The sequence below is a fragment of the Labrus mixtus genome, chromosome 11 (genome assembly GCF_963584025.1).
Source record: "Labrus mixtus chromosome 11, fLabMix1.1, whole genome shotgun sequence".
In the NCBI taxonomy this organism is placed as follows: Eukaryota; Metazoa; Chordata; class Actinopteri; order Labriformes; family Labridae; genus Labrus; species Labrus mixtus.
In genome coordinates this window covers 14,727,885-14,835,077 of record NC_083622.1, presented here as the reverse complement: position 1 = coordinate 14,835,077, position 107,193 = coordinate 14,727,885, and the positions used below count along the sequence as shown (strand labels likewise).

The 107,193-nt window shown below is 40.8% G+C and overlaps 7 protein-coding genes across 8 annotated transcripts; 6 read left to right on the top strand and 1 right to left on the bottom strand.

Moving 5' to 3' along the window:
* Positions 1 to 7,307: 7,307 nt before the first annotated feature.
* apoeb (apolipoprotein Eb) lies at positions 7,308 to 9,498 on the top strand. The gene is made up of 5 exons (XM_061050218.1): positions 7,308 to 7,398; positions 7,637 to 7,702; positions 7,803 to 7,956; positions 8,065 to 8,352; positions 8,442 to 9,498. Exons 2-5 carry the CDS (start codon positions 7,660 to 7,662, stop codon positions 8,785 to 8,787), a joined length of 831 nt encoding a protein of 276 aa, XP_060906201.1. The 5' UTR covers positions 7,308 to 7,398; positions 7,637 to 7,659; the 3' UTR covers positions 8,788 to 9,498.
* A 4,181-nt stretch (positions 9,499 to 13,679) lies between these two features.
* apoc1 (apolipoprotein C-I) lies at positions 13,680 to 14,832 on the top strand. The gene is made up of 4 exons (XM_061050210.1): positions 13,680 to 13,832; positions 14,196 to 14,265; positions 14,354 to 14,492; positions 14,590 to 14,832. The coding sequence occupies exons 2-4, from the start codon at positions 14,211 to 14,213 to the stop codon at positions 14,639 to 14,641; spliced, it is 246 nt and encodes an 81-aa protein (XP_060906193.1). The 5' UTR covers positions 13,680 to 13,832; positions 14,196 to 14,210; the 3' UTR covers positions 14,642 to 14,832.
* A 2,706-nt stretch (positions 14,833 to 17,538) lies between these two features.
* On the top strand, positions 17,539 to 18,762 carry apoc4 (apolipoprotein C-IV). Its single transcript, XM_061049360.1, has 4 exons — positions 17,539 to 17,629; positions 17,918 to 17,963; positions 18,063 to 18,150; positions 18,515 to 18,762. The coding sequence occupies exons 2-4, from the start codon at positions 17,918 to 17,920 to the stop codon at positions 18,723 to 18,725; spliced, it is 345 nt and encodes a 114-aa protein (XP_060905343.1). The 5' UTR covers positions 17,539 to 17,629; the 3' UTR covers positions 18,726 to 18,762.
* Positions 18,763 to 20,030: 1,268 nt separating this feature from the next.
* Positions 20,031 to 21,694, top strand: apoa2 (apolipoprotein A-II). The gene is made up of 4 exons (XM_061050208.1): positions 20,031 to 20,144; positions 20,342 to 20,386; positions 20,787 to 21,018; positions 21,267 to 21,694. The coding sequence occupies exons 2-4, from the start codon at positions 20,344 to 20,346 to the stop codon at positions 21,430 to 21,432; spliced, it is 441 nt and encodes a 146-aa protein (XP_060906191.1). The 5' UTR covers positions 20,031 to 20,144; positions 20,342 to 20,343; the 3' UTR covers positions 21,433 to 21,694.
* Positions 21,695 to 25,221: 3,527 nt separating this feature from the next.
* apoc2 (apolipoprotein C-II) lies at positions 25,222 to 26,503 on the top strand. Its single transcript, XM_061050220.1, has 4 exons — positions 25,222 to 25,326; positions 25,596 to 25,658; positions 25,755 to 25,911; positions 26,011 to 26,503. The coding sequence occupies exons 2-4, from the start codon at positions 25,610 to 25,612 to the stop codon at positions 26,099 to 26,101; spliced, it is 297 nt and encodes a 98-aa protein (XP_060906203.1). The 5' UTR covers positions 25,222 to 25,326; positions 25,596 to 25,609; the 3' UTR covers positions 26,102 to 26,503.
* A 2,225-nt stretch (positions 26,504 to 28,728) lies between these two features.
* LOC132983763 (trypsinogen-like protein 3) lies at positions 28,729 to 32,692 on the top strand. Its single transcript, XM_061050219.1, has 5 exons — positions 28,729 to 28,862; positions 28,952 to 29,093; positions 29,589 to 29,842; positions 32,016 to 32,152; positions 32,370 to 32,692. The coding sequence occupies exons 1-5, from the start codon at positions 28,823 to 28,825 to the stop codon at positions 32,583 to 32,585; spliced, it is 789 nt and encodes a 262-aa protein (XP_060906202.1). The 5' UTR covers positions 28,729 to 28,822; the 3' UTR covers positions 32,586 to 32,692.
* A 16,128-nt stretch (positions 32,693 to 48,820) lies between these two features.
* bcam (basal cell adhesion molecule (Lutheran blood group)) lies at positions 48,821 to 103,746 on the bottom strand. Of its 2 annotated transcripts, XM_061050206.1 has the most exons (17): positions 103,456 to 103,746; positions 67,911 to 68,035; positions 67,543 to 67,759; positions 65,590 to 65,663; positions 65,382 to 65,478; positions 65,085 to 65,267; positions 64,049 to 64,170; positions 63,748 to 63,889; positions 63,090 to 63,205; positions 60,178 to 60,319; positions 59,318 to 59,442; positions 58,493 to 58,634; positions 57,457 to 57,480; positions 56,819 to 56,851; positions 55,364 to 55,505; positions 54,340 to 54,439; positions 48,821 to 50,921 (listed from the first exon to the last, which is right to left on the bottom strand). In XM_061050206.1, exons 1-17 carry the CDS (start codon positions 103,517 to 103,519, stop codon positions 50,919 to 50,921), a joined length of 1,851 nt encoding a protein of 616 aa, XP_060906189.1. In that variant the 5' UTR covers positions 103,520 to 103,746; the 3' UTR covers positions 48,821 to 50,918. The 2 variants fall into 2 exon arrangements, with proteins under 2 accessions (XP_060906189.1, XP_060906190.1); XM_061050207.1 differs by lacking the exon at positions 56,819 to 56,851.
* Positions 103,747 to 107,193: the final 3,447 nt, after the last annotated feature.

Below are 107,193 nucleotides of genomic sequence, written 5' to 3'. Positions count from 1 at the left end.
GATAAATGATACAATGTGTTCTCATTCTATCTTGTGAAAAAAGTAAAAGCAAAATAAACTTCCTGATTAACTTCAAATCGTGTTGGTAAAGTCTAAGGACACCCATTTGTGGTTCTTTTTGCAAAGTAAGGAAAACAACAACATGATATATTTGTAATTTACCTGTAAAAGAAATAATAAGTGTAATTTGAATAAAGAAAAAAAAAAAAAATATCTGACCAGTTTCTAACACTTTCATAATAAAGTAGTTTGAGTCATGTAAATCAGCTTAATACATGTATATGATTCATTTAGCCATTCAAAACACTTCTAACAATTCTTCTTTTAACCACCTCCAAACAGCATTTTAAAATTATTTGTAGGTAATGATTCAACCGGAATCCTTGACAGGAGTAAACTGCCATCTAGTGAACATATAAAGTCACTTCTTTGTACAAATTCATGCAAAGATTTTGGCATCAAAGTGGCCATTTATTTTCCAAAACATGGTTTTCAATATTTAAAGTTATGAGTAAGCAAGACATTTCCTGTGTTGATTACATTCAAAAGTTGATGGAAAATTAAGCCTTTCTTGTTATTCAATGTCTAGCTGCAAAATCTCGCCCCCCTGCCACGCCCCTGCAGGATCCAGTTGTGGGTCTTGTACAAGACATGTTCAGGTTTGTCTCTGCAAGTCTGGAAGTTCAAAAAAACATCCTGCTTCCACCTTGTTTTTCTTTTCTTTCTTTCCCTTTTGTGCCTCCATCCCCGCTGCCAGATTGCTCCCACGCTACCTTACCCAGTGGCAAACAACATTCCTCTGTTCTGCCCCCAGCTGTCACGGACTGTACTCATTTGTTAACCCTCCCAGTACATCCACAACTCAGATGTCCTAATGTGTCTAAAGGTTATTGGTTATTATTTAGAAAATCTGCAAAGTTAGAGGTTGTAATGCCTCACCATATCATTCAAACATACTGTACTTACTGGGTGTGACTTTTTTAGTTTGTACATTTGTACCTACAGCTGTTAAGAAATGTATTTGGGGTTATGAATACAACCCCAAATACTTTTTTAGAGTAAATAAAGTACAAATATTTCAAATGGTGAACTTCCTCTTGGAGTGTCACTACAACTTCAAAAAATGTTTTGAGTCTCAGAATTTTGGATATGTCTACCAAATGTCATCCATCCAGGTGAAACTTTCTATTGGTAATATTGCTAGGGGGCGCTATTAAGCTCATATGACCCACCTTTAAAATGAGTCAAGACAGGGGAAGATGTGTGGCACACTAAGTAATAGAATAGAATAGAATTACTTTATTGATCCCAAACTGGGAAATTGTGCTGTAGAGGAGATCAGTGCTCATGCTGCTTTGATGTTTAGAGTATGTGTGCAAAAAAGTCATGACCAGGTTTGAAACAATTATGGTTTAAATATATTGTTCTGGTGAAATCATAGATCTAGAGAAGACATGTTAAAAATGTTGAATTTGGGGAGGTAGGATTGCCTGACAAGAGGGGTTTTCCCCCACTTTTTATGGAGTTACATAACATTGGGCTAACCACTCGTATTGTGTCCCTGTATGAACCAATCAAGTTAATCTAATCTCATCAGCTGTAAAAAAAAAAAAAAAAAAACATACTGAAGCAGATAAGTTAAAGGACTAGTTCTACATGAGTTAGATTGGTACAAAAAAACATGAAAAAGTCAAGTAGTTATTCTACAGAGGGTTATGTAGTCGATTTTCTTAAGAGTTATTCAGCGGTGCAGTAGACATATATTTTTTTTAACTTTTTGTATGTTGGCCAGGACAGCTGTTTGCTCTTGTTTCTACTATTTATCCTTGGCCAAGCAAAGATACTCCTCACTCTACATATCATTGAGTAATATGCATGAAAGGTCTACCGATCACATTTTCTAATGCTGCACACGGGAAATAAGCTACAGTCATTTGATTTAACATGACACTGATTTAAAAGAAAACTCAACGAAGTGGAGGACACATGCAGCCACTGAACCCCAATGTCTGCATAGACCGACCTTCTTGGCTTCAGCCCTTGTCATAGTGCAATTCCCCTACAGCGCCATAACGAACCTCCGCAGCAACTGCACCTTAAGACATTCATACTAATTCTGCAACAGCTTGATATTGATGTCCCATCATCACATTGCACACAGCATAGCGGGAGCTCCTCATACACACACAATCAGACATGCACACACACAGACAGTGCTGCGCTCCCCCTTTGGCTCCGTCGATCCTGTCTTGCCCCTGCAATCCTGTAACGCCTCTGTAACTATCACCAAAAGTGGCATGGGGGGGAGGGGGGGTCACTTTGTCCCCCTTTACACCTCGACAACATTCATATTGAAGGTGAAACATCACAGGGACGTAAACATCACACCTTGAAGCGGCAGTGTGAATAGGACTTTTGTCATCAAAGGCGAACTCCACCATTAAGTGCTTCTTACATAAAAGCTAGCAAAAGTCGATCTCAGCATTTTCCCTTTATCAGCACGCATTCCCATCAGACCATCCCATTCTGACTCAGAATCAGATGATGGGGGGATATAACACTTCATTCTGAACTTTACCATCCAGTTCAACAACTTCTCACCCACAGCTGTTAACTGCAGTGCCCCTGCTGAGTCGTCTAAACACATGCTTGCATGTTTGAAAGGATGAGATCATCCAGACTTCCCCAAAAACACAATTAGTCATTGTCATATTCAGACAGAGGTTACTTTTGTTCATACAAATGCCCTCAAAAACACCCTTGCCTGAGAATGAATGTTTGTTGTTCTGTTGATGTGGAGCAAAAGGAGAAGCAGCTATGTGTTAGATTGCAGTGTCAGATGTTTTACTGTATTATCTCATGCTCTCGTCTGTTTCACTTCTCTCTCTCTCTGAACTTGTAATCCTGGTGGTTCAGCAAAGGGCATTGTGCACTGGTTTGTCTGTTCTGGTTTGAGATCTTTGTGGTTGAAGTTTAGTCACTGTGGTCCAGACCTCTGCAAAACACAAGCACAGAACAACTTGTTTATGTCTGCAATCACCATACCAGAAATACATTTTAGTAGCTTTTGTAGCAAAAAGTTGAAGCTGAAAAGCTGAAATAAAATAGATAAAAGCTCATGACTATGTTCCAAACTAAATAGTACAATTATGTAACAATGTTCTACATAATGATGGGATGAAATCACTGGTCCAGATATTGTATGTTTGACCTGTACTCGTCTTGTTATCAAGCTGAACACACACCTCCTGAAGTGATACACACAACTTACACTGTAGTGGGAAAGTGGAGCCAAAGGTTTTTTTCTTTTCTTTTCAAAAAGAGTAAAATACAAATCCTGAATTTCGTGACAGTGTTACTTGATTACCATTTAAACCTTTGTGTTTATTAATCGACTTTTGCAGTGTTTCAGTAGTGTCACAATCACTCTGCACACAGATGGCCTCTTATTTTGGTTATCACACGCTAATGTTATCATGTTCTCACCCTTATTACTTGACCAAGCCAGCCCGTTTAAACTTTGTTCCTGTGTAAACTTGGGTTTCTGTGAAAAATAACACAACAGAGCAAATTACATCAAAGGGGCCAAGTCCTAAAGGGCAAAAGTCATTACACATGGGCACTGAGGTGTCAGAGTTGGACTTTACAGAGGACAAGTCATGGCTTGTAGGATATAACCAGTTTCAGTTGAAATTACAATGTACAGTTATGAATTAAAATAAATAAATAAATTACAAAAGAGTATTGCAATGTTTTCCCCTTCTTTGTCTGTGTAGGTTCCTCTTCTTTCAATACCAGCCTCTACCAAGTGGCCAAATGGCTGTTGATGATAGCCTAAATGTATAAATGATTGACATATGAGAGCATTAGTGAGCAATCGAACACCTTTGCTGTCTTTGTACTTACGGATGCATTAAAGATGGCCTGGGGAAAAAATATTTTATATATATATAACATAGTATGGAGCACAAACAAGATTTTTTAAATCAGAAACAGAATCAGGTTTAATGCAAAGTATTTTTACACAAATAAGGATTTTCTCTTGTTGTTTTGGTGAACACAGAATAACCTTGTTAGCTCAAGTAAAAATCAATAAATGATCCAATAGATATGTGAAGTTCTAAGTTTTGTATAGACTTAACCAAGGTTTGAGAATGAATTCATAATATTTTCATTGGCATGGTTATTTTACTGCCAATGCAACAACAATCTCTGTTAACCTTAATTATAACTTGACAAAACAGTTCAACGTGATGGGGGGGGGGGGGGGGGGGGGGGGGGGGGGGGTGGCAAGTGTGCACATGTGTCAATTGGGAAATAAATGCTCCAGTACTTTGTTTAGCAACTGAAAAAAATGGTTGCTCAGTAAACTTTGGTAAACAATTATGCTTTGTGTAGAATGTCACATTTTATTTCTTCTTAGAAATCGCTGTCAAAGCAAATACTAAAAAAACAAAAAACAAACATTCATCATTGTTTTTCTGCAGTTCCTGTTTAGTTAACTCTATTTTCTCACCAAGCACTTCTTCAAATAATAAAAGTCTTTATGTTCTCAGTACCTTTTAATACCTGTTATCCTTCTTTTGTACAGTGGGCTTGCTGTACTTGGGTGTCCCCAGGCCTGAACTTGCCCATCTCGTAATGCTGACACATTATTTGTACTTCAGGCTCTAACAGGTAATTGATAGTACAGCAAGTACATTACACAGAAAATGCAGTGTGGTGCAAAGGATCTGCTTGCAAGAAACATTACAAATCCTAAATTCATTCTTTAAACAAAGACATGGGAATTTGAAGGCAAGGGGGTATGGTGTGTTTGGGGGTTGTGTGTCTGAAGGAAATTGTTGAATAGGTGCATAGGTGGGGTGTCAGCAGTCAGCACTTACAGACCTTTAGGATTGAAATGCAGGAGTGAAAGGCTATTTTACATTCATATGCCAGTGGAATTACTCATTCAGATGAGGGTGCTTGATTATAATGATAAGAGAAAAACCTCCTGCATCTGATAGCCTTCAATATTTGATTCTGACCTATGGTTTAAGAACATTTACTCTAGTGTTGTATAATAGTAGTTTAATATGGCACCTAATACCTTTGCTCACTTTTTACTACATTTCATGTGTGTTTTATCTTTACTTCAACTCTATTTAATGGACAACCACAGCACATTTCCAGATGCTGGTTTACAAAACAAAATATTTCAGAAACAAACAAACAAAAAATCTTAATTTCAAGGCCCTTTCCTTTGGTGGAGTGATATATATTGTTTTTCTCATCCTGCTTTCTTTAATCAGTCAAATTTATCATTAATCGAGAATCTTTGCCATTAATCATTTTCTAAAATGGTTGTTTCTGCAGCATGCTGTGACTCACTTAACAAACCTACCCCCAGCAGTAATATGAGGTATTAAAAGTTACTCAAAGAACTAGTCAATAGTAATGCTTAGTGTCTTTTTTTTGCTTTTGCAGACCTTGTGGAGGCATAAATAATAATTTCAGACTGTTTCATATCCATATAAACTCCTCATAGGAGCTTCTCTGTTGCCATTCCCTTTTTTTCTCTGAGAAGAAAATGTTAGAGAAATAGGCTAGTGCAGTGGTTCTCAAACTTTTTAGACTGCGTACCACCTCCGAAAATATTTGGCTCTCCAAGTACCACCATTATGGTAGACATTAAAATACACTGTAGGCCTATTTCAACACACATTTAACGCAAGAGGCAAATTAATTCATAAAAATAATATTATTTAATATTGACTGTTGGCAGCCACACTATAGGCCTACTAAGGGCTAGCGCTAGAACTGGCACTTAAACTAACACAACTCTGACATTTGACTAAATCAAAAAAAGTGCAGAACAATAAAAATGACAACTTTATACAAACAACCTGTTTTAGAATATTTAATCTCCAGTGTTTCCCACAAAAACACGATACCTGGGCCCATGTATTTTTCCGACCTGTTCTTATTTAATTTTTCATTTATTCATAAAATTGCTGCGTGCCTGAGAGAGAGAGGTAGTGGGGAGAGAGAGAGAGCGCGTGAGAGAGAGTGCAGGCGCGCGCTCTGCAGGCTCCGTACAACCAGAGCCTCTGTATTATAAGTCTCTGCGTTCAACATAGCAAAACTGCCTTTGCTCCTGCGGAGTGTTAAGACAGCAAAAGAGAGCAGAATCACATCAGCTTCAGAGCTACAGAGAGAGAGATAGAGGGAGGGGGAGCGATAAGTTCCACTGTCCGAACATGCATCACAACGGAAGCATCTCCATAAAATGTACAGCTGCTTGCTGCGGATTGTGTACTGAACTCCAATAAATAACAGAATATCTATTAATGTAGGCCTACGGCTGCTTGCTGTTGATTCAGTACTGAATTATAACAGAATATCAAGGGGAACTTTTCAAAACATAAGGCATCCTGTTGTTGTTTATGTCTGTGCGCGCGAGCATACATTGAGCAGATTAAAGTTGTTTGTTGCAAAAACTAGATTAATTTAGAGGGGAAAACACATTTGATATTAAAACAACCCAATAGATACAAGACAGATAAGAGAAGAGTATGACAAAAAAAATAAAAAAGAGTTTTATGTTGAACGTTTTTTTATATATATATATATTGTGGAGATTTCTTTGCGTACCACCACAGGGAGTCCGCGTACCATAGTTTGAGAACCACTGGGTTAGTGGCCTAGCAGTAGCTTCAAGTCTTGGTTGAATGTTTCATATATGTTAGGTCATTTAAGCTAACTGTAGCTAATTGTGTTGGCTTTATTTTCATCTTCCAGAAACATAAAAGAAGAGAAATGGTAGCCTAGCAGTGGCTTTCATTTTCTGGTTGAGTGTTACATTTAAGTAACTTAAGCTAAAATATTTTATAGGCTCAATTTTCATCTCTCAGCAACATAAAAAGAGCAAATTAGGAGCCTTGCAGGTAATATTTTTTGCTGAGTGAGTTAAAGACCTACATTTTAAGTAGCCTAACTTAAGCTAAGATATTGTATTGGCACTATTTGTATCTCTCAGAAACCCAAGGAAAGAACAAAGGTAGGCTTTTAGTAAAGCTTCTGACACGCTAAAGGTTCGCTTTGTCAGCTGTGTTAAAAAGTAGAACAGCAGAGACGTTTTCATCATGACTTTGTACATCCAACTTTTACCCCGTTATTCTTGTGACAGACTGGTTGCCCAATCACCCTTTGGAGACGATACAAACCTGTGAGAACTTCGGACGCGGTGTTGGTGGCATGTTGCGTGGAAGAAAACAGGAATCAAATTATCTCAAGCGCGTGAACAATCCCTCCCCCTCCTCCCGGAGCGACACGCGCATCAGCAGCGGTCTCCTAGGAGTGTATAAATACCCTCAGATACTGTGTAGAGAGCACGGAGGAAACTCAACCTCACAGGTGAGTGGAAGCAAGGAGGACACGAGTCAACGTTGCTATTACAATACTTCTCAGTTACAATGAAAGTTTTGTTTAGACAATGTAATTGCTTAATGCGGAGTTCAAGTGCTCTGTATTTTGTATTTTTTTGCAAGCTTGAATGTTAGACTTTTAAAGGAGAACTTTTCTGAAGGAATTGCATTTGATCTTTTTCTATAACGTGGTTCATTTCAAACCTTTCCTCCCATTTTCTCCTCAGGTTTATCTGTCTGTCCAACAATCATGATGTCTGTAGCTCTGATCCTTGCTCTCGCGGTCATTACTGGTAAGTTCACTGTTATCCATTATTTACCAACAAGACTAAATAAAATGCATTTAATGTGTGTATATTTAGCACTTAACTTCCAAATGTGTGCCTATCACAGGCTGCAACGCCCGTGCCGTGCGCCAGGCTGATGCCATTGAAACCAGATGGGAAGAGAGTGTGGACCGTTTCTGGCAGTATGTTTCTGAGCTGAACCAGAAAGCTGATGGAGTCGTGCAGGATCTCAAGGCCTCTCACCTCACCAGGGAGCTAGAGTAAGTGAATGATTCCAAATCCAGTACTTACGCTGAAATCCTTTGACCAGTACATCTCTCAAACTTTGCACTGTGCTTCGAATCCTAATTTGTATCTTTTACTTTTAGCACTCTAATCACTGACACCATGGCAGAGCTGACAACCTACTCTGATGACATCACGGCCAAGCTGAGCCCCTACACTGATGTCTCCACCGGCCAGATCGCCCAGGACCTGCAGCTCCTGTCCAACAAACTCCAGAAGGACATGATGGATGCCAAAGAGCGCAGCACTGAGTACCTGAGTGAGCTTAAGTCCATGGTGGAAACAAACACAGAAGATGTCCGAGGCCGCATCGGCACCTACACCCACAAGCTGAAGAAACGTCTGAACAAGGACACTGAAGAGATTCGCAAGTAAGTTTGGCGGACGCTCTAACATTAAATTAAGTATTTTTCTCTTATGTCTATGTGAAATCTAAATGTTCTTCTTCTTCTCCCCAAAGCACTGTGGCCACCTACATGGGCGAGGTCCAGTCCCGCACCTCCCAGAACCTTGAAGCTGTGAGAGGACATGTTGAGCCCTTCGTCCAGCAGGCCGGTGACTCCGCCACCAAGAAACTGAGTGACATCTCTACCGTGCTGAAGACCCAGGCTGAGGGTTTGAGCCAGCAGCTCGAGACCCAGGCTGAAGGCATCAGGACCCAGCTGGAAGCCACTGCCGAGGAACTGCGCACCTCCCTGGGAGGCAAGATCGATGAGCTTACCGAGCTGCTCTCCCCCTACGCCGCCAAGATCCGCGAGCAGATCGATGGCATCGTGGACAAGGTCAAGGAGACCGCTGCTTACTAAACAAAGACTGGTGTTTTTAAGGTTTTTGATCGTTGGTGGTCAGCTGTTATTTAGCAGTGTGACCACTGATTTCTTAATACCTTGAAAAGAAGGAAGGGTGGGAGTTGAGAGATAAGTTCTTCATTTAAGTGCTTTATTGTTCAGTGTAAGAGTGTTGATAAGAGAGATTTAAAAAAAAAAAAAAAGTCTACTCTTTATGACTCCCTTAATCACTGAACAGGAGCACCCCAGTCGGTGACAGCCTTTTAAAACACAAACAGGAGACAATTATTTTTAATATGCTTGCTTTTCTACTTAAATTAGCCGTTCTAAGTGCATAAGTTTTGTCTTGAGTTCCCTTCAATTTGTGTGGTTGTTAACATAACTGCTGAGTTTAAGCCCTAAAGGCAGGAAGTCCAGCCCTGTATCATCTCTAAATGCACCAAACACACATGTCTTTCATTTCAATGTATGCACTGATTTTAACTTGAGGTGATACTGAACCACTAAAGAGTCCTTCTGACTTCTTTATTTGCTGTACTTCATTTGGAAGTGGAATGTAAAGCGACTTGCAATGCAAAAATGACAATCACAAAATTATGCTTGTGTGTTCTGCAGTCTGACTAAGAGTGTCCCATATGTTTCAAATGTCATGTGCCCACCATGCTGCTCACTGTAAGTGCATCACCATGCGCTGAACAGTGCTGAGAGAATAAAGAACCCGGAAAATAAGATCTGTTTTTGCTGTTTGTTCCTCTGCTCAAACATTAAAGAGCCATCTATAATTTAAGATGTAGTTTGGATACAGTAACAAGAGGAGCTGTGACAAAACAGGCAGTTATCTAATGTAGTCCTTTCAGTCTCTACAGCTCTTTAAATATAATGTAGAAGCTCCTTAAAATACAAATATTTTTTCTCATAGGTTTACCAGATAATGACAAGTTACAGGTTCAACCTCCCTCATACCAGCAGTCAAGGAAGAAAAATAAGAATTCATGAAACTGTGAAAAAGATACTCTTGTTACAAAAAACACAACATTTCTCACAAATGTAAAATTAATTCAATCTTTTCCTAGAAAGCCTTTTTTTTGTTTAATCCTTTGGGTGTTTATGAAATGAGGATTTATGTGAAGGTACAGACCCCTAGTGGTACCTTTTTAACAACAGTTGCCAGCCACACAGAGACCCAACTCTCCTTTGCTTTATTGTAAATCTTATGTTAGTTTCCTAAACAGATAATGAACTTATCTTGTATTTTTATTTAAATATACGTATAAACCAACACCATCACTCCAAGTCCTCTTTCTTCTCTGGCTCTCCCCTCCACAGTCACAACCCTTGGCCGACCGTTAATTCTGGTTCAGACTTGTCAAAATCTGTTCCAAGATTCCTTTCTCTCAATCCAAGCAGGCGTTTGGGAACATGCTGTGCCCCTGATTTAATTTTCTAAATGGTGACATTCTACCACTTTTCTGTCTATCTTGGCTCTGATCACATTATAAGGAGTGCATTGGTGCATTTGTACACATATCTTTGCTCAGACATGCCAACCAGAGTCATTCACATGCGCAGATACTGTTTGTAAACACGTGCCCACATGCATGGATATGTTTGCAAGCGTGCGCATCATGTTGGCCCTGATTAGATGCATATCATTTAATTGCAAATCCAGACAGGCCCAGGTTTCTTCTCTCTCTCTCTCTCTAAATAAATAAACGTGAATGAAGTCACTGTAAAATAAAGGCGCTTGCTACAAAATGTCCAATATGATTCCCTCTACATTTTGTCTTACACAACAAATCTACCCTCAACAATAACTCAGAATCCAGCAGAAGTTTCACTTGCACTTCAGATGCAAAGATAACTTATTGCTACACATCTGGTTCAGCCTGAGGGGGAAGATGGTCTGATCAAGTATACAACTTTTGAAATAGTTCCTTTTATTAAAACTCAGCAGGATTTTCCCTTTGAGGTGTAGAGCAGTCCTCTCCCCTGACCTCTCCACCAGAATCCATGCTGCACCAAGATGCAGCTGTGTTTTCCTTTTTGGAACATAAAGTAAACTACATTAGCCTCATTTATGAACAGAGACTCGGTGGCATTGGAGGACAGAACATGTATTTTCTAAGACAAATGAGCTGGTAACTTCTTCAGAATCCCTAGAGGGGAATTGTAATTCTTAAGTTAAAGATACGAAATGTTGATTCATAATGGTCACTTTGATGACAGGTCCAAAGCTAAAAAAGTGGGCAATGTGCCTCAGTATGTTTTAATCGTGTAAGAGTCTAAGATTTGAACCATGAAAAATCTTGGATTGAGGACTGCTACCCCTCTCTTTCATTTGTCTCCACATGTTCTTTTTAACTTCCACTGTGCACAATAAGAAATTGATGAAAAATGACTTCAAACAATACTGATGTTGAGTTCCGCACATTTAAAGCAAAGTAAAAGAAATGGTCCCTAGTCAGTCTCTGAAAGTTGTATATCGATTAATTGATCCTATTTCTTTTCTCCAGACAACACCCACATTGGGTTACACCAAAACATGTTTACTCTTTCTATCTGTGGCAAAGGGCATTGCATGTAAACTGAAAGAATGACTAACACAATAAGTAGCTGTTTGTCCCAGATGATATCACTCCGTTCAGGAACCAGTGTTTATTTAGAAACTGCCCCAGAAACAGACAAGTGAAACTCCTACATGAAACTGTACATTGTTGCAAGAATCAGTCACAAGCGATGAAAACAGGAAGTCTGCTTACATCCTGCCTTTTCAGCATTTCTGCTCCGTCTGCTCTTATAAATCGTCTGTACTCACACACAAAAAAAGGAGTACATTTGCAGGTGCTAGCTAGTCTATGACTCCAAGTAACCCCTCTATAAAAAAAATAACCCTGCTGAGATTTTACCTCATATGACAACACCCCCCCTCTTCTTCCTCCCCATCGGAGCGGACTCACAACAGCAGCCACCACATGGGGCCTCATCCTAACAAAAAACAGCCTTTTGTAAGCTTGTTATTGCAAATTGGGAGCATGCAAGGCGCGCTCTTTCACGCCCTATGCCTCCTACAATTATTCAAGAGGAGCTTATGTGCACGCAAGCACAAGCTCATACATAAAGCCACTGGCCACTTGATGACTAAAGAGATGGAGATTTCGCTTTTCAGAGGTAATGTGTGTGAGTGTTGAGGCATGTGAATGCACAATTGTGGGCTATTCATCACAGCAAAATACCATATAGGCCAAGTCATTAGCAACAAATGGGCATTCAGTCGTTAGCTGCAGACTGCTTGGTGTGAAAACAGATATGTTAAGTAATCATGAAGCCTTCAAACAGTCAGACTCAGACTTCCTGGCTCTAAGCTCAGGTCCCCGCTGTAATGAGAGGTTACTGTGGTTCAACTGACTACTGTTACTTTTCATGTGTGGCTCGCTTCCTTGTTAAGAAGATATTAGAAGTGGGAACTTTATCCAAAATAGAATAAGAGGTTGTATGGATTCACCGCAAATAAGTCTGCTTCAGACTGCAAGCTGTATGTGACTAGTGGCTCAAAAAAAAAAAACACACACGGCAACAATTAGGAATGCAGGTAATTGGTTATAAAATATAAAGGATTAGTTGTATTTGATGTACATTAGAGGGAATGATATGCTCAAGTCATTGTGAAGGTACTTGTAGTTTGACTCTATCCACTGTCCTATCTTTAAATGAAGGCACCAAAAGCCCCACAAAACAATCCTTTCATTTTATTTAGCCTATAAATGAATGTCATTAAAGTCATTTAATCAGGACAGTCACATATCCCTGTTAATAAATGATTTTTTTATACTACTGGAGTACATCAGACTTTCATATTAGACTGCCTTTCTTCACAATAAACGTTGCTTGTAATCAAGACAGTTATTTATTTATACACTATTTGACTTCTGTCCCCTGTTCTTGAAGAGCACCTGATTCCTCTACATTTTGGACTCGCTTCAACCTTTTTTCTTAAATTGTATTTATAATATTTTAAACACAAATATATGATGTGCACAGTTTGACATTGAGCTACGCTACTTTATAAAAAAAATAGTTAAATGACCTCCAAATTGCCAAATAGAACATCAAGTTGTTTAATGAGCAAATAGTTTGCACATATTTTGTCAATAAAAATAATGATTAAATGCTTTCCTTACTACTAATTTTGACTGCAGGAGGGCTTTTCTTCCTATTGAAATATTTTTAAGAGTTAAGTTAAAGGATCTGAGAATTTACAACAACAAATCAAAGGCACAAAGGTTTGCATTGGGCCCCAGCAGATAACAAAAGATCAGTTTCCACAGAAATAAATGGACATGGAATTTTTTTTTTTTTTAAGTAGTAATTTTGATTAAAATCTAACACGATGTGAACAATTTTGTGTGCTTCTCATAAATCTGGCTTTAATTCTGACAGCCAATACTGGAAGACAGTCACATTTTGTAATGTCAAAACCAAAATATCCATCACCAATGCATGTAGGGCTGTCAGTCACAGAGTCCATAGGCTAACACTGCAGGTCCAAAGGAGCTCCCAATTAGCTGACATCTTAGTCAGGTCCATCTGTTACAGTATAATGTTATCACTGCTAAAGACTATCTCTCAGGTCTCTTAATATATCAACACAACTGTTACAGAGTCCCAAAATCTTTAACTGATTTATTTTCTCTTAATGTTCAAAAGGGAAACACTCCCTCTTATTTAGTGTAAATAACAAATAAAACTAGCCTATTTCTGCAGTGCTGGATGAAAACCTTTTGTCTCCACTCATCTCATCAGTCTGCAGAAAAAAAAACCCAATCTTGCAACATTTTATCAGGGTCGTTACCTGTTGAGCGATCGAATTTATTTAGCACAGTCAGTATATTTTAAAGCAATCACAAAGGTGCTGGTCAATAAAGGGGGCAGCGACGCGCCAAGGTCACCACGTGTACACGTTAACCAAAGTCTGCAGAAGTGCGTCACAGCAGCCTTATAAAGAGGAACTTTTTTCAGTGCCCAAACACACTCGATTTTTTCTTCTTCTCTCAGACGGATAACAGGTAAGACTTTATCCCTTAGCATCACTGATGTGGGGCTGGGAAACATATATTCTTAAATTAACAATTGTTTTATTTGGCTTATAGCTAGCAAACAAACTATCATCTGTTCTTTATTTTTGTTGCTTTCGTCTGATGTGACTTGTTTTTAAATGTAGACAACGACGACAACAGTTAAAAAAGGCTTATTGGTATTTATCTTTACATTGTAAAGGCGTTTAAGTAAAAGGAGCTGTCCAGTCTCAGTGGTGCTGAAAACGGGGGCGCATATTTCTAGCTCTAACCCTTTATAGCTATCTCTCTGCGCTAATTTTTACTTTCTTAAGACAAGTAAACAAACAAATTGTCTTTTTCATTGCTGCGCAGGAAGCCACTGCCAAGATGAGACTGTTCCTTGCAGTTGCCGTGCTGATGCTGGCTTTGGTCGCATACACAGGTACGTCTTTTCTTAATGAAAAACAGCCCTGCTATACGTTTTGTTTTTCGTTCTTCAGAGTTGTGTAACTTCTTGTCTAACTTTGCAGAGGCCCAGGAGGAGGAAACTGTCGAGCAGAGGTTTGCCAAATTCGGCAATCAGATGTCTGAGTTCGGCCAGAACCTGGCTGACAAGGCAAAATCTACCTTTGATGATATCAGCACCAGCCAGTTTGCACGTGACACAACGTGAGCGCGAGCGCAAACACAGATGCACGCAAAAAACAGACCAATTACAATCAACTGTGAGTTTTTTTAACACACTTTTTTGTACTCTCTTTCTCAGAAACTGGTTCACCGAGCGGATGGAACAGTTAAAGAGCAAGTTTGCCCAGTAGACAAATGAACAGGTCACTTTCCTCAACACTCACCTCCACCCTGACGTCACGTCCATCAGCTGACATGACAACATGGTTACATTACCCCTCTATGATTTTTTTGGGTCATAATTGGACTGTAATAAAATTAAAGAAACAATGTGAAAGAGTATACTAAGACGTCAACAAATAAATACGTTTTTTATATAAAACGCTGACTTTGCATCTTTTGTTTTTAAATCTTTGTAAGTGTACTTCATGAAAGTGATAGAATATAAAACTACAACAGTACTAAAATAATATGGCAGTTTTACATTATTCTCTGCTCTTGATTATAAACAAGTGTTGGCAACTGAAAGAAAAAAATAGGACAAAAATGGATAGTAGGTATTACCAGAAAGACTGGTTGAGATTCTTGTTAAATAAATAAATACTAAATTCAATTCAGACCATTTCATTATTGATTATGTGGCACATTTCATGCAAATGCAGTTCAAAGTTCGTTCCATGATTTTCTTTACAGATCAGATCTTTTTAAATCATTATAAGTACACTAATCAAGGAATTTACTAATCGAAGAAGCAATATTTATTTTGAATTACATAATGGGGAAAATAAACATGGTGGAAGAGATAAACAATTCTGCAAGTCAGAATACTTAAAAGAAAAACAGAACTTCTTAGTTTTCAATGATGTAAAATGTGTCTGTTTGAAAATGTAAAGGGCCGTGCTGTGTTTTAAAGCAAGATGACAAATGCTTGAGTGTGAAGAAAAATCCAAATGAGGGGGGAAATTTGTTTCCAACATGAGCTGGAATACATGTCATTTTTTTAAGTAAAGTCAGGGCAATCTGTATATTATTAATTAAACTCATGTTCATTGACAGTTCATGGCAACACAAGTATATCATATTTGTTTTTAATTAGGCACAATCTCCCTCCCTTTAAAGAGAATCAAAATGAGAAAAGCAACAAATGCTGCGAGTCAGCGTGGAAAATGACGATTTTTATACATTGATGCTGATTTTTTATTGCAACCAAAAAAAAGAAACTTACTCCATCATTTCCTAAAAAATAAAGAAATAAATCAGAGTTCTTAAAAACACAAGATGGTGAAGGTACTAGTGATTTTTTTTACTTTATAGTGAAGTAAAAATACAGTGAAAATATAAACATCTGCTGAAGCTGATTAGTATTTAGACAAATCACAGCAGAATCTGACAGATAATAATCCACATGTGTTCAGAGTCTATACCAAAGGGCAAGTGCCAACACGACTGCTCTTCTGGCATTTCACAAAAGCTAGGTTGAAGTTACTATTTATGCTGGGTAAATAATCCACAGCCTGCCCCAGTTCACTGAAATGTGTTCCTGTGAAGAGAACAGAGGGACAGAGGTCAGCAGCTGGAGTGCAGAGGTCACACACTGCATACATTGAGATCATTCAAATTTAACTAGAAGTCACTTTCACTTTCTTCATTTAAGAGAACAATAGGCTGTCATTAAGCACATCCTTCCAAGCTTTCATTCATATGTTGAAACAAACTTTTTGTGCTTGAATTTCTGTATTTGGGGGGAAAATCTTCTTTCTGATTCGGCTTCACTCAAAGTATCGTCATGACTCCAAAGTTAGGCTTTTCAGATCAGTCTTCTTTGAAACATCTCTAAGCTATTAATGCAAAACAAGAAGAGGCACTATCATTTGTATAGATTGAGACAATGTATATGCACAAATTCATTCAATTCAAATAACTTTATCTATCCGTTAGGAACTTCAGTTGTGTAAAAGAGCATCAGTGCGCACACAGCTCAGAACAAAAACAAAAATACACACATACAAGTGGCTGTATTAAAATCATGATAAAAAGGTCATAAATAATTGTTATGACAGTATAATGTTAACACTTGTAACAAACCACAATCACTACTTTAATTTAAAAAGGTTTAAAATGAGTGTTGTTTCAGACTTGCATTGTTAATGTAGGCCTATAGCTTTTAAAAGAACTATTTATTTTGATGCCCAATGGGAGTCCAAGGACAATTCAGAACCCCGGCAGCCCCCCCCATCAACCCACACATCTCAGACTCTACAGCAATTTACAGATGTTTAAAACGAAACACACAATCTAAAAAACACAAATAAAACCCTTGATCCTCTCTATTTAGACAGCTGTGGGATCATGTACGTGGAACATAGTTATGAACTGAAACCCCTGAATTAGTTCAGAACATGGAGCAAGCACAGAGCCAGGGTACAGAGAGGATTACATTGATTTTGTGCTGGACTCTGAACGCAGAAATGCTTTGCTGGGCTGAAAGTGTTTATCTATTTTTCAGCCGCCTCCAGTCTTCACTAACAGCCATATCTCTGCTGCCTGGACACAGACTTTGACTGGCCTGAACACACATCAGCAGCCGCCAAGTGGGCTGAAGTTTCTGATCCAAAGGGCGCTGGGACAGTGAATGAACTCAGCTAATGTTGATTTTGAAAAGATATCAAAGTGATTCAGGATCTAAAAATCAAGGTCTTAAGCTTGGATGCTGAAATTGAAATACAGCTCACAAAAAAAGATGGGACGGATGACTCCTATGCCCCAATTAAGATTAAATTTAACATCAAAGCATGAATACTTTACCCATGGCTGACAGATTTTGCCTTTAAGTTCTCTGTCTTTTAAAAATGTTTAAAGAAAACATAAATCACCTGCACTAGCTTCTTGATAGTCCATTTGTCTGATTTCCCTCCCATTCATTTTTAGATATTCAAAACTATACCAGAGACAAGAAGACTTAAAGTAAATCTACATCTCGTGTTTGTATGTTCCTAGTCAAACACCTGCTGCTTGATTGTTGTCCAGATTTTTGTCAATAAATGAGGAAATGAAGGCGAAAGAAAAACAACTCAATGAAAAGTCATACGATCTGGAGCAATGTACAACCTGTTGGCTTATACAAATAAAGTAGCCTGATAAGACGTGATTCATTCAGGTTCTGTTGACCAGAGGAAAAGGTAAAAAGGTTGCTATTGCTTTGCTTATTCTCATTTAATTCTTCTTTTTCTGAATTCTTCTTTTTCTGAAGTGAAGTGGTTTTTTTTTGGTTACTTGTGATGACTATATTCTTGAATAGGGACATGGTTGAGAAAATCCTGTAATATATTGATCTGGGAATGCTTACTGGTTATGGTTAGACATCTATCATCAACTGCTTAGATTGACGGACAATTCTGTTTTGAAATAATAATCTAAGACAAATGAGTCCTTTTTGATTGTGTTTCTCTCGTCCTCTCTGTTGGCAGATGCATATGAAAGAGCTTTTTTTCACTATCATCATGCTAATGAAAGGTACGACTTGCAAGAGGATTATTCTAGATCTTTCTTCATTTCAAAGCAGTCTGATCTCTGCTCTGTTTCTGCTCTACTGACAAGCATGCTCTTCTGCAGCATGTGGCCCCCTTTCTGCCCAGACTACAGCTGCCCCTCCACAACCTGACCCCCCAGGAATCCTGCAGAGGCTGGCAGAGAAAGCCAGGTATTTAAACAAGTACTCTGACTGTCATCTTTTTGTGGCAATTCATGCAAGCAAGTTAGCAAGTTTTTAAAGTATTTTCAGTTATCAGAAGCTGATGAGGGATGACCTATGATGATGGCCACATAATCCAAAATGCGTCAGTCTGATTTGTTAATAAAGTTGATCTTCATACTACAAGTGTTGCTGGAGCTTTTCGAACTCTTCATGCCTTTCACACTTCACGCACCTTGGTAGTTGGTGAAGTTGTGCCAGAAAAAACCCACTCTGCTTCTTCAGTTATCAGAATTGCAATATTATTCAATGTGTTTGTGTTTGCATGTTGTTTGCACTTTGTTCTTCTTTTGTGTACTTTTATCTGTCATAGGGCAGCCAAAGCTAAAGTCCAGGGTTTTGGGGAACAAGCACTGGGCTTTGCTGGTGCTTACTATGAAGACCACATCCAACCAGTCACTGACAGATACTTTGGATGGGCCTTCAGCGTGAAGAGCTCTGTGTTGGAAAATATCCAGACGACCATGGATAACTACAATCCACTGAAGGCAACAACACCAGCCGATCAACTGCCTGTAAACTGAAGAAAAGATGATAATCAAAATAAATGTTCCTAACTCATGGCGTGTCCATGGTTCTTGCCACTCTTATCGGACTGATTATGTCTTTACCTGGCTTTCACCTGGCCTAACTGGTTGTTTGAGATAAAGAAAGAGTCTACTGTAAGAAATTAAACTCCAGGTTCACATCAAGCAGCTAGGTTTTACTGCAGGGGTCTGACTTGCACTACGAAAAAAGGCAGAGAAAGAGGTTTAATCCATTAAAGTGTATTTTTAGAAAAGCAGTTACTACAATTCAGAGATCGAAAGGCAAATTCAGCAACATTAAACACGTCATCTATATCGTATCATTTCTACAATACGATACGATAGATATGATTCGAAACGATACAATACTACACGGAACAACACAAAATCATTTAATTAGATCTATTGTGTCCTCAGGGACATTTGTCTCTGGGATCATCGGTGCACACGGTCTGATCTATATTGATGATTTACCTGCTTTTAATTCTGATCAATGTGGTGTTTGTGAAATTTCCCATGTAAGATATTTCAAACGAAACTTCCAGTTCTCGTATTGAATACATACATACAATCACATCCCGCCTTTTCTTGTATATGACTTCATCGTTTTTTTGTCTGCTTAGTTAAATCAAGACATTAGGGCAGTGGGGAACAAATATGAGAAGTTAATCATTTAATAAGTAGATCCTTTTTTTCACTCATATAAAACTTGTTAGGCTTAAGAATTAAATAAGATGTTTCTTAATTGTCCTGGCAGCAGCAATGGTGTTTCACCATGCATGCAATTTTTAGCAGGGGTTTCCGGGTGAAAGGTGAAGGCAGAAATCCCAGCATGCATTGCTGTGCCATCAGAACAATGTGCCCAGACTGGTTGATAGACCTGCTGACCATTGAACTGTCATTATAAATTGATCTTGACTGGCTGCCATAGAAATGCTGATAAGCTTTAGTTGATCTATTTAACATTATCCAAAAAAGTGCTGCAACACATTTAAGGCTTTAAGTTACCTGCCAGATGAAATGTGCTGGTTATGACATGCATGCACTTTGACACACATTTTGTGCAGTATCAGGAGGGCTCCGAGTGCATCGCCGTATGGAACAGATAAAGTTACATTAGAGCAGCGTTGTATTGCCTAACGCCCTACTCATAATTCCACGTACAGTATTCCAAGTATATGTCATGTACACTGGACTTTGTTTAGGGTGAATGTGTGGGTGTGTGTGTGTGTGTGTGTGTGTGGTGTGCATGTGCATGCACGAGTGTGTGTGTAGGTGTGTGTATGCTCATCAGATGACGTTTGTTTGCTGTCCCCCCCTATATCATCCCGTCCAGATGTGAGCTCCCAGTTACAGACAACTCGCCGTCGGAGAAGACTGTCACTTCTTGGATCTGTACATCTAACTCAGCAGCAGGTAATCATCCTCCAGCAGATTCTCTTCCGAAAAGGCTTCGTTTAAACTGAGTTAAACACTCAGATATTTGATTCTAGCATTGGATTTCTGCAGTTTGAGCAACTTGTTTATAACCTCCTAAAACTAAAATGTCATATTTGGTAAGCAGAGACTTCATTATAATGTTTAAAGAAATCATTTTTTCCTGTGTTTTTCAGAAATGAATGTCAAATACGTTGTGGCACTGATCCTGGCTCTGCAGGGTAAGGCATCTATCTATGCAATCTGAGTTTTGAACAAATTCTAAACTATTTTGTAGAAAAGAAAAGTAACCGTTTAAATCAGCTGATTCTGAATATAAATGCTTTTCATTTTTTCAGGATGAATTTTTGTAGAACAAGAGCAAAAACGAGCATGTTGCTTTTATAACATTCAAATGTGTATTATAATGAAACTACCAATGGCCCTCAGCTGGTTCCTACACTCCACAATTAAGCTGGGCTGATGGAGCACACAGCATTAAAAAAGATGATTTTGGATGAAATTACCAAGAGATGGTTTCTTTTCTATTCCTCCAATGCATTGAATTAACAAGGATGTTTTTTTCTGTCAAATAACCAATGCCTGCGACACAATAATCCTTCAATTCTGATTTCATTCCAGTTTCTGTGAGCGTCTGCGATGTTCCTGAACCATCGCAGGAGCTTGTTGATAAGTACAATCAGATGAGGTCTACCTTCATGAGCAGAATAATGGTCCTCTACAACAAGGTGCAGGAGGCTGCTGCTCCCATGGTGGAGAGCGCTGGACAAAACGATCAGACATCACTTATTAAAACTTTCATCGAGGACATGCAGGAGAAACCTGAGGCCCAAGCTCTGATCAAGTTCCTAAGGTGAGTGAATAACCTGTTAGTAATTTTTTAAGACATTTGTCCAAATCAACAAAAATTTTTAAGCATTACTTACATATATATATATATATATATATATATATATATATATATATATATATATATATGTATATATATACTTATGTTTCAATATACCTTAAACAGAAAAACGCAAGGCATCTCCTGGTGTAGAGGCAAGTTATACGTCCTTGTACTGTTTTTAAATAGTCTCTCTTTTTTGGATCTTGCAGCGGCCTGACCCAAGAGGCAAGCCCCCTGGTGGATAAGGCCCGTTTAAGCCTTCTGGGTCTTTACGAGAAATATTTGCGTCCCAACCATGGTGACTCACTGGACAGTTTCATCAACAACCACCTCAAGCCTTTCCTGGACACAGTCGCGCCAGTTCCTGCACAGTAAAGAAGACCAACCGCCTGTCAGCAGCCTGCATTAGACGATAGCTCATAGAAAGTGAACAAGTTTAGGCAGAGAAAAGAAGATTAATGCACAGAGCAAATACCATCCCTTGCCTCTTTTCAAATTACCATCCTTGATGAATCATGCAAAGTTAAACACCACGTTTGCAAATCGTGCATGTGTAGTATTTTGTGTTTGATTCACTAACCAAAGTGAGACTCTGTGTTTATGTGTGAGTTTGTTCATTAAAACTAACTGAATATTACTTGAGATGTTTTTGTTCATTAAGAATTTTGACCATTTTTCACCTCTATTCTGAAAAAGAGTAATATTATGTAAGAAGTTGGTATATCAATTCATGAGCAGAGCCCTAGAATCCACTCATTGGTCATTAAGTAAAGGTGTGAAGTTATTAATGAAACTGAAAACAATAGAAAACTTACTTCTTCATATCATGTAACATACATGAAGATATTTCAGTCATTCATTAAGATTCTGACCAGTTTTTTTTTTTTTAAATCAGCTGAAACTTTGATTTAATTAATTTAAACTGATATACAACAAATGCTTGTCTCAAGTTCACCCCCCCCCCCCCCCACACACACACACACACACGCACGCACGCACACACAATAATAATCCCTGAGAGGAAATTAGTTTGAAATAGCACCTTATGACATTTGACATTACAATAACAGAACCAGAGAAAAGTAAAAACATACAAAAAACTAAATAGTAACAGATATAATTTTCACTTTAGCTTGCATGTGGAGTCACAAATGCAACAATGACATGATCAATTTGTAATATCTATGGATACAGCTACATAAACTCGAATAGAGCAGATTCAATCTCAGCTTGACAAGGGTATTTGCAGTATTTCTTAGAATGCACAAAGCGATAAATCACAATGTTCTTATAACAAACTTGCTGAATTAAAATAAAAATTTTCATCTAGACGGCTAGCATGGATATCTTCTTTTCTGATAGTCAGGGTCTGTTTAAGTTAACAGAACATTGTCAAGCAACCTCAAGTGTACAATGGGAGTGCATCAAGGTTCAATAGTGGGCCTTCTATTATTTAGTCTTTACATTAATGACGTTCCACAAGTGCGATAGATCTGCAAACTATGCCTACAACACTGTTTTATCTTCACATGCAAAAACAGCTGGGCTAGCAGTTAGGAAGTTTCTGATCAGTAATCTCATAACAAACAAAACAAAAGGCATGTTCTTCTTCAAACAAAACATCCTATTAAAGAAGACTCTTCATTAAGGCTGAGAAGATTGAAAACGGAAGTGCGTTGAATGTCATGGCATAATGCTTGATTCAAGTCTTAATGAAAAGTTGATAAAACTCATCAAGTACAACTTGGCAAATTTCAGACATCAGAGACTTTCTTCTAATGAATGCTGCAAAGACCTTCATGCAAGCTATGATCCCTTTTCATATGTGCCACAGTCAAGTTTTTCTGTGACTTTTTTTTATCTTTGTGATGTTTTAACTGTGACCGGCCATGGGACAGCAGATGTAAATGATCTTTAAGCTAATTGTATTATTTATGTGTAGTATAGGATAAGTTAAAGTAGTATAAATATAATGTATAAATATATTTATAAATACTTATAAAGATGTAGGTATGTGTGCAATATTATATAAGAGCTACTCCAACCCTCAGCGAGGTGATCTGACACTACTACCAACCCAGCGAGCCACCACCGTCGGACTCTGCCGTCCCCTCAACCACCGTTGTCCTCATTCATGCACGGCCTGCTCCGACCTCCACCTCAGCAGCAAGGAAGTGTGGACAAGAGGAACGCAAGGAATACAGAGGAGAAATTCCTGCATATTATTCCATATGCTCTTGAGTAAAGCGTCTAAAGATAACACTTCTGAATTGGCGCTATACAAATAATGATTGATTGATTGATTGATATAAGAATGATAAGGCGCAAGAAAAATATACACTTTTCTCAATAACAATGAGACATCTATAGTTATGGTCAAAAACAGCAATCAAAGCACCAGCACAGTATTTTCATCATTAATGAATTATTTCTGTTTAGTGTGTATTGTTGTAAAAACTGTTTAAATCCACTTGGCCAAATTTTTTTGTTGAGTTTTTCATACTACAGTGCCTTTAACTTCTGTGATTTGATGTTGTGTTTTTTCCCCTGTGTTTTCATCGGGGCTGAAACTTGCAAAGATCTGCTAAATGCCTTTCATTGTTTTGATGGCGATGACAATAGAAGATTCTGACAATACATGTGAAGAGTTTTAAATGAAGGACTTACTTACTTAAGTTAGCTGTATGTTGCTAATAGTTATAGTTATGGTCGTGTACAACTTCTCAGTGTTGTTACCATGATCTCAATGAATTATGACTAACTGAATTTGTTGTAAACAAATGTTGGCTTTGGCTGAGGTCAGTTGAATTGGGGCCATATGGAGCATGGGCATCAAATAAACATGCAATCCTGCAAAGCGCTGTAATTGAAAGCGCTGAATTTGTCACACAACCACAACAAAGATCGGCACAGACAGACTATAGTGTGAGTGTTTCTGTATGAATTATAGCGCATTTGTGCAGCCAAATGTCGTATGTGGTCAAGTCAATCCTCTCAGTACTAAATCATTGCTACATTGGGTCAGACACATTAGCACGCTTGCATTTTGAACTCTGTCCTCATCTGACCCACTCTCTGAGGTCACAGGCAACATGACATGTGAGACCGGATCACATGACGGGCTCAGATGTTAGCCCGTCAGAACATTACAGAAAAAGAAAAACTTGTAACACACCAGATTTAAAACTTCACTGCAGCTATTTTTGATTAAAAGAATTCAGAACAGAAAAAAAGGTTGCGATTTATAAGAAATAGAATGATGACTTTTTTTGGTCACAAAGAAATGTGAATGTGACATGAAGTGTAAAAGTGCTTTGAGTATTCAGAAGACTAAAAACACTTTACCATGTCCAAGTCCATTTACCATTACAGCACCTTTGTTTTCCAGAAACAGTTGTTTTACTTGCCCTGAGGAAGGGTAGGCATGTTTTTTATAAGTCTGAAGGCCTGAATAAAACAATGCTTTTCATGAATTACCCTTGTGAGTGCTTCAGATCTTTGCAACAACTTTAAACCCGGCTCCCCAACCATAAGAGCACAAGGGACACATCCTTTTTCACACTCCACGCATCTGCTTTTTTAAAAAACAATTCTATGTTTCAGATTCATAGAGAAAAAAAACTTTCTTCAGCAATCAAAGCAGGAAGACATTACTTTTCTCTAGAAAAAGAGAAAAACACTCCAAGGCAGTGTCTTGGAACGGAGCTGAAAGGTGTCTGTTCTATATTTGTGTGTTGTATTTCATAACCTGAATTAGCCTGATGACGTGTTCAGACTTCTGAACTGTCGTAACAGGACTTAGGACTGCTGTGGTGTGACATGAATACATCACAACCATTATGCAAGTAACACAAGTGTCTTAACCGAGGTTTATGAGCGTGTTGCATTAATGAACTACTAACCTAATCAACAGAGAATGATTGGTTCTGATGTAACAAAGGGTCACACACACATACAGTAACAGCTCCGCTCTGTCAACAAAATCAAATCAGACGCCATTCCTATGTGGCTTTTGATGACATTTAAAGTCTTTCTTGAAACCTTGTGTGCTTCATTGTGTTTATACTGATAGCCCCAGTGTCTGTTTATCAAGAAACAGTGACACACACAAACTCACGCAGACAAACACCAGGCAACAGCGCAGGTTTATCTCCCGCAGAGTGCACTTTGGCTCCGAGATCGACAAGTCAACACATCTACTCTCCTATATAAACAGGCCGGGCCAGCGGAGCCTTTTACTCTGTTTCTTCATTTGAGGAGAGGAATACAGTGAGTACTGAGATTGTTACTTAAACTATTTAACCGACTTAGAAATTCAGGAATGTTTTGTCTTATGTGATAACGAAATGAAAGAAAATGTATATTTTGTGACATTAGCTAAGTGACTTAGACCTACTGTAAATACTGTAGGTTTTGTCTTCACAGAGTTAATCAAGCCCTCCTTTGGGATGATACTGTAAAAAAAGAAATGGAGTGTGAAAATGTTTGACAATGTCTCCCTCTAGTGGAAAAAGTGAGGTAAATGTTATTCTTTACAGGTACGAGTGACACCATGAATAAGCTGCTGGTTATCACCGTGCTGGTTGCAATCTTAGCTCTCAGTAAGTGCATTTATTAACACCATGGAGTTACAAAATTAGACAAGTGTACAAAGTGTGGTACTGACCCTCCGACCCCCTTTGAACTGTTCTGTGCAGACGCCGAAAGCTTCCGTATGCCGAGGCAGGTTGAGGAAGAGCAGGGCACCATCACCAAGATCACAGGCACAGTCAAGTCGTACTATGACAGCACCATCAACACCGCCAGAGGATACCTGGAGAGCATCAAGGGCCTGAAGCTGGAGGAGAAGGCAAAGTATGAAGAGGTTTTACATGAAGATATATCACTGATGGTCTGTTAAGAAAATTCGGTTTATATTCAGATTCTTTTCTTTCTGTGTTTTTGCCCCAACAGGAATCTCTACACTGACACCACCACAGCTGTGACCACATACACTGGCGTCCTCCAGGACCAGCTTTACTACTTCTTTTACCCCCAGCAGTAAACAAGAACTAACTTCCAATCACCTCAGCTACCTTTTCTGACAGCCACTTTCAAGCTTCTCACGACAAGGTCGACATTGTTGTTCATCAAACAGCAGCTAAATGAAGATACCCCCCCCCCCCCCCCCCCACAACCCCACCCTAGCTGGGACTGTCATCCTTTCACAAACAACACGGATAGAGGAAACTAAAATACAGAATAACAAGCGAATGAACACACAGCTTCTTATCATGGTTCAATAAACTTCTGCATAGGCAGAATCAGAAACTAAAAACAATGCAACATTATTGAATGATTCACAGCCACCGTCTGATGGTTGTGTTTACTCTAATGGTCATCTCACCTCTGGAGAATTTGGATATTTGTGTCTTATCTTGAAATAAATATTTATACAATAAAAAAACCCAGAGTCTGTGGTTGATAAAAGATCTTTTTTTTTCATCAAATAAATTACAATTATTTGGCCTGTCTGAAGACGCAGCTCAAGAACCGATGCTTCTTATGGGCCTGACAATAGATGAAAAGTAACTAAATGTAAAATGTAAGCTGAGATGAATACATAAACTATGAGGTTTGTTTTGTTTATTTCTGACAACCATTGATGCAAGAATGTTGTGATTTTTAATTAATGCATAAATCAACATGTGTTTTTTTTCTCACAAACAAGAGAGTCATTTTCTTTCAAGTAAAATTATATTGAGATGTTAAAAGATGGAAAATCTGCCAGACAAACACAAGACGAACGAGATGTTTAAGTATTTTCAATGCTCCAGTAAAACATTACCTCAGCTGCTGATACAAAATGGTAAGTTGAATTACATAGGGGAATCATTTATTTAGAGCAAAATGCATTTTACATGACTTCAGCCTGTTGTTATTTGATACATGGTAAATGGACTGCTTTTACACCGCAACATTCCACCTACCCATTCACACCCATTCCCACACTGATGACAGGGGTTTCTACGTAACCATCAGAAGTAACTAATCCCATTCACAGACATTCACATTCTGCCGAGCTACTTGGGGTTGAGTGTCTGTGTTTGCCCCTTGTGCGCCTGTGTGCGCCCCCCAAATCAGATTTTGACATATAATGTTATTTCATGTGAGCGAAAGAGATCCCCAGCTGAGCAACATGTCCGATGTGTCCTTGGGCGAGACACTTAACCCTGCATTGCTCCCGCTGCTTCGGTGGAGGTGTATGAATGGATTAGTGTTGTACTTACTCTGTGATGTACGTCGCTTTGGATAAAAGCGTCTGCTAAGTGAATTGTAGAATAATGTTATTTCATGTGAGAGAAAGTGCTGGTTCTTTAATGCTCCTGGGATGAATTTTGGTTTTGGTTTTAGGTTATGGGTCCCCCTAGAGGTACTTTTCAAGTCTTCTTGATTTGTTATGTACCATTAAAACACATCACTCATTGAGAACCTTTTCCATAGAAAAAAAAAAGGTTGTTTCTTCAGCGTGATGTTAATTCCTTTATCTGACACTACTGCAGCAGCAGCTATTTGGAAAATGATCTATCTTTATCTGTTGGTCTTGTTTGCATTTGTAAAGAGACATCAACATCAATTCTAGTCTGTTTCACAACCAGCTATAAACGGCTCACATGAGCTTAAAGGTGCTTCTCGTGTTTGGACATGGGTACGAATGCTCACAAAGTCTGTTCATATTGGAAACTGATTTAATTAATATCACATTGTCAAATACAAAAAATGAAATCTAGTTGGATTAAAGATGTCCTGCATACATCACATATTCTAATACAAGAGCTAATACTCACTCACATTTTTTAAATATTTTTTGTGCTCGACGTCTTCTCTTCTTTGAATTATTTGCTTGTCATTTTAAAGAAAATGCCTTGACAGTATTTATCAGCACATTATGGTCTTGACTTCAGCCTATTTGGCATTAACAGGATACATGTGTAAGATTTAAAAGTGAAGTGAATTAATATATTTGAGTTAATCCATGTATTTAAGTTTAAGTTAAAAAATAAGTAACATTTATACAGTGAACTATTTACATATTTGAGTCTACGAGGTTAATATTGATATATTTACACGTTTTAATATTTGCAGTAGCACCTAGTAAGTGTGACTAAATGATATTGAATCTACCGCTGTGTTTGTCATAATGTTTGCCTTGAGTTTAATCATCCTAACCTCTGATTGGCTAATGACGGGACATGTGATGAGTAACAAGGAAGTGTTGTGGTTGTTGTGTAGCAGAAAAATGTGGATGACAGTAAATTGCTGCTGAGAAAGTAGTCCATCTCCAGCCTTCTGTTTCTCTCAAGTAGGTGTTCTACCTTTCCTTAGTCTAGTAATCCTGATTTGTGTTATTAATTCATTTGTGATAACGTCTCCTCTTGTTATATCACCCTCTGACCTGGTCAATAACCTTCAAAATAAAATAACCTTCACTAAAACACTAAAATCTTCCACACCTGAAGTTTTCCTTTCCAACCCATAAAAAAGTATTTCCTTGTTCTCCAGAAAAAGAACAAAAGTTTCCTGTCACTCTACCCGGATGTATTGTTAAAAGGAGATATTGAACATTCCTCTGATAAGGTCATCACAAAGTTTATGGCTAAACTGGAAATTATGCTTGGAGGAAATAAAGTCATCTGTCCTTCCCACTGTCCTCAATAGCTTCCAGGTATAAAAAACGAATCAAAACAGCCACTGTATCACAACTGGAACAATAGAGAGAGACAGCATGAATCTTCTCCTTTTGACAGTTACTCTGGGGCTTGCAGGTAAATAGAAAGTTTGTTATATTTAAAGTAAAAGATGAAATATTAGAAAAGATACTTAATTTGTCTGTTGTCTGGTTGTTGTGTCACAGGAGCGTCTCCCCTGCCGGACAACAAGGTGTGTCAGCCTGACTCCAGACCCTGGCAGGTCTATCTACATGGTGAACGGTCGTCCTGCAGTGGAGCTCTTATTAATGAATGGTGGATAGTGACCTCATTTAGCTGTGCACCCTTGTAAGTACTAATGCCACACAAAAGCTTACACTGGTGTTGAATTAAAAGGCCTATTTTTGTGGGGTTTTTTTTGTCTTATTGATGTAAAATGATGCAGTTTTGGTAAATGACAGGATTATTTTTTACGAAAAAGCATTTGTTATACTTTAGAATATCCAGCAGGAAACACACATTTGGGCTCTTTAAGACCTTGGTGCTTTTAACAATTCAACCATGTATCAATATAATCCAGCCTTTTATTATTCCCTTTCCCTCAAAAGCTTCAGAAAAATAACCGTTCCAAAAACCTGTACGATATTTTAAAAATTAAGTTCAAACTTTTGTTTAGTTGTAGTTTTTTCTGTTGTTATGAACTACTTTGAAAAAAAAAAATCTAATCATATTCAATAACCTTTTGTTCCTTTTTTATAATGACCCTCGACCATGGGCCTGTGTCTGCCTGAGGAGTTTAAATCTGAGTAATAAATCACAGTCCCCACCTCCCTGTCCGTACAGACCCTACAGCAGCACAGCATCTCTGGGGGAACATGATGCGACTGTGGACGAGGGCACCGAGCAGCACATTCAGGTCGCCGACGTCATCACACACGGCCCCTACCGCTCACCCCTCCACAGTCTGGCCATGGTCCGACTGGCTGAACCAGCTCGCTTCAACCAGCACGTCCGGCCCATCCCCCTGCCCAGTCGATGCCCGCAGCCTGGAGAGACCTGCCAAGTCAGCGGCTGGGGATCCACTGTCTCGAATCAATGTAAGTGGCTTTAAAGGTGCTACTGTGGCTTTAAGAGCTCATTAACCTGTCACCACGTTACCATTTAGAATAACTGCAGCAAAACCAGTATTCACTAATCCAGTCTACAGGTATTCCCAATCCAAAAATGTTTCCTCTCCAGCTTGCTGTTAATGTCTGAACCTTTTACAAGCTGTTCTGCGTGTAGCCTCACCAACATACATTGTGTGTATCGTTTAAGCCTGACAGACATGTTGAATGCATTTGTAAAAGCTTTAAAAAAATGTTTTGATAACCGGTGCCATTCATGTTATTTAAAAAATTAGCAAACAGCTGTAGATACCATGCAGACTTTTTTTTAAAGGTTTCTTTTGGGGCTTCTTAGGCCATTATTTTAGAGACAGGACAGGGGATAGAGTCAGAAATTGGGGAGAGAGAGAGAGTGGGGAATGACATGCTGGAAAGGAGCCACAGGTTGTATTCGAACCCAGAGGACTATAGGCCCCATACATGGGGAGCCCACTGCCCACTAACCACTAGGCTACTGGTGTCCCGTATGCATTGCAGACTTTTTAACTTTCACAAACCAGCTGAGTGAGGTTGTTTGGTTGTCATTGCTAAAGGGCATCTATTCTGATGGTACATTTTAGAATATTGTATTTTTTAAATACCTTTAGCATCACTAATGAAATGCACTTCAGGTATAAACTTTCAAAACGTGAACAGAAACCTAATCTTTACCGTCAAGATTGATGTGCGATATATCCCCCTGGAGGCTTTTATAATTAGACTGTAAAAGTAATTAGGTAGAGTGACCTTTAGAGAGTCCAGTGGAGAGAGGGCTGCAGTCTATTTAAGGGGAAAAGTTAAAGTTAGCAAAGCATTAAGTTCGACATCACAATAATTTCACATAAATTAAAAATATATATGAATAAAGTCGCCTGCGTACTAATTGACTTGCATATATAGGCCTAACACGGGATAATAAGACAAGAGCTCAAGACATACATGTTCACAGCTTTGCTCCCGTTCCTGACTGTGCTTTGTTTCAGCAGTGCTGTGAGCTTCATGCTAATGTCCATAATGCTAAACTGCTCGCAATGAGAAAGCTAACATGCTAATGAAGGTATCATGTTGATGGCCTTACAAACAAGTTAACAAGGTTGCCGGCTAACATCTTTAACAAGACAGTAGGCACAGCAATGGAATCAAACAAATCATGAAATCGAAACTTTGACCTGAAGTTGGAGCTAAATTAACTGTAAGCTAGTGGACCAAAGGCTAGTCAATAATACTAGTTACGTGGCGGTTCGAGATGCTAGCATGACAAACAATACAGGATACCTACATACCTACAGAAATGAATTAAACTGTATTTTAAATGTATTGTTGACTTTTTGACTTTTGTCTTAATATTTCAACATTTTGAATTTATTCTAAACATAATTTCCGACATTTTCATCGTGCATAATCATTATTTATTTCTCATGGTGTGCCTTCTTGGACTGTGACTAATCCTCTTCGTAGGAACTGTAGGTAGGTAAGCTATATTGTGTTTCTTAGTTCCTCATTGTACAACTTGTACCTGTAAGAAAATACAACCATAAAAAAATGAATGTATTAAAGCAGTACTATAGCCTATAGTGCTTTAATAAGAAATGCATTGAGTGACACTGGGGAACACCAAGCACATTTGTCTGACATTTAAGTTAAATTACACAAAATAAATAGAAGTGGATTCATAATGACTAAGGAGAGTGTTGGATTCTGAGCCGCAGGTGGGCTTTCACTTGCTTTAAAAAACACATTAATATTCTGGTCATTTTAGCTCTAACAAGGCATTAACATATTGTTTTAATGATGACTAAAAATGGCTTTCTTAAATCAGAGAAGTTTCTAATTGCTTGTCAGAGGCACAGCCAGTGATCAACACCAATTAAAAGAGGTAGGCCTTGAAAATAGCTCTTGTTCAAGGTTTAGAATTTATGCTCCAGTGCAAGAAGTGGTGATGCATAAAAATAAGAAGTAGCCCTATCCATAGTCCTGCAGAGGAAAAGGAAGGTAATTTAAGTCAAATATTCATTGGCAGCTTGATTAACGATTCACAGAGTAGCCGTAATGAGAAAAGAAAAGCATACTTAAAAGGATTAGAGAACATTTTCAACAGAGCACTAACACACCCTATTTTAAACAGATGAGAATGATCAACACCTGAAGTGCATAACTGTGCCCATTGTGGATGACCAGACGTGTATAAACACATTCCCGGAGTACCTGTTCTGGAGCCCAGGGATGGTCTGCGCTGGTCAAAATAACACAGATAACTGCCTGGTGAGCACACACACACACACACACACACACAAATACACACACGCACACCCACACAAACACGGTTAGAAAATGATGTATATTTTTCTCGTCTCCTTTCCTTTTGTGCTACTTTATCTACTTTTACACATATTTTATGTGCTCACACTGAACCATACTACTTTCATTTTGCATACATTTCCAATAAACAACCTCCCCCTCTTCTCTCTCTTCTTTGTAGAATGATGATAGCGGTGTGATGGTGTGTGATGGCCAGCTGCAGGGTGTGCAATGGTTTAGACATGGCTGCAGTGACCCAGCTGACCCCAGTGTCTACACTAAGCTGTGTTTGTACAATGACTGGATCAGAGACGTGACGGACAACTATGCACCCCCTCTATCAACTGACAGCCCCCAATGGACGACCAAAACAGCCAGCATAGACACGTTTACATAGATAAATTGTAAGAAAAAATTGAAGCATTACTTTTAAGCAAAAAACTATGCTTTCTATGACAGTAATACTCTAAGTTAAGCTCATCAATAAACATTAAAAAACGCTTACATTTTGTGTATGCATGCTGATTTTTATTTTATTTTAAGACAACACTAATAAAATGTTATGTGTTCCAACACTGCATGTTTAATTCATGAATCTTAAAGAGCCCTTTCGCTGCCATTTCTCTCTTTTCTCTCATTTGCCACTGTAAACTGTTATCACAGTTGGCTAATGGCTGCTGCTAATTAGTGGATCATAATTTCACACATGTTGCTGTGTGAGAGATAGCGACAGTGAATTTGTCCAGACAGAGAATGTTTTTGGTTTTGTTCCACATGTTGAACCCTTACACAGAGCTGACTGACCTTAAATTCAATAAAAAAAATGTGACTTAAATTCCCCTGTAGGTCAGACACATGACTCTAATATAGAGAGAGATCTAAATATGCAGTTTCGATCATTTTAAATTTAATATTGAATCTATTTCTCAATATCTTGGTCAAGATGGATTAAATAACATTTGTAACTCACCTTAATGTTTTGAGAAGTGTAGTTGCCATTTGGCATATAACAAAAATGTTATGTTGCAATGAGATTCAAACACTATCTGTTCATTTGAGCTCCTTATCCATAATAATGACAACAAATGAAGACAGATAGAATTTGGCCTGGTAATGAGGTTTGCATTGTGCCCCTTCTTGGTTATGTGCTTCTACCTGCTGTTATATGTTTTCTTCATACCAACTGTGCAAAGCTGTGAGAACATTCTCACTGGGGGACAGTAAAGTATTGTGTTGTATTGTTTCCCTACAAGAGTGCCACTACTGTAAAGCACCACTAGATGGGGGTAGAGCCTAATAATGATGAGAGACACATATTATAAAGTCCAAAAGAGAATGAGAGAGAGGGGGAATATTTTTGCTCCTGTGTGTGTGGACAGGTGACACAAATCTGACATTCTTTGCAAGTTTTAGTTTGAACTGTGATGTGAGATCTGAGCTCTGCCATGACACCAGTATTTTCATATATGTTATAGCCATAAACACATAGATCAAATGTAACATTACACATTCAGTACAAAGGAACTGGGGAACACATGGGTGAGTTAAAGTCTCGGATACACACATTAAGACACACAAAGCTAGAACACTGCAGAAAAAAAAATCAAACACACACATGTGCACACACAGACATACAAAGTGACTGACAGCTGTGTCCATAATCACCCAGGCAGCTGAACATGGGGGCCACTCCGCCATCTGTTCTCAGCATTTCTCTCCCCTGCCTCACCCCCTCATCCCCAACCTCAACGGGGGACAGAAGGAGAACTGAGGGGACAACTTTGGTTACTGGATGTCACTTCAGAACAGTGTGATATTAATTGGTGTGATTTTTAAAAAGCTTCTATTTGTTTTTTTCTCTCAATTTGGATGGTCATTGTTTATAATTTGGAGGGCATTTGACTGAAACCAATTTGAGTAATAGCTACTGTGTCAGTAATTTAGAGGTTTTGTAATGGATACTTCACTTACATCCTCCAGGCTGGATACCCAATACAACGAGCCTGAAACACAGTAGAATTCAACAAAAATACAAACTTGGTCTCTCTACTGAATCCCAAATAGCCTAATATGCAGTTTGTTATGAATTTTATAGTAAGTAGTAAGCCTCCCTTCCTCCAAAAAATAAAACTGTGTACCAGGCAGCTTAGTAAGATCTAAAGCATCTTCCTAATAACCTCCACCTGAACTCTGTGGTAATTGAAAAGGGTTATCTCATGTGCTTCTGCAAACACCACAGCCTGCTTCTTTCCTGTAATTTATGCTGCAATTGAACCTTTCATTTCCTCTACAAATAGAAATTTGTGAGTGCAGTAAGAAGATGTCTGAGATATAAAAGTTTGCAGGACTAAAGCCAGACTAGAGGAGTTTTATAATAACCAGTTTATAAACAGGTTGAACTGAGCACAGATCACCGTCTCACCAATCTCAAACATGCACACAGAACAAGATATGAAAGTAATAGTTTATCACTCACTATAAGAAAACATTAAGACGATCATGTCTGCTCTCTGAGAGAGCAAGGTACCAACTCCAGTGATCTCTTAAACCCTGTCTTGGTTGAAAGAGGAAACACATGAAAACAAAAATTAGAATGACTAAAAATCACTGTAGTGATGATTTGCAGTGGTCAAAAGAAAACAGTCAACAAGTGTCTACTCTTCAGAGAGAACTTGAAGTGGGAAAAAATCAATTCAGTCAACACTCCATTAGCATGCTAGCTAACATTAGCTTTAGGGAGCTTGAAGATTTACCAACGCTTCCAAACCGCATCGTAACTTGTGCAAAGATCTGTACCAACCAACCAGGCTCCTCCACCGATCATGAGGAGGGGCAAATCAAAAAGGGAGAACACCAAGTGTGTTTCTGTGAGAGACATGTGGTGCTTATTGCTAAATGTTAATTTTGGCATGCTCACATGCTCATGACAATCCATGGGCCTGCATGTTTAGCAGGTAAAGTGTTAGCCATGTGCACCATGTTAGTTTAGCGTTAGCATGCAGACATGTGCCAAGCAGTGGCACAACAACTTTGGCTCCTTGGAATGAGGCATGTTTTGAAGGTATTAAGTGTTCCAGTGTATTTGGTCAAAGTCAAAGCCACACAGCTAACATGACGAGTTTTGGGGAACTTGGGAGAAAAGCAATCTTGCTCCACAAAATAACTGCAATGTAGTTTTTATTTATTTTTTTGTCTAGAAAGAAATGGCACCTTGTTTGTTGCCCTGAAGAGGTCACATACACCTTCCAAAAGCGCCCCACTCAGAATTTAATGGAGCGACACAATCAGAAGTTGTAAAGATAAGATGACCTTGCTAGTCAGGGGGATTTTTATACCCTGGAATAAATTCTAGACACAAGTCTGACTCCCACTCCCTGTGTCTGTGTGTAGTTTCTTAACTACTTTTTATAGAGTAACATAGCTCAATGAAAAACTGGGATCGTCATATATGTGTATAAAAAAGTATACAAACAAGAAGTAAGTTTTTATGCCTTTATTAGAGAGGGGCAGGACAGTGGATGGAGTTGGAAATCCAGGAGAGAGAGTGGGATATGAAAGCAAAGGAGCAGCAAGTTGGATTCGAGGACTGCAGCCCCTGTACATGCTGCAGTCCTAACCACTAGGCCACCGGCGCCCTGGTGTGTAGTTTCTACCCCTGAGACAAACATGTACACATACAGATTTAGTACAAACAATAGAATACCTTCTCTTAACACAGTTAGCTATAACCTTCTTGCTTACATTAACTAATGGCTGACCATCACTCCTTTCCTTCCTGCCTCACTCCTTGCTTCCATTAGGCTGTAAATTATTTCCTAATTTCTAAACATCCTCCCTTCTGCCTCCCCCTTCTTCTGGCTTCAATAACTCAGGCGTGCACACAGCCTAAATTGAACAAAAATATCATCCCAAATTGCCCGAAACGCCAGGGAGCTGATTAATGAGCAGATTAAAATGAATGACGATCCTTAAGGGGGGAATCTTTTTTTTCCCGGGGTGTGACAGTGCTTATCAGCGGTTGGTACAATATCAGGAGAGTTAACGTCAGGCATCTCCCTCCCTGCCTCCATCTCCCATTGCTCAGTTTCTGTGGCAAACTGTCAGCATCACTCATCGCCGGCGTACATTCCCAACATTCCCCTGTGGCACCTGGCTCATGAGAGAGGAAGAGGGATGCTGAAACACACACTCACTAACAGGGAAAAGTTACACGCTGTGCATACACACACACACACACACTCTCACATTTTTATCCCCAACAACTGACAGGTCTCTTCACAAACATGTAAATGAATTTGGGAAGATGACATGCATTAGCACAATCTGCTATGTGCATGTGTGTGTATGGGGGTATGTGTACTGTATTAGTGTGTGTTTCAACCCACTAAGCTAATGGCTCATAGGGACTCGCACAGGCCGAGTCAATCACGCCAGATCTCTCCCAGTCATCCCATTGAGATCTGTGGCTCATCAGGGGAGATGATTAGCCTGAAGAGCTTTAACGATACTAGCCTAATAGCTACAAGAGCCTGCTGAGAGGCAGCAGCGTGTACACATGTGTGTATTTTTGCATGTGGGATGGTGTGTGTGTAAGGGTTTGGGTTATGTCGATGAGAGGCGGTGCATGGCTGAATAAAAATCATGTTTTTTAATTGATGTGTTTGTTTGTGTGTGTGTGTGTGTGAATGGTGATAAACTGGAAGCTGATAGAATAATAAATACTGCGGTTATCTGCCTCCATCCCACACACATATACACACACATTTGCATACACACTTTTCCACTCCCTCCATCATAGTTAGCAGTAGAGTGGAGCAGTGAGTTTGCTCACACTCGCTTCACATTCTAAGCTTGACACAAACAAACACACACACACACCTGATGTCTTGTATGTGTGTGTGTGTGTGTGTGTGTGTGTGTGTGTGCATGTTTGAGAGACAGGAAATGATCGAGCTGGGGGAGGCATTATGCATTCATATTGTACATTTCTTTGCATTTAAATGAGCATGGGCACTTTAGCGGTCACAAGCTGTTTAGTTAATGCAGTATCAAAGTGCATTGCAATGGTATGAGTGCACACACATACAAAGGCGGACACAATAAAGGGAACATTGTTTGCAGAACAAAGCTTCACTGTCACTACTTCGACACAAACGTGGCCACAGAGCTACTGAAAACCTCCCTTGAAATATATTGGACTATTCAATAAAGATAATAAATAACAGATATTGTATTGAGTTAGAATTTGCACGCTTTTGATATAATGTCCACACAGTCACTTTTTGCTAGGTTTAGTATTTTTCTCTTTTAAGTGAAGCAAGAGCAAACTTGTAACATAACATAAACAAAAAAAATCAAAAAGAAGAAAATATAAATTGCAATTTAAAAATGAGAGACAGCTAGAGATTAAGCGTGATCATTACTGTATTTCTTGGTAACTCATCTATAAAGTTTTCGTTAAAATTCCAAATGCATCCTTCACAAAACCTGATCCTCTAAATAGAGTTTGTATGAAAATTCATTCAGCTAAAGCAGCTAGCTCAAAATGTTTGAGATTTTCTGTTGCTGGAGTAGAGTTTATTTTCTGTTTTGAGGCTAAGAGGAGGAAGTAAACATTCTCTATGGCACACTTTAAGTGTTCAGTCTCTTGTTTGCCAAAAGTGATCAGCATGTATAAGGCTGCTCTTAGATTTTTGTTTGTACCTTTAAGCTTCTTTTTGAATGCAAACCTTGGTTTTGATACAAATGGGAATGATGCCTCGTATGGGAAGGTGCTTTTTTTCTACTTAGTACTACCACAAAGAGGAGAACACTCACACACACATAAACACTCTCAGGCAGATACACAGCCATACACACAATCGTAGACACACATGTGCATTTGGGGTAATGGTTTCTCTCGAAAAGGGGCCACATCTACAAAGATGTAAACCCCACAGGGAATCCATTTACCTTCACTTGCAATCATCATACACTTCTCTAAAATCACCATGGACCAGCCATGTTGCCATGGATACACACCACTTCACCCCCCCCCCCCCCCCCCTTACATTGTAATTTTTCCAGTATATCTCTCTGTCTCTGCGAGGCCTGTAATCCCTATGAATTGGTTAACACTCCTGTTACATACCAGAACATGTTGTGTCCTGCCTGCAAGTCTGCCTTAAAGACTTTGAGAAAATGTGTGCGTTTGTGTGTGAGGAATGTGTTGAGAAAGCTTCACCTGGGGGCACAGTTTACTGCAGCAGGACAGAGAAATCACACTAAATGATCCTACACAAATAGATATGCGATGCGAAATGCTGCTTTAGCTGCTTACTGCAGTGAAGAGGAGATATGGAATGTATGTTTTCTCAATACACACACACACACACACACACACACACACACAGATGTCCCATCACTTACATCAGGTAAGTCGCACAAACTCCCCTGAGCTGAGCCGGGACTCATTGATAGGTCTGTCACACGGGGGTGGGGGAGAAGTCGACTCGTATATCTCTACGGACCTGGAAAGTCCCCGCCTGCAGAAAAATGTCAGCAGCAGAATAGTGAAAAATACCACCGAGTCTGACAGAGCGACTTCTCTGAAAGTTTACAGAAGGTTTGTCAGATGGAGTTTATTTTATCTCTGTGATCATGTTGGAGCTGAGTTTACTCGCTTTACCCTGACAGACATAAGTATAAATTATTTTAGAAGATTCTAACTTTACATCGAGAAACTGATTTCCCCCATCAGCACCTTGAGAAATGAGAAATTGAATGTCAATTTCTATTCAATGGACTTATAATTAAATTCTACTATTATACACTTCTTCCTGTGAAAAGTAATAGGCAGGTGAATGTGGGGGTGCAGGGAGAATAAATAAAATCAATAATATACAATTACAGAAGAGGATTAGGGGCTTTGAAGTGTAGCAGGTTTTAACTTTTTGATTCTGGTTAATATCTGGTCTCCATCTGGGATTTAACAATGGTCGAACTCAATACCTCTAAAATAAAGATCCAATTCTGTTACTGACATGTTAAATAAAAAAGGAAAATCAAAAGATGTGTAATTGATCATTACAAATTCATGATAGTTTCCTCAGTACATCAGCACATGATTTTATTGAGTTCTTTCTATCCTTGCATCCGTGCATGGATTCTGGGGTGAGTTATTATTATTATTATTATTATTATTATTCATTAAGTGCTATTCAGATAAAGTTTGATTGATTGATTGATCAGTATGGACACACTGACGGGGGTTATGTGGATTTAGCGGCTTCTTAGAGTCACTTGTGGCTTTTCAACGTGAGTCTGGTTCTGCTCGAGGTTTCAGCCTGTTAAAAGAAAGTTTCTTTCTGCCACTCTCACTTGCTGTTGCCCAGTTTTTTGCTCGTCGTGGATTAATGTTGGGTCTCTATAAATAATTATACAGTGCAACACAGAGTATGTTCTAGACCTGCTCTTTCTTAAAGAGTCTAATGAATTGTTGTAATACAAATAAAATTAAAACCTGATTAAAACCTTTGTAGAAAAAAAGTTAAATCGATCCTATTAGGCAGATAAAAAATAAATTTCTTTCTTCAAGGAGACCTCCATCTAAGTCAAAATCTCAGCCACATCAACTCTACATGTTTATTAATTGCTATTAGTATATGAAACATACTCAGCAGCACATTCACACTGGGTAAGGCAGCTTTTTCTATGTTTTTTTTTTTCCTGTAAAGCCATCGCTGCTAACAGATGATTTCTTCCTCTTCAGTGCATTTTAAACAAACTGTTACTGCTGCTTTAAGGGTAATGCACTATTTCATGTGCAGCAAAGGATTCCTTCTTGGAATGACCCGTTCCCCTGAGGGCTACAGCAACAAATGTAAACTCTTTTATGAGGCTGGGCATAGATTGAATCAATATTGCACTACATCTTTTGGCAATAAAGCAAATGTAGCAAAACTAATGCTGATGTATGATGCCGGTGTCACCACTTATTGTTTTGAAATATATACAGTAAGCCATATTTATATGTTTCAAGACAGAGAAAGCAATCTGTTCTTTAATATGACCCCTGACCTTGTTCTTATTGTAGCGTAACAGCTAACCTTTGAAACATAAAACTTCACCCTGACTCTGACCCTGCGGGGCGAAGGTCGACTTCACAAACGCACGTCTTGGCGGCAAATTCCTAACTATGCAGCACCATGAAGCACTAACAGAGACATTACAGACATGCATACACTGAAGGGTGGGGAGGGATGGAGAACGCATACAATTAGTTAGGAATGTTAGTCCCTGTTACCCCACCCATGCTGCCCCTTTACCCTGCAGCATGTGGCTCAGAAAAGAAGCCCTGGCCCTCACACTATTCATTCAGTACAGGTTATGACCAAAGGACCTCAAATCTCCCTTAAAATGTGCACTCAGTAATGACGCTGACACATTGTTGTGGAGTTGAACAGCCTGGGTCAATGGGAAAGACATTTACTGTACATTTCTGTGGGTTTGTTTGTGTTGGACACAGACAGCCGGGCGGTGCAGGGAAAAGGGTGGAGACTCTTAAGTAAATAATTTACACTAAGATATAGACATGAAGTAGTTGATCGTCTGCAAAACATCGCACGCAAAATCCCATCACCCCCTCTCCTTCATGCACATACCTTTTGTTTCACCAGTGTGTGTGTGTGAGGGTATCCAGACCCCCGTCCTCAGACCCAGGATCAAATAAAGTGGACAGGTCTGATAAGCCGATAAGGATAGAGCTGACAGAAATACCAGGGAACTCTCACTGACTAAGGGCGCACTCACACTAGGAAAACCTTACCGTGCCAAAGCACATTTGACCCCTAAAAGTAAAAAGGTTTTTACTCGTGTTTTACACTTCCTTGACCCTGGCAAGGTTAGAAGAGGTGTGCTTCGGCATGATACAGTTGCTCATGCACGAGCACTAGCATGGGTACAACATGTGGACATGAAGTATAATCGATCCCCGCCTTCTAAATAATGAAAAATCCCGGAGTGCTATGGATGTAGCTCAGAAGGAGTATGGAATCTGTATGGATGAAGTCAGTAAATTAAGTCATATTCTCTGTGCTGTTCATAGATGTGCAGTTGCAGATTTTGAGTCCACCTGTCTTGAAATCTAAGCGTGCTTCATGATCATTATGACGTTATGTATAAGAGGTTACCGTGCTCAGGCCAGGTTAGTCTTGGAGCAATGTGAGTGCAGGCCAGCGGGGGAATGGATGGGTATGGAGTAACTAAGGCCTATACACCCAGGAAGAGGGGGATGCAGGAGAAGGAAAACCTTGACACAGGTAGACACACTCGCACAGTATAGCTGTCTGCAACTAAACGCTGTGTCATTTTTTCTATGACAGCTCGGCGAGACCCCACTGGCTCTGTAATATGCCGCGCTCTCTCACCACGAGATAGCAGCTAGTTTTTCCATTAAGGTAAAAGGAAGTTGGGATAGTCCGAGAGTGAAATAAAAAAGAAGTTGAGGGCAGAAGGGGAGATTGAAAATGGAAGGAGAGAATAAAGGAGTCCCTTGTCCCTTGTGTGTCATTTTGGTTTTACAAAACAAGACGTACACGCTGTTTGTTCTGTTAGCAGCGAGGGCGAAGGTGAATACGTGACCGAAAGAATAAAAAAGGGAGGACAGGATGGGATATAAAAGCCTCGCTCCATTAGTAAGTCAGTGGAGCATATGATAGTAATTATCAGGTGTACTCTTGGGATGTCCTTAGTCGCTCTCACTGTAACACATTAGGGATACAAACACTTTTCACTGAGTGTGATGAAGATCACAGGGACGAGAAAGAGGAGGGTATAAAAGCTACTGAAGCTGGTAAGCTATGTGACAAGTGAAAAGATATTACACATGTCATGAGTTAACAAGCAGAGTAAATGAATGGTCTGTAATGATGTTAAAATATGTGTTTGTAACAGTGGTGCCTGAAGAAGTGGTTATACTCTTAATTTTTCCCAAAAATGTTTTTTAAGGGGCCGGTCCAGCCTAGGATGATCCGTCTCTGTTATAAACACGGACTACTCTTGCATACTTAATTCACTTCAAAAAGGAGCCTTTTGTATTTACACATAAACACTCAACTTCCACTGGTTGACTAAAGGGAGGTGGGATTGTTAGCAGGTTTTATAAGTTTAACTGGCAAAAAGACTACAGGATGAGACAACTACATAGTCCCTTTATCATGCTAGGGAAAACAAATTGCAGCATACTACTGATTACTGAATATTGTGATTCACAGGGAAATTAGAAGTGGGTATACCCTATGGAGACTGAAAAATAAGTGCACTAATAAGCACCACACAACTGGTTTGTGACATTTAAATGATCATAAATTGATGAGGACTAAAACATCAAACCTTGATTTTATTTCCTCATGTCTAAAGTTTTAGTTTGGGAAACATCACCCTACTACTCTCATGATCATTTCTCTTTGCTTTTAAGGTAAGTTGCTGATAAAAGAGAACCTTGACAAAGTGTTGTATGTTTGTATAAATGAACTAGACTACAGCTGTTGCTGAGGAAACATCACCATTTCAAGCTCGTGATTATTTCCCCCTCTATTTGTTTTCAACTCTTGCACACTGTCTATCTTGCGTACAAATATTTATTGGCGAGGTTTCGGTACTAGACCTTCATCAGGCAAAGAGTGTTTGGTACCGAAATGTTGCCAATAAATGTTTTTGATGGACACATTGCTCTCCTCCGCAGCTGTCTTATGAAGTGGATGTCCGAAGGTTTTTTTCTGTTTTTCATCTTAAACAAAGTAACACATCAAGAGAGTGTTTGTCAAAGTTAAGTTAAATATGTGTTTATGTTAAGTGGAGCCCCTGTTTGATCACAGAGGAAACCCTGTAGCAGTGTCCACTTGCATTGACAGTGAGTATTTACAAATAGGCCTTGTGTGATATATTCACATATTACTTTGAGCTGCTTTGGGATTTACAGTTAGATGAGAGTGCCATTTAAATCTTGAGGAATTGCTATGCATATTATTTTAGCTTAAATAGGGCGTATGCTTTCTACTGTCTACCTTCCTACATACCGTATGTGTTGATGTGTGAAAGGTGTTTTTATACATTTGACTACAGTTCCCACTGACAAAACATCACCCCATAATTCTCTGGATTTTCAGGAGTGTAAAATACAATGTTGGATGATGTAAATGCAACCAGTGTTTTTGTTGGCTTTGTTTATATGTTTGGCCTCAGGCAGGTGTGTATGTGTGCATTTTGAGATGTATTTTACAGTGAGAGTTGGGCAACAAGGTCAAGTACGAAGTATGTGCAACCCTTTCATTATTCTACCCAACTCAACATGCTTCAAGGTTTGTATGCCATTTCAAGAGGTTTACTCACACAAGGAGAGGAGTTTTGTGTGTGCGTTATTTCATCTTCCCTGTGTGTGGATGTGGAAGAAACAACACTTTTGAGTATAAATCATCACCCAAAACATAAGTGTGTAAGTGTGCGTGCGTGTTTGAACCTCCAGGCAGCTGCTGTGCTGTAATGTTAGCCAGTGGGAGGAGCCTGCTGCTCCTATTGAAGTTCTCCAAGGAGCAGAACTCAACAGCTGCTCTTCAGCTCCTGAGGGCCATCTCCTTCTTCCCTTAACACTCACTTTCTTCTCTGATCCCATTGGGCCCCAGGAGATTTTTTTTTGCCTTTGGCAGTAAATTCAGCATTCGTAGTGTGTGTGACTATGTGTGAGCACAAATGCATCTACACCATGCAGGATTCTGCCCTAACTCGGTATGACAGTGACGGAGCACTTGTGGCACTTTCTCAGATGATTTTACATTTATTTTGACTGAATCTACTCATCATGCTCTTTAACTAGTCTTTCGAGCATTTTAACCCTTTAATACCCCTCAACACTTTGAGGGGAGGTCCACCTGAATCAAAGGAAATGGATTACTTTCAAAAATATGCAGCATTTAAAACACTTTTTGAGACCTTGGCACCTTTAAGAAAAAGCTAAAGACCCAGCTCTTTCTTGAACACCTACACAGTTAATGATATTGATGAATTGAAAAACTAAATCTTAAAAAAAATTACTTGACCTTCAAGGGGGGTGGCCGCCCCCCTAATATAATGGTAGGGGAAACACTGAGTTACATAAGTATGTAAACACACACTGTTATTCGTCTTGTTTGTGTGATACTTCAGCTTTTAGCGCAGCAGTTGAAAGACATTAGAATTGTAAAATAAAAACAAAAAACCTGGTCCCCATTATGTTTTCTTCTGCAACCCTGCACATTGTTGTTTTACATTTGACTTCTAGGTAAGGACAGCCCGATAACATGCTTTGTTGCAGCATTATTGGATTCAGTGTTTGCGCGGTTGCGGTTAAAAATAGTACTGACCTTGTGCTCTTAATGGTTTAACTGAATCTTGGAGTTGACCGCAGCCTGTCACAGAAAATGTAACGGCCTCTGACCCTTGTGGATCGACTCACACACACACCACATCATTCCATTCATTTAGACGAGCCCTGAGGGAGTGCAGCACATAAATACAGCTCTGAGTCTGCTATCACATTTTATATTCTACACATCAATGCTGAGTGGTTATTGTTTTTTGTTTAAACACTGTTAAGCTCATAAACCCAGCTGGAAATTTAATCTCCCGTCTCTAGATTCCACAACACACAACACAAAGTAGCATAACCAATTAAAATTAAAGCGCGCCAAGCTGTGCCTTAATAACTAAACATCCCACAGGTAGTCTCTTTCGCCTCACACACTCGTTGGAGCTTCGGCAGCGGGGGATCGGCCCACACTCGGCTTAATAGCACACTCGCTGATACAATCGATGAAACAAATCTTCCATGCTGCGAGATAGACATCAGAAATTCAGCAAATAAATGCAGGTCTGCAGGTTGATGTCACACATACACTCGAATTGATCACTGGTACCATCTCTCTGTTCTGTCTCTACTGATCGCACCCAAACAGTAAACACACTCAGGCCACACAGGATATTAAGCCAAAGGGCTGAGTGTAAGAAAAACAATTAATCACACAAGCCTTATTTTATTCTTTATCTCAGTACACTTTCTTTATACCTTCTTCTTCTTCCTCCCTTTATCAGCAGTTTTATTTCTTAAGAGCAAGTCTTTGTTAAGAGCAAATGCAGATTTACGACATCTTAACAAGCCATCTTCTGTTTACGTCCTTCACCACTAATCACGACTTTCATTTCCTCCCATCGCGACGCTTACTCCTTCTGAGCTACATCTATCTCCTCTGTCAATTTACTCCCCTCCCCATCCCTCCTTTAAATGCATTTTCGCTAAACTCCATCCGTCGTTTCCCTTTTTCTTCGTAAGCTCTATCAATTATTTTTTTCCTTCCTGTCCTCCCTTGACACAAGCTTTCCATTAGTCTGAAAGTCCAAGCAGGTCTTCTTTTGGCCCCACTGCGCTTGGGGTCGTGTGTGCCAACTTTGTGTGTGCGCTGATTATGTAGGAAGATGAGGCATATAATGTAAAGGAGGCTGCCACTAAAGCCTTATTCAACCTTGATTCATCTTAACAGCTCCCCGTGCGAGATAATGTTTCTCCAGTTCTCTCTCTATCTCTGTATACTGAATGCAAGCGCTCCTGAGTAGCCATCAGATCCGGGTCGTGCAGGCAGAAGGGACAGACAGTGGCTGTCATCCCTCAATAGGCTGACACTAAATGGCTAAATCAGTTTAAAGCTACTGTAACTAAACCCAGAAGAGGCAGCAGGGAAACTCACAGGGGGCAGTGGAAAGCAGGAGAAAGGAAGGGAAGAGGATACTGGGAGGAATGACAGTAATCCGCCCTCATTGTTAGCACACTGAGAAGCTCTGATCCTCTCTTTCTTTTGAAAACAAAATGAGAGGATCACACAAACACACACACGATCTGCAAAACAGACACTTTCTCAGCATAATCTTAATCCATATCTAAAAATGAAAGCCGGGTTTTACTGTACTGCTGATTATCTTTCAAACATTTATATAATTATGACCAAGCTTAACAGTTAAGCCAAACTTATGCATTGACTCAAAAACTTATTTTATCAACACCCAAACCCTCTTAAATCCCTACTGTTGGGCTTTGATGCCACAGCCCTGTTTTGCCTGCTAGCCTATAAGGTGGCTAATGTTAGCAAACTTTAGATTACTATATCTTTACTGATACTGAGTTTCACTACATTTTAGCATGTCACAGACTGTGTTTGGAAGTGATGAATTTCTTACTAGAATTAATTTGATTACAAGTTAGAAAGGGAACAATTAAATTATGATCTTGCTAGTTAGCTTAGCACAAGGAGGTAAGGTTCAATTCAACAGCTAGCTTCAAAGAAAAGTGAAAAAGTTGTGTGTGGCCACATTTTTTATTAATCTAGCTTGCTGGCTAACATTATTTATGAGGATCAGACTTCTGTAATGTGCAGTTACTATATGGCTTAGCAGCTGATGGTGAACACTGTCATAACTTTCAACTTCAATGAATCAATCTTTATTTCTATCGTGCCAATTAATGACAAATGTTATCTCAAGTCACTTTAAAAAAGGGCAGGTAAAAGACCTTACTCATTATTATGTTACAAAAGAGCAGGTAAAAGGCTGTACTCATTGCTACTAACACCCAATGTTAATCAATCATGAGAACAGCCTGTGAAACCATTATGCCTCATTTGTTTATTGTTACGCAACACAATGAGTAGCCCAATTTATAATCTATCACAGGTAACACAGTACCACCATGACAATTTTAAATGATGAAGGAAACACAATACAGGCCTACCTTGTTGTCTTCTGTGCTTCCTCAGACATATTGGCAACAGACACCAGGAAGTACTGGGAAATTAAAGTAAATCAAATGACTACTTTCCCTGACACTTGGATGGCTGTTGTCAAGTCAAAACATTAGCCTGTAGTCCTTCTTGAAATATTTGGCTAATTTAAATCAAAAGAGTCCCAAAGTATTTGTATTCTGGACTAGCAGATGGGTCGTCTGATGTAGACCAAGTTATTCATATTCCTTACAAATGATCATTCTGCTGTTGGTACCAAATCTCAGAGGAGCTTCTTTTAGGTCTGCTAGATGTTAAAATGAAATCCACCCATAAGTATTTATTTTAATTTTTTCTCTAATGTCTTTAACTGTCTATAGATCAAAGTACATGAAGGTGCAATTGGTAATTCAACCGATGCTTTGTTTAAGGCTCTCAAGAAAGTTAGAGGAAGTCCTAACTCAAATAGTGAATTAACAAGAGTAAATAAAATGGATGTTTATTCCTTTAAGTATGTTTTTGTTGTCTTTATCAATCAAGTAATTAAATGTATCTATTCAAGTAGTTTGAAGTGATTTCCATTTTTGTATGTGCATTGTGTGTACAGTGCTACATTTTTCATGTACATATCTATTATCTCATTAATATTTTCATACTACATTTCTTTGGTAGAAAATCAGTGTACATTTTTCCTTGTATGGAAAACATGTAAAACAGCAAACGCATAAAGCTTTGATTTCAGGTTCTGAAAACCTCTGTAGATGCTCACATTTTATCCTCAGCTCAATCACATAAGAACGGGACGGAACTGACTCTGTAATTTATACTTTACATAAATTGCCTTCATCTGCCTATACACTCTTAAGTGCTTGCGTATATCTTTGCTTGTTTGTATTCAGAGCACAGATTGATTTCTCCAGGTCACATTGATGGGAGACTTTAATTTCCTAATGGAGAGTCTTCAGCACAAAGGGGCGTGTGGAGGAACAATGTCGCTGATAGGCCCATAACCAGAGAGCCTGTGTATGTGCATGGTGTAGGGCTTTAATTGTCACAAAGTGGTACAAAGGTAGAACATACTGTTATGTAAACTATAACAGAAGAGGGAAGACTTGATGTGGGGAATAAAGCAGGGTCATTTAGATTTTTAGAGGAAGTATTTTGCCACTCTCTTGATTAATGTTTGATTTTGATTCATGAATTTGCAAATGAACTATTATGATTATGACGGGCATCAATAAGAGTCATCCCACTTAGTTTTACTGATCTATGCACAGAGCCACACAGCGGTTTGCAGATGATTGATAGCTCCATTTCAGCTCATTTCTAAAAATGAAAGTGAAGTTGGCAGTGAGCCGATCCCTTAAGCAGTTATCGATGCAAAACATGAGCTTCCTCGATTTCTCAGTTCTGTCACAACAAATGAGAGGATCAATCAATGTGAGGGGGAATTTGCATAACGCTGGTGATATCAAAGAGATTAAACTTTGCTGCAAACTAGGAATCAGTTAGATGTCATCTTCTAGGAACTGAAGAAAAAAGCACACAAGCGGGAATTACATCAAAACCAATTTGATGTCTGATTTTTTTTTCACTTTTAGGTCTGGAGTTTGAAGTTTTTAGAGATAATGTTCAGTGGTGAGTAAGTGTTTTAGTAGCCTTATCGTAGGAGATAGCACACTTTCTTGCTTCCATACAACATTGTCTCCACAAACGCAGCAAATTTCAAAACAAATCTAGTCCCATTAGGGATAATGACAAAAAATAACGGTGATTTCGCAAAAAAAGATAAATTGTAAAGTGGCTTTTGAAAAATTGCCTATTGCAAATAAATTGGAGTGAAAACACAGAATACAGGGTTGTGATTGGTTTTCTTGGGTTTTTTTTCATTATAAATTCTACACAGCTGGAACAAAAAAAAAGATACATCAACACACCACAGAGGTCACAACAGCGTACCACAAAATATACAGCATACAGCACAGAGAGAGAAAAAAGTCAAAAGCACTGAGAATTTCTTATTACAAAATCCAAAGAAAAAAAAAATCTCTCTTCTCTCAGAGCGAGTGGAAAAGCATGGGAAAAAAAAGAAAACTCAGTAGTTCCAAAATAAAAGAATCCCCTCCCTAAAAAAACAAAACTTTTTACCACAATATCTTTTATATAAAACATAAAAAAAGAATGCTCCAAGTTCACCTATCTATCTTCACCAGGTTTGCTAACAGTCAATATGGCAAGATCAGTAGACAGACATTAAAAAAATAAAATAAAAACGAGCCTTTTCGGAAGCGATAGTGGTTTGAGGTGACCTCTAACAAAGATCAAGGCCATTGGTTCCAGTGTTCAACGAAGTTCAAAAAGGGCACGTCAACCCGCTATCAGAGCTCTCTGGTGTGGACAGTGTAAGAGCAGAGAACAGAAAACACCAGTATTGCGTACCTAAACACAGAAACATTCCTGCTGTGACACTCAAAACTTTCATTTGGTAAAAATAAAAAGTACATCAGATTCTCCAGCAATAACCCCCAGATCCCTCCCACACCTTCCCATTCACTGCTCGATCAAACCAGAGTGAACCAATGCCAGGGATTTCTTCTTCAGGTGAATCTGTGAGATCTACGTCGCGTACCATGAAGGTCTCATTTTGCCGTCATGTGAAAAGAACAACACAGCAGGCTACAGTTTGTGATTGTCGATCGTTTTGCCCAATTCTACCTACTTTAAAGTGAAAGTTGATGATAATTGGGCCTTCTGAGCATAGCTGCTGCTGCATGCTGGGGGACTGGTTTCAACCAGAGACTGAAAGGCTGCAAAGGACTTGTGAAAAAGTGGTGGCAATCACAGTCCAACGCCAGCAGCGTAGTTACAACAGACACTCTGAGCTCAACATTAGCACGCTTGATAGACATGGTAATCAGTATTTGAATTTACAGAGAAAAACAAGAGCACACAGCGGAAAAAAAGAAAACAAGTGAATGTACTGACATAATATACATGTGTGCTGGAAATGGCAAAAACAAATTTGTACAACCTAATAGCTTGCTCGTTGGAAGTCGTTTTAGCTGGATTTAAAAAGGCAAGCAATCTTAAAAGGAAAGATTGGCGTTATTAAAAGCCTGGGCTGTTTCTGCAGAAAGCTAATTAGGGATATTGGAAAATGAAAAGAACATAAACATTCACAGGTGGCAAAAAATGCAATTAAACACACAGCGCTAAAGCGAACACAGAGCTTCTTTGAGCAGAAATGTTACAGCAATGTGTGCCAAACAGTGTGCTGAGGGGATTTAATGCTGAAAGCGTAAATCATCATCATGTTTTACTGATGTGTTTAAAACCGAATGGCAGCGTGTGATCATTTATCCCAATATACCTGACAGAGAGCACAGAATTTAAGTGCGGACTCCCAGACAGAGTAGAGGTTCTGTGTCATGTTTACACGTACACACACGCTCCCGAAATACACAGTGGCTTAATGGCATTTTGTGTTTCATTTGGGGTAGATAAGAGAGATTCTGCCACTGTGTTTGGATCGTGTCATACACACCTCGCTGTACAGTTCTACTCTGCAGAGGAGTCAACCAAAGATGTGTTAGGTGAATAAAAGATGATTATGTCAGCATCCAGTGTTGTCACATTTTGCACATGTATGGTTTTAAACCTGTGGTAGCGTAGATGGATGGACTTTCATCTTTAATGGTAAATCTAGCTTTAAGGAAAAGGAAAGAAACTCCATCCAAGAAGGTCTACCACAGGTTATAAAACAAGCACACCAATGCCAAACATGGTGCCCCCACCCTCCCTTAACATAACAAACACCCAACTCCAAGCTCCACATCTTGTTGCCCCCCTTCAGTCTAGTGTAGCAAAATAAAAAATAGCCCTGTTGTCTTCATAATGGTCCTCCTCCTTCCCTTCATCCCTCTGTCGCTTTCTGTCATTGTCCTGTTTCATCACTGTGAGAGAGAGAGGAGAGGAAAAAACACAAAAACAATATAAATATGCAGGATATTAGAGATGAATCAGTAGTGACTGATTAGAATATTAGAGAACCATTAGAAATGACTAAACCTGCTAAATGATGTTCATGACTCCAATATTTTTGGATACATTATTTTTTAGAAAAAAGTATGCATTCATGGTTCAATCATTCTCCAAAGCACATCCAATGAAGAATAATATTTAACTTGATAAAAAAAAATGCCTTCCACACACTTGTGTTCACAGCCCATGGAAACCTGCCTTGAAATTTTAAAATCTGTATGTGATGTCAAAATGTAATTCATCATTAAGCATCTACAAAACTCTAAGTAAAAATAAACATTAATAACTATCAGAAAACCTCGTTCAAAAACAGCTTATTCTGCAGCTTAGATCATTTCTCAGGACTGTGTGGGGGCATGGCAGCTCACGATCGACATATGTCAATCAAAATTCGCCCCCATTCATTGTGTATTGCAATCGTTCGACTCCCTGCTCGAAGCAGATAATTAACAGTAGGTCACCATTTGCATTGTAGAGTGGTTTAGCTTTAAAATAAGAACAAAAGGTGTTTTCAGACCACAGTTCTTTTGACTTTTTGAAGAGGAACTATAGCCCTGTTTCCACCGGAGGAACTATCCCCCAGAACTATGTACATTTGTAAGAACTATGTGCGTTTCCACCAAATCTACCAGGATAGAAATGTAGTTATGGGGTTGTGGAAGGAGTTTCCTGAGAACTACACAGCATGGGGACTTTTTTTCTGTCTACATTCACACCACCATGGTATCTACTCTGAAGCAGGAGCTAAAAAGGTTCCTCTAAACGGCGTTCTAGGAACTAAAATAGTTCATAGTTCCTGCGGTGCATAATCAATAAAAAAGGGGGAGCTTTCCAACAGTTCCTAGAACTATGAAAAAGTTCCTTCGGTCTGAAAACGCCTAATTTTAACAGTACAGGTGTTATATAACACAGTATGAAGCTTGCTGGGGTATGCAGGCTGCTTCATACAATGTTGTTTCCTCCTGCAACTGAATGGATGTTCATTTTTCACATTTGGCATGGAAGAAGGGATATGTAGAAGTTATAAAACATTTGATCACAGAATACTAAAATACTTCTGCAGCTGGCTTTAGAAGCTGTAAGCATCAGAAGCTATTGCCATTTCATCCATATCTTAGTATACTAACATATTCTCCTAAATAAATCTGTTGTAAAAAATGTACAGCCAAGATTTAATTTTGCAGTAAAAATTTAAACTGTCCATGGCTCGCAGCTCTGTAGCCTTTTAGAAGACAGCTTACAGAGTGATATTTTTTTCATGACATCTTTTGAAAGAAGCATCACTTTGTAGCATATGGAGAGGCCGACTTTAACATCTCCTCGTTTCATCCATTTCAAAAGCAAAGTGAAATGTGTCTGCAGTCTCTCTGCTATCCTGAAATGTCAGGCAGTTTGCTGTCGGCAGTTTTAGAAATCACATGAAACAAATCTCGCTTAAACTGACTTTTACATTCACATTAAATCTGTCTCTTCCATAAATGTATTGGTGAAATGTTGCACACATTTGTGAGGACACTTTCAGATAACTGTGTACAGCTGTCACACTCTGTCATTTAGGCTGCAGGGACAGCTTTTTGAAACATGCTCTATTTGAACTCAAACTGACTTGAGACAAACTATCAGCATGACTGATTCATCTGGAACACATTTCTGCTTACTGTAAAGCTCGTGTTTACGTCAAACTTATCGCTCATGAAGGATCTTTGAAGGCGGGTTTGTGTCTACATGATCATTTCCAGGCTTGTCCTGCTGCAACAAATCAGTTTATTGTGCATTTATGTTACTATTGCTTGCGTCTTCTCCTCCTGATAATCCGCATGTACTTAATTTTATTACATCTACCAGCTAAGGTAGAAAAAATCAAGATGACATGAATGCAGTCTTTGAATATGGCCGAGTATCTTGCTATCTGCTGCGATTAGAGCCTGCATGCGACAGGCCAAACAACAAACACTGACTAACGAGAAAATTATTTTTTACGTAAAGCCGTTTTCACATATGCACTCCGGATAATATCTAGATATTTACAGGAGGACTTCTCCGGAGATTCTCCCGAACTAGCCGTTCACATATGCTCCTCACAGCGGGGGACTTTCCCTGTCAGAGGGGAGGGGGCGCGGGGGATTTCCCAAGGTAAGACGTGACGTAAATTAACAACGTGGAAGTAGCGGCCGAAGCAACAGAGTCCGCTACACGGCGCTATAATGAGAATATTTGCCTTTATATCAATGCTATGTGTAATCCAATGGAGAGGAGAACAACATACTGACGAACAGAAAACAGAATGCAGCCGTTTAGTTACGTGCACGGAGATCGTAGTGGTCGCGTGCAGACACTTTAGCCGGTCACGATATAAACGTCACTCGGGTCCCATTGGCTCGAATTGAAAATCTTCGGAGTATATGCTGCTGCGTTCAGACATCAGCTCACTCGGATATTCTGCGGAAAAAATACTAGGGGTCTGGCTGGAGAAACTCCGGGTAAATTCGCGAAAAATGCGGCTGTTTGCGTTCACACATAGCCTAAAGAACCTCCGGGTAGCCAAATCTCCAGAGTTTTTCAGGAGATTTCCGTATGTGTGAAAAGGGTTTAAGATGCATCCTCAGATCAGGAGTGACTTTGTTTTTATTCACCACCACATCCTTACTGCTTGAAGTGTCTTTGACTTGTCCCTGATTACGATCAGGCTAAAGCATCATGAGGCATTTAAATGAATATAGAAACAAGTTCATCCTCAATTACTGTGCACTCCAAACTGAAAGACAGTTTAAAGGTCACATGTTAAGCAAAATACACTTTACCATGTTTTCTAACATTAGTATGTGTCCCTAGTCTGTCTACAAACCCCTCAATTATGAGGAAAGGCAATCCTCTCCGTCTTTTGCCTGCTCCACTTTTCAGAAAATGTGTGCGCAAACAGGCCGTTTTGGATATTTTCCCTTCATGACATCACAAAGGGCAGTAACCCCTCCCCCAGGTGGGTGACACTCCCTCACCTAGGTGTTTGTTCTGCCCTCTGAGTCTGCCTTCTCGCCGTAAACAATAAGGCATTTTGCAAGAAAGCCCAAGCAACCCAAGCCCTTCCAGAGAGGGTCGTGGTCAGAGACATCTTATTTGCATTTAAAGGTACAGACACAGAAACAGCCTGTTCTGAGCAGGGCTGAAATAAAGGGGTTTATAGGCATGATCAAATACAGGATCAGAGTGGATTTTTAGCAAGAAACTTCAAAGAGATTATATTTTAACTTGTTGAAATGGAGTGTAATATGTAACATTTAAGTCACACACATGTTCAAGCACCATAGTCAATCAGTTATAACTGTTGCTAACCTGTTCTGTTGGCGGTCTCTTGTTGAGGAGACCGGCTTCTTCGTTGGCTTTGTCTGTCTTCATCTCCACCACGATGTCGTTGTTCACCTCTCCACTGGCACTAAAATGAGAAAAGGAAGAAGAAGGAAGATGTAAAAAGTTATGAGCCAACTGGTGGATCAAGACATAAAGATGAACACTGGGTTGCCTTGGATATTGTTTCACTTCTAGGAGTCTGTTTCTAGTTTGCCAAATCTCTCTGCCTTTTGAGATATCCTTGCTAAAAATGAAAACACACTACAATGTAACTCTCTTCTTATAGAGAAGCTCACTCAAAGAGTCTGATGACAGATTGTTCTCCATGAGAGGCATTAGTGGTTATATTTAATTATTAGAAATAAAGCATTATTAACAATGCATAAAATAAATGATCCTTATATTCTGAACACACTATGTCAATGTTTGCCAGAAGTACTGGGTAAATTAAAGCCCAAACAACTGATTGTTCCGCCAATACATGGCTTTTTCGAAAAATGGGGAAGCCATTAGGGATAAGTCACATGTTGCTTGGCAGAATTTTTAGAAATGGAGCAATCAAGACGGTTGGCAGAAAGTTAAATTGAACAGCTTTGTAATGATTTGACTCTGATACTTGTAGAGAAATTGGCATTTTTTTCCAGAGAGCTTTTTCAGCTGCTTGAAATGTGCACATCGTTTAATTCTAGTGGATTTATTTAACCATTCATGCTTTGATACATTGAAGTTTCTATTTTTCAGTCACATTTTTCCCTCTTTATTGTCATGAAAAGATAATTTACAAGCTGGAGCCTACTTCACTTGTTTTATCATCACTGTTTTTCACAGAACCACTAATGACTCTAATTCATAAGAGTTTGTTTGCCATCTTTGTCACAAAGAACATCCTAACAAAAGGAAGACATTGCTGTTTCCAGTAAGTGGTTATTGAGACACATGAGGTAATTACTGTCAACATTAATCCCTTCTGTCCCCCCTTCCCTCCCTCACTCCTCTCTTGTCCACTCACACTTCCTTCTTGTCCTTCTTGCTGCAGGGCAGCTTGCTCTTCTTGTTCAGGAAGTAGATGAGGGCCACCAGCAGCAGGAGCAGCAGAACACACACCACCACGGCTATCACCACCCCGCTGGAGCCTCCCTGCTGTGTGTCAGCTACAGCGACGCAACGAAGGGACACATGGAGGGATGGATGTTGGGATGGATGGTTGGTGGGATGGACAGAGGTGGGAGGAAGGGTTTGGGGGGGGGGGGGGGGGGGTGAAGGATTGATTATAGTGAGGGAGGAGGGGAATCGGGTGATTTTTGATTCGGAGGGGGCATCATGAAGGGTGTAGAGTGATTATTTTGATTTGTGGGGTAAAAGAGGGGGAGGCAGGGGGAGGAAAATAATTTAATTTAGGGTACAGAGGGAAATGGTATGGGGAGGAGAGGTTTGGGATGGGGATGGGAATGGGGATGGATGGGTTCCAGATGAAGACAATGCGTAGTAGCATGGATAGATGGGTGGAGAGAAGGAGAATTGGGAGGTGGGGATTGGGATGTGGGGTTAGACTATCTTTTGAATGCAATGGCTGAAAAGTGATGGGACCCAGAAACGGGGCCTGAATACTCACAGATAATACTAAACAGGTGACCAGAGCCAGAAAACAACACTGAACATACTCACCCATCCACCTACACTTGTATCACTATACTTGTGAGGACATGACACCGAAATAGTTTAAGTGTTTTGTAGACTAGTACCAATAGAACGTTATATTTTGTTACTTGATTTAATTTGACATTTTGTGAAGTGTACTTCTTTCCTTTCTTTCCAGGAGTAAGAAGGCAAAATCAAACCCACTGAGATACCTCTGTGTTTAAAATTAAGCTTGGAGTAGCTAGCTTAGCTTAGCATAAAGACTGGAAGCAGGGGGAGAAGCTAGCTCTGTCTAAAGCTACAATAGAATCCATCTGCCAGCACCTACAGGTTACTAAGTTACACATTACCTCAAATTGTTTAATGTTTTTACACAGGTTTATGTTATGTAGTCTCCATTGGTTGCCTGGCAACAACATGGTGACAACAGGACTCAAGGAAAATTTGGTGCACAGATTTCTTGCTAAAATATCCTAAGGTGTCCTGATGAACAAGACTTAGTTGGTGAGGCTGTCCACAGTGTCCTATATTTTCTTAAATGTTTACTTGAGCCAGATTATTAGGTCAGGGTTTTTCAGCTGTTTAATCAGTATATACGATTAATATATCTCCCAACTTCAATTTGTAATGGACTGCATGTTTCCTAAACCAATATAAACTCAAGTCTCTCCTCTCAGCTAGAGTGATACAAGTACAGATACACAAACACTAGCTCTTTTAAACACAAATACATTCACCTGTGTGTGCACACAGACATCAATACACACACTGACTTACAGTTGTAGACAGACGCCATACACATGTCAAGAGCGTTAGCGATACAGACCTGACGTAAGCACAGGGTTTCCAGAGAGCAGCACTTTGAGAGAAAGAGAGTTTCTCAGTCTGAGTAGCATAGCAAGGCAAAGCAACTTTCACCGCACACATTTCACTGACAGCATATGCACACAAAAGCTAAGGTTAGGATATCTCACACACAGCACCCCGACGAGAGGAAACAACGATAAAGGTAAAGCGAGAAACAAGAAGGCAGTCGGAAAGAAGAGGTGACTAAAAAGGAGACACAGTGAGGAAGCAAAGAGAAGAAAGGAAGGAATAGAATAGAATAGAATCCTTTATTGTCCCCTAGGGGCCACAAAAAGTTGTAGTAGCATCCACAAAATATAGGACAGACATCATACAAAGGTGACAAGAGAAGAAGAATAACAATATACAATATCCACAGTGTTTGGTAGCAAGAGGGCAAATATACAAGATTACAGTACAGCAGAGGGAGAAGTGTGTGTGTGTGTGTGTGTGTGTGTGTATGTTTGTGTGTATTTTGTTTGTGTATGATGAGGGGCCGGTGCAAAAGGAGATGGGTGGATGGGGGGGGGGGGGATTTTCTAAATTAAAGGGTCTGTACATAAAAGAGTCCTGAGAGAAGAAGGGAGGAGAGGAGGAGGAGAAGGGAGAAGGCTCTACCTCTGTCGGCTGAGTTGTCAATTGCTGCAAGAGAAAAGAACAGAGGGGGGAAAGCAGGTTTTAGCTTGCATGATAATGTGCTAGTTAAAGCGCATATAAAACTGTATTTCTTTGCATTCGGTACATGTTAATCCAAATTTTGTTTACAATGATTTCCAAGTGATAGAGTTAGCAAAAGAAGATAGTGTTTAGAGTACAGGCTCAGTGCGAGTGAAACAGCAAAAGAAACTTGTGTCAGCTGAAAGTCCTTTTGAAGTTCTTAGTTTTTAGCTGGGAGCCAACAAACTAGTTCTAAGTTGCTATATAAGTTGCCAGGACATGTCACTGCTTAATCAAAACAGGAAGTCACTCACTCTGTCATTCAGCAACATTAGCCATAGCATAACTTGAAGGAATTGCACAGCTAGGGGGCAAACATCGTAGTACATTTACCTGAAAACTGCCAGGTAGCGATTTTTTCTTTCTTATTTCTCCTTATGTGGAGAGCTATGTAAGTTTAACATTCACAGTTTAGCCTGTGGGGCTATTTTATGCTAATGCTAACCTAGCTGTGATTACTTACTGCTACTGTTATTGGAATAACTTACTTTGAGATATAAGTATATTCTAAAATTGTTCTTTTGCATTTTATCAAGTTTCAAGTTCAGGCCTGCTGGCCAAATGCTATATTTTTTTAATTCTCCGAACATGTAATTTTAAGCTAACAGACGTTTTTAGCTTAGTTAGCTTCACAAATGTCACACCTGGCAGCTTCAAGGTTTTGAAATAAGTGACTTCTCTATATAGGCTAGTAGAACTAGTTTTTGTGTCTCCACTATGCAAACACTGATAGGCGGGGTGAGTTACAACCTTCAAAAATCAGTAAGTTCTAAAATCATAATTCTTGTCATCTTCAAATCAAATGAAATTCATGGGCTCAAAGCCAAAACACATTTCTGTACATGAACATCAAAAGCCGACAGTGAATAAAACAAAAAGGTGAAGGAGAGGGCGAGATAAGGAAGCCTCAACTTTCCTGTCATCTACAGAAACTGACCTCGTTTGAGAGATACCAGGAAGGCCTTGCTATCTGTTCCGTGCTCGTTGTAGGCCTTGCAGGTCACCCCGTCCTTCATGACCTCGGCTGTGGCTTGTAGGCTCACAGTGCTCACCACCTTGTTACCTTCCACTGACACGGACTGGAAATGGAAGGAGGAAAAATGTGACGTGAATTTCAACATAGTTCTTCATAATCTTTAGCGTATATTTGACACTTTTTGCAGGGATTTTTAAGTCTGACTCCCATCATTGTTGTCACTTTAAAGAGACTGTTATTCCACACTTGAGCTCATGATTCTCATTAATACATTGACAGCTGCTCTTTGGAAATTCTAAGTCATGCAAGATTAAATATATCTGAACATTCATCTTACATACATGCCACTTTGCTCCAGAAATTATCTGATTTTTTTTCCACCAGAATCTTCAAAGTTATATTTTCATTTTCACTTTTTTCCCAAGTAAAATTTCTATTTCAAAGCTCTGTTCCCCCTGTAGCTTCTTCATAGGGAATTTTTTTTTCAACCATATCACATCAATATGAGATTTAGGGTAAATAATACTTTCTGTTGCACAGCAAGAAGCTTTACTTCTTTCTTTTGAAGTTTAATATACCAGCCTACCAAGAGATAGATATTCAGATGACGTGAAAAATCCTCAAACTTCAAAAAATCAACCCCAATTTTAGCAGCAGTTATGTTTGTTTGGAATACAACTTAACTTCTGTATTTACAGTTAAATGTGTGCTTCATTCAATACTTTAGGAAGTAGCAATTACATGTGTTTACAGAGCGTTTTGTCTTGCTTGTTTTCACAGCCGTACCTCTTTTCCTGAGGGCTTCCAGGTGAACTGAGGGGCAGGGGATCCATAGGCAGAGCACTTCAGAGTCACCATGTCTCCTTCCTTCCCCACCTCTCCGACAGCGGGGGTCTCAATCATCGGCTTTCCTGGAAAGCGAGTGAGAAAGCACTTAAGAGGGGGAACTCCTTGTGTATAAACAATACAGAAACAGCTCCAACACACTTATTCAAACACTGTCAATTTGTTTCAGGCTATTTCAACTTCATAAAATGAACGCCCTTGCTCTTAAAGAAATGAGAAACAGTTGAAGAAGTCATCTTTAGTGATAGAAATATTAAACATCCAGGCTTACATTCACAGAACTTGTAAAGTTAAATCAGCATCTGGCATGTTAAAGTAAAATGTGCTTAATTTGTATAAAACACAGAAAAGCCTTTCTGCTATCTTCAATGTGCAAAAAACAACTCTCAAACAGTGCATGCTGGGAAGTCTACTTGTATGCTTATATTGTTCAAAAATCTTCCAGCAGTCTATTCCTCTGAAGAATGCATTCTTATGTTTTAAACTGGTTTTAAATATTAATAAAATATTTGAAGTTGAATGAATTTAAATGATCAGAAACGTACACTTTTAGATTTAGTGCATTTACAGTGCATAGTGCAGTAGATATGCAGGAAACCACACCTACAACCAGTTGGATCCACTCACTACTCAACCTCCTTCCTCTGACTGAAACAATACCCAGCACACACCCTGACACCAATTGTTGCAGATGTGTGATTGAATCGTTTTCTAAAGTCCGTTTTTTTTTGGTTTTCCTGAGGTGTGCTCTGCATGTGGGTCAATGAGTCTCTGTGTACATGTTTTTACGAGTGTGTTACCTTTGACAGTGAGGTTGACACTAGCCTGAGATGTCAGCCCTGGCACGGATGGTAGGGCTCCGACACACATGTACTCTCCAGCTTTATCATAGGAAACATCTTGTATGGCCAGCAGGCCGTCCTGAGAGAGCACCTCTGAGCCCTGGAGGAACACACACAGACGCACACACACACACATACACACATTTAGCCTCATCCTTCTATTCTCTCTTGCTTCTTTCTGTGTGTACACATGAGAGCAGAAGAAACATTTTAAATCTGTTTTGAAGTGTGTGCTATGCTGGGAAAGCAGAAACACAGCCTTCACACACACACACACACACTGTTCAGAAACACCGTGATAACAAATCAGAGTCAGTCGGCCATGATGAACCTGTCTCTTACAATTCCTCTCATATTCTTCTCATAGGAATTGGTCTTACTGAGAACAAAGACGATCTCTACCTAGAAAACCAGCAGCCGGTGAGTTTCTATCACCCGCAGGAGACACAACAATAGATACACAGGCTACAACAACAGGCCTGACACTGGAGGAACACTCTGCACATAACAAGAGGAGGAGAGAGAGATGAAGAAAAATATCAAAACAATCCACTATTTCTCCAGTGTTAGAATGCTGAGTCTCTACAAAAAGACTACAAGAGTAAACAAATCGTCTTTTCTTTGGTACCGTATGTTAACTGGAGAAAATGGATTTATATTTTATGTTTTGTCCACAGAAAATACAAACCAGGAGGGCTTTTTGTTGCAATGAAATATTAGTTTTAACTAGCTATGTACAGTATAAAAACTCAAAATAGTTGAATTCATCTTTTATTTTTTAACAATACAGCAAATTTTAAAGGTTTTGAGTCACACAAAAGAGTTCTGCTGCTACTGTTAAACTGAAATCATTCATAACCATAGACTTTATAAAAGATGGGCATAGTCTAAGGCTTTCAGCCATTGGTTTCTGAAGGGGTGTAATGAGGCCCAGATAGCGGCCACCATATTGGAACAACGACAACTATTGTCAATCTAGAAACACCACCTTTTAAAGATAAATTAGTGGTCTCTGAAAATTACTTTAAGCCGTTTTCACATATGCACTCCGGATAATATCTAGATAATTACAGGAGGCCTGATCCGGAGATTCTCCCAACCTAGCCGTTCACATATGCTCCTCACAGCGGGGGACTATCCCTGTCAGAGGGGAGGGGGCGCGGGGGATTTCCCGAGTGTAACAGAGTTAATGATTCCACTTGCCATCACTTGGCATAGAATGTCTTTATTTGACTATTTCTGTTGTTTAAATACTGTTTATAATTAATTCTAATGAGTATCCACTGGGACTCTGTGTAACATGAGCGCCCTCTGCTGGTGCCCCTGCAGACTTAAGCGGTGCAGCCCGTGTATCTTTGCCAGTCTGCACTATGCTGTCCCCGTGATTAAACGGCGTGCTGGTGCCAAGTAAAAGTGTTTGCCTGATTCATCACACAACGCAAGAGAGAGTACACAACCGCTACACAAGGTAAGACGTGACGTAAAAAAACAACGCGGAAGTAGCGGCCGTAGCAACAGAGTCCGCTACACGACGCTATAATGAGAATATTTGCCTTTAGATCTATGCTATGTGTAATCCAATGGAATGACAACATCCACAAGAGAGCGGAGAACAACATACTGACAAACAGAAAACATAATGCAGCCGTTTAATTACGTGCACGGAGATCGTAGTGGTCGCGTGCAGACACTTTATGCACCGTGCGGCAGTCACTGTATATAAACGTCACTGGGGTCCCATTGGCTCGAGGTGAGCTCGAGGTGAATCCTCCAGAGTATGTGCTGCTGCGTTCTCACATCAGCTCACTCTGACTTTCTGCAGATAAAATACTAGGGGTCCGGCAGGATAAACTCCGGGTAAAATCCGCGCGAAAAATTTGGCTGTTTGCGCTCACATATACCCTAAAGTCCCTCCGGGTAGCCTAATCTCCAGAGTTTTTCAGGAGATTTCTGTATGTGTGAAAAGGGTTTTACTGTCACCTTATTGTGAGCTAACGACAAGTTTTGCCTTTACCTTCCTCGGGTTCGTACCAGAGTGCGACATGGACTACTGAGTTATTTTTCATTGTATGTTCCTGCAACTGAGCGGCACCAGAGAACAAAGGTTGGCTGTGCATTTGGTCATTTAGATCAGGCTGCAAACATGTTTATTTCTTCTATAAAAATTGACATTTTAATATGGACCCTAATGGGGATTCCTTGTCTTTTGGAGACAGCCTCAAGTGGACACTCAAGGAACTGTCGTTTTTTTGCACTCCTGCATTGGCTTCATTTCTACTGAACTTGTTTGACAGTTCTAAAGGTTTATGATTCATTTTATGATAAGTCATTAGTATAGGATAAAATATCATAAATAACAGTGCATAATTTGCCTTGGTGTTTGGCTTTACTTCCTCTTAAAATGGAACAAACAGCCGTGTCTGACTGCAGTTGCTGCAATTGGACACAACACAACGCAGCCTCTGTCTATAGGCCACAACTGTCTTAAGAAGGATTGTTGTGTTAAAAGGCTGCAGTGTCGTACAACAGCTGCACACAAAGTTACCGTATGTATTGCACTATGATAGTTCGCCTTATCCAGTGAGGAAAAGAAATGTTGATTAAAAACTATCAGTGTTGAAGCCAAACCAGAATCACATAATGTCCAAATGAGGAGCTGCAGGAGGGACTTCATTCTTGTTATTTATCTGTCTTAGACATAAACAGATAGTTGTGTTTATATGTAGGAATGATGGGTTTGCTTTTTAAAATAACTGTTATCTGGGAATGCTCAGAAAGAATTCCATGCATACATTCTTAAAAATAGACCACTTTCCCATCAAAGTGAAAAGGAAAAGGGAGTGAAGATAAGGAAAAGTGATTGAGCATACCTTCTTCCATTGAACGGTGTGCTTGGCAGAGCCCTTGGTCGTACACATCCACTGCACCTTGTCTCCAAGCGTGACGACCTGAGACTCGGCAGGGATCACTTTCACTGGGTCGATATCTGACAGCAAAGACACAGAGACAGGTACATGAAAGTTGAGTCTTTCAATACATCTGGAGGGACATCCAGGAAGTTTCTCTTTTCAATCAAAGAGCTTCTCATCTCTTTAACAACCATGTAATACGATGGTTAGGACAGCCGTACTCAGCTGAATAGTTTGCTCTTATTGCAAGTAAAAAGCTAATGCACTTCCCTGAAGTTAAGCCTATTTCTAAGGCCAAGCTAAGCCTGATCCATGCTACTTGTAGTACATCCCCACGTTATGTGTGTGATAAGATCAAACTAGAGAGTGCAGTTGGGAAAACATTAAAGAAAGAAATTAACTGTGAAAAATTGAATTGGATTTTGGCCTCCTGACAGGATTCCATTTAAACTTAATTCCTTTTTTCCCCCCGTGTTCGTTCTTTGATTCACAATTAAAAACATTTTTTACAACAAAAATTGGGAAACTCGACAAACAGAGGGTTGATTGTTTTTGATGTGTCTTTACTTTAATCTGCAATTTTGTGTGTCTGTCTGAGTTTTTTGTTTGGCAGACTCACAATTGACAGTGAGGGTGATAGTTCCAGTGAGGTCAGCCTCCAGGTTGTCGAAATCTGTTGCTGTGCACATGTACACGCCATCGTCTGAGCGTTTGACAGATTTGATGTTTAGAAGACCACCCTCTCCGCTGACTGCTTTACCCTGGAGGAGAAGGAGGAGGAGAGAGGAAAAACTAAGTGGGAGAGCTACAAAAATATTAAATTTTTAATTTTTAAAGGGGCTAGAGACGAAAACAGCAGAATAAGGATGTGTCTCTGTCTATAAAACATATTAAAATATTAACATGAAATGCAAGCGTACATCTTTAGCGAAGTCAAACTCTGGCTGAGGGTTTCCGTCAGTCTCACACTTCATGGTTACAGAGTCGCCCTCTTTGACAGGATCAGTGTTGAGGAGGGAAAAGGTCGCCTTCTCAGAGGGATCTAGATGGATGAGAACAGATATGAAACAGGTGAAAATACATTTACTCTGTCATACTGCGTGTCATCAATGAGAGATGTGCAATACATTCCAGAGGAATACAGTCGTTTTTGTATTCCCATCATTTTCCTTAGCTCATTTTAGCTGACTAAAGATATGTAACATGTAACATATGAAATAGATCCATGAAGGGGAGATAGCACTGATAGCTGCTTGTTTACCACATCAAATTCTAAAAGAGGCGATTGAAGAGTGTCTTACAGATGCATACATAAATCGTTTAAGCAGATCAAAGGCCTTGCTAAGTCTTAGTGGTTGTAATGACATTCCGACTTTGTACTATTTATCAATTTGCTAATTTGAGCATGATAAATGCTAATGCTGTAAACGTTATACCCACTGTGTGAAGTGTCCCACCATATCTTCATGGTTTGAATTAATGATTCATTTGTGCAGGTCATGTTAGGGTTTACATACCTGCACAGTCATAGCTCATTGACTTGTGAAGTAATATAGCAGAGCAGATAAACACACAACAGCAAAACATTATATTGTGAACTGGAGGCTTGGAAAGTGACGCTGCACATCAGGAAAATTATTATTTTTATGATTTCTCAATGATCTGTCCCTTTTTCTCATCAACCCTGTATCAGCCCGGTCTGGGTTCCTTGATGACAACGCAGCTAGCTTGCAGTTTGAAGTCCCTGAAATTTGAGTGCACTGTCTTGACAAGAATTGGATGAGAAGATCAACAAATCCAAATATACAGCTACTGCCTGCAGGTAGCTTAGCTTTGCATAAAAACTGGAAACACGTGGAGACAGTTAGCCTGGGTCTGTCCAGAGGTAGCAATATCAGCCTACCAGTACCTGTGGACCCCACAAACCCAAACTCATGTCCCACCCCCTCCACTCACAGTTGAGATTAATTGTGATGGTGTCTGACTTCTTCTGTTTGTTCTGGCCTTCCAGCATGCTGTACTCCACGGTGCACTGGAACACAGAGTCTTTGTCCGCTTTTGTCGGCTGCATGTACAGGGTGCTCTTGATGGTCAAGAGACCGGAGGCCTCCTTTACTACAGAGGGAATCATGTAGGTCTCTAAAAGAGAGTAGGGATTGGGGAAGGAAGAGCCAAAGCATACAGATTATCTTCTGATTGGAATTACATTTATCACATCATGTTTTTACATGAAATTAAAACAAACAGCCGTACTCTCTTTCCTGTCCTTGATTTCAGCCAGGGGCAGACCATCCTTGAACCAAATGATTCTTGGCTGTGGATGTCCATTTTTCGACACACAGGTACCGATCTGAAATGTGGACAAACGGAAGCCAATTTTAAAAAACTTGTTTTCACTGTCTCAATAAAAATCAGAAAACATGCAGGTTGCAAACACTGTAATTTAAGATTTTCTGCACACCTCAGAGCTGGTAGTCTCTCCTGCAGTGATGGCCTGACTCGACGGCCTCGTGAGTTCAGGCTTCTCTGGAGCAACTGAGGCAGGAAAAGGGAGGGAGGAAGGGAGGGAGGGGGAGAAATCATTATTATATCATTATGATTCACTGGAAGGAAAACCTTTAACATGGACTCATGCACACACAAACTCACACACTCCGCTTCCACACATGCAGACCATCCCACATGCCTGCTGACCTTGCTAATTAAGTGGAGCAGTAAATATTCTGCTCCACAGTATTCCACTGTGACCCGGTTCACGAGCTGATAAGGGTCAAATAACAACCAAAAAATAGAAGCAAAAACAGAGCTACCTCCTCTCTGGCTTACACACACACACACACACACACACACACACACACACACACACACACACAGACACACACACACACACACACAGCCACAGGTGTGAGTGTTCCCTCTCTTTTCTCTACTTTATTCCCCTCACTCACTTGTTCACATGCAAGGTCGTCTTATCACCGCCTGCAGCTGTCGGCTGCTTATAAAAATAAACAGTAGATGGGTATTCCTCTCTCCGTCTAGCTCGCTCAATTTCTGTTTTTTGTTTTTGCCTTTGTTTGTTGCAGCTCCCAAAAGAGCTGAAGCTATTTTTTTTATAGCCATTCTCTTCTTTAAACTGTGAAATCCATGTATGCAAAGTAATTTAGACGTAGAGTAAATATCTGGGAATAATCAAAGCTGGTTTCTTGAGGCTAAACACTCTAAAAATATTCTCCTTTAAACAGTTTTTTTATTCTGTTACATTGGGCTTCTTTAAAGTAGTCATACTGTGTGTACTATCTAATGTAGGTTTTCTGATGAAGAGTACCCAGGCAGACCCTCAAGAGACCTCATAACTCACCCATGTTAAGTTAAAGCAAAACAGACGCACTATCATTCATCCCCCAAATGAGTCAAGTGGTCCGTTGTGGACAAAGAATAACTCCTGGTTTGTGAGACAGCTTGTTTTCTTACATCTGTGGGCATTAAGTGCATCCAAAAAGGCTTTTGTTAAACAGCACTGCTTTGAGGTATTGTCTACCACTGACTGGCTCCATTCACGATTAATAGCTAATTTTATGAGATAGCTTTAAACCTCAGAGCCTCGGAGTGTGTAAATGTTAATGAATAACTTGTGAGCTCTGTTTCAAGTGGAAGCTTGACCAAAGAATGGGTTTTTTTTGTTGTTGTTGCTTTTCTCTTGAGACAAACTTCCTCTCTACGGAGTGATCGATTAGTCAAATCCCAAAATGCAAATGATTGGATTCACTTTGATTGGCCAAGCAAATGTTTACTGTATAATGAACGTTTGCTAAGGGGTTTGCTGTGGAAAGGGCAAGGACACAGCAGCCTGCACCAAGGGTCAGCCCCTTCAGCGCCATTGGTGATAAATCTAGACTGTTATTAAAGTGATATATATGAGACATGACAGGTGGGATTGAAGTATTTATCAATTGTGTCAAGATTGATTAGATTGTGGTTAATTGACCTCTGGGGAATTGGTTATCCCAGTGGCTGAAAAAAAGGCTCCAAAGTCCTGCACACGATGGAAAAATAGTAGTTTAAGTCTCCTGTATGCTTTTTGAAATGTAGAAAATCGTGGCTAATCATACTTAACGATACTAAATCTTTATCTCTAGAGGTTTTACATGGAGTTATTTAAAGTATGTTTGAAATGCAATCAGCAAAATGCATTACATTGCATTAGGTACAATTAAGCCACTGCTAAATGAAAGTATGCGTGAACACACACACACACAGTTCTGATTAAAGCCATAAACCGTTAGCCGCGTTGACAGCAACAAACAAGTCATAAATTCCACACATCACCAACTGATGGGAAAGTGGGGAGGGGGGTCTCTTTGAAAAGGTCACCTTAAAGTCATATAAAAAGGCCAAAGGGCAATTTAAGACTCACAGAAGACTTTGAGCATAGTGGCGGCTTCTCCAACCCCAGCAGAGCCGGCGGTGACCTGGCAGTAGAAGACGAGCTCGTCGGAGGGTTGAACTGACGAGATGGTCAAGGTGGAGTCCTCTCCGATTGTGACGCGTCCGGTCAGAGGGGTGCCATCGTCACTTTTTCCTTCACCACCCTGAGAGTGGAAAGCCACACGCTTCCTGGTGTCCTGCTCCTCCTGAAGGGATGCACGGATGGGAGATGCAGAGAAGAGGACAGGATAAACATGAGCAGAAGTTAAAAAAATGACCTTTGACCTGAGTTTGCTAATTGCAGACATAAGAAGATATTCAAAAACCATTACAGAAATAAATGTAAAGATGACTTACAATGAACCATTCAACAACTGTGTTGCTTGATGATGACCCTGTGTAGGTGCAGGGAAGTTTGGCAGTCTCTCCTTTAAGGACTTCCACTTTGGCATTCACATTCACTGTAACAGTCCCACTACAAACTGTAAAGAAAACACACACAAAAACAGAGACACAGATTAGTTTTTAAGACTCAGATACAGGAAAGTTCTGGCAGTAAGGTCTTAGAGGTTATATAGGTGTAGAAGATTTAAATTGACCACAGGGCATCAATTCTACTCACTACAAAAGTTGCTTTGATATGTTTCTTTGGCTCTCAGTTCTAACTACATCTGACACTATCTGCTAAAGTAGCTAGTCAGAAGTGTTAGTATTCCCTTAAAAGGTGTTTGAACTGCAGTAAAAACTGTTAAGGGCCCCCCCGAGTCAGTCACTGTCAGTGTTCTCCATTCAACAGACACATTAGGATGCACATAGTGTCCCAGATATCAATGGGAGAGAAGTAGCTAGGGCACAGACTGGATCCAAACTGGATCCTGTGGGGATAGGAAGCTCTAACTTTCTGTACATGTAGTTTTAAAGAAACAACGTGACAAGGAGATTATATTACAGAGAGGAGAAACGCAGGAGGGGCGGGGAGGGGAAGGAGTTCCATTTCTGCTAATGAAGTCACTGCAGCACATGCAATGCCATAAATCACACATTACAGTAACACATGAAGGCTTGTGTGGAGTTCACTGTGTTGGTGTGCGGCTGTAATGTGTGGAAAAGGAATGCCAGGAAAGGACGGAGTTGTATCTGCAAGAGGGGTTATACTATACTATTTAGCAAGCTTATTTAAAACATAGTGTTTGCCAAAGTAGGACAACATAGTAGCTAAAATCCCATATCCCTGTGATTTCTGTCTATTATCCTAAATGCCATCTCAGAAATAAACCAGGAATTTTTTTGTCGAGTAAATAATGGATGAACATGACAAGAGAGAGTAAAATACAAAATGTTTCTATCCTGCAAAAAGTCCAAACATTCAGCTTAGTAAGTAAGATTCAAAAGCAAAAGATCTACACTATTTGTTAAATATTTAAATCCCAGATATACACAGTACTCTGCTAATGAACGAGCCAGCCCTGCACGCTAACATGAATTAATCATGGTATCAACTTCTGGACTACAAAATCTACGCTTCAATAATTTATTTGTTGTGCAATACAGCCAAGAGGGGAGAGGACGGACTTTGGGGAATCATATTTTGTTTGACAGGCTGGTATTAATAACAGTGCAGGGAAATGAAGACGGGGAAGATGAAAGGCTGTTTGCTCAAAACGTCTTGAGAGAGAGAGAGAGAGAGAGAGGAACGGAGCCAGGGGATGACCGCCTTGTTATCACTGTGCTGCGAGGAAGAAAGAGAGCCAAGGGTGGACGGAAGAAAGGGCAAAGGGTACATATAGGGGAGATAATAGGAAAGCTGTCAAAAATTACACACAGTGGTGTGTATGTGTGTTATTGAGACACTTCCCACCAGGGTCAGATGCTGTGATTGACCCACAAACCACACTGAGGTCATGGGTTGGTTAAGCGTTGACATTTGATGAAAAGACCTCATGTCTCTCCTGTGTTCTTTCACTTCCTCTTTCAATACTTTTTCACTTCCCTTGTCTCAATGCTTACCCTGCTCCTCGATTTCATTTAATTTTTTCTCCCCCTCTCGTTGTCTAAATATTTTGTTCCATTAGCTCAGTAGCTCTCAGGCAAAACAACATTAGTTCTACAAACCGAGTTTCATGTTCCAACTTAGTAAGAGGGATGTAGTAGCCCGAAAGAAAATCTGCCTCTGTTTCTGCGCCAATCCAAAGAGCAGACAGACGAGCAAACATACAAGAATGTGTGAGTAAACCGAGCGCCGTGCTTTTAGGCAGCACTCAGGATTTAAGAGTTTCGTTAAGTGGTGCATGGGAAAAATACACACAACATACCACATTAAATCAAAGGACTTCCTGGCACATGCAGAGAGAACCTGAATTCTAACTCTAGTTTTGGGTTTTAAAAACAACAGGAATTTCAGATATAAAGATGCAAACTGAATCCAGTATGCATTGCAGCATGTTTTTGAGCAGGTTTGGCATTTCTACAGAAGAGGTGGTCAGTCACTTGGCAATTGGTCTCTTTCTCTGATACAGCCTGAAATATTGAAAAGAGAAAATGGATGTTTTTCCAAGAATTTTGTACCAATACTCATAGAATCATTTTTAACAGCTTTATTAATCCTCCGACTCTTAGTCATAGCTCGATAACGCTACATGCGTTGGCTAAAGAACAGCAATGTTTCCATCGGATCTCAGCTGTTCTTTAATGGCAAATTAAGCATGCTTACAAGATAAAGTTTTTGTTAGTACCACTAGCCTAGGCACATTTTAGCATGCTAACAACCTACAGTGAGATTGTAGCCTAATTCTGTAAAAATATTGCATGCTAAAAATCTGTATGCTAACATTTACACTGTTACAGAATGTCCTAACAGCACAAGAGCATTAGATATCGCTTTCCATCACACAGCAAAATTCCCCTCGCTGTCCGAGGAATCCAACTATTAATTTTTCTGCACTGTGAATTTCAGTGTCCCCGTTCAAACAGTATATGACATTTACAGTAGTGCTGTCGTTTTGAAGGTGGGGGACACTGTGTGTGATGCTTTGTATTGATAAGCCGCTAACGCTTTTAAAACAAGCTAACAAGGTGTGTTGAGGGAGAAAATCTGGAAAAATCAGAACTCCCAGCGCCTTGTCAAGCTCCCTCATTCCTCTTCATTTGACTATGAGTGACAGGAATGAAAATAGAAACCGGGTCTCAAGGTAAAGCGATGCTACGCATTGCCTGATGCTCGCGGGCTGTTAGGATGCTCAAATGGGAAACAATGGAATCAAGATTTTGTTGCACGCTCTTTAGACACTGACTTAGCAAGCTAGCATGCTAACATTTGACGTTTGCTCAATACACACTGTTGTGCCAAACTACAGCAACACAGTTAACTTAGAGATAATAAAACTGAAACATTAGGAAGTGTAGAAGACAAAGCCATGGAGAGAAATAAATCTACTGACTGCTTATTTTTAGCTGTGCAGGAGGTCACTGAATACAGATCGCATTCACTTCCTGTGGAAACAGCTGTGTGTTCTTATTGTGTCATTTTGCGCTCATTTTTCAGTCTCTGACACTAATTTGCCAGCGTAATGGAATATAATGAAAACTGCTGAATCGTCACTTTTAGAGCAGCTGCGAGCCCAAATTTAGCCTCTTATGGGGGAATAGAAGTCGACTGCTATCAGCCAAGACAGACTGTGTGAATGTGTGAATATAAGTCACAGACAAAACGATCTACTGAGGATGCGTGGAAGTTTTCTGTATCTTTACATAATTAAGTAGTGGACTGACTTGTTTTTATTAGAACAACAGTCACGTAAACAGAGCTACTGTCGGCTAACACAATGAAACCGGCCATCTGTACCACATGTTTTTCCTCTCCCTATCTCTCATTTAATTTTATTGTCCTAACCCTTTTCACCCTCTCACACACATATTTTAGTGTTGTTCACAATATGTTTTTGGTCCAGAGTGATCAGTCAAGCCGCTGCTCTGTGTTTTAACACACGAGGCAGCTGCTGGGACAGAGACAGACAATTAAGGCATAATTAGGGAGTCCTCTGTCCAATCCAAGCGTGTGTGTGTGTGTGTGTGTTTCTGAGGGTGTGTGATTGTGTGTTTAGAGACACAGGCTGCTGGCGGTCACTTTGTGTGTTAGAGAGAGAGAAAGAGAGGTGGGAGAGTCGGGTGGGTGGGGTGGGTGGGGGTCCAGCTTCATGGGGGTCTCGTTAGCTGACGCAGGCCAGCTAATCGGATTTAAACCAAAGAGAGGGAAAGTGTGTGTGAGGTGGTGTGTGATGGGGTGCATGACCGGGTGGAAAGACAGATGGGAACGAGACGGTCAGACTGTGACCTGCACACACACACACACACACACACACACACACACACACACACACACACAAACACACACTCCTACAGTAAATCTATAATGCATGGGATATTTATGAGCAGCAGAAGCACCCCAAAAAGCTTCGGTTAAGTACAGTGTGTGCAGAAAAAGAAAAGATCCAAGACTGCATTCAAAGCAGCGTGGTAGAGTAGAGGAGACCCAGAGAATCGTGTCAGTCCCACATCTCCTGAAAAGTTAATGTGAAACCATCTTCAATACTCTCTGTGTGTCTGCTTTTTATACTCTTTTTACTGCCTGCATCTCTTTCTCTTCTCCCCCCCCATTTTCTCTTTAATACACACACACCTACACACACAAGCTGGTGCCCCTTATTATGAAAGGAACCAGCTGGATCCTCTCTCTCTCCTGTCCTCTTTTTTCTTTCTAGTTCTCCCCCCCCCCCCCTCACCTACTGCCACTGTTGTATTCCGGACATTAAAACCAGGAGCCTCTTTTTCTCCCTCCGACTCTCTCCTTTTCATGCCTCATTCTCAAAGAGCATTCTTTAATACCCAGTGCACAAACTCGCTCGGGAGGCTCGTCTGCGCATGTGCGTGTTTGAAAAAAAAAACAGACAGAAAAAGAGACTGCAAGAGAGCAAAAGAAAGGCACAAAGAGATAAAAAAGAAAGGGCAGACATTTAAAATAATAATAAAATGGGACACAAGAAACAGTGTGTGTGTGTGTGTGTGTGTGTGTGTGTGTCAAACCAGCCTTACCTACATGAGTGTCACCCAACTAGAACCTCTTTAAGCTACCATGAGCCCTGTTTCGCTGATAGAGCCCGCCTGTCTGCTCGCTAACCCAAACACCTCTCCATGAGGGAAATGCATGCTCTAGGAAGCCTTATTTGAGTCTGCTGTAGACACCGGATGATGGTGCTAGGGGTGTAAGAAAACTGTATACAGTCAGCATATTTCATAGAGATAGAGCAAAAAGATCTGCACATTTGCTAACTAGGGAACAGTGTTTGCAGGACTACATCTATGAGGTGAGGGCAAAGCTTAGGGACAATGACTGATAATGGCAAAAGGTGTGTGTGCACCTCAGTGCATGTTTGGAGTGTGTGTGGTCCAAACCATCTTTGGCCTCTAACAGGATTAGTGTTTGACTGTTGGCAAAGCAAACAGCGCTCTGCTGCAGACGATTCTGCCGCAATGTCACGAGGACTGAGTCACCTACAGTTTAGCGGTCACATAAACGACAGCACAAAACAAAGATACTTCCACATTTTCATTCACTCATTCCACTGATCAGCGCCTCTTTCATTCTTTTAAGGGGTTATTTCTCTCTTTTAATGAACACTCAAATTGAATTCATAGTTAATCTTAAGGGGATTAGGTTTTAGCTACAGAGACTAAATACAGCTCGACCGTAGCTAACATGCACCCTCTCAAAGTATGTTGTACTAAAATAAACTTTCACAAATTCACTCAAATTTTGATTTCACAAAAGTTTATTTCCAAGTGTTTGCCTAAACTATATTGATATAATTTTTCTTTGAAAACCTGATGATTTTATGCCCCGTCTGTTTTAATTAGCTGCCTGTGTGTGAAGCACTTTGTAATGTGAATGTTCAAATAGTTATTAAAGCTTGAACAGGATTATGTGGCAGACAGAAAGGGCGGTGACTGGTCAGATTGGTCGCAGTTTGTTGGCTGTAACTCAATTTTTACCCCCTTACTGCCTAATCTTGGGATAAAACTCTCTGCTAATCAATTGCTCATTTGACCAATAAAGACTCAAAAATTATAATTAAAAATGCCAATCGAAATTCCCTGAAGTAAAAATTCAGACCTATTTTTGAAAATCCAAAGATATTATAGTAAGAAAAGGGAAATTATTAAGTTATCACAATTAGGAAAGTTAAACGGTTGTGCACAATCTGTTAATTTTTAGATTTTTTAGACAATTCCCAGAGTGGAGAGTTGAACAATGGCTCAGTAATCTTCATATTTGCAGTAACAGTCGGACTATTTTGTGACTCAGAGAACACCTGGATCTCTCTCTCACAAACTTAGTGAAGGAATGTGACCACACTGAATCTGGTGGTTTGTACTACACAGTCTGATAATGTATGACACATCCCTCCTGTGCTGCTATGGTGGATTCAAAGTGAGGAATCAATTTCTACGCTAAAAACATACAACAGGACTGCTGTGCTCTAAACTGAATACACAAACATAGATGCGGCTTCACTCCCACCACAAGCTCTAAGGACTTATATCACCACAGACACACAGCAGAGAGTTGATGAGACACACTCTGGGCATGTGAGTACAGTTTGTGGCAGTGGAGTGTGGCGAGCTGCCCTCAGCTCTCTCTCACTCTGATAATGGCCCGTTAATGTTGCAGACTGGATGGGACTCAAATCCTGTGTTTACGGCCTTTTCAGAGACACTCAGCGCTTGCATTAGTCTGCCGGAATAGCTAGATGGGAACAGTGTGCACTCCTCAGGAAATGAATTTTGTTAAGAGAGTTTCATTTCAGCAGACAAACTTGGTCCATATCAAATGTATCCCAGAGGGCCAGCTTTAAGATGGGAGATAAACAGAAACAGGCTCGTTTTGCTTATGAGGTTAAAAATGCTGTATGGTAGAGTTTGCAAGTGATACTTCCAAGTTTGTAAACTGCAAAGACATGAAAGAAAAATGGAGAAAAGTTGCAAAATGATGTTTGCAACTTTGTGGGAGGACACAACAACAGTCAAATCTCAGTCAACTATTTCCTACAGTTTGAATAGCAGCCAGATTACCAGTACAGTTTATATACTGTATACTAAATGATAAAAATGTGTGAGTGAGTGTTCAGGGTTAGTGTGTATGTGTGTGTGTGGTAAGGGGGCAGGCTGGGTCAGGCTTCCAGTGTCGAGGGTGGGTCCATGTAAGGCCTGGACTCCGTCAACGCCTGAGTGATGAGACAAGAACAGGTGCAGCGCAGGAACAGCAGCTGCTGCTAATACACACACACACACAGTCACCAACAATGAATGCCACATGCAGAGGGCATGGGAGAGAGTGAAAAAGACAGGCACAGAGTGAGACACACACACACGCACAGAGATGACAGACAGGGGGGTGAGAGAGAGAGGGAGAGAGAGAGAGAGAGAGAGAGAGAGAGAGGAAGTTTCCCAACCTGTTTACAGACAAGAAGCGTTTGTAGAAGTAGAACTTTTAGCAACCAAGGAGACCAAAAGCAAACACACACACACACACACACATAAAGTGACATAAATAGATGCAATACTGTCACTGTATGTCACTTTGGACACCTCTTATGGAAAGTGTATCCATACATGATCCATGCATAGCAGACTGAGAGCAGCCATGTCTGTTGGTTTCCTGCCAAGTGTTAAGCTTTCAGGAGGAAGAACTGATATGTATATAGTGCTGATTACATTCACACTGTGATTCAACTGGAATGAAAAGAAGGGTCAACAAAATGAAACGGCTAATAATAATAAGAGAAACTCAAATAGTAACCCTTTTTCACACATGCGCTCCTTAAAAATCTTGAGAAAATTTCAGGACAACCTGTCCCTGAAATCTTCCTGCATTTCCCCTTTCACACATGACCCTCACAGTGGGAGATCGTCACTGTCTGACAGGTTGTTGGGTGGGGGGCAGGGTCTCAGGAGGCAGGACATGGCCTTAAAAGGACACCGCAGAAGTCAGAGTGTAATGTATACATCATATCCACGATTCCAGGAAAAAAAAGAAGAAACAATAGTCTGCCGCTATGATGCCAGTTTCAGCCTTTATATTAATACTTTGTGTATTTGGATTTATTCACCGTATATACGGAAGAGTGGAACAGAATAACAGCAGCTGAGACGCAGAACAGAGCATGAAGAAGCTTCATCAGCACATATTATCAACATCCATCCCCACTCTCTTAAAGTGACCCTAATATTACCTGCTGCATTTACTCATCGACTGAGCTCCACTTCTCCCTAACTTTCACAAGGGGGCTGGCAGGAAAAGTTCTGGATATAGTTAGGGGGAAAAATTTTGCATTCACACCTCGCACCTCACCCAAAACATGTTGAGAAACTTAAGCAGTGCTGCAGTGCATGTGTGAAATGGCCTCATGTCTTGTTGTACCCGCCCTAAATTCCGAGCAGATTTCTCATCATTGCAAACACTGCCTACAAACTTGATAAGTATTTCCTATCTTGCTGATAAGATATTTACCTATCATAAATTCACAAACATCCTAAACTAGCTTACAGTAACAACTCCCATGTAAGTTTGTTCTTCTAAAATTGCCAAAACCACAAAGGAGTTTGGTTTGACCTTTCTAAAGACATGGGTGGCTGTGTTTGCTCTTTGCTCTCCTCTTATGTTATCTCTTGGGGCTTCATTTGCTTATAATGTTCCGTGAGAAAGGAAATATCCCAGAGCGTACACAGATAGAGTTCTTCAAGTGCCTTCATACTCGAGTCAGAAAAGTCCCTGATGAACATCCAAAGACGACTTCCTGTGACTTCTATTCAGTTTGTAACTGTATCTTCGCCGACGTGAAGTGAGAAGCTAAAAGAAAATAAGAGTTCCTCCTAAAGAACAATTTCACTGCAGTCTACTTCACAAGAGTGCCTTGAAAAACTTTTTTTTAAAGGATTTTTTTTTTCCCCCCAATAACACATGGATCTCAGTCCTCTAAAGTACCAATTACAGCAATGAGAGCAACTGCCTCAGTCTTGTAAATCTCCTCTGACTGTTTGATCACAAGCCGGTCCAAAGCCTCCGCAGTCATAACTCCTCAAGTCGATAGCCGCGGCCTGTTGTGCTTCAAAGGTGATATCTGAGCCTCCAATAGGAATCAAACACAGTCATATCTTTGATGCTCCAATTTCATTGCTTAGTGAAAAAGGGTGCCTTCGTTTTTTTTTGATTAAATGTGAGATAGTCGGATCCCGGATGTTAAGAAGCCACGTTAAGCTTTTTGCACAGTTATTACAGGATGTGAAGTGGGGGGGGGGGGGGGGCTGTCTGTGTTTCTGTCTGGGCTTGTACCGATGTACCACCTGAGTGGAAGTGAAAAAGAACACACCTGGGACCTCGGGGCAACACGCACATTCAAACGCACATTCAGGCTGCAGCTGCTTGTAGAGGTCATTTGAGTCAAGAGGAGGAGGATGTTTTTTACATTTTGGTTCTTAAACCTAAAGCTTTGCGTGTGTGTTTTAGAAGGAGGAAAGAAAGAGAGTAGGTGTTATTTTTTGTTAGATAACAATCCTGTGACCTCGTATTCCTCTTTTTCCTCATTCATCTGAAGTTTTGTGTTTTCGTCGCTTCATTTGTCTCCTCTGTCAGGGCTGACGTTTTAAGGCTCTGCTTTTTTTTTTAGCTTGAAGTTTTTCTCCCTTTCTTTCTTTCTTGTTTGATGTGTAATGCATGCTTTGAATGAAGCTGATTTGATTAGCGGTATAACAGACAGAGGACGGCTGACAAGGACACGAGTTTAGACGAGGTCTGATGTTCCCAGGGACTTGTCGTTGACGCAGAATGCAGCTGAGTCAAACATGAGGCTATTAGCAATTAGCATGAGTACACATTAGTTTTTTCCCGAAATGCCATTAACCCAACTATGTTAGCATCTGTGTGTTTGACTCGATGCTATAAAATGCGTCGCCCAAAGTCATCGCAAAGTTCAATGACTCGGCAAATGAGGACTGCCGGCCGAGCAGCGGGTGTGTGTGTCTCTTTGTGTGTGTGCTGTGTTAGAGTAAAGGGCAGAGAGGTAACATCACAGTGTGTGTGACAGGGTCGCGTAAATCACAGTTTTACTGGTGTGTGTGTGTGTGTTTTGTCATCGCACTGCAGTTTAGAGGCTCAAGACAAACAGTGTGAAGTGGGCAACAAGGTCGGCCTCTCACACACTCTTTTGTGCAACAAGAGATTCCCCTTCGTCGGTCCTGTTGGCCGGGAAACGGGGTGAGAAGTCAGCCCCATTCAAAGAGGGGAATTTAGAGCTGAGTGGTCAGTGTGTGTATGTGTGGAGGCAGGGTGTGTTTGTCCTCAGCGAAAACATGAGCCAGCGAGTCAGGAGAACAAAATGAGGACAAGGATGGATGGTAAGAGCAAGGAGAAGAAAAACACAAGAGGAAGACAGGAGCGCATGAGCCGAATATGAATCTGTGGAGCTGACATTGCAGTCTTCTCTGCAGAAAGCCACGGCTGGAAAAAAAATAAAGCTATTGTGTAAAGAGATTATAAATAGAGCTTTGAATGCATGAGTCTTGTGAGTTTTAGTGCTGTGTAAGTGCTTCTGCAAAAGTCACTTTGATAAATGGTCTCACTGATAAACCAAAGGATTGTCTGAGTGTCCTTCCCCATTAGAGGAAAATTGAAATCATCTCTCACATTGGAATATCTGGGCCATTTATAAGAGCTAATATCTTTTGAGCTGACACAGTCTGCTGCTGTTATATGTGGCTCCATTAACGGTAAGTTAGCACGACAATAGCTGGAGTCTTGCTCCTATTAGAATTCACTTTAAGGTCTTAATACAGCGCAGGTAGCAAAGGTAAAAAAAAGAAAAGAAAAAGGAAACAAGGCCAGAACGGTGAATGAACTGCTGGATCAGAAAGAAAAATCAAGCGGAATTTCATTACTTTTTGAATCAAAGGGCACAAAACTGAGAGGGTCCACCAATTACCCGGCTATGTCTCCTCCTGGCTGCCTTTCATTTTCAGAGGGAACTCAATTTGGTGAAAGAGAGAGAGAGAGAGAGAGAGAGAGAGTGTGTTTGTGTGTGTGTGGGTGCGTCCTGATCAAGTGAGAGAGAACCCAATCAGAAGATGTCACTTAGGGGGCAGAGATGAGAAAAGGTGTTAATATTTAATGTTTTCGGGGCTCCTGAATCTGGGCCTCCTCTCCCTCTTCCTTCCATCCCTCTCGCCTCAGGCGCTCCAATTAACACACCCTGTCCTTTCTCTCCCCCCTCTCTCCCTCTCTTTCTTGCCGTTCTCTCCTTCCTTAAAACGCAGCCCCTGGCGCCAAAAAAAAATGTAGAAACCGGAGGAGAGAGGAGGCAGAGAGTTTGACTATTCAGCAGTGCGATGCAAAGTTTGGAGGAGAACAAGTTGAGGGGGCTATAGGGTCTCAAAGAGGAGAATAAGCCCATAGAAGAGGACACTGATGCTTTTGCAGGCTCGAGCATCAAACCAGAGAAGAGGCTGTGGAAAGAAATGTTTCTAGATGCAGGAATAAAATTGGAGCAGAGGACAAAGAGATGAAGTGAGGGAAAAAAAGAGGGTCCTCATGAGGCTTTGCAATTCCCCTCAGCCTCTACCTATTTACTAAGGTAAATGACTGGCTTTAATGGGCCAGAATAATATGCAATGTTTGGCTGAGGCAATCTGTCTGCATATGTCGGTGCTAATGTCGCTGGAGTCCATAATTGGGTCTCGTAATGAGATGCACTCAGTGATTGGAAAGGCAGGGAAGACTATGAATTCCTCTCAGAGCTCCACGTAGAGGTAACTCTGGAAAGAGAATGGATGGATAGATGACAAGTGATTGACAGAAGAAGTAGAGCAAACTGGGATTTTTCGGAATGCAGTGATTATGCATAATGTTCTTTATTATAAAGGGGATTAATGGACCTTTCCCAACATGTTAGGTTGTGTACTCCAGTATCTTTTTTAGTGATTTAACAATATACACATGAATACAGATCGATATTTTGACTCTGTGATCAACAACTAACAATCATTTATCACAATCCAAAAAAAAAAAACCCTCATTTTAAAGCTGATGTGGAGCGCCAGTTGAGCAGAATCAGTGAAGTCCCTGACCCCAAAACCGAGGTCGCCTGCTTATAGCATCGGCCCTGGCTCACACCATGACCTTTTGCTCTTTTGAGCATGAAATCCCAAATTGCTCTTCTTCATATTTCCCATCCATCTCATTGTTCCTACAGGCAAAAGGTCAAGAACCCCTCCCCCCCCCAAAAAGAAAAACTGAACATTATATTGGTGGACCAATATTTCTATGAAGTATATTTTTTAAAGAACAGGTTTTGCTGTTTATTCAAATTCTTGAAATAGTTCAGTAATAAACCAGTCAAATCTTCTATGTTGTCTTTTGTGAGATGATGTAATGTAACTGCATAAAATGGGCCAATGATATTGTCTTTTGTTGATCACAGTCCAATGGATTGAATTGGATCCCAATGGTATGGTGGCATACGCATGCTTTGTCTCTATCAGAAAATATCTAATCCTCCAAATCAAGACTCAATATTATATCCAAAAAATGGATTATATCCAAAGAATGGATATGATATTGAGTCTTGATGTAACTTCTGATTAGTTACCCTAGTAATATTAGGCCAACTCCACTTTGTATATTGATTGCACTTCAGGCAGTCTTAAAGAAAAATCTTCATAGTCCTTCACTTTGCACTGTGTAAAGGGATATCATTAGTACAAACGGAGGCCGTCCTTCCCTTCTGTTTTTGTCAAACTCACATGGGTTCAGACTGTGTAGTGGCAACAAAGCAGCGTTGAATAGGGTCACTGCTGTTATGTCAGTGGATATCATTTCACAGAGGTCACGTAGAACAAGGACTTCTTATCTGTTGTTGCATTTTGATTTGTGAAAATTGGAAATACATGCATCCTGACTTAAATCGCACAGCTAGCCTCAGAGCTGCAGGTGTTTCTACTCAGATTTTATTGCCATTTGTTGCTTCATTGGTTTTATATTCTCTTTTCGAAAACATATTGTCACATCTGTCTCTTGCAGCGAGGACAGACTGTCAGAGAGAGGAGAGACAGAGGGCGAGGGGAAAAGGCTGACTCACAGTATAAATAAGGGGAGAGACATTAAGACTAAAGCTAATCTCACTAAAAGGGTTTGGACAAAGTGCTGCTGTCTCTCTCGCTTCCCTTCTCTCTCCCTCCATCTTTTAATCAATTCATTCTGCAAGTCATTTCCTAGCACAGTGTATGGATAAATACCGAGGGTAAGGTAGCTCCTGTGCTCATTTACTGTAATAAAGAAGACACTGGAGTGTGTCTATTACAGTGTTTGGATATGTGTGTGTGTCTTAAGGAATACAATAGCTTCCAGTCTGTTTGATTATAGTAAAAAAAAAAAAAGAATGAAAGTGACCCAGACACTTTTGTTCCAGAGCGGAAAATAAGATTTGAGATAAGTTGTAAGGAAAGCAAGCCAACAAGTGTCAAATTTCAGCTCTGGACCCTTTTAAAACAGTCAGTCCTGCCAACACATGTGTATTTTAATATGAGCGTGGGGATGGATGTCTCAAGTTCTATTTACAGTGGCCTATTTACAGTTTGATTCCTGTTACATTCACAAACAGAGTGAAGCACGCAAACACACACAAACACACCTGCCTGCCCTTCATATCTCAACAACTCAATCCCTAAGCCTCCCTCTGCCGCCCTTTTCTCTCCAGCAGTCACCTCACGCTGAATTGTAGCACCCAGGTGTTTTGTTGGCAGGACAAAGGGACCTGTTCCTGGGTGGACGGGTTATACACACATGACACAAGGTGAGGTAAATAAAGGGAGGGGACAGAGGACTTTGGGGTAAATAACACTGAGTTGCTACTGTAGCTCCGTTCCTGATCTTCCTCTTTATTTAGGTGTAACCTTTTGTGCTTTTCCAGTTTTCTGTCCACAGAGACATAAATGTGTTAACGATTACAACTAAACAGTAATGTTAGCTGTATCCAATCAAAACATTTCAAAATAAGTATAACTACGTGGGGGGTCTTATTCTTGGCCCCAAACATGTGGACAAGGATAAGAATAAGATTTTATAAGTGACAATTTTACTCAAATGAGAAAAATGCAGCAATGGAAACATGGGTCTAGACAGAAGCAGTTGATCTCAAACTACCAGATTTAAGATCATTTTGCTCAGTTTTACTCTGTTGCAGTTTAAATCAAACTAAATGAAATAAAAAATGAACAATAAACATTTAATTTTTGGAGTTTTAGTGTGGACAAGTATCTTTTGGGAGGCCAGAAATGTTAGCATGGATGCTTTTTCGAAAGGAAATCAGCAAGTTCTAATGCCAATGCCTGTTTTTTTTTTTTTTACTCCACTAAAGTAAAATCACTTGTTCTGCATCCCTCTCACTCGTACTCCTCTCTCTTCTCTCTCTCTCTGTAGGAGTACTGAGTAGCACTCTGCCCATCTCATTTAGATACAGCCCTCCCTTCTCTCCTAATGAGTCTTCATTTTGGCAGAAAAGGGAGGGAAAAAAATCCAGAGAGAGAAACACCATTTCCACTACTTCAGCTGACAGCAGTTCCCTCTTGACGCCCTCTTCTCAAACCCACATGGGACTCTATACGAGAGGGCTGAAATAGGGAGAAAATGGTGGAACAAATGGATCTCCACTCTCGCTATTAGCCTCCATTATCGGCAAGCATCATTTCATAACTAGCAGCTAACAAGGCTTCTGTGTATGCGCCCATGCCTCGGTTGTGTGTTCGATTGTGTGGCCCCGGCTGGGCTAGGATACACAAATCTGGTGTGGACAGCTCAGAAAGCAGAGAGAATTACCCTTCTTTGTGCCCGAGTTGAAATACGAGAGCACCCGCTGAATAAAGGGGGTCTTATAAGGGGGCAAGGGCACTCCTTAGGGGGCTAGTCAGCCAGGCGTGACAAGCCGGTACCGCTGTAATGAGATAACAGGCCACTGGAGTACGCTTTGATTTGTTCCTCCTTTCTCTCCTTTCTATATATCCCTTATCCCTCTGCTGTTTCTCTTATCCATCCATTGCTCCATGTTTTTTAAAAAAACAAAACAGGCCATCATGCTCAGCAGGCTGGTAAAGCTGGTGTGTGGGGGACAGATAGGGGGGATAGAGAGGAAGGGGTAAACACATTGACAGGGAGATAGGGCATGGGGAGAAAGAAAAGGGGCAAAAGTGTGTGGAAATGAAAGCTTGAGAAGGAACGTGTCCTTTTGTGTGTGTGTGTGTGTGTGTGTGTGTGTCCCTGAAAATATATTCAAGTGCTAGCTAACTGGAGCTCGGAAATCTTTTGATTCAAGCAAGGCCCCCTGTTTACAAAAAAAGGCACACTTAAGAGATAGAGGACGGGGAGTAATCAAGAGATCCAGAAACAGGGAGTGTACAGTACGGGTCAGTGCTTCCAGACAGGCTGGATAAACCTCTGCCATCACAGAATTACCCCTGCACCTGCCCTCCGGGCCTCCCTCCCCTTCCTCTTTGCCCCCCTCCTGTCTTGGATAAATACAGTCTTGCACAGTGTTGACAGTGACAACACTCAGTGTGAGGTCGAGAGATACAGGAAGCCCAAAACAAATGCCCCCACAAGTGTTTTATTCATTGCTGCCAGTGACCTCCATTTGTCAGGTAAACCACCAAGAATTCAACTTATCTTTCTCACCTCCACATACTCCACTGATTTATTCCTGGGGAAATATTTGTCTCCATCTTAAATCACGGTTTCCTTATCATTTTAAGGTGGATTTATAGTTTGTGTTGGTGTGGCAGGGGAAGGTATGATTTCATCTAAACGACATGAGCCGTCTTCCCGTCCGGGCTATCAACACTCGCTGTGCCCAAACAGTGCTTAAGCCGAAGATTTAGAACGGTCTGTCTAACCCTAAATCTGTAGTCTCCTGCACTGGAATACCTCACACACACACACTCTCTCCCTACCTTTTGATGCCCCACCTCCTAACCCACTTTCCTTCTCCCCCCCTTAACTCTCTCTACCTTCCACTCTCTCCCCCCTTACTTTCTGTCTTTTTGCCTATTATGGCGGATTAGCTAATAATGCTTGGATGAACTTCAGTAAGTGGGGGGTACAAAGTCACACATCAATACACACACAATCGCTGGCTGGCCGGCTGGCTGGCAGGGAGATACGGTCACAAGCCCGCTGGCACAGACACATGGAGCCTTCTGGAGACGCATGCGGACACCCACACTCGCACACATGCACACACACACGTTTACATGTGGGACCGCGAGTGAAAGGTGCAGAATCCAAAACCAAAGCTCCTATTAATCCCCCCCCGATCCCTTGGAGATAGAATAATTCAGAGTTAATTACGATTCTCTTGCATCCCCCCCTTCCATCGTCTTGATTTCTAAATCCACTAAACTCCCTCTCCATCAGGCAACCGTTTGATTATACTGTCTACTGTAGATCCTTCTTTGTCTCCTCTTCCACATTTTTTATTTGTTTTCCCCCTGCTGCTCCTCTTACTCCTTGGCAGACTCATCCACACTTTGCCTTGACAGAGTAAAATGAGAGGTAAATATGGGGGATGCGATTTCTCTCCACTCCACAATTTATTTTTCTCTCTCTCTCTAATGTACAGGCCTTGGCAGCAGCTGACGAAGAGTCTGGCAATGGGGTTGTGTCTTTCTGGTTTGAGTTTGGAACCACAGTGAGTTTAATTAGGGTGGAGGGGGACCACATGGCTGGATGGTGTAAGAGTGAAGGCTGAGAGGTTGGGGGAAAGCACTGACAACCGCAGAGTAACAAGCTGTGGAGAACTCAGAAAAATACACACAAGTGTAACAGATGCTGAAATATATTTCTAGATATAGATACTGTAGATGCACAATCATTTGTATGCAGACAGCCTGCCGAATATCTTGGTGCCTCAAATGCATTCCAGCATTCAGACAAATGATTATAAAAAGATAAAACGGCTGTGTGGTACACGGTTAAAAGCATCTCACATAATTTCCCATGTCCCACTGCATAATCTTTTGTACCATTTTGCCGCATGCAAGGTGCATATTTAACACAGTGGAAAGAAAAATAGAAAGCACCCCAGAAAAGGAGTTTCTATTTTCTGCACCAACACTTCAAGACAGGCCGACAGATAAGCCGGAGACGTGGAGATAGTGACGGGCTGACTCTCTTCCCATACATGGGTAAAGAGTCAGCCCAGAAGAAAGATGTGTATACTATGCACACAAGCGCATATTTACACACCCCCAGAGTGCATATTTTAAATATCACGCAGCATATGGGCAGAGCATGCACATGTGTCAGAAGTGGTATGCAGATCACGTATTGTGCTCACATATTTTAAAAGTATACCCGGGGGAATTTCAGCTCGCGAGCGGTGGAGTTAGCCAACTCCCGTTTGTGTTAACCTCCCAGCATTCCTTGCTAATCTGCACCATGATGGCACACCTGTCCCCTCAAATTCGCCTTCACTTCCACAGAAATACAGCAACGGTTAGAGGCGGGTACATAAACATATTCATGAACAAACAGCCTCTCTTTTAATTCTCTCTTTCTTTATGCATCCCTCCATCCATCTTCAACCCTGCCTCTCTTGATCTGTGTCCACAGGGAGAAGCCTCCTCTTTTAAACAAGTGCTGCAGTGGTTTGTCTTTGCTTTAGGGGGGTATATGTTACCACGGTAACAGACACAGACGTTATTGTCATAGCTAGACAGGCATTATTGGAAAAAGTAGGAAGGACGGGCACAAGTGGGTTTTTTAAGGGGGCAGGGGCAGGTCAGAGATTGGATGAGTGCAGGGCCAGGGGGTGAATAACTTAAGCAGTGGGCAGGCTGGGGTAGATAGGTAGGTCACATTATTATTGATTGCCTGACATTATGTGGACAGCGGGGGGAGTCCACAGAGACAGACGAATAAATTGTGGCTTGACATCAAAGTCAGGCTACTGACATTGAGCCTACAGGGGACGGGAGCTGCCCCGGGCTGGATTAGAGGAGGATAGATACACACAGACACGCACAGACGCAGACACCGAAATAAACAGGCAACAAGAACTCTGTCCGCGAGTTACCTGATAGAGGACGGTTATAAAGGGAGCCTGAATGAAACCGGAGGAAATGTCAGCCATGAATAATTTCAATTCTAGGCTCTGATTCTTTTAAATAAACCACTTATCATCGGAACATTTTTCTGACGAAGACACCTAAAATGTCGACTTCATTTACACATCAAGTCTCACCGGAGACGTTCAGAAGGCGCATTATTCTAATCGTCACACAACTCCAATCTGCTACCCCATAACCTTTTTTCTACATTTATTAATGCATCATTAAATTATTATTCATAGCTTGGATGATGATGTGATGAGAAGAGAAATAGGAGACAACAGATGAAATAATTAGGGAAATGAAGCTCAGATTTAAATATTCAACATTCATTTTCATTTTGATTCACATGCCTGGTGACTCCGCAAAACAAAAACAGACAATCTAACTGACAGGAGAACAAAGTCTTCTGACAAGATAACTGCATGGCTGTCCAACATGATATACTTATTATCCTGTTAAGTCCCCGCCCGGTGCAGGCTTTTCATCTGTGGGCATCAGGCCCGACACAGAGGGCACCATCCGTCATTGTCTGCTAAGTGATTGACCGGCCCGTCTAGATGGCTATCAGCTAAGCTAACAGGAACCCGCTGATAATATCTGGAATGTGTGAAACCTGAGAGAGACAAAACAACACGCGTCTCAACCTGCACGGACCTGCAACAGCAGGAGATGGACGATAGAGAGACTGAGGCGGATGTGGAAGGTGAGAGAGGGGATGGGAGGGGGTTGATGCAGGTAAGAGCGAGGGGAGGGGGGTTTGCTGGGAAACACAGGTAAGTAAAAAACAAACACACATAAACAGTGGGACGTCGTCATGGATGTGGAACAAGACAAAGACGAGTGGGGATGGGGATAAAGGAAGAGGAGGAGGGTGGAGGGAAAGATGGAGAAAGGTTGGTCATGGTAATATTAACTCTTAAAAACTTCTCTCTCTTTCTAAATCGACTGTCTATTATTAGTCCTTACCCAAGGTTAGATATGGGAATCAAGTTAGAATATTCCAGCACAAAGGAGGACCCCAGAAGAACAATACCCGCATTGGACTGTTTTTGTACCCAGATGTAGCAACACAAAAAGTCTATTCGTCTATTATAGCTCCAAGCCAATCACAGCAAAAGGTTTTTTTTTTGTATTGAGTTTGTTAAACTGCATTGTGTTTGGAAGAGAAGTTGAGTTGGTAATTTATCCGCCCAAATGCCTCCAATACTATCGTGGGTATCCGATGAGGTAGAGAAAAAACGGTATCAACATTCCATATGTATTGACATCACTTTGGTGTTGGAATATCCAGCACTACTGTCAAACCCAGAAGCATTACGTTTGACCCATTCAGTGCCACATCTTCCTCTGCTCACACACCGCCCATATCCTGCTTTCCAGGAGGGTTACACCCGACAAAAACCAACAGCCCTTCCAATCCTATAAAGTGAACACACACAAGGTCAAATGCTGACGTGTGCTGTTGAAGGCCTCCCATGGGATCTCATACCAGATGGGCCTGCGACCCCTACTGCACCCACACACTAACACATACACAAGCATTCAACCTTATTAAAAAAAAGCACATTTACACTACTGTCAGGTCTGTATTTCCCACCGACATCTCATCAATAATGTGGCCCCTCCAGGAGAGATTACTGATGCTTTTTACTGGCCACTGTAAACCAAGGGTTGGTCCGGTTAACAAGGGTTAGGCAAGTTTGTGGCATCAAGTACATGTGAGTTAGTCTATGAGGGAGGACCCTAATGTAGGTTAAAGTTGATTATTTTGGTGATGAATTGGTTGTTTGTTCCAATGATGGACTTTAATGGCATTTTTAAAAATATTTGATAAACCCCTGAAGTAAAGACGCTGGACCTGATCTAATACAATCATTTTCTGATGTGACAATGTGCTGCTTTTGTTGAAAAATCTTTGGATTTTGCCAACTGTTTGAAAAACAAGCACAACAATAACAGCGCTGAAAAAGTGTTAGGGAATCTTTTTCAACTTCTTTTCATATTGAACAGAGTAAACCTTCAAAAAAGATTATTTTCTGAATAATCCTTTGCAAATCTACACCAGTCTGACAAGAATGACTCAGTCATTACAGTAGCTACCACTGGCTGAAAACATATCAGCAAAAGGATCTCCAACTCTCCAACCAAGCATCCAATTCTTTTAAAAGACTACATCTCCATTATCGCAACTCGTGGCAAACACGCTGAACCACATGTCCAGTCAAGATACCATATTGAGAAAACAATAGACACATGAGGGAAGAAAGACTCGGAAGAAAGGCAGCCAGTGATGACAAAAAGATGAAGTCTGACAGGCGGAGATTACAAAGGACGACAGGCGCTGATAGGACGAGAGAGGGAGAGAGATAGAGAAAGAGAGAGAAAAAATGGTAATGTGACAAAACTGGCATGAAGATCGGCAAGATCAAAGAAAACATGAATCAGAAGGAAGGAGTGTGTCACGGTGTCCTTGTATCACTTTAATCATGGCTACTGCATACCACAGTGGCATACAGAATGGTGAGTCAAATGTTCCCCTTTTAATGAACAGCCTGACCTGGAGGAAAGGACTTTAAGTCTTCCCTGCACATTAGAAATGTTTCATTTAAAATACCAGTTCTGAAAACTAGATTGGAGTATTGGCTGATCCCAAGTATCTCTCTGATAGTAGAAAAAAAAAAACAGGCATTATTTGGTGAAAAAACCCATTGATGACATTTTGCTGGCTTGGACAGATATTAAACCGTCAACTGGCCAGGAAAAAGTTTTTGTTTTTTTTCAAACCAATTTGAAAAAGGTTTGCTGTAATAACTGGCATACTTGCAAATATTGATACCACATTTTAGGCAGCATCTGAGTATGATATTGATATGAATACCAGAATTTGAATATGTATCTTTAGAATAACTCTATTGCAAAATGGACACTGTGCGATGCTTTAGTATTACATGCAATTAAAGCTGCTTAGAAAACATGAAAAAGTTAAATACAGTTGAGCATTATTTAAGCGAGCTTTTGCCCAGCAGAAAAACTTGGTTTCTCTCCCAGCAGATTGAGTAGGTGTTTATAGGAGCAGATGGTCCAGGTAGGTGTTGCAACTACAGGTATTTTAGGACAATGGCTCATACTGTGTAAGGCCAAGCAGGAGGATGCGTGTGTGAGTGCAGTCTTGTGTAAAAAGGAGGCTTCTGGAAGTTTCTCGGGGTGTTGAAGCTTTACTATCAACACCTCTGCTACCCTGGCACCATCTCATCCACCTCCTCCATCTCTAAGCATCTGGTAATAATGTAGACATGTTTGAGAGTGTAAGAGAAGGAGAGGGGGAGGGAGAGGGAGAGAATGGGGGAGGGAAGCAGGGATGGGTGGAGAGAGGTGAGGAGAGAAGGGTGGGGTTAGATAGAGGGTAGCTTGCTAGTGGAGACCGTTCGGAGCGAGATTAAGATGGGAAAGATAAAGCAGCCTACTATGGGTCTTCACATTTTTAGCCATTTTTGGTAGTAAAGAAAAAAGATAATAAAGAAGGCAAATCCATGAAAACATTTCCCTTCAATTTAATGAAAATCACAGGAGAACATTTTCTGAAAAGAGATGGGGGTCATTAAATGAAACCACATAATACTGAGCACGTGTAATCATGAGACTATATTCATAGCTGTCAAACAATGCTTTTCAATTATAGGAGTGGGGGATGGAGGGATAAAGGATACAAGATGAAGATAAAAGCAGACCTGACACTTTTGAACTTGTTTCAATTAGATGAACTCAAAGGCTGCAACGGCGGCCCTCCCAGCAGCATCATTCATTCATTATTCATCACACTGTGTCCAAAATCACAGTCCTGTTTTTTTTTTTTAACCAAAGCACAAAAGATGAATGAGTTATTTGATTTACAATTTCAGGATTTCATTCATTGTTTTGATGTAAGTCACCAATGTGAGTTTTTCTCAAAGAGTCTGTATGTCACCAAATGTCATTTGAGAACAGCTCGCTTTTGTAATGGCTGGGTTACAATTACACATTCTGCAGGAGTGTTTGGGGCCCTTGGGCAAATTCTGACATTTATGTAGGGGAGGGTAGGATTGGGGTTTGCACAGGCAGGCAAAAGCTTGTCCACACAGGTACAAGCCAGGAAGGGGTGAGGGAAGAAGGTAAAGGACAGGAGAGTAGGGAAGGGGGGGGGGGGGGGGGGGCTGTCAAATCCAGGAAGAGGTGAAGAGTTAAAGAAGTGTGAGTTGAGGAATGTAGAAGAGAAGTGAGCCGAGTTGACGAAGCTATCATCAGCAGAGTTCCCGGATTTTTCCATGACTTCAACTCTCCCTCTCGTAAGACGAGAGATAGCTGGGGGGCAGAGAGGCCTCCAGAATATCTCCATAATGAGCAGGGGAGAACAGGCTGAGGTGGCAGGGGAGGCAGGGACACATATGGAGGCAAAACTTGGATGTAACACTCGGGCTTAGAGTTTCATCCGTGCACAAGTAGAGGCAGATGGGTTGGAAATACCCAGTAGATGCAGGAGAATGTGTACAATGGCATTATATACATTTAGCATACTAGAACACAGATGCTCACCACACTATGTTCACACCAAATGGTTGCTTCATTCATAACATTTTTGCAAGAAATGTGCCACATATTGTTGCTATATCACAAAATATGCAATGAGTAGACCACAAACAGAAAAGGGAAAACAGTAGGGGATTGCCTTGATTTAGCTCTTAGTGTAGCTTTAAACTTTTTGATATAATTGTAGATTATATATATCCATTTTAACAGATGGAAAGAGGGGACATGAGTCAAGTTAAAAAATCAAAATACAAAAAAAAATGAAATATGGTTTGTTTTTACTTGCATTGTACTGTATTTAAAAGTGGAGTTTGGTTTTAATTCATTATTAGATGTTATTAAAAGGAGTACAGTAAAATGTCATGATTGACAGCTCAGTTGACTAATGCAGCCCCTTCGCAGCGCTTTGTGCACCAGATTTTAAGAGTAGAGGAGGCGGGAGAAAAGGTAACGAACACTAAAACAAGAGTCATTGATCTACTCATAACTTTGAGTGTCTCCTTTAAACTGACACACGATTCTGTTCTGATGTGGACTGTACCACCCTGGGGGATCCTTTGCTGTTTTATTGGTACATTCAATGTGTGTTTTGGTATGTGGAAGGGACAGCATGCCAAAAGCTGCAGACTCTACACTGCAACTCTACTACAATTCATTTTGGCATTCCTTAGCCGGTACGATAGCAGCTTCTGTATCTATCTGATACTTCTTTCAGTTTCGTGTTGTACAATCAAGGCAGCAGCTGCAAACAAACAGGAGCGCTGCAGTGTGTCACTGTAACTGGCTAATGTGGTTTATGGGTAGACCAGTGGACCGAGCCTGGCTCAGACTGATATGGAGGCTTGTTTCCACGGTCCACAGCCAAGCAGCCAATCATTTGGATATTGTCTCATGTTTGTACTGGAGGCTTTGGCTGCCCTCAGTGAGTCAACTGACTGATAATCCACTGCAGGGGCTCTGACCACATAGTGGAGTGGGAAAAGATGGAAATGCAGAGGAAAAAAAAAAAATAAGAGAGAAAGTCAAAGGGAAAAAATGAGTGAAAGAAAGAGAAAATGAGGAGCAGAGGTGAAGTAGTCAAAAGAAAGGAAAGGGTGAGGAGACAGAGAACGAAAGATATGAGGGCACAGACAGAAAAGAGGCACAGACATGCAACGTGATCTGGAGTCCCTGACCATCCAGCTGTCTCTCCTCTTTCTCAGTCACTGCCACTGTTTTCTTTTGTCCTGCTAAAAATGCCAAACCTGCCCGTTGGGAGAAGGCAAGGATAGAGAAAAAGAAAGAAAGAAGAAAAGAACAGTGTGGGTGAGAACAGGAGAAAGTGTTCTTTGAAGGACACGAGGTCCTGTTCTGATACTTGGATTAAGCCAAAGCGAGGGTGGAGAACAGGGAGAACAGGTGGGAACTGCAGGAAGACAAGTATGCCTTTGTTTGGCTGATAGCAATGTGACCATAAGGCCCACGTCTCCTAGCATGTAGCATTTCTCGCTGATTTTCCAAGGAAATTAGCATTAGCTTGGGGTTACTGCTGCACAGTGAGCTCTGACTTTGTTTGCCCTGCAATGCCGATGGTGGGCCTGGCTCAGATGCTCTCCTGAACCGTTACACCAACTGCCCCCCAAAACCAGCGCCAAACAAACAGATGGGGCGAGGTAGGGGGTGTGTGTGGGTGAGGGGCTTGATATGAGGGTGTAGGCAGTGAATGGTAGTTTTTTTTTTGGCATGGTTTTACCTTGCTTACTTCCTTGCCAACGAAGAGGCTCCGACCCTGACAGCCTGGATCATATAGCACCAGCTGGTGAACCAGGAGCCACAACCATGGAGGCTCAATGTGACACAATGCAAACTGAGAAGAATTATCCAATCCTGCTTATTCATTCATTTATTCAAACACTTTGAAAACAAGAAAATAAAATACAGGCGAACAAAACAAATATCAAAAGCAACTTACTTTCCGTAGAGACTCCATTTATAACCAATCTTTGTTTGAAAAGTGAGTAGGATGAAGTAAAGAACTTATCTAGCCCTACCCTGTTTTTATTTTCTCATAAACTATATATCAGTTAAATCCAGGACGAAGCAGAGAATAAAACAAAGAGTCAAATGAAAGAGTGAGGAATCTAAGAAATGGCAGATCTGGTAAAGCTTTTGTTTCCTGAAAAAGTTGGTAATAAAAGCTTGACTTTCAAATTCTCGGTCTTAATAAAGGTCATATTCTGAAACATTTATTTCCTTCCTGATTTTGATTGTCTCCTCTGAAGAAAAGTCTAAAACCAAGTTCCCCAGGCAGTGAAGTCAAACAGATATACCGATGGATGCTATAGGCACACGGCAAATCAATCAGATATAACCCAAAACACTGACAGTCGTAGCATTACAATGTCGTAGAAGTACATGAGACTGCCTTTCATTGTACTTTTATCAGCTTTAATAATCTTAATGTAAAAAATCTGCTTTAATATTTTTCATTTGAAAACACTGAATGCTGACATTTTGCTAACTTGCTAATGGTCACACTGTCTGGGACCTCAAATCTGTTCTCTCTCGCAGCTCCTAGTCAGTAGTTGCTGTAACCGTGATATTTATTCATGCTGTGACTACCTCTGTTTTGAAGAGGAAGAAACAAGTTGATGTTTTGGGGGCTAATAAATGATGTAATGGGAATCGCAGAATTTACATGCAATGCTTGATAGTGGCACTGCGGGTATTGAAACAAACACTAAAAACAACACAACGACCTAAGAAAGACAATGAATAAAGGGAAATGGATGCCGCAGACGAGGTAAAAGGAAAGGCTGCTAAGAAAGCAAGGCCGGAGAAATTAAGTGAAAAAGAAAAGAAAACAGGAGTAAGCAGACATGGGAGGCCCTGCTAGGTGTCATGGTGGGCTAAGTCCACCTCTGTCCCATCGCCAGCTGGTACTGCCATCAATGTGATGGGATTGGACACACACACACACACACCCCCTTCATACACACACCTATTTATAACCTCTGTTAAGTCCGGATTTCAGTTCATGTTGGGGTTGCGGTAATGTTCACATGCTCCAAACAGACCTGACTGCTCAACGTGATGAGTGCCCACACACACTGCTAGGCCCTGTTCCCCAGACTCTGCTTTGTCACACACACACACACACACACACACACACACACACACACACACACACACACACACACACACACACACACACACACACACACACACACACACACACACACACACACAGCGTAAGTTCAGTTAATGGGGTACACATTCCAGACACACACGCTGAAATACCCAGACTTCTCACACGTATGAAGCTGTGAACACACACTACTTAAGTACCTGTATGCATACATGTGTTCATCCATGCATGCAGAGTCCCACAAGTTTTAAACATGGACTACCACGTGTTACCCTCTCACAGTGCCTCCCTCACTCTCCTCTCCATTCCTCCTTCTTCCCTCTCCTTCCTCCTCCACTCTTTCTCTCTCTTCCATGTGTGCAATCAGCCCAGTATTAATACCTGCATTCCAACAGCCTACAGGAATGTTTTAACAATGTAGCCTTGTTCAGGTGCAGAGACAGAAAGACCTCTGAAAAATACATTAAAAAGGTGCGTCAATAAGGAGTCCCAAGGCTGCAGTATGTTTGAGCTGAGGCAAACGAATAGAACACGCTCGGCTCTGCTGCTGACTCCACGACTCGAGGCCAAAATAATACAAACAAACTCCAAACACACATATAGGTCAAGTATACCGCTTAATAAATGTCTGTGGTACATTCAGATTCTATTAGCCCAGGTTGTGCATGCTGCTACATCGTCACGTTTTTAGTAATATAGGTATCATTTTGTGATCTTTTTCACACTACTGAAATTCTAAGTGCAATAATAAGTTCGATGAAATTATTTTCCCCTTTTACCTCCTAATATCAGAAATGCTCCTGTGTGATCCACGTTTTCTCTCTTAATGCTACCCCTGTTAGCCTTTTCTGCTGATTTTCTGGCTACTTTTATCTGCTCTCTTGTTGTCTGTACCTTGGCACGACTGTAACTGAGGGTTACCCCATGATGATGATAACGATGATTTTTCAAACAAAAATGTAAAACATAATCAAGTTCATGAGTTTCCCTTATAGTCAGCTGCATTTTTGTTTTTGTTGGAATGAGTTTTTGATATCGGACTATTTGTTAGGACAAACAGATATTTGTATTCATAACTATTTATTGAAAGCAAATTGCATCGATGTATGCTTTTCTTTATACCTCTGCCACCTGTTGCATTAAGCCATATTATTGTGGGGTACCATTTTCATTAATATAATGATATTGATTTCCAGCCATAAAAGCAGAGGGAGACGTAATGAAGAGCACTGACACACTGAATGTTCCATCATCCTCCCATCCTCCCTCTATCCCTCCCCCTGCCTGTCCCCCTTTGTCAGGCCTTATTATTGAACATGTGTCCTCTCTGCCCCTTCCATTAACCAACGCCACCCTCACACACTGCTTTCAAAGCATAGGCACACACAAAACACACACACACTGTGCAGCACACACACACACACACACACACACACACACACACACACACACACACACACACACACTGTGCAGCACACACTCCACAAACTGCTAATTGACAGAGGGAGTTGGTGCATCTTTCATCATTCTCCATGGAGACAAATCTTGAAGTGTGTGTATGCGCGCGTGTGTGTGTGTGTACGTGTGTGTGTGTGTGTGTGTGTTTGGATGACATGAGTAGAGATCAAAGGCGGTCCTCCAAACTGCCTAGACCTCTCAGTGTCTCTCTAAACTCCATGAAGCAGCAGAGAATATCTACTGTATGTTAGCTAACATCCAATTTATAATCATGCAGTTTGAATAATCATTAACTAAATTAAATCCTGCCTCTGGAACATGGCCAGGGCAGCATGCAAAATGCTCTTGAGGCCAAACACTGGGGTTATAATTACTTTAGCCTTCAATAACAAGAGGCTAAACCAGTTAGCCACTCTGTAAGTCTAACATTATCCACACAATAACTATCCATCACATTTGTTGTTCTGCACAATGCACAGACATGTAATTGGAAATCATTTAGCCTGATGGAGTCGTAACCCAATTGAATACTATCGATTCTGGATTAAATATTCATATGGGCCCGAAGTGAGCTTGTACTTTTTTTTTCTTCCTGGTAGACAAAATCAAAATGAAGCTCTGAAACTTGACTCTTCCTGAATTACCGGACGACATGAAGACTGGTGAGCAACACGGGAAATTCAGCTGCCAAATTGACGATAAAAACAAGTCTGAAAAATGCACTTGCTGCTTTTCATCTCTAAAATGAAACTTGAGTACTTCCTTTGCAACTACGTGCAGCTTTATAAATACTGTTTAACCAACAGAGAGTGACTTTAGGTCTTCTTGATTACTCTCATTAGCTGAACTGTCAGTCAAAATAAAAACATTACCTTCCACCTACTGCTAAAAATCACCGGGGATTTCAGACACCCTGCTTCTTGTGGCACCTTCTGTTCAGGTTATTGTGATGATTAGACAACACATGGTCCGGAGGATGCATGTGTTTTGTGTTGGTCCCTGGCGGGGATGTGAGACAGATGATGGATGAAGCATGAGGTTAAGTAAAGAGGAGGAGAGAGACAGATGAGAGTGAGAGCTGGAGAGAATTAAAAAACACAGTGATAAAAGTGATAATTCACACAGCTGGGCGTAAAGCAGGGTGTGGTACTGACACTGACAAGCGAATTCCTGGGAGAAATGTAACTAACGGGGAGAAAAAGGAGACTCAAACTAAAGTTAAGAACAGGATGAGACTCGAGGAGAACATTAACAGTCACAGCATGGTAACTTTACGCTGCTACTCTTTTCTTTCAAAGTCAAGTTCACACAAGCAGAGACGAGCAGGAGGAACTTTAGCGCTGCCGTTGTTTCGGGGGGGGATCAGGTGAGTGAAACCTCGATAAAGCAAAGAGGAGTTATGTCCTCAGGCAGGTCACCTGATGAGGAAGCCCTGAAAGCTTAACACTTGATCTGTTTCAGTGATGACACCGAGGCCTGGCTCTCAGGTAACGTGGGGGAACCCCCTTTTCTCACACACAGACATGAAGTCATTGCAAACGTCCAACAAAGAGAACCGAGTATACTCTGACATAAGCTGAAAGGCAGTGGATGTTTCCTCATTTTCACTCACAAATTGTCAAAAATAGCTGCTTTTGTGCTCAGTGGCGCAAGTTGCCAACTCTTCAAAGTATGCAGTAACCCTGTAGCAGCATCTCTTAATACAGTTTTAGCTAATTGTTTAATGGGATATTGAAGTTAGATGATGAAGCATAAAGAGTGTGTATTAACTTTTGGCATGGCCGTTGGGGCGATGGCTGTGTCAAACAAACAGAAGTTTTAGCCTGGGGACATGGATTCAAGTCTTGTATGGAAAAAAAAGTTCATTAATGAAGTAGCTGACTTATTCTTTAATGTGGTTTTGTAACTGTGTCTGTTAGTTACATTGACTGTAATGTCTTAGTGCTTCTAAGTGATGTAACTAGCGTTCCCATCTGTGTTGTAGTACTCGAATCCAGGACTGGGATTTTCAGGACTAGAGACCTAAGCACTAGCGTGACCCTGAAGCCACCTGCAAACCGTCTTGTGGTCCCTACTCCATCATATTTTACACCTTTGCGCCACAGACCAAGCTGCTCTCTTTGACATGTTGTGTTAGGATGCCATAACACAACCTCCAAACCCAACATCAAAATACCTCCACGACCCCCCCCCCCCCTCCCCCCCCTCCCCTTCTGCTCCTCCTCTTCCTTCCCAGCATGGAGGATTAATGTTCCCACTCCTCTCACAGATCCCCCCGGCCCAGTTAAAGCAATAAGATCTCATTGTCAAACAGTGACCATCCTCAGTGGAGAGGTTAACCACCGCTGCTTAACCATTAACTAGATTAAAGTCATGGGAGGCGCAGGAATGTCCTCTGACAGATGGAAGAGGGAGATTGGACATGAAGAGTGGTTCCAAAGAGAGAAGAGTAATGATCTTCGGTTTCGACGTACCTTTGTGGCAGTGGTTTGAGTAAATTTGCTCGCACACAGACTTGTGTATGCACATGTACACACCAAACATTCTGCAGCCTGGTGAACTTTAAGTAACCCTCATCTTATGGTTATCGTTGTGCGATAGAGATAAGGGAGGAAAAGAATCCCAGTCCAAATTTATGAAACCACTCCTTAGGAAGCAAGAATAACTGGGTTAAAGGTGCATTCAAGTATCTCTGCCCACATGGGAAGTGTTTCAAATCATGTACAGTCTTTTTTTTTGCGGAGGTATTTTCTGGTATGTCAGAAAATATGGGACATATAAGTCAGAGGTTCTTTAACAGCAAACAGAGTTCTGCCACTCTTACCCCCCCCCCACACCCCCCCCCCCCCCCCCCCCCCCCCTCCACACACACACACACACACACACACACACACACACCAGCCAGCGCCAACACCAGAGCTAGCGGTGTGGAAAGACACGAGGTGGTAACAGAACCCAAGTGTGTGAAGAAAGGAGGGGTGACAGAGATTTTTTTTTTTTTTTTTTTTGTAGGGGTGCATTCAACAACTGCTGCTGAGGCAACTGTTGATGTCTGAAAAGCAACAGCTTGCGGGTCTCCCAGAGGACGCACTGCCAGCCAACAGTCAGATGGAGGGTTTAGGGTTGGAGGGGCGCAGGGGTTAGGATTTCTGCTCGGCTGCCAGGAAAATGATCTCCTTGGCTACAGATCCAGGCTTTTCTGTGACATTCCCCGTTCCTAATTGGTATTTCCCAATGCTGGTGCACTCCGCCTGTCTGATCCTCTCTGCTGCTATCTGTGCCTTCATCACTTTTGTTTGTTGTATTCCATTTGATGGATCCAAACAACTGGACACAAGGAGGAGAATGTTTTTTGCGGCAGAAAACATGATGGACATTGTGATTCCATTGCTATTTTATTACACAGATTATAGCCTCATGCAGAGAAGACCAAATAAAGCCAGATAGCCCTGCTTTGCATATTCCTACCCTTTACACATGCAGAAATAGAGGCTCTTGCTCACATCTTACCACAACACTCTCCTGCTAAATGGATTGGCAGCACTTAACCCTCATCTCTCCAAAGAGCTTTTTGAATTTTCAATTTTGCTCCATACCCTGAATTGCCTCCCCCACCTCCAACCAACCAACCAACCAACCTCACTACCACCAGCACATACACAGATGAAGAGACAAGGGGACACACACACACACACACACACACACACACACACACACGGAGCCTCTTTTCAAGGCTGCATTTGAAATTACCCATCACCATCATCGCCCTCCCCCGAGACAGGAACAACAAGGCCGCACGGTGGCAACACAATAGTCAGCTGTAATCATGTCTCATCCTATCCCTTGATCTCTCTCTCCCTGCATCCCTTCCTCCCTGCTTCCTTCCTTTCCTTCCTATAAAAGCCACTAATGATAAAGAGAGCATCCTCAAAGCAAAAAGACCAAACCTAAACAAGTTCTGAACAGCTGCTTTTCAAGCTTTTTCTGTTTTTTCTGTCCATGGCAATAATGTGCGTTCAACTTTTTCCACAACTCTAAAGGGTGGAGGCACACACTGCAGTGGAATTTATTTCAAAAGGGAGATACACTGTACACGCCAAGTGGGGGAGGATGGTAAGCTTTATTTTGAAATCATCAATAGAGGCCATGAATCTGCTGAGGAAGAGCACCAGGAATGGGCATAAAAAAACTAAAACAGCCCTCTGCCTCTAAAACACAGCGGGGCACTCTTCCTGATGCTACTCGGGGGTTATTTACTGTGACCCACACACAATAGCAAAGCAGGAAAAGACAACAGCACAGCAAGTAAACACACAGGAACACACTAGCATTAAAAACATTACCTCTTAGTGTCATTGAGAAGGACACAGAAAATAAAAGTTGGGTTAAAAGACAGACAAAGACCAGAAGGAAAGAGATGAGAGCACAAGCAAAGCTTACCTGGTTGAGTTCACCTTTTGTTTATGAATGATGTGTGTGTGTGTGTGTGTGTGTGTGTGTGTGTGTGTAATCACAGGTTTGTGTGGCTGCTTTGAAGCTCCGGTGAGGGTACGAGGATGAAAAAAAAAGGGGGGGGGATAAACTTTCTCCTGGCTCCGCAGTGAATCAAATCACTCTTGCTAACCAACTTCAAACCAGGATTAACCACGTGCAAGAAGCCCAGCTGCATATCTATGCCAACTGCATGCTCAATTTCCAACATTAGGATGCTATCAACCTGTTTGAATTGACTTTAATGTGTCAATCATGTCAAATAATGAACACTAGTGGGTGTGTGAAGCGCTGGCGAGCTCAAATCCCTGTCTCAGTGCCCCCTAACATCCATAACATTCCCTTTATTTTAACTGACTAATGTTTAACCAGTGCCCCCTGCTTGAACGGTCCAGTGAAGCCCAGTCAAACCACAAGTATGCACCCTGGCTGTGGCAAACTCTTGCTTTGCACCTGTAAAAAAAACGCCACTCAATGGTGAGACAGGCGCTGCATTGTTGTTGCATGTTTGTGCGTGGATTACGGCCTGTGACTTGTGGTGAGAGCGGGGTTTGTAAAGCGAGAAAAGGAAGCCCCTGCTCTATAGAATTGAAGGTGATGACAAACAAACACACATTACAGAGCGAGCGGCAACGTGTCCACAGGAATGCCACTCATTCCATCCCAGTGACTTACTCCTTCACTGTCCCCCCCACACACACACACAGAAAAACACACACAGAGGGGGGATGAATCACCTCAATAACTACAGCCCATGCCATTCCAAGGCTTCGGTCCCCCAGAGGCATAATGACAAGGGGGCAAACATGGACTTGTTCTCCCAAAGCAGCCCCCATCAATCTGTCACTCATTGCAATATGAGCTCAGGTTTCCAGAGTTGTGTAACAACCAGAATCCCGTAGCTGGGGGGCTCTATGTGTAAGCGTCACAATGTACAGAACACTCTTGGTGTTTGTGTGGTTGTTCTAAGAATGTATGTAACCTTTGCATTTCTAGTCATAACTCTGAATGCACACATGTGTAAGCTTGCAAAAGACTAACACCATCCGTCCCAGGACAGTTGTCAAAGAGGTCCCCAGGCTTTTATCTCCTCATGCCTAAATGCCTCTTTTTCTGGCCCTAATACCATAATAATTACACACAGCCGCAGGGGGTGAACTTTTGATTCTGCACTGGCAGGGGGGGGGGGGGGGGGGGGGGGGGGGGCAGAAATTAAAAGTGAGGAAATGACTGTGGGAATTAAGGCAGCGATAGACAAAGAGGCTGACGCTGCGTGTTAGACTCGAACACCTTGAAGTCAGCTGATGCTTGTCACTCCGATTCTCTCCACCTGTTTCAGACCACTTTGGAGTCTCTACAGTTTAAATCAGACTCATCTGAGCATTTGACTTCTCTTTTTTGTCTCTTTACTTTAATGTCACTTTGTTCTTTTTGTCCTTGGGATTGCTCTTAAAACCAAAGTTAACAAAGAAACTCAGGCAGTGCCGCAGTTGATGTGACGTTTTTTACTCCCAGAAAACACTAACTTTGTGTGACACACTATGTTACCTTGAAACTTCCTCTCGGGGTTTGAGGGTTCTTCAAACTTGGCTTAGAAAAGACAGTTTCTTACTTGAAGAGACTGAGACACTTAAAATTCCATGAAAATTCCAGCATATATATCTGCCTGTGCTGCAATAGAGAAAGAAATGGCATCCTGAGAGTGTGAGGCATTTACCAACACGTCTTGGTGAGTGGGTCAAAAGGTCACAGCGATCCTAGGCACAGGCATGCTGAGCACTTTGGGGCGCCAATGTCTATCATGCACCCAATATCCATGTGTCACAACTACATACATAATTGCAGGGAAACATGCTTGACATATGGTGTCACACTTTAAGGAGATGACACACATCTGGGTGTAACGTGTCCCCCGGTTCTATTTAGTGCACGAGCACGCTCACAAGTGACATAGCTGCAAGTTGCAAGTCTGTGACCAGCAATTGTGAGAATGTGGGTCTGTGTGACAGAATCCCAGTGAGACCCAGCTAGAGCTGCTATTATTAGACAAAACTATGCAGAGAGAGAGAGAGAGAGAGAGAGAGAGAAGTGGAGATAGAGGGAGGGTTTTGGACTGTTTTTCTTCCCAGAAATCAACATTTTTAGCACTAGAGATAAATAATGACTTTTTCCCCTCCTCAGATTCAGGGCAGCATGGAGGAACGGGGCGAGGTCAGCACCTGGAGCTGAGCCTTTAAATCAATGCAACACAGCTGTAGAGACGTGTGATCTGCACTGCATCCATCAATTACAAGGCACTTTTTAGCACCTGTTAAAAGGCTCCATGAAGGGCAGACAGACAGCAAACCGCAACAACTGTCTCTGAGGGCAGGACGGTCGTGAAAGGAGATCTAGGTAATGAAGTGGCTTAAAGAGAAGTCAGCTCAGATGTAGAAGCTAAAAAGCCAGGTTTTGTGTTAGGGAAGCAACAGTGGTGTTGGTTAAAGAGCTTCAAATCAATGAGAATTAAAAAATGATGCAGTGAGCTCTGCAAGAGAGAAAAGAAGAGGTGGAGAACTGAGAGAAGGGGGAGTTGCCCGGCAACCCAGCCCCGCCCTGCAGCTCATCCTGCTTCAAACCACCACAGGCTGCCTGCAAAGGCAAGGAATTAGCAATAACCTAAAAAAAAAAAACATGCCCACGAGTACTTTGGGAAATTTGATCTTGACACGCACAAATACGTAGAAAGCTCGGGAGGATTTAACATATTTCTAAGTCAAACTCATGAAACACGCGCCAACATCAAACACATTATATATTACATATTTTATAAGGTTATTAACTGAAATATTGTGGTGACACTAAAAGAAGTTTTAAAACACCATGAAACAGCCTGCAGTAAAACCATAATCTCCCCAGTGGTGCCATAAACCAGTTAGAGGGTAATCATGGGAGATAAATCTCCATGATAAATTCATGACTCGAAAATAAACTTCTAGAGCAACCACGGCAACTCCTTACATGAGTGTAGGCCTTTATATTCAGTTTTAGAGAGTGATAAAAAAAAATAATCTATCTATTTATTTGACAAACTTCTTACAGGGCCTAAGTCAGGTTGAATTTAAATTGGCTTAGCCTCTCTGGCAGCACCCAGGGGTGCTCAGGGTGAGGCACTCTGCCAGCAAAGGAGACGCAAATCCCGCAGATCAGACATCAAAGCACTGGAAACTGCACCCAGGCAGCAGCCAGACGAGGCAGCATGAATGAGACTAGACGAGACGGGCTACATGGGTTTTAAAACAGAGCTTATCGTTTCTTAAGGGTCTGGGAACAAAGTAGTTGGACAACCTTTTTTTTTATTTTTTTTTTATTAATGTTATCATCAAAGAACTTCTCCCCTGATGAAACGTGGATTTTCCGAACTTGGCTTTATCCAGTCTCGTGTTTTAATCTAACAGGCTACATGCTCTGATTGTATTAGGGTGGATTGCATTGGAGGAGGTGTCCAGTTGAACTAACGGCTTGCCGCAGTCTCTCACTTAAATAAGCGCAGTCAAGTGCGGAGCCGAGTCTTGTAGCGTAAAACTACAAACACACACCATTAACCCTTAAATATTCCCTCTGTAGGCTACAGAGAACCCGAACTGCACAACCTGACGGATTCTGCAGCGCTTCTTTCCCCACCAACTAAAACAAACGGACTTATGTCGGGAAAAAATTCCGGGTTTACACTTTATTAAAGCATGTCTCGACTTATTTTCTTAACAAAACCGAGACATGCACACTGCAACTTGTTTTCTGACCATTATAACGCAAACGCAACCCAAGCTACAAAGTGTTTGGTTGAGCAAAACAACTTAATTGGCCGCTTCTGACCGGGGCATGTGCGGACCAGAGACTGTGGACAGGTTTGTACCCACAGCAGTAACTCCGAGACAGCGAGAAAGGAAAGTAATATTATGTCGCATGAAGCCATTAAAAACCAACTAGCGCCGTTTGAAAAGCGTTATAAAGTTACTTTCTGTCATTTTTTTTTTTTTTGAGTTAAACATTGTAGCGACAAGTGTCACAGAGACTTACCTTGAAATGCCCACAGCAGCAAGGTGCACAGCAGCGACGTGCGTCCAAATGTTATCCCGTCCATGGCCGCTTTACGAAGTTTTTCACGGAGGAGTATTCACTTTGTTTTTGGTTGAAAAGGGTTGGAAATGCGGCAGCAGCAAGTCTTCTTTCTTCTTTCAATGCTCCAAAGCTTTCTGGACTTCTCTCTCTCTCTCCCCTCTCTTTCTCTCTCTCTCTCTGCAAAGGAGTGTCTGTCTCCCTCTCTCGCTCTCTCTCTCTCTCTCTCTCTCTCTCCACCTCACACACACACACACACACACTCACTCACAGAAATCTGATGCTGGTGGTAGTCTTCTTGGTTGATATATTTGCACAAAAGGTGACCCCCCCCTCCCTCCCAAATACTCCCCCTCCCTTCCCCTCTCTCTCTCTCTCTCTCCACCTCAGTTGCAGTGAAAAAACCTGCTTGACTAATCGCATATAGGTCTACTGGGGCCCGCCAGATTTCTTTAAAGGAAGTTAAAAGTGATTTTATCATGAGGCTCTCTGACTCATAGCTACTCCAATCACGCACCCCTAAGATAAGACAAGTAAAGTTGTATTAGGGTGTTCAAAATTCACTGAAAAACGAGAATTTAAACTTGTGACTGCTCACACTGAACTCCTGGTTTTGTTATAAGCGGTTTCTTGACTTCTTCAGACCAGCAAGACACCAAAAGCAGCGTTAAATATTATTCATCTCATCAATTTGAAATTATGGAGATAATGGCAACTCATTGCCTAAGATAAGCTAAATAAAAGTTGAGCTTATTAAGTGGGGAATTGGAGAAAAATCAGTTTTGCAATTACTCGTTTTAATCTAATATAGCTAAAGGCTATAATTCATCTTGCAGGCAGTCATCATTCAGATATCGTAATCTCAACTCATCAACCTATTACCTGCCCTTGTTAAACTTCCATCATGGACCAACCCCATTTTGCATACAGCTTAAAAAATGATTTTCATTTTCCAAAGTATCTGGAGGCCATTTTTCTTGGGAGTAAGCTAAGCTGTCTGTCATTGACAGACATACCATTCATTCCTAGACATGTAATCCCCTCAGAATCTGTTTGGGTATTTACAGGGAATGGTACCAGCTATTTGGGTATTACATACAGTATAGATATACAATTATCATGAGGGACTAAGTGGCTTAGTCACCATGCTATAATACCAATCTTATGGAGTCGGTATTGTGTGACCCATGAAGTTGATTTAGGCCAAATCCCATAAGCTTGGAGATGGAGAGCATAAACAGATGCCGGTCCCCAATAAGGTGGTTTCATAGACAGAGCGCAGAAGCATCATACTCTGAAAACAACACTCAATAACAGATACAAATCTGGGCAGCCTTGTGCAACCATCCCATAAACATTGGAAAAATACTGATTTCCACCTACAAACACATCATATAAAAGTAGTGCCAATTGTCTATGAAAGGGAAAACATTTTAATTTTCCCCGAAATTTAATTAAAAAAGGGACACTTTCACATATTCTACATTCATTCGACATGAAGTGAAATGTTTCAAGCCTTTTTTGGTTCGAGTGATGATGATTACTTTTGGGACCAGCCATGTTTTGGTCATGCCTGTTGCCCCATTACTGATTACAACTCACAAAAATCAAAAATACAGGATCTCAAAATATTAGAATATACCATAAGACCATTCAAAAAAGTATGTGTACAAAAAGTTGACCTTTCTGAAAAGTATTTTCACTTAGGCACTTAACACTTGGACCGGGCTCATTTTGAATGAGTTGCTTCATTAACGTGACGTGCCAAGGTTGCTTTGATAGTGGCCTCAGCTTGTCTGTATTGTTGGGTCTGGCTGGTGTTTCTCTTCTTCCTCTTGGCAATACCCCAAAGATTCTCTATGGGGTTCAGGTCAGGCGGGTTGGCTGGCCGATCGAGCACAGCAATACCATGGTCAGCAAACCAGCTACCGGTAGTTTTAGCACAGTGGGCAGGTGCCAAGTCTGGAAAATGAAATCAGCCTCCCCAACTTTTCAGCAGACGGAAGCATGAGGTGCTTAAAAATCTCCTGGTAGATGTCTGCTTTGACTCCGAAATAAATCAAACCCAGTGGATCAACATCAGCAGGTGACAATCACTGAATGTGGAGACTTCACACATGGCTTCTGACCTGAATTGTGAAGAGGAAGATGGGAGACACCAGACCCAACAATACAAACAAGCTGAATGCCGCCGTGAAAGGTCAGAAGTCCAGTGTAAAGTTTCCACAGTTGGTGATTTGGGGTGCCATGTTATCTGCTGGTGTTTGTCGCTGTGATTTATCAAGTCCAGAGTCAACACAGCAATCTTCAGATTCAGATTCTGACAACTTTATTAATCCCAGAAGGGCAATACAGTTTCACAGCCTACTGAGTCATTGAAAGAAACCAAGACAACATAAAGGAAACAAACACAGTCACAGCAGCATTCAGACAATTACATTCACATGTCAGTAACAACAATTCAACAGACGAACAGGCGCCAAATTAGAAGCCAGCGCTAGCAATCTAGAATTTCAAGCCATCATCTTTCAATCTACCAGGAGATTTGAGAGCACTTAATGCCTCTGTCTGCTATCAAAAATGGTATGAAGATGCTGATTTCATTTTCCAACAGCACTTGGTAGCTGCCAACATTGCCAAAACTACTAGTAGCTGGTTTGCTGACCACGGTATTACTGTGCTCGATTGGTCAGCCAACACACCTGACCTGAACCCCATTGAGAATCTACAGGGTATTCTTAGTATAGGAAGAAGAGAGACATCAGACCCAACAATACAGGCGCCAAAATCAAAACAAACCAAAAGTTCTCCACAGGAGCTTTAAAGGTCAGAAGTGGTAAACCTTAATATTTACTATATGATCAGATAACTAGGTAAGATATTGATTTAAATTAACAATAATCAAAAATGTACTCTTATTGCTAGCTCAGCTTTTACCTCTACAGTTTGTTGCACCACATTATAATCAGGATCCCATATTTTTACTTGCTGACTCATTACTTTTGTTTCCTTATAAAAGTATTTATTTTCTGTTGACAGAATTGGTTTGGTATTTGTCTCCTTGTTCGTAGTGCATCATTCCACGCACTAGCTTTTGGATATTTTTCTGGCGTTAGCTTGCGGTCGAATGTGACCAAGAGGCCCCTTTCACATAACACAAAGTCAACGGAGAGCCATATTTCCCCCTCACACGTGGGAAGACTTTGTCGAACTCTGCTTTTATGATATCAATCTTAGTTCACAAAAGGAACTATCAGCCAGTTTCTATCTTCTTGAGACAGCTTGGCTGTGGAGCGGAGCAGCGATATTTAATGGGCACACCCTGCACAGGTAATGATAGTCCCTTGCAGAGCAGTTGCATTCAAAGGCACACATTCCAAACATAGTTGGTCCAAAACAGCTGGTTAATATTTTCTCAGCCGTGTTCGAGGAGAAACGATACTTGTAACCTGCACCACTGCAGCACACACACAGAACAGTCACCTCGAAGTTGGGCTCTCATAGATTAGCTGCCTTGAATACACACACACACAGCTGTTGTACACATATAACGAAGACCCTGACAGGAGTTTGTAAAGGCTTTAGCATTTGACTGATAGTTTACCCTCAAACTGTTTCACTCTTTTTCCCTGTCTATTCCAAGCTATGACAGCAGGAGGGAATGAAAGCCTGACTATCTCACATCAATACAGCCACTCA

Coding starts and splice junctions, on each gene's coding strand:
- apoeb (XM_061050218.1), top strand. CDS start 7,660: ATGATGTCTGTAGCTCTGATCCTTGCTCTCGCGGTCATTACTG. Junction 7,703..7,802: donor TGCTCTCGCGGTCATTACTG/GTAAGTTCACTG, acceptor TGCCTATCACAG/GCTGCAACGCCCGTGCCGTG. Junction 8,353..8,441: donor GACACTGAAGAGATTCGCAA/GTAAGTTTGGCG, acceptor TTCTCCCCAAAG/CACTGTGGCCACCTACATGG.
- apoc1 (XM_061050210.1), top strand. CDS start 14,211: ATGAGACTGTTCCTTGCAGTTGCCGTGCTGATGCTGGCTTTGGTCGCA. Junction 14,266..14,353: donor GGCTTTGGTCGCATACACAG/GTACGTCTTTTC, acceptor CTAACTTTGCAG/AGGCCCAGGAGGAGGAAACT. Junction 14,493..14,589: donor CAGTTTGCACGTGACACAAC/GTGAGCGCGAGC, acceptor TCTCTTTCTCAG/AAACTGGTTCACCGAGCGGA.
- apoc4 (XM_061049360.1), top strand. CDS start 17,918: ATGCATATGAAAGAGCTTTTTTTCACTATCATCATGCTAATGAAAG. Junction 17,964..18,062: donor TATCATCATGCTAATGAAAG/GTACGACTTGCA, acceptor GCTCTTCTGCAG/CATGTGGCCCCCTTTCTGCC. Junction 18,151..18,514: donor AGGCTGGCAGAGAAAGCCAG/GTATTTAAACAA, acceptor TATCTGTCATAG/GGCAGCCAAAGCTAAAGTCC.
- apoa2 (XM_061050208.1), top strand. CDS start 20,344: ATGAATGTCAAATACGTTGTGGCACTGATCCTGGCTCTGCAGG. Junction 20,387..20,786: donor ACTGATCCTGGCTCTGCAGG/GTAAGGCATCTA, acceptor ATTTCATTCCAG/TTTCTGTGAGCGTCTGCGAT. Junction 21,019..21,266: donor GCTCTGATCAAGTTCCTAAG/GTGAGTGAATAA, acceptor TGGATCTTGCAG/CGGCCTGACCCAAGAGGCAA.
- apoc2 (XM_061050220.1), top strand. CDS start 25,610: ATGAATAAGCTGCTGGTTATCACCGTGCTGGTTGCAATCTTAGCTCTC. Junction 25,659..25,754: donor GGTTGCAATCTTAGCTCTCA/GTAAGTGCATTT, acceptor TGTTCTGTGCAG/ACGCCGAAAGCTTCCGTATG. Junction 25,912..26,010: donor AAGCTGGAGGAGAAGGCAAA/GTATGAAGAGGT, acceptor TTGCCCCAACAG/GAATCTCTACACTGACACCA.
- LOC132983763 (XM_061050219.1), top strand. CDS start 28,823: ATGAATCTTCTCCTTTTGACAGTTACTCTGGGGCTTGCAG. Junction 29,094..29,588: donor TCATTTAGCTGTGCACCCTT/GTAAGTACTAAT, acceptor CTGTCCGTACAG/ACCCTACAGCAGCACAGCAT. Junction 29,843..32,015: donor ATCCACTGTCTCGAATCAAT/GTAAGTGGCTTT, acceptor TATTTTAAACAG/ATGAGAATGATCAACACCTG.
- bcam (XM_061050206.1), bottom strand. CDS start 103,519: ATGGACGGGATAACATTTGGACGCACGTCGCTGCTGTGCACCTTGCTG. Junction 59,443..60,177: donor TGTCAACCTCACTGTCAAAG/GTAACACACTCG, acceptor CTCGCTTTCCAG/GAAAGCCGATGATTGAGACC. Junction 56,852..57,456: donor TGACAACTCAGCCGACAGAG/GTAGAGCCTTCT, acceptor TTTCTCTCAAAG/TGCTGCTCTCTGGAAACCCT.